At 45.7% G+C, this 142450-nt stretch overlaps 4 protein-coding genes across 4 annotated transcripts; 2 read left to right on the forward strand and 2 right to left on the reverse strand.

Moving 5' to 3' along the window:
- The first annotated feature begins 6379 nt into the window (after positions 1-6379).
- On the forward strand, positions 6380-18594 carry WNT8B (Wnt family member 8B). The gene is made up of 6 exons (XM_054382230.1): positions 6380-6438; positions 12568-12601; positions 13846-13984; positions 15349-15474; positions 17467-17609; positions 18037-18594. The coding sequence occupies exons 1-6, from the start codon at positions 6380-6382 to the stop codon at positions 18592-18594; spliced, it is 1059 nt and encodes a 352-aa protein (XP_054238205.1).
- A 6685-nt stretch (positions 18595-25279) lies between these two features.
- SEC31B (SEC31 homolog B, COPII coat complex component) lies at positions 25280-53760 on the reverse strand. Its single transcript, XM_054382242.1, has 26 exons — positions 53682-53760; positions 51771-51894; positions 50750-50945; positions 49929-50024; positions 48771-48911; positions 48113-48255; positions 47765-47864; positions 45699-45860; positions 43684-43836; positions 43226-43456; positions 41717-41791; positions 41054-41137; positions 40023-40131; positions 39422-39600; positions 38609-38735; positions 37332-37477; positions 35953-36126; positions 35181-35357; positions 34270-34480; positions 33560-33886; positions 32564-32602; positions 29525-29580; positions 28152-28298; positions 27645-27761; positions 26187-26258; positions 25280-25459 (listed from the first exon to the last, which is right to left on the reverse strand). The coding sequence occupies exons 1-26, from the start codon at positions 53758-53760 to the stop codon at positions 25280-25282; spliced, it is 3645 nt and encodes a 1214-aa protein (XP_054238217.1).
- Positions 53761-59434: 5674 nt separating this feature from the next.
- On the reverse strand, positions 59435-64728 carry NDUFB8 (NADH:ubiquinone oxidoreductase subunit B8). Its single transcript, XM_054382240.1, has 5 exons — positions 64629-64728; positions 64333-64459; positions 63627-63726; positions 62019-62174; positions 59435-60776 (listed from the first exon to the last, which is right to left on the reverse strand). The coding sequence occupies exons 1-5, from the start codon at positions 64726-64728 to the stop codon at positions 60684-60686; spliced, it is 576 nt and encodes a 191-aa protein (XP_054238215.1). The 3' UTR covers positions 59435-60683.
- A 1752-nt stretch (positions 64729-66480) lies between these two features.
- Positions 66481-77735, forward strand: HIF1AN (hypoxia inducible factor 1 subunit alpha inhibitor). The gene is made up of 9 exons (XM_054382692.1): positions 66481-66586; positions 66928-67298; positions 68653-68903; positions 70041-70189; positions 71924-72069; positions 72571-72677; positions 73068-73131; positions 73362-73472; positions 75338-77735. The coding sequence occupies exons 1-9, from the start codon at positions 66481-66483 to the stop codon at positions 75380-75382; spliced, it is 1350 nt and encodes a 449-aa protein (XP_054238667.1). The 3' UTR covers positions 75383-77735.
- Positions 77736-142450: the final 64715 nt, after the last annotated feature.

A 142450-nucleotide genomic window follows, 5' to 3' on the forward strand; every position in this document is an offset into this window, starting at 1 on the left:
GCCACAGTACACAAGCGGCAGATGCACCATGGCACACTGTGGCAGAGAGCTCACATCAGGGTGCTGCTGCTGTCCACCCGTGGGCACGACTGCCAGTGTCTCCACACCACTGCTGTGAACGCTGAACCATTCACAAGCATCTTTGGTCTTAATGCATGATAAAGTCACAAGGTGCTTAGTCTGGAGAAGAGGGGAGAAGGAGAGGAGATTTTTTAAGTCGTGGATCCCCTGCAGATCCTGCCGTCTGCGCGGGACATAGCAGCGCACAGCACAGGATCTAAGGCTGTTCTGCAGCGGCCGCTGAGCGGCAGCCTGGCTGCAGGCCGAGCCGGGAGCACCATCTGCCGGCTGCCACACAGCGAGCGGGCTCACAGAGCGCACGACACGGCCCAGCTCGGCAGTATGTGCTGCTGCTGCACGGTCATTAGACCACAGAGCAAATTAGAGATGAAAAAGATCACAGGACGCCCTCCTGTCTGCTTTGTAAGAGGACTCCAAACCGGTCTCTCTGCACTAGAGCCGAGCAAAATCACTTGGGTGAAGGATGCGCAGCTGTAAGCCAGCTGGAGCTGTTTACAGCTCCCCCGGAGCTTGTGGACAGTTTCAGCTAAAGAAGATCAAAGCATGTGACTGGGCAGTTTTCTTCACGAAAGGGCCCGATTTTGTTCAGTTTGAAATGATGGTTTTGTTTTCAAATATTCCTGATAATAATAATATTGAGGGGAGAACATGGAGCCTTAAAGGGAAACAATACATGTCTCTGGTGCAACAGTGACCCATTTAAGCAGCTCCCACATAGATTTCTCAAGCAGCAACCATGTAGATCTTTCTTGGGTTCCACAGGTCTGTCCAAGATCCAGACTAGCAATTATTTACACCACACCGCCGAGCTATCTTCCTGCTTTACCTGCCTTGTCCTCTGGTCCACTGAGCTCCACACATCTCTCAAATCCATAACCCCTTTTCCTTCGAGCTACTAAATCTTCTGGCCAGTACAGAAGGATATCTTTGCCTTTTCTATTTTCTTGCATTTTTTTTTTTTTCTTGTCATGACCCAAATCTGTATGTGCAGGGGCCAAGCACATTTCCCCCTTCAGAAGGCAGAGCCCTCCTGGGTGCTGAAGAGAGCCACTTGCATTGACACTTGTGACATTTACTCTCCATGACCCTGAACTTCTCTGTGGTGGCCCAAGCAAGGCTTTCTGAAGGATGACGATCTTGTTCAGGATGAGGAACAGCAACATCCTGGTCCTCAAAGGACTCTGCTGGGGAGCACTGTAATTGCCACTCCTCCTGGCAGTCTGATTTTCCTTCAAAGTGCACAGGGACAGAAGCAATGTGTGGATGGGGTATGTTGCAAAACCTGAGAGATCAGTATGGTCCTTCTCACTTCCTGACAGCCAATGTGCTTCAGCTTGCTCGGTACTGCTCATCCTAATTGCACCTTCCTGGAGTGCTATACATCATTTCCCCTCCCACCTTCACAGTCTTTTTTCTCCAAGCTGATTCTACTTGTCCTTTAATGGCACATCACTTCCACATTTTCCTTTGGTTTTCATCCCCAGATACCCTGCCTCTCAGCACTTCTGTCCCTTTCCCCAGCTGCCTGATGGCTGAGTGCTGGAATAAGATGCCCTGGACTTGTACTTGCTTTTTGGAGTCTCAAATGAAACACTTTTTGGCCAACAGAGTGTAAGCCTGTGAATGTCACTGCCTCAGCAAGTCAAGACCAGTCAGAGGGAATATCCTCTCATACTGTAACTGAGAATATGTGATCAGGGAATCATTGTATCCTGGGATAAAGATGAACTGGTGCTCTAAGCTTACTTGCTTCAGGGCATGGCCATCCTCTATATACCATGGCTAGGGAGGATGTTTCCTCAAAAAAACTTTGCCTTTCCCTTGAAACTGACTGTCTTGAGTATTAGACTGGTTGACTGGAGTCTATGGTCAGCTTAGAGCACAGGATACTGGATGTATTCCCACTGCCCAGCTCCAGGCCCCAGTTTTGCATTCTGTCAAAGGGGAAAAGTGAGGAAGCTGTTTCACTGAGGCACTTGGAGAGCTTCAGGTGGAAATAATTTCATAAGTGTCCATGTCTTGAATTGACCACCTATAGCCATTGTGACATTTCTGTCCCTTCTGAAGTGGAATAATTTTCTTGATTTCTTTTGCACATCTTAAGCTTTTTTTCCAGCAACTGACAAACAGCCTAAATATCTGACCCTTCTGCCTTTCCCCACAGTTTGGCAGAAGTCACTTTCTATGAGATGGGTGATGGATGTGTGCAGTCACATGGTTCACCGCAGTAGGCAATGTTCCCCTGAGCTGTTCCTGCTTAAACTGTAAGGAGAACTTGAACATACGAGACTATGTTCAATACTGGTAAAGCACAAGCAGACCTTGTGGGAGAACGCTCAGCATGTGTCACCCATGCAGAAAGCAGCATCAGGGAATATAAAGGTTATAAAGTCAAGTTTACAAAAGTCACACAGCCATTTGCGTGTACTGGTGCGTCAATACTGTCTTTAATGACAAAACCTCAGATTGATATATCTAAAAAATAAATAAACAAACAAGCTTCTGGGCACACCAGCACCTTTCCTATCTTTTCAGAGGCAAAATGCTCAAAACACCTATTTGCTGATTCTATTATATATCAGTCAGTCTAATAAAAGCTGTTACATTTCTTCAGTCTTTGTCTAGTTTTGCTTCTGGAACCACTTGACTGTAGGAGCAGAATAGCATAGGACATGCTCACTACAGGGTTACAAGCATCCTTTACACTTTTTTGGGGTGCTGGGGGATGTTTTGACAGGTATTAGATACTATTGAAAACATATTTAATTGGTGCAAAAGGCAAAGCAAAAAAGCAGTTAAAAGACGCTTATTGTGCTGGGAAACTGAGCCTTCCTCAGATGTTTTCAGCGCTTTCAGGGATGAATTATGTCTGCTCCCTAGACAAGATTAACTTATTTTTATTCTGATCTCATACCTTTTGTGTATCTTTTAAAACAGGAGACTTCATATTCCTTCCTGAACTTTCTGATGACCATTTTGTTCAAAAAAAAAAAAAAAAGGTGAAGAAATCTCTCCTTTGGGCACTTTGCATTGACACCAAGAAAATATTGAGATATCTTTGAGCCAGACTAGAAATTTTTTACCCCCACTTCTTAGCCTCATTTTTCACATCCATTAGTTGCATTGCTACCAGGTTGGAAAGTGGAAAGAGCATTAGAGGCTTTATTTTTCACTCTTCCTGTGATTAATTATACAAGCTCTTCAAGACCAGTTCACACCATCTTTGTACTCTGTAAATTAAACCTAGACGTCTTAATTAATGTTTTGGGTTGAGGTTTCTTTAACAAACTACAACAAATTACCACAGTTCTCTATCTCCTGTTGTCCTCAAACCTTGCCTGCTATTCTGGGAGATGAACAAACAGTCAAACACACGTTACAGCAATCAGTGCAAAGATCAGTGGAGATCAATATTGGCTAACAGGTCAGATGGGATAGCATACCAGTCCTGGCCATAAAATACATTTTAATGCTCTCTGCCCATTTTAGAAAAATCTACAGGGATTTGTTGGTAACAATAACAAAATTTGAGGAATGTTATAAAACAATTTTGCATTCTATTTTGCTTAAAGAGTACCTCATACAGTCTGTTAACAGCCTTTGAGAGCTGTAATTAAGTGTTTTGAAGCATGTTTGGGACAGTTTTGTTTCAGGCTTTGCCTCTAACCTCTTTGGCCTGAAAAAACATGCTTGTTTGCAAGAAAATGACTATTGCATTTCATTGAAATTAGAATTTGACTGGGGAGGCTGCTTGACCTGGAAGCACCCTGGTACTGCTGGTGCTTCTGTGGGCTTGGAGGAAGGCTTGGTTGCCTCTTGTAACAACTAATATAAAAAAAGTTCCTTCTTTTTATTTTGGATCTATCTACATTTATTTTGTTCCTTATTTTGCAATCCCTTTACTTAATTTGTTATGGAGTAAACAAAACCAGCTCACCTCAGGGAAACCAATGGTGTTCTTCCTTTCCAGCTGGTCAAGACATGTCTGAAGTGTTGCATGATTTCAAAATGATGTTGCTGCTGGACTTGAGGAATGAGAAAACTCCAGTTCAAGAGTCCTGAAATAGATAGTTAGAGACTTAGCAAGAATCAACTGGAAATTGTTCTTCTTCCCATCACTGGAAATAAATGGCAAGCACAGGGTGGCAGCATCTGTTGCTACCTACGAGCACTGTCCCAGTGAGGATGAGCCCTGACAGGGCCAGCAGCCTCTCACCAGCCCCTCAGCTGCCCTGGGGCAGCATCAGCCTCTGCAGCTGTTCCCTACAAACCAGACCTGGGACAGCCTCTTCTGGCAGGAAGAGCACAGCCACCCCCTGTACTTGAATTAAGCTACCAAAACTATCAAATAGTACTAAATTTCACAGCATTTAAATTTATTTCAGTATAATAAAGAGTAAAAAATTATTTGAAAAATTAATAAAGGGATTGCTTCCCTTATCTTTCTGTATCTGGGGTTTTATCTTCTACTAGCTAAATATTCTAGGTTTTTCTCAGTGTACGTAACACCTTGTTTTTTTAAATGCTCAGGGCTCTAGGAGCTGGGGATTTAATTAGAGTAAATACCATCAGCCTCACTGTAATAGGGTGCAGCTGGGAGTCACAGTTGACCATGGAATCAGTTGCTGGTGGCTGCATTTTATCCTCACCTAGGGGCTTGCAAATGGTCCAGGCACTACCCAGAGCAGGTGGCCCTGCTGGCTGGGTGTTCAGCGCTCCAGCAATGGAAACATTTTGCCAGTGGTGCTTTGTGTGTGCTGCCTAGCTCATACTGATCCAGAGCTCCCTGGCTTGGGCAAAGCCTGTCTTCTCATGGCATGGCCTAAGTCTGGCTGAGAATGTCTCTGCTGGACAGGTTTCCATCCCAAAGACTGTGTGACTCTGGAGGGACTGTTGTCTGCCTGAGGTGGCACTGAGCAAAGCTCAGCCTCCAGCCAGGACTGCTCGATGGCTCAGCCATGGGGTCTTGCAGCCCATCAAATCCTGCTCTTGTCCATTCCATCTGCCCAGCAGCTGCACCCCAGGATGCAAGGAGTTGGACTGATCTCAGCCCATATTCTAGATGATTACATCCACAGCACAAAAATCAGCTGTGCACCATAGAGAAGATGTTCCTACAGCTCTGGAAGAGAGTGGCACAGCTGGTCCTGTAGACCTAGGGCCAGTCAGTGTGGCTGCAGTGAGTAGTGTGACAGTAACTGGAATGTCACATATGAACAGAAGGCACAGGCTGGATGCATTTCTGAGTAGCTCCAGAAGGTCTAGGCCTGCGAAAAGCCCTCACTCAGGGACTACTGACCTTTTCAAACCCAAGATACTCTCCCATGGACTTCATGGGAAATCCCCAAAGCAAAAACTTTAGGGGGAATGGGAAGGTTTAGTCAGAGGCCTTTCTCTTGGGCTGAGAGTGGTGTGTTGCAGACAGGAGGTGGGAAGAAAGAGCAGGGCAGCATGAAGATGGAGTAGTAGATGGAGGTAGGAACTGGTCCTAATCTCTGTTGAACTCCAGGGGGAAATTGAGGCATATGTTCACATATCTGTTTTCCAGCCTTCTCCCTGAAGCAGACTGCATGGCCTCCAAGCAGCAATCACAGGCAGCCCAAACCTTTCACCCCAAAGCAGTCAGTGCACCCCAGCCCCAGTGATGTCTCCAAGGCAGGAGGAGTTGAAGGCACATCAAAAGCAGCCCTTCCAGTTGCCTTTGCAGGAGATGGTGAGACAGAGCCGTGCTGGTGGAGATTGAATCTAGTGATTACTTTAAGGGATTTGCTGTGTCTTTCTTTATCCCTCTCTCTCTTTTTTTTTTTTTTTTTTTTTCTCTCCTTTCCCTCCCTCTTATCCCTTTCGTGGTGCATTTGTCTTCAAGGAACCTGGGGTGTTCTTTTCATCAGTTCAATCTCTCTCTGGCACTTGAGTCCTGATTGGCTGAAGGACTTAGGGAAAAAAAAATCTTTCATTAAGTAGATAATCTCTTCTTAGGAAGTTCTGTGGCTCCATTTCACCAACCCCCTTTAGCTCTTACTTTAGGATTGGTTACCCTCTGCAGAAGTTTGGATTCAGGGGCCATGCACCTCTTCATCACACCAGGACTGCCGGGTGGAAAATAACTCCATCCCTTCCCTAAATTTGCTGTGTTTCTTTTTTTTTTTTTTTTTTTTTTTTTCCCTTTTTCTTTCCTCTGGTTGTAGTGGTGCCCAAGTGTATTTTTGCTGTTGGTAGTGGTTGGTTTCTTTTTTTTTTCTTTTTTTTTTTTTTAAGGATCTCCTTTCTCTCTCTTTATTTGGATTTTATATTTCACATGGACCCTTATCTGGGCATCTTCTTCCTCACTCCCTTCTTCCAGTCCTGCTGTGCCTGGTGAGTATCAAGAGCATCTCAGTCTGTGCTACAGGCAGGTGCTCTTCCTGGACACCCTAAAGAAATTCCTCTCCACTTTCCTAAATGTCCCGTTTTCCCCACTTAGCTAAGTTATGGTCTTTAATGGGACCAGATATTTAACTAAATCCCAACACACTCATTGGCAGAGAGATTAGATCTAAGAAAGCTGTCTTTTTCCCCTGCACCTCCTAATAACTAGCTACGCAGCCAAATCTTGAGCTGGAATAAGGTAGAATAGAGGACAGTGGATACATCGTTTCAGTCCCTCACTTCTAACTGGGAAGCTAATGCAACAGGAGAGTCAGGGATTTCTGTTTCTCCAAAGGCTCACAGGCAGCTTGTCTTAATCAAATCAAGTGGGGCTTCTCTTGCACTCCTTGAAGAAGACAGTTCCTGATTAAGAGCTCAGAGACAGCAGGGGTGAGTTAGATCCACAGGAGCATCACTCTAGATGAGCAGCCCGAGACTCAGGCTCTTTGGCAGGCACAGGGTGAGGATTACATGTCTGAAATTCATGTATTAAGATTTCCTGGGGAGAAGCTATCGGTACGGAGAACATTACGGCTTGCGGCTTGGTTCCCAACCACTTGGGACCTGTCAGTCCTGTTGTTGTCTCTTGTAGGCCTCCTGCTCTGCCTAAAGCCTAGTTTTAAATTTATTTCCAGACATGTTTGATAAAGGTGAACAGAAGGAGAATCAAATCTCTTATCTTGCGGAGTGTATCTATCTCGTTCCCAAAGTGGGATGGACTCAAATGACCTGGCTCTATAGAGATTTTTTTTTTCCTATGTGATTTTTACTGGGTACTCAAATATTATTCTCCAGTTCTGTGATGCCATGAGGAATCTGGTCAGTGGATTACAGACTTATCTCTAGCAGCAAGGAAAGTCTTTTCCCGTTCAGTTACTAAAATCCCCTTCCTCCCCCATAGAAGATCCCTGGGTTATTACTATGGATGATCAAAATTACAGAAAGAAAAACTCATTCCCGTTAGTTTGGGAGTGAAATTTGTGATATTTCAGAGATTTTCCACTCCACTAAAAGAATGGGCAACAATTTGTATATGTCCAAGTGTTACACAGTAGCAAACTCAAATAAATGTCCTTTCTGGAACAAGAGCAGTATGTGTTATGTGGAGAGGCTAGGCAAGATCTCATGCTGCTTTTATTTTTATTTTTCTGCTCTACCTGTATGTGTTTCTTATTTTCCTCAGTATAAAGAGGTTTAGAATACATTAAAAGATTAAAAAAAAAATCAGCATTTTACATAAACAGTTTAAAGGGGAGGAATTTCTGAGCACAAAGTAGAGTTAAATATAGAAATTCCAGGATTTCAGTGGAAGTTGGATGTCTAAATTCTCTCTGCCTGTCAGGAGTTTTTATCTAAGAAAAGTTTACAGCTCGAGATAGCCCCACTTCTCTCTGAATGTTGCTAGTAGATCATGATTTCCTGAGAGAAAGGAAAATTGTAAAACTTATTAAAAATTATTGTAGTGCAGACACTGTCCTATAACTCTTGATGAGGACAAAGCAAGGTTCATAGGAATCATACAATTTTTGATGGCCCTTTTTATCAGATCCAATAGCTTAAAATGCAACAAGATTGTTTTTTTTTCCTGTGATTTGATCATAAGAACTGGGAGGTGGGGGACAACGCAATATAGATCAACAATAATTATTTTTATAGCTATATGGTCACTTCCCTCCTCTGAGTGTGGATTAGATTCTGCCGTGTCAGCTAGGTTGAATGGTCAGCGTGTTTCTAGATGAGCAAAATGTATTTAGGAACTAAAACCCAAACAAATACAACAAAACAGAGAGAAATGGGGGGCAGAAAAAAAAAAGCTCCAAAAGTTCTTGAGTTACTTCCCAATCTTTTATTTTGTGAGACTAATGTAACATTCTCTAATGCAGCAGCTTATTTCTAAATTAATTTTTTTTTTGCACTTTGGCTGTGTGATTGCCTTTAGTTTCCAGTATCTGGCTTTCTAATAACTTGAGAAAGCTTGTACTTGAGAACAAAATTCAGATCCAAAGTGAAAGGTATCAATTTTCTGTATTTAAATAATGAAAGTAAAGACCTAAATACAGCTTTACAGCTTTGTAATTTTTTAAAGAGTTGGACCAGCAGCACAGTAGCCTGAATAGGTGATATCAAACAAATACATTAATGACAGATTTGATAAGGCATATTAAACTGAGAGGTAGGATGTTGTTACTGATTGAAGTTGTAACTGAGCAGAAATTATCAGAGGCTTCTTAATGTTTGGTATGTATAAAGTATAATGGGGCATCTGTTTGGCAGGGTTGTTTGCTGTTGGGTTCAATAAAACAGTGACAGAATTCCTGCACAGGTATTCACTACCTTCGAGACAATTTCCTAATATAGGATACAGTGAAAATCACTTGCTCTACATTTGCTTTTTACCTGGATTCATAGAGTTGTTGTAAGGGAAGCATCATGCCCTGCCCACAGCCCTACATGGGCTGGGGAGAGGGCTGAAGAACTTGGTGGGACTCCTCTCTCTACCTGCTGAGGTCCCTCTGTGCTCTGCTTCAGTCTGTGCAGTGTCATTCTGTAGTTTGAAGGTGGAGGGAAAGAGGGTTAGATAGCTAGAAGCCCTGTAAGATTTCTCAGAGAACAGAAATAATTTCCTTTCATGAGTGTGATTTCAAAAAGTTTCAGTGGTGACACTGAAGTCATGGGAACTGGTCTGGTTTACACCCATTGTGGATGAAGCTAGCTAGTTAGTTTAGGAATACATTCTGCTTTGCTTTACAGGAAAAATAGTGGAAATAAATCCATTACAATCACACTACAGAGACAAAAAAGAAGACAGATTTGTTTTCATAGTGATTCCTATTTGCAGCACAGAGATGACTCTAGTGGTATTGTCAATATTGCACTACATGTGTGGAATAAGTGCTGTAATTGCTCTCTGCTAGAGACTATATTCAGAATAGAGATGCATATTTCTTAGCTAGATCATACCAATAAAGACAAAGTGCACAGATTTTGTCTCCATTATTGTATTTCCTTCCCTCGCAGCATAAATAAGAAAAATTTCAGCCGCATGACAGTCCTGTCTCCCCTTCTTCTGAATCTACTTGCAGCTGCAAGAGTTAAATGTAGGGGGGTCAAGTGTACCTGTGTAAATGAATCCTTCAGTTGTCTAAGTCCCACAAACCCGCCCAGCAGCATGCCTGCCTGTTGATCAGAGAGCTCAGGGAAATGCCTTTTCTCTCTCCGACTTAATAAAAATGTTTAGAATATTCTGCTGGGAAATTGCTACTGTACCATTTGCTCAGCTGCAGATGGTGAATTGACATATCCTGAACATGACCTTTTTGTGAACCTTGAGGTTTATCCCAGGAGGACCAGATCCTCTGCTTCAATGCAGTTATGTCAATTGACACCTGCTAACAGGCTGGTTTGCCTTAAATCCTGAATTTGTGGATTACTGTCCTCCTAAAGTCATCCTTGCAACTGCTCCTAATTCAAGATGTTCCTAATTCAAGATATGGCTGGCAAGGGTTTGAAGCAAATCCTTCTCACACACTGTGAATTTGGGTTTTCCTGCCCAAGTTGGAAGGAATGAAGATAGGATGTATCTCTTGCTTTGGCCACAAAAGCAATATGAGAGGGCTTGCAGTTCCTAGGTCTTGCCTACACCAGGGCATTTTACCAAAGTTTTCTCACAGCTGCACCTAGGGGCTCAGATTCATACTGACACCATCCTGAGTGTGGTCCCCATAGCAAAGCACTTGAGGTCAAGGCAAAGGACAGGAGGGAAACCAGATGGAAAAATGAGTTGTTCATGCTGCTATCCAGTTGCATTAGGATGGGGACCCATGGAGCTTACACAGTCTGAATAGCCCCAGGTTCATGGCCCTGTGTGATTCAGGTCACCCAATGCTCTAATCACTTGGCTACAGATGCCGTCTCTCCAAGTCCCAGGAAATGTTTAATTAGCTGTACAATGCAGAAGCAGTTCCCAAAGGAAAATTCCTCTGCAGAACAGCCATCAATTTTGTGCTAAAGTACTCATGGGGGCTGGAGCACAGTCGGGTCTGAATCCCAGGCCTGGAACAAAGGGAAAGGATCTCCTGCTCTCATAATGCCCTGACACAGCCCTCTCTCTCCTATGAGGAATCTTTCCCAAAGTAAGCTTCATCAATATGGGTGCATTCCCACCCAAAAAAAAAAAAAAAAAATTAGACCTGCCAGAGTGAAACTTAGCAAACTAATTTCTCTCAACTCTTTCTAAACTGTGAGTAACAGCAAAGACCAAATTTCTTGTGGCGTATTTCAAAGAAGATCTCTGTGAGGGCAGTTCTAGTGGAGATGAAACAGGCTTGCTGACTACAGAGCAGTTTTCCAGGGCAGAGAAACATCCTCTCTCTTACGTGTCTGATGCCAAGGCATCAGTCCTGCCACCCTGTCTGCCCCCATGTCCATGGCAGGGCTGCTGCATGGCAACACTTTGTCCCTCAGCTTAGGACAGCACTGCCTGCTTCTGCCTGTACTTGAGCCCACCCTGGGATATGCTCATACCCTCTCTGCTGGATTTATGGCACAACAGGACAGTGCCTTTTTCTCCCATACCAGAGGTACCTGTGGCTCTAGATAGCATTGCTTGAAAACGCACAGGAGGCAAAAACCATACCCTAACCCGTGCCTTTCTTCCCTGCATCCAGCCATAGTCTGCCCAGCTACTGGGATTTTCAGGGAATGGAGAGGAGCTAGAAAAGCAGCAAGCATCAGTGCATGCCAGGTAGCCCATCTGTGGAGCGGACCATGCTGCTCCACTGAAAAGACAAAGTGTAGGTTAAGGCTCTGACAGGGCTAGCTGGCCAGGCATCCTCCACTGGGAGATGTCCAGTATTTGAAGCAGAACATCATCTCAAGAAGAAGCTGAAGAGCACACTTTCTCTCAATACATGCTGTGGCATTTTCCTGATCACTCACTGCAAGGTCTCAACCTACTCATTGCACCTCTCTGGCTTCAGAATCCTCCCCTGGGGATAACAACATTCACTCATCTCTCTGAAGTGCTGGGTGCTGGCAGGGTAGATATGTTCATGAGACTCACCAGAAGAAGTGATGAGAACTATTTTGCAAACCTGGAGATACTGGAATGAGGTATTTTCAGGGGAAACCTCCCTTATCATGTTTCATTCCTAGCTAGGAACATTTGGGGTTGGTTCTTGGGCCTTTTTAAAGTCTCAGTACTTTCTGCTATAACACAGCTAAGCTAGATTCTCCCAGCCATCCTCCACATTCCTAATGGTGGTCACTGCACCGCACAGAGTCCTAACAGTGCCCATTTGCACTGAAACAGTCTTCCTTGCTGGAGAAGGAAACTTGGACCAGCTGGCATCAGCTCTGTTCTGCAAACCCCTGCCTGGGTACTGGCTATGCTGCCTTGTGGCCCTTAGAGATGAACGCTTTATGCCTTCAATGGCAACATCAAAATGTTTAATTCTGGCTCAGACCACCTTCACGCCCCCATACCCACCCTGTGCAGTGCCCAGCACGAGGATAGGCATGTTTGTGCTCATCACCATAGTGTGACCAAGAGGAGAGGGTGGGTGACCAGAGATGGCACTGCAGGAAAACAAGGGACCACAATAAGGGGAGATGCTGCTATGACACACACTGCAAAGGAGCAGCAGCGTGATGTCCTACTTCCCTTGGCTTAGTCCCACACGGGGAGTAGTGCTGGCACATAGTCGTGCTTGTGGGGCTAGAATGGTCATGCTTCTGGGGCTAGAGGCAACACTACTTTGAGTTAAGCCAAGCAGCAGTTTGCTAAGGCAAAAAGCAAGACTGGGGTAACAAGTACTTAAAAAATAGGAGGATTAGTATGAAGAGTGAGAGGTTTGTATCTCCATACAGCCTGTGTGAGGGAGCAGGATGGGGGGGAAGGAGAAGGCAGCATCCTGGCTCACAGGGAACAACAAGGGGAGACAGGGAAGAGACCAAAGGTGGCTGCAGCCAGGAGACAGGCAGGCTGCAGGGGGTGAGAAGAGAGCCCTGGGATGCCAGGCATTCCCCAGGCCTCTCCACCATCAACCCCTCCCCACTGACACTGTCTCTGTTTTCCAGGTCAGTGAATAATTTCCTGATGACGGGCCCCAAGGTAAGAGAAATCCTTTTGATCTCTGTCCTGATTGCACTAAACTCAGGGAGGGAGGGGTTCCTCCTTCCCACTCCTCTCTGTCCAGCCTTGGCCAGAGGCCCCCTCACCCCCAGGTTTCCAGCAACAAGGCAGAGGAGGACCAGGAATGGCTGGCTATGAGCTGCAACTCCTTGGGCTGTGTCAGCCCTGAGCAAAGCTGCTCGAGGGTTCTTTAAAACTCTTTGGGGACAGAGTTTGGAGTTTTGTCCACTGGCACCAGGTGAGGCTCTCACCTGTCAACTATTGTCTCCTGATGATCAGGTTAGCATCAGGACCTATATTCATCTAGTTGGAAAGGTACAGGCCCTGAAAACCTTACTTCCTTGAGGAGCACAACTGGAATTGCCAGGACCTAGTTCAGTACTTTTGACCCCCTGCCTCTTTTCACCCCTTTCAAAGAATTTTTTTTTTCCTAGCCAGGACCATCTATTTTTGTCCTGGCTATTCCCTAGGAACATCTCCAAGTCCATTTAGCTCTTTCTACATCTCTCAGTGCTATGGTGAAGCAACCTTGCCTCAAAGAGCTGAGTGTCCCCCTGGGGCAGGGAAGCTCCCTGGTCTCTGAGGAGAAGTCTTTGCCTCCTCTCATACTGGAGACATAAGAGGTTCTCCATTGCAGGGGCTGGCTGGCACATCTCCTAATGTGGCAAACAGTCAGCAGCTCAGCCTTCTCCCTGTGGAGGCTCAGATTGACTCAGCACAGCACTCAGCATTTGCTCCTGGTGGTGGTGAGCTCCACTCTTCAGGGGAGCTGGGCCTGGAAGGCCTCCTCAGCTCTGTACCTCTTGTCTCTGTGAGATGGCATGAAAGTTATTTTCAGCTGAACACCAGCCTCCTGGGGACCCTGAAGCCATGCTTTTCCTGCTGTTTGCGCTGTGCTTCTGCAACCTTCTAGACCCCAAAACAGCAGAACCCACAATATGCAGCACAGGGTGGGAAATCTATACCTCCATCAGCCCCACCACTGCATGGGAAGCAGCTGGGGCTGCAGCACCTTTGCACTGCCTGCAATGGATACCAGAGCTGTGTAAGTGACTCTCGTGGTCCCTGGGAGTAGCCTGAGGACGTTCCCAGTGCTGTCCACAGGGTTGTCCCTGTATGCTGGCCAGTATGCCCTGGCTCAGATTTGGAAGTTAATGTGGGGGAGGGCTGAAGTGTGAAGGACACACTCCATCCCCACTCCTGACCCACTGCTCTGCTCCTAGGCTTATCTCATCTACTCCAGCAGCGTTGCGGCCGGGGCACAGAGTGGCATCGAGGAGTGCAAGTTCCAGTTTGCCTGGGACCGCTGGAACTGCCCTGAGAGAGCACTGCAGCTTTCCAGCCATGGTGGGCTGCGCAGTGGTAAGGAAAGCACTGGATATCACTACTGGGACCCCCTTGCTACAAGTTAGAGCCCCTAGGCTCCTCCTCTCTTCCTAAGTGCCTTCTTTTCTTCCCCATTCCCACCTGGGACATGCCCCTCCCAGGAATGCCCCAGAGGGATCTTTCCAAGAAGCTCCCTCACCCCTCAGCTCCCAGACACATGCAGGGATCTAGCTTCAAAACAAGACAGCTTCACAGTGCCAGCAATCACCTCTGGACCCACCAACCCCCAGGTTGTCCAGCAAAGAAGTGTCCCACCAACCCTCACACAACTGGCTCCCAATTTGTGGCATGGCATGCCTAGGTGGAGTCTCTCATCAGGGCATCCTAGGGAGGCTAAGAACCAACGTGGGGAGGGGGGGAGCAGGCAAGCAGAGGGATAGGGCTAAATGGAGCAGGAAAGAGGTCATCAGTGACTGTGTCTGATCAAGAGGTGGGAGAAAAGTCTTCCCCCAGCTTCCAGATGTCAGAATTACCTTGGTAAGAAAACCAGCATCCATGACGTGCCACTGCTGTGGTCATTGTCATTGTTTCCCATTCCTTCCCTGTTTGCAGGTACCAGCAAATGTTTGCATTTATATCAGGTCCTCTAGACACATGTATGATTCTGGTCCAAGCTCATAACTGCTCTGTACTGATAGAACTTGGGTATGGAGGAGAGTTTTAGGTCTCTGGTGGGGACTGGCAGCAGGTGAAGGACCAGAATCCCAGACAGAAGTGGACAGAGGTTTCAAAGCGAGGCCTTGAGGAGGCAATTGCAGAACAGACACTCTGGGACTGGGAACAGGCCCCTGAATTTTTCCTGTCAAGCTTATCTGCTTGTATACAGACCTTACTGGTATCAAACAAAAGCCAAAGGCTCGGGAAGTCAGCTGGTGATCACCAAACGGATCCTGGTGGGTAGGTGTGGTCACTGCTCTGAGGCCTGGACTGTGTCCAGCAGAAGGTAAGGTTGAAGGAGGCTGTGGAGAAGGACCTCTTTGATCCTCGGAGAGGGCCCCCTCTCCTCTGGGGTGTGATAGTGAGACAGAGGGGACATCCAGCTGCTGTGCAGTATCCCCACAGCTGAGCTCCCACAAGGACAGCCAAGTGCCAAACTCATCCACAGTTTTGAAAGTAGCGTGAGTCAGACTGAGCTGATTTGGGAGCTTCGGTCTCCATGCAGTTCAAACCAAAACTAAGCTAATCTGACAAGTAGGGCCTCCTCTCCACCCCACAAAGCACTGCCAAAGCACAGGCAGATCTCTTCCTAGCAGTCCTCTGCAAGATAGGAGTAATTTCTAACACTGGCCTTGCCATGAAATCTTCATCACATCTGCTTTCCTTGTATTCCCACTTGACAGCAAACAGAGAAACCGCTTTTGTCCATGCCATCAGCTCTGCAGGTGTCATGTACACGCTGACCCGGAACTGCAGCCTGGGGGATTTTGACAACTGTGGCTGTGACGACTCCCGCAACGGACAGCTGGGTAAAGAGAGACAAGCTGACATCCCCCTCTCACTTCCCAGGCAGCAGGAGACAGCTCTTCTCTCCTCTCCTGAGGCCTGCAGAAACAACTCCTTCTCCTGGAGGAAATAGTGCAGAGAGCAGAGCTGTACCTGGCTCAAACCAAAGTAGCTCCTATGGAAGCTAATGAGTCCTCCTCCAGTCTACACCAGCTGAGGTCAAGCTATTGAGTTTTCTATTACTTTCTAAATGAGCAGGAAAGTAGAACAGGGTTGCAGTTTCTCTGGTTTCAATCAAGAAAACTCTGTTTAAGCTGCTGGAGGAAATATCTGTGTCATACAGGCAGAGGAGAGGATCTGATGCCATGCGTGTAACAGGCAGGTCTGGTTAGAGCAGTGCTGACCAGGGACCTTGAGGCTCCCAGGGTCTGTAGGGTCAGAGTGACCACAGAGCAGAATCATCAGGAGGGAAAGCACGGTGGCATTCATAGACCTTTCCGGTGTTTGTCAGGATGGCAGGCACATGAGACCACAACCAGGAGAACTGCTGTGACAGCACACAGTCTTCACCCTATTGTTGTTGCAGTGCTACCCAGGCCTGCAGCTGCTAAGTAGCCCTGGGTGGGGAAACCCTGGCTTCAAGCTCTCCACTCAGCTTCCGTGGAAAACATTGACATTTCAGTCTTTTGTTTTGAATGGAAAGAGGTCAAATTTCAAATTATCAAAATCTTTTAAAAGCCATTTCCCACCCAGCCACACTAGGCAGTCAGTGCATGGCACTTCTGATGGACTTCTCTGGAGTATCCAATATTTATTAATTTGCATTATTGGTTAATAGTTTTTAAACACCTACTGCTTCTTACATGTTCAAGGCATGGCATAGCCCATCTTTAGCAGAGCAAGACTTCTGGGCACACCAATTTTTATGTCCTCTGGAAAATTAAGTTAGTCATGCTCCACTTCCTTCCCTCAAAACATATCTGTTTTCCATGAAAATTTTCCACTGTGAATACCTTGAAAGGGAAAGGAAACTTTTGGGCTTGCCCTAAACAGTGTGATTCAATTCCAAATGATGTTGTGCTGAATCCAAGTTGGTGAAAGGCTTCTGTTCTCTCTTTGGTCCCAGTTCTTGATTTGGACTTCATCATCTACTGCAATTGCCCACCTCCCATGAGAAACTTCTGCCTTTCCCTGAGAGAGGGGACATAATGTTTTTGGGGAATTCCAGGCAAGGGCCAGGCTTTTCAAGAGAAGCACAAGGCCATTAAACAACTACCAAGATGTACTGCACAGGCATTTTAGGGTCAGAAAGTTCCAGATTTCAAATATTCATAGAGAATGTGGCATTTTTCTCTAAGAGGAAAAGAAGTGAATGATATGGTTCCAGTCAACTGAGCTAAGTTACTGAGCTCCCATGCAGCTAAGAAAAGTAACCCCCACATCTTTCTGTGCAGTTTCCCAGTTCTGTGCTGATTCCTTTATTTCTTTTGTGATGATTGGGAACCCGGAACATTCCAAGATGCCAAACATCCTCCCTCTTTTTGGAGTGCACCAAAAAGAGGGCCTCCTCAATATGTGCATGCCAGGCTTGGGCTGTTGCCTGGAAGAGGGGAATATGCTCCTTCTGAACAGGATGTCTGCCCAGTTTGCTAATCCGTGTTAGCAAGATGCTGTCCTTGTGAATCAGACTGAAACAGTCCAAGTCAGAGTTTGAGAGAAGGTGATTACAGACACAAAGCCTTATATGAGAGAATGAGAATTAACAGCTTCTGGATCCTGCTCTATAGAAAGCCTGAAAATTCCTGGAACTGCCACACAAGATATACCCCTCTGCTGCCTGGCATGAGCCCAAGGCAGGGGGAATTGTGGAGCATCATGAAGCAAAATGCTGGATTTGCCCCCGAGCTTCTGCTCACTCCCATCTCTTCTGAGACCCTTTCTTGGCCCCAGAGCCACAAAGCCAGGCAGGTGAGGGACTAGTTGTCTGACAGCACATATCTCATCTCCTTTCCTAGGGGGGCAAGGCTGGCTGTGGGGAGGCTGCAGTGACAATGTGGGCTTTGGGGAAGCCATTTCCAAGCAGTTCGTGGATGCCCTGGAGACTGGACAGGATGCCAGAGCTGCTATGAACCTGCATAACAATGAGGCAGGTAGAAAGGTAAGCCACTCTCTCCTTCCAGCCCTGACAGCACATACCAGATTGGCTCTGGCCATTCACTGTGGAGAGTCACAACCTGCTGTGGCTGAGAGCACGTGGCCAGAAGAAACAACTACCTTGCTGAGGAGAAGGATATGGAAGCAGTATTGATGTGATGAGCGGTGTTTGTTCTAAGGTAGAAAATCTTCCGTGATTATACTGTTATCGGCTTTTTGCTGTCCTCTTTCTCCCAGTTCAAGTAAGGGAGCATCACAGGGAAGCAAAACTGCAAGCTTTAAGCCAACAAGCTCTGGGCAGGACCACTGTGCGGGGAGCATTGCTGGAAAACCCCTCCACAGGCCTGGAACCACGTTTCTCCTTGCAGCACAGCACAGGAATTACACCTCTGGGCTCTTTCCTGAATCCCCTCTCTCTCCTCACCCTGTAGGCCGTGAAAGGGACCATGAAGCGGACTTGCAAATGCCATGGTGTGTCAGGGAGCTGCACAACACAGACCTGCTGGCTACAGCTGCCTGAGTTTCGGGAGGTGGGCACTTACCTCAAGGAGAGATACCACAAAGCCCTGAAGGTGGACTTGCTGCAGGGAGCAGGGAACAGTGCTGCCAGCCGGGGTGCCATTGCTGAGACCTTCAGCTCCATCTCCAAGAAGGAGCTGGTCCATTTAGAAGACTCTCCTGACTACTGCCTGGAGAACAAGACACTGGGGCTGCTGGGCACAGAGGGCAGGGAGTGCCTGAAGAGGGGCAAGGCGCTGAGCAAGTGGGAGAAGCGGAGCTGCCGGAGGTTGTGTGGGGACTGTGGGCTGGGGGTGGAGGAGAGGCGAGCCGAGATGGTGTCCAGCTGCAACTGCAAGTTCCACTGGTGCTGCGCTGTGCGCTGTGAGCAGTGCCGCAAGAGGGTCACCAAATACTTCTGCGTCCGCAAGGAGAAGCGCGAGCGGAGTGGGGGTGGTGGAGCCAGTCGCAAGCTCAAGAGAAAGCTCTGACTTGCCTCTCTTTCTCCATAGTCCTGTCTGCCCCTCTCCTCTCCTGCCCTCCCCATCAGCCCCTGGTACCATTGCCCTTTGGCTTAGTTTTATCACGTTCCCAGTGCTCCTTCACTGGGTCTTGGGCAAGACAAAAGAGCTTGCACAAGCCCCTAGGCCTTGGCCGTATAAGGCATTTCCCATTAGTGCAGTGGGTAATGACTTCTGGTGTGGACAAAACAAAATGAGATTTGGTCCTTTCAAATCAGTTGCTCCACCCAGTGACAATGGTTTTATCACTGAAAATGCCAGTAGTCTTGGTGGCTCCTGCTCTTTTGAGTTAGTCTGTTCCCCAAACAAGCACCTGCTCTAGGCTTTTGAGTAAGTGAGATCAACACTTAAGAGAACACAAGGAAGCTGAAATGGCACCACCAGAGATGGGCAACTCAGAGTGGAAACCCCTGAAACAGAAGAGGCTTCTAGTATCTTAAAAATCCAGGGGCACTAAAATAAAGTTGTTACTGCCTTTGATTAAGCCTTACACTATGAGGGAATAGAAAAGGCGTGCGACTTCTTCCTGTAGCAAGCTTCCATGCAGCATCACTTCCCATCCTTTGACAGCTTTGCTAAACTCTCTAGTACTTTACTTTGCATTTGAGATGGCAGGAGCAAGACTGATGCTGCTGCCTGACTTGCCCATCAAACAGCTGTTCAAAAGAGTAGTCCCATCACTTGCTTTTTACACACATTCTCTGTATTTTGTAATCCTCCAGGTCTGATCTCCCTTTTCACCCCAGCATCCCTGCCAAAGCCTTTGATTGATGCCATAAAGATGCCCTCACACTTCCCGGGACCCTCTTTCCTCCTATATCTCTCCCAGAGTGGAGCTGCCAGCCACGCCGATTCCCCACCTCCGGGTGTACTTGCCAAGAACTCTTAACCTGTCAGCTAACTAATTACATACTTCCTCCTAGTCTGAGAAAATAATGTCAGTTACTATTTAATGGTATTGTAAATAGGAAAGTGAAGCACTTTGAAGTTTAATTTATTGCACAGTTACTGTGATGTATACATAAGATTTTCCTCTACTGCTTATTGTATATATTCTATAGGCTAAGCAAGCAGCAGGAAGATTGGGTTGATGCATCTGTTCCCTTACTGCAGTTGGGGTAGACAGGAAAGAAGCCATCAGCTGCAGGACCTGGGGGAAGCTCACTGCACCATCACAGTGATCTCCCCTGAGCTGTGAGGTTATTGTGTACTTTGCTGTTTGAAGTGTCCTTTAGCTGGATGAGAAGCCAGCAGAACTAAGTTACTGACCATTAGACCTGTCTTGTAGCCAATATTTGTAAACCAATAGCCAATGCAATAAATCAGTAGCCAAGTGCTTGCAAAATGTTGTTGTATCTAAGTAGCTGGGTGTTTTTTTTTTCATCCAATTGCTTGTAGTTACAGTTCTGGAGACTAAAACACAGACGCTGACCCATCTTTTAAGCATAAGGGCTGACCAATTACCTCCATGCAGCACAACCTTGGTACCTACAAGAAGGTGAAAGGTCCTGCTCTCAGAGTTTTCTTGAGGTTGCATCCACCTGCAATGCAGCTGCCAGGAGAAATGAGGGTGGGAGGGAAGCTGACAGAGACTCAACTGCCCACTTCAGAGATGATACATTGAAGATACTCCACAGTCTCTATGTGTCTCTTAGTAACCAAATACACCCCCCTTGATCCTAGGACTACTTTGTTGAGGGTGAGCATTTGGACCTGGGGGAAGCTGAGGTCTCACCAGAGTAAGAGTGTTTCTGTCAAGCACTAATCTGGCTCTTCTAAAAGCGTAAGAAAACCCAACCATCTTGGTCCATTTTCAGGGAAACCCAAAGCACTTCCACTTCACACACAAGCCACCAGCTGTTTGTGCAAAAATAGTTATTAATACAGTGATCCTGCCCTTGGTCTCCCTTGCATCTCTGTCAGCAGTCGCTCAACATCCCTGGGATGGGATCCCTGGGAACACGTCCTTGGGCAAAAAGGTGGCAAGGGCCTCTCACCCAGCAAGGAAAGCTTCAGCACAGACTGGCTTGAGAACCACTGCAAGCAAAGAGGACAGCTTCTACCCTCTTGGCCCTCTTGTGGCCCTGATTCCACAGCCAGCTGGAGACATAAGAAAAGATGATGTGGAAGCTGTTTCCCATTTCCTTCCCCATCCTCAGCACATGGCAGGCTGAGCTACCACATCCCTCCCCTACTGCCCCACATGGTTGCCCTGTGAAGGCCATGGCACAGCCCAGGATGTGCCCTCTGGGCATAACCACACCTGTTGAAGGGGACATGCAGAGTATTACAAGCATGAACCCCCCACGACATGCTTCTTTCACTGGTAGAAAATGGCGACACCACAGCTGCAAAATGTGCTGACCTCAGCAGCAGGTCAGGGCGGAGGGGTCCCCCTCCCTGGCGCAAGGAGCCCTTGGCGGTAAAGGCGCTGCTGCCATTGTGCGGCAGGATTGGATGCTTCCATGTATTCATTTCGGTTTAATGAAGGCACATTCCTCAGAGGAGAAATATTTACATTCAGCTTCCCAGGTGGTCACCTTCACCCAGATGACACACAAACAGGCAGCCCCCCGCTCCCTTTTCCAATCCAAATCTCTTTAGAGGGCTCAGGGAGGAGGGGAGCAAGGGGAGGGGGCTGCAGAGGGAGCAGAATAGAGAAGGGAACAAAATGTTAATAAATCAGCCAGCCAGCCCTTTTCCCCTCCCCTCTGTGGAGTCAATGGAAAGTGTCATTTCACATGCTAATCCCCCTCCGCTCTCTTCACAACACCTTTTCCGAAAAGTGTTTGGGAAAAGTCCTTGTGGCCCGTTTACAGCTCCCTGCCGCTTCGGATTCCTTCTTGTCTAAGGCCACGGCCCCTGTGTGGGTCTCTCCCTCCAGCAGGGCTCCTTACAAAAAAAATCTCAACAAAGACTTTGGAGTTCATCAGCCTCCCACTGAAATTCACAGCTGCTGAACAAACTAATCCCCTCTCTTGGCCTTTCTTCCTTTCAATGGGTTCTTGGCTTCAAAGACACTTTGGGAAAGGACTTTGTGGGGACTCACACTGCTCCTTCAATAGAAGTTAGTGCAAGCATTATCTTCAGAGCAAGTGGCTTTACAAACAAATACTGCCTAACAATCTCTGCCCCTCCAGCTCCCCCAAACACACACAAACCTAGCCTGCAGACATGATGTTATCTGCAACAGGATTAGAGCTCTATTCCCTCTGCCCAGAGATCCTTTCCTACAACAGCTCCCCAAACTCTTTGTCAACCCAGAGACCTTTTCACCCAACAGAAAATGTTTTCTCTGTCCAGTGGTGCAGAGATGCTGTGGCAGCATGTGCTCACATAGGAGGAGGTAATGCTGAGGAGCCACTGTCCATAGACCAGATGCTGTTAGCAGCCAGCAGACATAGTGCTATAAATGGAGAAACACTTTCTAGTGGGGCTGTATGGACACATATATACCTACGTACACACACACACATCGCACCGGGGCCCCAGAGGTAGGCCTTCCACCACAAGCCTCTCAAAGACCATCAAGTGGGTCACCTCACTTCCCCCTGCCTATCAAGAGTTTTTAGGGATGGTGCTTACTGTGGTAAACTTGAAGCAAAACTGAGCAACAGTGGGACAACAGAGCAACAGGACAAGCAGGAAGGACTCATAGCAAAGGCAGGATAAACAGTCAGTCTCTGCACAAGCCCATGGGTAGTGGGAGCTGTGTGTGCTGAAGGGAACTAAGGTCAAAATGCATCTGAGAAATACATGGAAAATCCATGCCTATTTCTCAGTGGTACAAGTCTGAGTTAATGAAAGAGGCTGCACTGCACTGGATCTGTAACTGGATCCAGAAAGGTAGAATCTAAGAAATACCAGGTTTATTAAATTCTCTCAGAAAGCCAAGACTTTCCTTATATACTCACTGAGCAAATATATGCCTCTGGGGCTTACCTGCCCACTTGTGTTATGACCCTTTCTGTACCTGTACAATTGCTGCCTTTGAAAATCAGTTTGCATTTCTCCATGATGATGGACAGCTGAAAGGCCAGACTGGTTGCTAACTGACTCCACACTGAGCTGCAAATGCTCTGCAAGACCGTCCTGCTTGGTGTTTGCCTCTGCCAGCATCAGAACTAGCAAGGGCTGGTTTTCCATGAAAGTGTATGCTGTGCTTGTAACATCCCAGAGCTCTCATAAACCCTGGCTCCTTCCCAGCAACGATCCTTCAAATCTTCCCCATTCAAACAATCTTTCACAAACTTTACTTACTCCCAAGTTCCTCAACCCTGTGCCAGGTAACACAGTCCTGTGTATTTCAGAGTTTCATGTGTGCTGACTGGCTGGCCTGTATATATACATACTAGCTAGTCAGCTGACAGCAAAAGTGAACCAAACATTTTTTGGGATTACATCAGGCTTTTTGCAGAAGTTGTTTTGCTTCCTTCCTAACTTTATTTCAGTACCCACATTTCACCTCAGCCTTCTTACCTCCTTAACAGCTCAAATGAAATCAGCTAACAGATTCAGAAGTTAATAACTAATAGTAAGAACTAACAATTCAAGGTATGAATCTGATTTCCACACAGGTCAGATCCTCATCCTAGTTTAAGTGGCAAAGCTTCAGGGGTGTAATGATAATTTCCACCAGAAGATTTCACCAAGGGCTTGCTGACTTACTTCCAGCTCCCAACATCAAGTGTAAAATTACTAACACTGCTGTGATTCCCCATGAGAACCTCAGCCATCCTAGGGACCTTCTTGCATTTGATGCAGAAGAACAGTCAAAACTGAGGCAGGGTATCTGGAAAAGATCAGTTCTCTGACCCTGCAGTCTTCTAGTGGGTAAAGCCTGAGGCCTTACCACAACAGGACAGTTGCTGCCCATACCAGCAGAGTCCAGAATTGGGTTTGTCCCACCCTGCTCTCAATTGCCTGCCTCACCAAAGCTAACAACTCAGCTCTCAGTGGGTGGCCCTGCAGATTGATGGAAGTCCTCTGTAGCCAGAGGTGACAAGCCAACAGAAAAAAGCTAGCAGCACCACAAAACACAGCTTTTATTTCTCAGTGCATCAAACCGCAGCAATAGAAACAACACAGCAGCAACAAGGAGGCACTTTGACCTGGAAGGGGGGAATGAGACATGTCCTCTCCCTCCCTTCGCTGATTCTCCTCTCTCCTATGTCTCATGGTAGAACAGGCTGATCCATGAGAGTCACTGAACCAGAGGCTCACGATGGCATTATCACTCAAGCAGCAAGCATGGGAAGCAGGGCCTGTCTGCAGCCAAAAGCTGGAAAGAAGTCTTGCTCCCAGACAGAGCCCAAGGATCACTCTGCCTTGTTAGCATGAGAGGAAGGCAAACACAGAGGAAGAGAGGGGAGAGACACATGCACAGATGTGTCCTAAAATCCCATCTGCCTTCCCAGACTTCTTCAGGACAGATATACTTCATTCACCTATTTTACCCCAGAGAAAACGCCACAGTAATGAAAAGCCTCAGCACAGCCATATCCTCAACCTGGCAGCATCACCTCTTGCAGCATATTCTTACCACCACAGTGCCAAGGGGTCTTTGAGAACTACCTTTCTATGTGTTACTGTAGGAAGAATTAATGCACTAGGAGCAAAGAGCTGTCTCCTGCTCATGTCTGGACTGGTCAGAGTAGCTTGAGGGGATTCTTTATGGAAACTGAGCAATCTCTGTTTCTGTTAAAGCCCCTAGACTTTATGAAAAGCTGAATGTGGAAAGCCTTCAGATGACACTAGTGGGCAAAAGGTCAACTGTGCTAACATAAAGGAAATGAAAAAGGCCAGGAGCCAGAGGGGGTAGCTTTTATCCCAAACCCAGAATGCGATCGGCTGTGGGGAGCCTCACACAGAGCAGTCAAACCTGCTAGCATTCCTGAATGTGAAAGTCCTAGGAGCTGGAAGGGGAATCAGCCCTGATCCTGAAACATAAAAGGGCTCAAGCCTACAGCTTATGGGAGAAAAGACATGAAAGAGAAGTGAATATAGGATAAACAGAGAAGTTGACTGTGAAACAAGAGGGCTGGGTGATGAAGAGTGAGAGAACCAAAGCCAGCCTGGGATAGTTAGCCCTAGTTGTAGAGGGATATGAGTGCAGAGGGGTGAGAAGGTGAGTTAAGATGAGAATGAACAGAAAGGAAGAACCAGAGGACAGATCCTCAACTGCAGCCCAACAGAGCAGGGATACCACAGCTACCAAGGGAGCCCAGTTATCATTCTGGCAGTTTGCATTGCAGTAGGGAATAGGGCCTGAGTCTCTTCTGCCTGGTGGCACTGCAAGTGCCACCCTGTTTGTCTCCTAGAAAAAACAAGAACACCAGCCTGGGAGAGAAGGAGTTTCCCCTTTCTGCTGGGGATACAGGGAAGAGAGAAGATCTCTGTGCAGCCTGAAATTGAGATCCCTGGGCTGGGAAGCAGCCTCAGGCCAGTAAGAAACATGAGAGAAAAATCTCCAGGAGTTCCAGGCACCAGTGGGCTGTCTGGAGAGTGGATGGGGCCAGGTGCGTTGGCCCAGCGCGGTTCAAGAGACTGCCACAGACTTATTTCTCCAGAGGCAGAAGAGTCCACAACCTGCAGCACATTCCTGGTGAGGGAGTCCATCAGCTCTTCATGGGCACTGTTACAGCTGCTCCACACTTTACACATTCAGCTTGCCAGCAATTGTCATGAGGACTTTCAGGATGGGCATGAAACCAGACACCTCACTGAAACTACTGCTGCTCACCACTTGGGTGTGAACCAGCAGACCCTGTTGATAGTTCCTAGCCTCCACGCAGCGGGCAATTTCATGAAGACCCATGAGGATAGTTGGAGAGAGCTGTGGGGAGGGAGCAGAAATGAGTCAGTATGCTCAGCACCACAATGCAGACCCCCCCTCCCACCACACCCTTTCCTCCTATTCACCACACCCTATCTAAACAACACCTGCACATTCAAGCACCACCAGAACAGATAGCCTGCTTCCTCCCTCCATTTCTCAGCCTACAGCAAACATTAATCTAATGCCCAGGCTAGGTTACAGTGAATGCAGGTCCCAAGTAATGACAATTCAGCATTAATTGAATATCTGATGTATCTGAGGAGGTCAAAGGTCTGTCTAGCACAGAATCCTGTCTCTGTTCAAGCCTAATATAGATACTCCAGGTAAAGGTGTATGTTAAAAGTATTCTTCCCTTGATAGCTAACCCTTTACCAACTGGTATCAGCTTCAGAGTTTTCTAAGTCAGAGATAACACTAGGTTCATACTTAGCATCTATGCCCAATTGTCCTTTCCCAGTTGGAACCTGTCTACATGTCAGCATACCTCCTGAGAGTAAGAGCATTCTGCAAATGCAGCTTTTCCTTACACTATGTCTGGGCCAAGGTTAAGAAGAAGAGATAAGGTTGGCCGGAATCAAGGTACTCAAGGTGCACTGAATCCAGCCATCTGCCACTTCCCTTTCCAGTGTTGGTGACACTGGGACAGACAGCAAGGCCCACAACCCAGTGCAAAGGTGGAATCAGGAACCCATCTGGACGACAAGGAATGGTGACATCTACTTACTGCCTGCTCGCGGAGCTTCTCGTACAAACACTCCAGCCGCTGCAATGCATCTTCCAGCTTCCTTCGGGTTTTCTGAAGGAAACAGGCAGTGCTAACTCTGTTGAGCTTCAAAGCCATCTCTCCCAGAGCCAAGTTGTTCTTGCTCAGTCCTTCCCCTCCTCTGTTCTACCCACGACATCTTACAATTCAGCTGCATCTCAGCCTATGCCAGCCAGGAACAGTGACACAAGCCAGCCATGCCCTCACTGGGCATGCAAACATGCACACATTCTCTCCACACGACAGGAAGCTGGACTGGCCCTCTTTCCCATCTCCCACTGTAGGCTTTCCTCCCTTCTGCCAGTGCTTGCAGACCACACGACAGAGTGATGACTTCCAAAGCTTAAGGAACATCCACTGGTTGACCCATGGAGCATTTAGACAGCCTCACCCTGTCTGACCTAAGCCACAGTTTGTTCCCAGTCTCCTTAAGGGAGAGAGGGAATATCCTTCCTATTCTAGGTAACCACCAAGGAATGAGCCTGAGTACTGAAGCTCTGCTGGGACTGATCCCAATAACTCCACCTTGGATAATCCACTCATAGGTAATTATACTGTGGATAAAAATGCCTGGTTCTGGGCAATGCTGGGACAGGCAGCCTTAGATGCTCAGGCACATTGCAGTGCTGTACCAATCCAGCTCTTCATCCTCCATGTCAGTCAAGTGTTTAAGCCCAAACCAACAGGCTTTCTGTCCACAGAAGGAACTTTTAGCTTATCTCCCAGAAATTGCTATGCTGCACTCTCAGAAAACACAGAGCAAACATGCTGAGGCTACTGCTACATACAAATTGCTTGACTCTAGCAGTTTGGCCTCAGTGTTCATTGCCACACCCACTAACCAGGGGTATTCTGGAAGGCTTCACAGTGTCCCCTGGCTCTGGGAAGACTCAGCAACCAAACACAATACTGCAGACACTGCTCTTCTGCTTAGAGGCAGCCTGACCCTGACACATTCACGCAGCACAGTATGGATGCCAACCGCCTTCCAGGAACCAGGGTGAAGAAACTAACAGTGACTTGATACAAAGATTATCTGGCTTTGTCTTCCAGCCAGGGTATCTCAGCCTTTCCTTCTCAGCTCTGATGATAGCTGGTAATGCCACCTATGCAAGAACTATCTACAGATCAAGCCAGTGAAAAGGACGAATTAGCTGTGTCATTTCTTCTTTAGTCAGAGACAGAATGGACAGAACCATTGATCCAGACAGGCAATTAAGCATAGTGGATAAATGCTACAGAATGCATCTCAGTTTCCAAGAGATGGGCAAGCCTAAGCCCTAAAGGAAGAAGACAGATGGAGATTAGCTTGGTTACAGGGACAAGACTCTTCCTCTCTTTTCCCAGCCAGAAGAAGGAAACACCAGTCAAACATCTAAGAAGGCAAAAAAGCCAAAGATCAGAGAAAGGATGACTTACTGGATCAGTGGCGACAGCAGAGCAGCGTTGCACCAACCCTTCAAATGTGTCCTTCAGAGCCTGGTGCTCAGGGGGCACCTCCTTCCTCTCAACCCTCTCCACGGGTAGCTGATGATACTGACAGAAAGAGAAGCAGCTGAATGAATGCAACAGGAGCATGAAAGGCTGGCAGATTCCCCTCCTGAACAGAAAGAATTTCACTCCTTTGCAAACCCAGAGAATATCTGGAAGCACAGAGTTAGATTCTCATCTTCAGACTGTGGTACATCTTCAGGCCTCTATGAATTCCCAGCTTACAGCAGGCTGATAAGTCTGCCTGGCCTCCATCCCTCTCTCCCAGCTGTACCTGTATACTGAGGCAGAGATGTCTTACAAGGGCTACGGAACACCATAAGCTCTGTAGCTGCCAAGTGATAAGAATCTCAAAAGCTGAGTTGTTTTAAAGCTGAGTTGTTTTTTTAGTTGACAAGTAGACTGGCTGGGGAATGTCTCACTGTCCCTGGGTACCTGCAGGCTGTCTTCCTTGGGTGCTCCCGGGGGCGACTGGCCAGATTCTTGCAACCTAGACAGGTGAGGATGGATCCCTTGAGGCTCAGATGGTGGACTCATTACTGGAGCTGTGATGGGGGCTAGAGGAGTAAATTTCTCAGGCAACTGTCAGCAAAAAGAAACAAACCAAATTTAAAAAACATGTTAAAAAAAAAAATCAAGAAAAACAAGTCCAAGGAAGGAAGGCTGGTTACACTACACAGTCAAATTCAAATTCCTTTCTAACTTTCAGAGTTCCCAGTTCTCAAGGAGATGTGTAACACATCCCTGTTCTTTTAGCCCCCTGGCTCAAAGCATGAGGCCCTTCCTCTGGCATCCTAGATGAACAGTCAAACCATCAGCAAGAAAACTCCTCTGGAATTGTTCAGACAGATCTGCTGCCCCTGAAAGCAATGGTCCTCAGAAAGCTGCCTTGGCTCTGCGACGGCACGAGTCCTGAATGTAGAGATTAGTAGCAGTAAAGTGTCAAGAGAGCAAGTGTTGGGGAAAATCCCACGACATGGGGGGAGAATCCTCTTGCAAACACTTCACCGTGCCCCTGCTAAGCCAGAGAGTCAGGACAGATTCACTTCGACGGGGCTAGATCAAAAGGAGATGGCTTTAACGAGAGGCTAATCCTGTTGTAGTGAGCACAGCCTGAAGCAGGTTCCCAGCTACATTGCCAGAAAAAGGGCGAGAAGTCTATTCCAAGCTACAGAAGAGGAGTAGGGGGTGGGAATGATGCCAAAGAAGCTTCTTGTCACACCTGCCAATAGAAAGCAGTGATAGAAATGGGGTACTGAGAGCATTTTTTGCAGAAGAGCTCAACTCACATGTCCTCCAGTGTAATCACAAGGCAGAGAGCAGCAGTAGCTCGCAGCTATACCTGCCCCAACTTCTTGCAGCAGAAGTGCCCTAACAGTTGGTATCAACATCTGAGGAAAATGACTGCGGGTCTCACTGTGCTGAGGGGAAATACCGCCCCCAGCTGTCAGGTGTGAAGTGACAGCAATCTCCCCAAACCCTGTCAAAAGTGTGTGGGCAACGGGATAAGATCTTTATTTCTAGCAACAAGTGCCTGTAGTCAGCCTGGGTAGTACTGACAGAGGACGCAGCACCACAGATGATAATCGTGATACAAAACAGCCACCCTGAAGAACAGCATGCTAGTTTCGATGGCAAAGGGTCAAGATGACTTAGGTTCCAGTTCTAGCTATGCATATGATGCATAAGGAGACAGACCAAAATGGAATGAGAACGTTGTGTGACATGGAGCATTTACAGGAATGTGCCTGTTGCATGAACCTCCCTGGCTAAAAGACAACTGACACATAAGGCAGCTGAAAGCTTACCTTTTTCTTTTGAGGGCCTCCTCTTACAGTAGAGGGATCAGTCCAAGATTCTTGAGCTGCCAGAAGAAGAGACAAGGCAAAAGTGACTTCGAGAAGGTGGCCACAGCAACAATTCACAGTTGCTTACATGGTTTGGAACTTCCCTCAGCAAAAGGGCCTATGGCTCCAATTCCTTCATCACTGCACCTTCAGGCCATTTCAACCAAGGAACTGCAGGCCCAGCTCATGGTCCCAAAGAACTGCTTTTGCTTCCTTTTCCCTTTCACAATTACATTCTTGGCAAAGAACTATGTGCACAGGCTTCATGAGGTGATGTCTGATGAGACTAAACTGGCACACACCCGTTCCTACACAGAAAGCTTTTTTGTATCTACCTGAAGCTTTCTGCATGGGCTGCAAAAGTCAGCCTCAGCATCAGGCCTGAACTTTGGTTCTCCAAACCAAATTCTCCAAACACCGAATCTAGTGCTGTGGTACCCTAACAAAGGCTATGTTATGGTTGACAGAGGGCTTCCCCCAACACTGGCAAGAGTGCCTCATAACAGTCCACAGACATGTAAATTGCTGTGAGGAACAGGGGAAGAGTTAGGGTGGGTTGAATTTTCTCCTTCTAAAATTATGTTCAGAACAAAAGCTTAGCAAAATTTTCTGGCTTCCCAAACAGAAGGTAACAGACTTAACTAGCAAATGCTCTGGGAGCAGAGTGGTGTCTCAGTAGATGATTCTATGGTATCCAGGCTCTAACCTCACTCTAGGCAGTTAAAAATCCATCAGATAACACAACATCAACAGACTTGTGACCACAGTACATTTTGCAAAGGTCAAATTCCAACTACCTTTGCTGCTTCTGTCCTGTAAGGGTACCTCAGTGCTTCTTTTGTCACCCCAGTATTAATAACCTCAAGCCCATGAGAAAGGAATAATCTGTGAGAAAGTGGCATAATTCTAACAGGCAATATCAGAATTGCTGGAGCTCAGTGCCACACTTAATGAGCCACTGATCCTGAACTGAGCTTTAAAAACCACAGGGGAAAGATGCAAAAGGTGCTTCATTATTTTAATTACCTTTATTATTAAAATTCTGGCAGCCTCTTTTTGCCCTCCCTTTTCCCATGATTTCAAGACTCTCTCTCTGATGAGTTTGGATCAGTAGTTTAATTAAGTTGGCACTTATTTCTAAACTTGGGGATTCTGTGCCCTAGAACTCTGCTGGCCCCCACCGAGCCTGTGGACTAGAGTCCCTGGCACTCTTCCAACTCAGTAGCAATTTGAATCCTTGCAGGAAACAGCTATTTAAATTACAGCCTTTAAGCCAGGCATTTAATCATCAAACATGAGACAACAGGACCTTGCTGCATTTTGCTGGGATGAAACTGACTCTCTTGCCTATGCTACTTGTGAAAGAGGGTTTCTCACCAACACACAGAGTTCCCCATGGCAGCAGTCTCCAGCGATATTTGTCCTAGAAAACACCAAGACCATCACAGGATGGAGTCAGGGATTATCCCTGCCAGCCAAATAACATGGTGCTGTCCTTCACCCTTGTTCCCAATGCTCCCCAGTAAGCATGGGACTTCTAGAAGTGGAGATCTCTCTTCATTGCACTAGAGAGAATGTGTTCCATGAGCTGTTCAGGTCATGATCAGGGATTTCCAAAGCAAGCAAGTTTGGCGTGGCAGATTGAGTGATCTCACAGACCCTTTCCATGCTGAAGAAAAGTACCCATCAAATCCAGAATAATAACAGCAAGGGAGAAAACACTTTTTAAAGGAAGCCATAACGGAACAGGTTGCCCAGGGAGGTGGTAGGGGCCCCATCACTGGAGTTTCTTAACACCAGGGTGGATGGGGCTCTGAGCAACCTGATCTAGTGTGAGGTGGATGGATCTAGTGCCCATGGAACTGGATGATCTTTGAGGTCCCTTCCAACCCTGACAATTCTGTGATTCTGTGATCTGGGCATTAAAACTGGGGGTAAATGCAGCCAGGAGAAGGAAACTTCTCAGCAGTGAATTCTCATAGGGCATCTTCAGCCTGAGGAAGTACTTGAAATCCTTGCCATGGAATCATCTTGGGGTCTTTTGTTTCTCTGCTGAAGGGACAACTCCTTTTCTAGAGACTCACTCCACGCAGCAAAGCTTGTTTGGTGGGATGAGTGGCTATTCAGTACTCGGATTTCCTAAATAAATCTGAGAATCCCTAAACAATCTTTTTGCGCCTGGCAGACGGTCTTTGGCACAAGCAGCAGTCTGTGCAGAGATAGCCCACTAAGACATTGAGCCTCACTCCACTGAAAACATAGACTGGAAGACACCTAATCTCCATCATTAGGGAAACCCAAGGACAGAAATCAGCACGGAGCATCAGTCAGAAAATCTCTGCAGTCCAAATTCTTCCTAGCAGATGGACTGAGATTTAAAGCCAAACCTCACCTTGTAACTAAGGCCAAAAGGGCTTTCTAGTTCCCCTTGGAATACAGCCTCCAAATTCTACTTTGGAAGCTCTGCTCCACCACTGCTTATGCTGGGACCCACCTCTTCCAAACCACCTGGGGAAAGCACAAGCACAAGCCAAGCCATACATTATTCTGGGAGTCTAACAGGGAGAACACTAGACAGGGGTTACAACCATGGCCTGTTCCCTGCCTAGAGAACCAAGAAAGGAAAAGGGGCTACTTCCCTGCCCTGCTGGCCCAGCAACTGCCTGAAGGGACAGAGACTGAGAATGCTCCGATTCCTCTAGGACTAGATGAAAGTAGAGAAGGAAGAAGCTAGAGCTCCTGCTTTCTGTAGCCAAAATCATCAGTAAGAGTACAGCGCTTTCATTTCACTTCCAAACATCCCTAGCTGCCACTTACTAGTCCCCAGAACACTATATCCACTATCCCAGCTACGTAACTCCCCAGGCATGCAAGGAAACAACAAACAGCAATGAGCATGCGCACATGCACACACAGTAAAATGTGAGCAAACACTCCACATTTCACTGGAAGCAGCAACATTGTCTCCCCCACGGATATGGAGGCTTCTCTGGGTACTACCTGCATGATCCACGTGGGGATCTAGCCAAGGGAAGAAACCTGTAAATCAAGGCAGGGTGGAAGAGTCATCATCACCAACAGCTTTTACTTAGTGAGTAATGTCCCTGGACTATTATCCCTGATAGATTTTCAGGAGGAATTTGTCCATCCTTCACTTAGAGCCTTTGCACATAGCCTCCACAGGCTTCACACTGTGGGATTTGCTATCCTTGGTTAAACCCAGCTCAGCAAAGAATTCCAGGTGGAGGCAAAAAACCTGAAAGGCTCAAATCCTTCATTCTCAGAATACACATGGCATCTGCTGAAAAATCTAAGTATTGTCAGCCTTGTTAGGAATCTCAATAGCCTGGCCAGTCCCGAGACAGCAAACAATAATTAACAAGCACCAGATGTGGTGGAGTTGTGGGAAATAGAAAGAGGGAATGCTCATCCACTGGCAGCTAGGTCCAACACTCGCATTTAATTCATCATACAATCAAGGACTTGACAGCACTTGCAGGCTGGCTTCAAATTACAGACCCAGAGGGAAACGGCTCAGGTCTGGAGCAGTGCGCAGAGGAATCCAGAGAGCACCCTGCTCTCCCAGCATTTCAAATGTACCTCCTTGTGTAAGCAGGACTGGGGCAAACAAGGCTTACACTAGGCCTTCCCTAAGCAACACCCTCCTTTCAGCCACAGGTGCCTCTGGAGCAGATGTCTCTGGAGTAGATGACTACTGGGAACCTGAAGAGAGAATCTTGTAACCATGACCAGGGAGATAGAGCAGCTAAACAGATTGAATAAAACTGCCATCACTGCTGTGTTTCATCAGCTGAATAGGTTGAATAAAACTGTCATCACAGTAAGACTGAACACAATGTGCCTATAAGGTTAGCCTCAGCACCACAGCCAGCCTTTATGGTGATTGACAAGACCTCAGAAGGTCCATGTCCATTATGTACTGCAAACCCCATCCAGAAGCGTCCTGAACACACAAATCACACAAACACTACTTACCTGTGGGAGGAGGAGGAATGCTGACTGCTGGCAGGGGCTTAGTAGATGGAGCTCCAGGCCCTCCCTGAGGATACCCCATGTTCATGGGGCAGTTGAAAGGTGCTGAAGAGAAACCTAGAGGAGACTGGCTTGCCACAGGGAGAGGACAAGCTGCAGGAAGCTGAGATGCTGGGACTGTGGCTGGAGTGAAGAGGGTAGGTCCAGGTGGTGGAACACCAGGAGATGTCATAGGCAAGGACTGTCCTGGCAGAGCAGGTTGGCTGGGGAAGGGAGCAGGACCAACAGGTCTGACTCCCGCTGGTCCGAATGGCAGAGACTGTGACACAGCTACAAATAAGAGACTGTATCAGCATTTCTTATTTCATGTGCAAACTACTTCTGATGTTCTCCTTCATGCTAGTTAAGTCTTCCCTTCTCCAAGCCATACTCTAGAATATCTATGCCAGGCATATCCCAACCCAGGCTACTTAAGTCAAACTCTGACACAGAGTTAGCTGTGGTTTCTCCACCCCTGCTCATTACACCAGTGGTCATGTGGCAACTGTTGATAGAACTGAATGTGTCACAAGCACTGACAAGCCTCTCACACTGCTGACTTGTTCTTTGCCAAGTACAACAGGCCTGTGAGGAAGAAAGTAGCAGCAATACATGTCCAAGGCTTTAGTCTAATAAAACCTGGAGAATGGACACAGCTATTAGGTGATGCTTACCGGGCCCTGAAACAGTTGCTGGAACCAAGCCCAAGTTGTATTGTGGGTAAGGAGGTCCTCTATAGACACTTGTTTGTAGAACTGTGCTGGCCTGAGGAGGGGCAACCTGGTGAGGTGTCATTGATGTTGCTGGCACTGGCTGAGTTGTGAAGAGGGAAGGCACTGAAGGCTGAGAAGGTGCTGAAGGGGAAAATGATGACTGATAGTTGGGCTGCAATCAAAAAAACAAAGAACTTGCAAATGGCTGACACAGTCATGTGCATAAACACACAAACAGATGCATTTTCTATCCTGTCACTTCTCAAGCAAGAGAAGATGCTGCTGCTCACAGCGCCCTGGATGGATTGGATCAAAGGCCTTTCCCATCACATAACCTGCTCAAGAAGATGAGCACCCCACCCTTCACTGCATTTTCCAGCTCTCACAAGGACTAGTCTTCAGAAGCCAATTCCCATACAGTGACTTCCTGGAAGCATAACCAGAGGATACAATGAAGGAACAATAATGAAGAAGGTGCAAGAAAAATTTCCTCAACATTTTCCTGACAAGGAATTAAGCAAGAACTGAGATTAATCCATATTACATTAATTTTACTGAGATATGAAGGTGAGGTGGGCATAGGAGAGTGAACTACAGCCCTATTTTCCCTCAGTAAGTGAGATCTCAGTGGATCACTACACCTGTAACAGTCACCTCCGGTGACTGCATGTGGGACAGGGCTTTGTGAAAATATGCCACCTTTGGATTATCACAGAGCTTGTGATTGCTCCAGTGAATGACATCACTGATGAGTTCCTCAACACCAGCAATCTGTGTCTTCTCATATTGCTTCATCTGCTTTCCACAACCTAGTACGCCTTCTTTCCTCTCCCCAAGCCAAGAACACCTGAGTATCTGAGTTTAAATCTTACCTTCTCTGGATGTCTGTGCCCTGTTTTGTGGGCTGATCTTTCAGGTGTGGCTGCTGCAGATATGTGTTTAACAATACCCACGTTGACACGAGTGTAAGGAAAAGGAGGTGGCTGCTGATCACCCACATTCTCTCCTTGAGCATGGAAAAGCCGGTCTCGGAGCTGTTCAATCAGGAGCTGAAACAAACTATGCTTTAGGAGAAGTAACTTGAAAGCCTCAGATGAAAGGTGCCAAGGAGACATTCAGAACTGACCCTGATCCAAAGCACTGAGTAGCCACCCCAGTAGCCATCAGGAAAAAACCCAACCAAACTGTAAGCGGCAGTCTGGGATATCTTCTGCCATACTCCCACGCAGAAGAAATCACACTGATCCTTCTCCCAGTCTTCAGACTTCTCCCTCCCCAGCCTCTACCCACATTTGGGCCCTAGGCAGATTTCTCTCAAACTAGAAGGTGACTTTCCTATTGCCCTCCTCTACCAGATAGCTTCATGAATAGATGCAGCTTCCTTGGAGAGCCGCTTCCCAGTATTGCTCTCCAGGAATTATTTTACACTTATGTATCTCCCTTGCTTTTCCCTGAATCAAAGGCACTACAAAGAAAAATCAAACAAAGACCAAAAGCCATGTCCTAGGAAAAAACCCCACACCTGTCCCCTCATGTTACCATAATTCAGGTGAAACCTTAAGTCCCAATGCATGTCAAACCCCATGTCATACATTTTTCCCTCCCATACACTGCTCTCCCCACAGCAACTCATTTCTAGCTCACCTCTTTAGAGCTGCTGGGTAGGTAATTCATTGCAGCTGCCAAGCACCCTTGGGATGCCAGGAGACTGGCATACTGGGTGATTCGTTCTGCCAAGACAGGGCCTGGTGCTTGTCCTGCTGTGCCTCGGAGCATCTCAATGGACCTGCTTAGCACCATCACCTTCTCTATGAGATCCTGCATAAGCCAGGGGGAGGGAAGAAACAGACCACTCAGAATCTGACTTACTTTACTGTTCCATCCCATGATGAGACAATACCAGAGAGCTTTCCCTACTTTCAGCTGACATCAGGTTTAATCTGAACAGAAGCTACTCCACTCTGCAGCAGGTATTATCACTGTTTCCTCAGGTGCACTTTGTGGAGAAAAACAGGAATCATGAAGCATACCCTTACACTGCTACATTTATGGTAAGATGAAAAAAGCAAATCAGAAGTCACAAAGACATTATAATCAACTGTGATCGTGTTTACTAGGAAGTTACTACTGTAACTCTACGATTTAGAAGCTGTCAGCCTGGAAGAGGAAGGATTGTAACTGTAACAGAAGAAATTCACTAGGAAAAACTACTAGTGCTGACAGACCAGAAGGTTTTTAGCTATTCAAAGCTCTTTCAACTCCTAGAAATCAAAGTAACACTTATATCTTTAGAATAATACATGCATCATTGGCTGATAACTGGTAACTGGGAGGAGGCCAGTTTCTAGCATTACTAGGAATGCTGAATCTGCCTTTTTGTTGCTGTTATTCACTAGTGGGGTTGAAAACTTGGGGAACTCTGTAGTAGACAACATTATCTGCAGACACCTGAGTGGAAGACTTGTCTTGTCTAGTTCATTCCAGCAACTGGTGGACACAATAGCCAGGACTGCTTTCAGTGTAACAGACAGGTAACAACACAGATTCTGGTACAAGCTGTGACTTCCCATACACGATCATGCTACTTGCAGGGAGAACAATACAGCACAGGCTTTGTTTTATTTTGCCAAAGGCTGTTCTGAATGTACAGCCAGATAGCTGAAGCATTCCAGTTAGACATGAAAGCACAGCAGCAAATGTACTTCCAGGCAATTTCCAGTACAAACTTGCCTGACTAAAAGAAAGCTCAGAGATGACATCAGAATACGAAGACAGGCAGGTAAGCCATAACTCCTGTCCATGTCTGGATTCATCTGCAATGTCATCAGTACTCTCTACACATACAAACCCTTAACATTTAAGAGTGCAAGTCTCCTTTAGATGCAAGCCCATAATCCAGGTTAGAAGGAGATACCTTGGTGACTACAAACAGGTCTCCAGATACTCTGATGGGGTAACATAAACAGATCAGGGCTACCAGATTGGCCTAAAGAGGAGTCAAACCAACATTATAGCACCTGTACCTGCAGGGCAAGGGGTGATGAAGTCTCATGGGTTTTTACCCAGCATTCCACCAACCTCTCCACATTGCCTGATGAGATATAGCAAAGGCAGGCATCATTGGACAGGGCTGCATCTCCCTCTGACTCCAGGCGGGCACCCAGCATGTCTAGAGAGGAAGAAACACAGCCAACATTTAATACAGTCACTTTTTGAAGAGGTCATAAACTCCAATGTTCATCTCAGCAACCCTACTCTGACTCAAAGCAGTGACAGCTTTGGATTTGCACCTAGTTCTCGGTCAACAGAGAGAAAGAGGTATCATTAAAGAATCCCAAAGCCAACTTGGTTAAAAAAAAAGCAGCAATTTTTTACGTATTTGTAAATTTTTATGTCTGCCCAGACATATAAATGAAAGAAAACCCCTTAGAAATGACAGAATAATTCACTGAAAAAATCCAATGCTTTTTTTCCCCAAAGAGGTGTTGGAATCTCCAGGCAACAGCAGTGTCCAGTAGCAAGAACAACTAGTAACCTGGTAGCTGTCAATATTTACCAAATGCTAGGCAATAAATGTGAGCAGGACCTAGCTCACTATCACCACCACCACTTTGCACCCCTGCAATCTGGTCTGTAAAAGATGTCATGTTTTCTTGCATCTTGAGTTGTGTCATCTTACTTGTACAAAGTGCAGGCATTTCTCCAACAGCACTTAGCTGTTCCCATCAGCCAGGAGCTAGTTCCCAACTAAGCAACGTGAGTAACTTAATCAGATTCATTCACTAGATTTTCTCTGAACTCTGACTCTCACAAGAAGCAGTTGCTGAGCGTGTTGGACTGTTAACAGGATGAATGAAACTACTGGAACCATGAAACATTCACTAACCCCTATTACTGAGTTTAAAAAGGGGGGCAACGTGCTGAAATGGTAAATCTCTTTCAGATAGAGTGAAGCCACCTCACCTTTTACTGCCAAGTAAATCCCATTATCCCCAGAATAAAATAATAAATATAACGCTCCTAGTGTCTCATTGTAGTGCCTATCATACTGGGGTTTTATTCCATACTATTGGTAGACATTACAGGAAATATCAGCATATATAACTCTACTCTAGGATGCTCACCTACAGTGTGCATGTCACTTCTCCTAACTCAACAATTCAAACTTATTTAATGTTCCAGCTAGCTGCAATGAATAAGGAGTGCTTTCCTTCTTCAACAGTATCTACTTCTTTCTGTAAGCAGTCCAGAATTGCCCTCCCCTAAGACAGATTGTATCAAAACATATTACACTGCATACCACAGAGCTGGGCATAGTCTTCATGCTTTGAGTATGTTAGCAAGATGGCCAGTGCCTCCTTCCAGCTCTGGAGATCACATGTGCAAACAATGTCTTGCCAGTTCTGCTGCACAATGGAGGAAAGCAGCTGCAAAGGAAGCAGAAGGTCTCTTAGTCACTGAAGACAAAGATTACTGCTTAAGCAAGTGCACCCACAGGGATAGCTCACTTTCAAGCACACTTCCCACTATACAGCAACTATCGCACTGTACATTAAAATCCACCAATCTCAGCATCCCGATATTAACAGTAACTGGAACCTGATGCCTCTAAAGAAAGATTAAAAGCCCAAAAACCACTTAAGAGAATATGGAAAGAGCTGCTCTAGGCAAGACTGAAGATCTAGTCAGCACATACCCTGCTTCAGAGCTGCTTGATAATGACAATATAGTTGTATGTTGGCATTATCAATGACAATATAGTGTTTGGATACCCCAACTCCTGTTATGCTTCCTCATTTGTCAATAAGCTATCATCTTCCTAGCTGGCCTGTAAAGGGGCAGCATGCTCCACAGGTTACAAAGCATGGAGAGCTGAGGAAGAAGCCACTTGATTTTCAAAAATGGAACACAGCACACAGACATTCTAGGTGAACAATATGAAGCTGTCATACAACCACCAAGAAATTACAGTTAAGTGCCTAGCCAAGAGGAGATGCAGCTTCTACTGACTTTCTACTTTCTACCAAAGCATTTCTACATATATTCAGACAGACATCTGCCAAGATATTGCACAACTTCCCCTGCTCAGTAGGCACACAGAACTGGCACTTACCAGAGACAGTTTTGTCTTATGCTTTGCAAAGTAGCGTTTCTGAGTCTCCTTTAGGAGGTTCTCCCCACCAGCTATAGCCAAGATGATGGCATCAGCAAAGCGCTCTGCCCGCATGCACAGCTCCACTGCACCCTCAAAATTCCCCAGCAAAAGGGCCTGGCTGATGAGTCCATCTGTATCTACAGAGGTGAGAAGCAGAGTCAACCAATTGGGAGGCATCATCCAGATGAATTGGTGATGCTCATTTTAAAAGAGCAGGCAGTAAAAAAAAAACAAACAATAATGTATGGAAACCCAGCTAAAAAAATCTGAAAACTCAAAATAGGCTTTTCACCTCAAAAAAACCCCACTGACTTGACAGTATGTCTTCCATCACCTAAAAGATTATTCTATACTTTTAATGGGTCTCTTATCTGAAGAGTATATCTTGAACAGTGCGGAGATACGTTGCATGACACTGGGAGGGGTCATGTGTTTATAAGTATCCATCTGCTGGAGTGGACCAGATTCTTCCTGGTATCTCTAATTTGTTTTGGAGGTTTAAGTTTTCCCTCCTCTCCTCTTTTCCTAAAAGGGCAGAAAGACATTTCATGGAACATACCTTCTGTGACAGGAATCTCCAAAGTGCTCATATTCTGGGGGATGAGGTTGTCAAAAAAGGATGAAGAGGAGGAAACAGTAGCTACATCATTGCTGGAATTTATCAAAAGCTGTGCAAAGAGTGCAAGAGGTTAATTAATTCATTGAACATACAGATCTTGCCCAAAATAGTTTAATGGATTATTAAGTGGGATGGGACTACTCTCCATCTGGTTAAGCATGCTTGTATAAGTCTTGGAAACCCACCATGCTTCCTGTCACTGCTCTATCACAGTTTCACCAGGGCAGCACTAAGAGCAGTGCTTTTACTGAAAAAGCTTAGGAGATAGATGGTATAAGACATGCAACACCAAGAATATCACTGGCCAACATTCATCAACTCATCTGCCAGCCCTTGAGCAACTAAGAACAGAAGAGGGACAAGCCCAACAAGTGGTATCTCTAACTACCAGGTAGGATCACAGCCATGCTTGGTGCTCTATTGAAATTCAGGACAATTGCCACCCCTCGAATATCTCACCAAGTCTTTAATGTTTGTGAAGAAGATTACCAATTTGAGGATAGGGGGTTAGAGGAGCAAATTTACAGTGCATGGTGAACCAGGCTTTGGAAAGCATCTGAAGATGGACATCCCAAGATCATGTGAGGATACTTTTCTTAGGACAGAGGTGAAAAATGAAAGAAATGCAACAGAAATACCATAGCAGAAGCTTCACAGAGAACATACAGAACTGTAGCATGAAGATAAGCTCGGGTGAGGATAATTCTATCACTGAAGAAATCAGCACTGGTGAAGCAAACCATCTTGCAGTGTTAACAGGCAGGAGTCCATCTTCATTATTCACTGCTTTGTTTTAAAGCCAGAAGGGATTGCTATGATCATTTAGCATGACCCTGTGTGGGTCTGACAGGACTATGGAATGCCCTCTGCAGTGCCTGCATTGAGCCCAACAATTTGTGTTCGGAATTAAACCTCCCTGCTCGTTCTGCCCTCCGCTGCTCTCCCAGACTGGTAAGACGCAGAGGACGTACCTGATCTGGCTGTACTGTATTTGCCTCATCTGCCTCAGGAAGGGGCTGCTTATCCGGTATGCCATTGCTCAAACACGAGGTGATCTAGAAAAGTAACAGATGTTCATAGAGTTACTGAAGTTAAACATCCTGGCAATGAGGCCACTAGGTGACTGGCACAATTACCCTGGCTCTTTCACTGGTTTGAAAAGTTCTACCTCTCCCTATTCCTGGCTGGCTGCCTATCAGAGGTTACTTAACCCTCTTCAGAGCACTGTTCATGTGGATGCAAGAGTTTCCTCCCCTGCAGCTCCATTAGTACTATATCAGACTTCATTTGTCACCCTCTTCCTGTCTGGGGAATCTCCTAAGATGCAGATCTGGATGCTAGAAGAAGCTGTCACAACTGTACTGTTGTTATGTACTTCCCAGAGCACCAACACCCAGAAGCAACATAACTGGGCTCAAGACCCTTTTTTGGTATGATCCAGGACAGCTACAGTTATCCCCTTTGAAGTGCTCATATTTGCTTTCTAATGGGGGATACTTGAGGTGCCTCTCAGCTGAAATTTCATATAGTTTGCTCTTTGTGTGCTATGAGATGATTTGTAGTAGGAACCCTACAACTCTGCTGCAGCAGCTTTAGCCCTGGAAAGGTTTCTTTCTATTGGATAGACCCCTTACCTTTTTTTTCAGATCTTCTTTGCTGTAGCCCAGCAGCTTGAGGAGTTTCGTCCTGGATTCTTTCTCCAGATTCACCTGATTCCCAAAGGATATTGAAAAAGACATGAAAATATGTAAAATCTTAAACGTTTACACACTACCGATGGTTGTCTACTTCTGGCAGCAGCAAGGTTTAAAGGTCAGTTTATAGATAAAGAACTCAACTATGGCAAGTCCACTCAATGTCTAATGTGGGAAAGTCTCAGGAATTTAAGTTATAACCATGATAAAAGGGTGAAATTCAAGTTTTTCACATAGTTACATAAGAGGTACAACTGCCTATCAGGGCTACAACTGTATGCATACTTAGTGTACTTGGTCACTAATTCCCTGAATGGTGTAGGGATTACCAAGATAATATTTTTTCAGAGACAGTGGACTGATTTGAGTCCAGATGAAACTGAGACAAGGTGGTTGCCTGAACTCCTAGCTGGCTTCACAAAAATTAGTTCACTAATTATTACAGAAGCTCCTTGGGTGGGTATTTCAGACAGACCCAGAGACTGCCATAGGCTGCATATAGCCTAATCGATCAGTGCTACTTGTATGCTTCAAGGCATGATTAACATTCTGCAAGGAGAATCTATGTCAGTAAGTCCCAGGCTGTTTTTTCCACAGGACTGAGCAAATTGTACATGGATAATATACTTGTAAACACCTGAAACTGTTATTTCAGATGTGAAAATGGTCATGCAGGACAACCTTTCATACAGAAGCTTGGTCTGTAGTCTAAGACAATCAGTAGTAAATATCTTTTATGTCCTGGAGTGGTCTCCCAGGACCACAGGCCAGCTAGATTACAAAAACTCTCTAAAATGACAATTCATCGTATCTCATCCAATGCAGCTGAAGACATTGTTGCAACGATATGTGCAATGGAGACTACTGTCTGGCAATCCAATTCAAGAGACATGATTTGTAATGTAATACCATAGTAGAAGATCCCAAGATTTCACCCCTCATACAGTCTGCCTAGGAGTGCCTGTAAAATGCTACCAAGACTAACCCTTGTCCTTCTTATTACTAAACCCTTTTATATGATCAAATTATCAATGAAACCATTATCCTGTGTAGGGCTACAGCCAGTCCTCATGCCACCAAAGCTCTCTCCCTTATTACTGGGGAATCTCATTGCCCATTCCAACTTTGCCTTGAGAAATAGTAACAGTAGAGCTCCACAGGTAACAAGACAAAGCTTGGCAGTGGGCTGAGATGAGAAAATCCTGTTTAGCACCTTGACAGGAAGCTCCAACAAATCCACAGAAAAGACCATTCCTACTGAAATATAAAGCAACCTCCAAGACCTTGACTGCAAAAACTTTTCTTTAGACAAGTAACTAACTAGCTTCTTCAGTTCCATTTTATAACTTAAAGAAAAGGAATATAAAAGGCTAGGAGGACCACAATGAACACATTCCACCCCAGGATCATAAAAGAACTGACCTTTGTGTTTCAACATAGCCATCCTACCTTCATGAATTTCCAAAGGTTCTCATCAAACGGTAACTTGGCTGTCTGGATCTTGCCTTGACAGTAATCAATTAGGTTCCCTGACTGCAATGCCATCTGCAGTTCTCTGGATCGGAGCAGGAATTCAGTTTCAGTGGTGACTTGACTGATGAATACCTGATGCTGGTAGGTCTGCTGCATTTGCTGTCCAGGGGCTTTGGTAAGACCAAAGGAAATAAGTTTTCCTCCAAACTGAGAAAGACAGAGGGAGACACAGTAAGCATTCTTACACATGAAGGCAAACGCAAGTCTCTTAGTTCTTAATTCAGCAACCTGAACTCAAGCTCCAGCTGTGGTAACGATGTGTTTGGATAGTAGGGACATTGAAGGAGTTCACATTACAAGCACTTCAGCTGAACACTGATAACCATGACAACACATCTATTACATTTTAAGCTAAGGAAGCTCCATTCACTTACTGCAAATGAAACCCCCACAGGTCTGCGAATCCACTTCGGTGGCTTTTTTAATGGTGGAATCAAGGTGGTCTGAGCTACTTGTTCTGGCACCTGCAGAGGTGGAAGTATCTGTCCTGTGCCAAAGGGATCCAGGTTGTTGAAGGAGGAAGAAATCTAGAATCAGATGGAGAAAGGAATAAGATATAATTCAATTCCTCTCTGTCCTCAATAGTAAATAGCTTAGTAATTAGTTCCATTTCTTGCTGATGAAGAAAAAGCTACTAAAGCACCTCTTCCTGGAATTAGCACCAAGCCTTTGGCATTTACAAACAGTTACGGAAATTATTTTCAAGTAATTTTTCCTTTCGCAAGATGCAAATTCCCTAACAAACACTGCCTGTCCCAGCACCCAGCTCACAAACATAAGTTACAAAATTACTTGTTTTATGCAAGACAGTGACAACATATGGTCAACAGTTGTTCAACTTATTTCTTGTTTTGCTCCCAGAGGAAAACTGACTCCCTCTCTGTTGCTGGAGTCTTTTGAATAGGATAGTTTTAAAGATTGTCTCAAGCTTTAATAGCTTAGATGAGGCTGGTGACATAATCTCTTCAGACTTTCTTGCCCAGAAAAGAAAAATATCCAAAGTGGCCTCTGATCTATATTTCTGGCGTTTAGGAAATCAGTGAGCACACATACAACGCTGTTTACAAGCATTCTTAGTCATTAACATTGTTGGCATAGATTTGTTGTTTGCTAAAGATAGCTCTGGTCAAGTTTGACTGCATCATATTTCATAGCTCAATGGCTTCAGTATACTCCAAAAGAAGCGACACAAGGCTCAGCAAGCTAAGGTTGGGAATCACTAGCAACACCTACAGGTTTTGTCTCTCAAGTCTTGAGGGGAAATGAATTCCAAAGAAGGACCATTTCCTAGAGGAACATTTTATACCTAACAGATCACCCTAAACTTTAGAAAAATAAATACACGGTACTAGTAACACCAACCACTAGGTCTTCAGCAGAATTTCTGTCCTGGTAACATGGAATCCAGTGGAAAGAGACCTACTGGTCACAAACTCCTCACCTTCATAATTGACATTATCTCTTCCTATTTCTGTTGTTACTTGTTATTCTATTTATCTAGGAGTTACTCTACTTTCTCCAGTTTTGGAGAGTGGAAGTGTGGTACGTGCACATGAAGAATGCACAGAAAGAAAATTCTCCATGGGTTAAATAAATCCTTAATCTCTTACAGCTGTGGCTTGATAAAGTATTTTCTTTCTCTTGCAAATCCTATGAAACTGAACTCAGTCAGCTGTAAATTACTATATAAATAACATTTAAGCCGGCTCATACGTATTCTCTTAAAACCTGTATTGTAAAGCTTTTGTTGGCTGGGAGAGAAGGAAGGAATTAAAAGACTAGTCATTAGATTAAAAGTTTAGACATTACTGACATTTAATTTGTTCAGGGTTTGCCAATCTATTCATTGGCTAAGTAATGGGTTTCAGTATCAAAATATTAACATGCTCCATGTTATAGTCAGCTGATTTGAGGAAAACTGCAAATAGTGGCTTATAAGCTACTTTTCAAAATTCTCTTCTGAACTAATAGAGAATAACATGTTGGATTAATTAGTACCAATGTATTTAATTTTAACCTAATGACAAGGCAAAATTGTTGCTCTAAAAGGTGTGTTCTTATTTATTTTCACTCTAGTAATAACCATTAAATATATATAACATCGAAACTACACTTGATCTGGGTTCTCTCTACACACTTTAATGAACTTTACAAGAAATACTGAGACAGCTTTGTCAAGAGGTACTGTAGACCATTTGGGACCTGGTGGATATTAAATTCCCATACAGGTAGCTTCTGGTTCCCATGCCATACAGCTCTATATATCCTGGTGGGTGGGACAGACCATCACTGAAAAAATCCCATTGTTAAACATGTGCTTCTAATGCTCTCAGAAGTCAGGTGAGTACTTGCCAACCACCAAAACCACAACATGCTCACAGGACTCTACCTTGTCAGCCTGCGTCTTCCGCTGAGCTTCCAAGTTCCCACCCATAATAGAATAAATGTTGATCCACCCATCAAAAGTGGCAACAGAGAAGACTGAAGGATTCCTAGGACACCACTGGACATCAAAGCACCACTGACTCTGAACGGGCAACTCATAAACCACCTATCACAGAAAGAGAAAGACAGAAGTATAAGTAGTCCCTTACTTTCCCCAAATTAGCTGCCCACAGTAATTATGTCATACTTTATTTACACTTCACCATGGTACACAAGTCTCTTATTTTTGCTTCTCAAAGGATGCATTGCAACTGAGTTACAGCACGTTGAGGCCAAACAGCAGAAAGCCACAGAAATCTGTGATACCATAGGATTCTGATTGTAGAGCAAAATGCAAAACCAACAAGTCAGTACTGTCACACCTGCTGTTAACCAAGGGAGACATACCAGAAAACAACACAAGAAAATCAGAAGCCAAAAGGTGTAAGGAGCAAGAACAATGAAAACAGAAAGAATAGTCTGGAATAACAAACTTGACAAGGAAAGTAGAAGAAAAAGGTAGAACAACAAAAGAGGACTCTAATAGCTGCAGATGAACTATGATGATACTGCAGCAAACAATGTTCTGGTCTAACACGCAAAAATCCAAAGTCCAATTTATGGCCCAGTCACACACTTCCTGCATTATATTGGGCAACACAATAGCACAACCCTGACTTTGAATCTCCAGCCTGTAAGAGACAGAGATTTCATTTATGCTTTACAGGCACAAAACATATAGAATAATTTCTTTCTGTGTGAGAACGTAATCTGTGTTTTCTGTTCTTGAGCACAAAACCTTGCATTTGCTTATATCAAAATCTGAACTGATAAATTTAAACAAAACCCAAACAAAACCAAGCAACGACAAAAGAAAAAAAAAACAACCCAATACCCTGAAAAACAAAGAAGCTAACCTGACAAACTCACTACATCAGCCAGTACTGTCCTTACTACTGAAAACTTTCTCAATTTTTGTATCAACTGAAAATTTTCTGTTCATTGGTACTAAGTCAAAAAGATCCCCCTAACAATAGTTGGGGCATAAATGCCCAAGCTATATTTGGATTCTGCAAATCTACAGCAGCATGCTTAAGATGAGCCAGCTGTACCAACAATGTGGGGTTTTTGATTTTTCTGCTAAAATACAGTGACAAGACTTAGTACAAAAAACAGATCCCAGGAATATTACAGAATCTGATACTCTTCTAACCACTAGACATCTGTACAGAGGGAGCAACAAATCTCATGAAACCAGAACAGCAGCATGTCATGCATTTTATAAAAACGGATTTATTTTTTCCATGCCTCCAAGGCAAAGTTTGTCAGCTAAGTGAAATTGTTCCATGAAATGAATCCAGTCTGGGGCTCCCAGCTGTCCTTTGCTCAGCACTATTGGAGTACCTTCCCCATACTATCAGCAAGATCATAAATTTTGTTCAAAGTTCAAAATTCAATTTAATCCAGAAATTCAATAGTGAATGAGCATGTATGCAGAAGAATTTTTTTTACACAGCCTTGTCTTAATTCAGGTGACACCAAAATATTTCAAAGATGGTAATTTCAAGACATCTGACTAGAAAAGCACATACACATGAACCCACTGTACTGTGAATAAAGTTTACACATAAACTTAATTACATTGCTCCCCTCTCAATGACCCTAGGAAATGCTCCTCATTCTCCTTCATTCTCCCGAAGGCTCCTCATTCTCCCCCAAAAAAACAACTGACTACCCTAGGAGAAGGAAGAAGAGACACAGAGAACACTGTATGTGTAAACACAGCAAGAGTAATCATAATTAGCTGAAACTAAGTTTTAGTTAAACCTTTCTTCCCTCTGTGACCTCTGGACACAAATACAGCTGGGAAAATCTCTTGCCTCTCTCTTTGGTTTTCAGTCTGGATATGGACAACACTCTCATTCACTCCAGAGAGGAAGTACATTGGCACTCATTGGGTAACAGAGAAGAGACACATACAGAGCAGAGCAGAGCAGCAGACCATGGGTACTTAGAGCTGTGGTTATTTACCTCTGCTATACTTGGGTTCCAGCACAAGATGCGGTTGTCTTTGGCACTACTTAACAGCAGTTCAGGGTCAGCCTGGCACCAAGAGACAGAGAGAATTCCCCTAAAATAGATCAGAAAGGAATCAGTTATATTTCATACCCAATCCACTCCCCCACTCTCACCAAGAAAGCATCAGAAATGCTGCTTAAACTCAGAAGTCCTAATTCTCATCTCTACCCTCAACCAGATTCACCTGTGAAACAAAACAAGCCTAACAAAAGTCATAGTTCTCCAAAGTCCAGTCTCCCAGATGTCTGCCTTTTAAAGATGGAGATCTTTAAAAAAACAACACAACAAGCAGGCCTTCACCTTGTGTGCCCTTCCAGCTGGCTCAAAGGAGAGGTAGCAAAACGCAAGTCCCATATTTGGATTACTGGCAAACGGTCATCCTCAGAAGAAAGGACTAGCTGGGTTGCAACTTCTGGATGCCAGGCCATTCCTGAGCAATGCATCTAGGAACAAAAATAGCACAGGCTGAAAAGTCAGCAAAGCAAGCTGGAAATAGCAAAAATGGTCCAGAGCCATACCATTCGACACTTAACTCACCTAAAATGCTTGCCATAAAGCAAGCCCAGCAATGTCTTGCTATGGGAAGCAAGTATTTCTACCTTCTCTACACAGCAAAAAACCCCACTAACCATACAGAAGCCGAAGGTTCAGCTCAAAGCTGATCTAGGAAGACAGCTGAGATTAAAATGAAAGAGGCTTCTCATAAATGAGCTGTGAACATAAAAACCAAAGGCAAGCATGTGCTAATTTTAGGAACACCTAGAACAACTAGGGGGTCTTATTTCTCCATTTTACTAGGGGAAAAAAAGACAGGTGCTTTGATGCTACAGTTCCAACCGAATCAACCCCAACAGTTCCCACAAAAACGACACTTGATCCCAAGAGCCTGTGCCACAAATTTGCAGTCATGTGTGGCATGCTGTAAGCTAGTTGGAATCACAGTCTTTCCTCTACTCACTCTGTTGCTGTGGTCACTGACTTTGATGATAGGCTCATTCTTCCTGAGGTCCCAAACCACAGCCTTGCCACTGGGGTGGGCAGAGGACAGGATATGCTGCACCTGCCGATTCCAGGACACCACACTGATGTCTTCATGAGGCTGCCAAGATAAGAAAGGCCAAACATCCATTACTCGTATGCTGAGGAAACACTAAGGGATTTGAAGCTATACAGATTCCTTTCTTCAGCCACTGATCAACTAACTAGAAATGGCATCACTGACCAAAAAAAAAAGACTCATGGAAAGCATGGAAAAGCATGGAAAGCCCTTTACTCAGAATGTGCAGTCTAATGCTATGGGGGAATATCACCTGAAAAGCACCTTTGCATTTTGGGAGCAGGTACTGTATTCTGCATTGACCAAATGTGTCATAAATCTGCAGCTGAGAGAACATAGATGCTTCTACCTTGACTCCTGGGCTGAACTTAAACAGAAAGATGACCTTGTGCAACATTTCACAAGTGCAGTGAGATGGAAAATGATGAAGCATTCAAGACTAATTGCCTTTACTGTATCTGCTGCAATGAAAGAGATAAGCAAGGAGACAAATGGGAGGATTATTGGAGGAAAAACTCAGCCTGTTGCCAGGCAAGTTTACTATGATTTTTTCACTTTCAAGCACTGATCGCCCTGAATAACATAATCAGCATTAGAAGATCAGAAGCTTCTTCCTCTTCAAACTCAGAAAAATTATCTGGGAGGAATAACCACGATGCATTAAATGGCTCACTGGCTTTGCTAGGGATATTACTGTTATGAGATATGAAAAGCTTCAGCTGATGCCTGAAGTAAATTCATTCCTCAGAGAGGGTCCAATAAGCCTCCTTAATCCATCACACGTCCCAGCTGGATCACAAGATAAACTGGTACATTACTTGATTCAAATCCACAAAAAGCTTACCCATCCATGCAAAGTGCAGCCTACTTCTACTCCCCTTATAACACTCTTTCCACCTTCCCAGAATGAAACTGATCAGTCAGTTCTGATTCACCTTTATCCTGACAGATGTCAAGGTCATACTGGCAAGACCAGGATGACTCCACACTCACATCTTTTTACTTTGCCTACTGAGATGTAAAACTGCAAAAGCATCACTCAGCGCAAATCTCATTTACCTGTGATTTAGCCCCTGGAGTCATAGGCACACTGAAGTTATTCAAATCCCAGATGAAAATTTCAGAATCATTGGCTCCAGAAGCCAAGAGGTTACTCTGTAGCAAAAAGAAAAGCTCAGCTGAGTTTCACAGGGAAAGAGGCCAGATTTCTTAAAACTAGATGTAAGCAAAAAAAAAATAACAGCTTCTGAAGTCAGAAGAGAGCTGCACAAAGATACTAACCAGATTATAAGCCAAGTACATTTCTGGCTTCACCGCCTTCAGCTGGGCCATGGTACAGGCCTGTTTAAAATCAGTCTAGCAAGCTATGGGTGCAGGTGGCTGGTGTTACTTATGAAACTCTGCCACAGGCCTGGAAGCTGATATCTCTGGCCAGCTAAACCTTTGCCTGGCATCCCAGCACCAAGAGATAAAGGCTTCTCACAAGCGTCTGTAGACAACAATCAATTTGCCTTAGTAATACCATAAGAACTTTTCTTCTGTTCAACATTCACTTATGTTGCAGTCCCTTCAGATGCGATCAGAGCTGCACTGAATTAGACACCAACTGAACAAATAAAGAAATTCTGATTTCAAATGTATAATGGTCTAACACATAACAGTATTACAAGCCGTGTTTTTATAGAGAGGTAAGAGACTTGATCAAGGTCACAGGGGAAGTCAGTGGCAAAGCTGTGAACAGAACCCAAATTTGAGTCCCAAGTCAGTCTTTTGTTACAGCTACCATGATTCTTTCAAGTTAAAAACTGTTCCTCAGGGAAAAACAGGTATTTTTAATATGGAGGTGGATGTTCACTTGGTTGTATCTTGAGGCAGCATACCTGGAAAGGATTGAGGTCAAGAGCTCGAACAGGACCTGAATGCTTCTCTGTCTGCCCGATGACAGGCTCTCCCTTCGATGACAATATGTGGTGCACACTGTACATTGTCAACACACCATTGTCCCCTCCACCAATGATCACCCCAGAGGACTCTGGGGACCCATTTCCAAAGTTACCCCAGATCAGCTTATGAAACCTAGAAAGGAGAAGATAAAGCTGGTATAGGCCACAATATTTGGTGGAAGTCAAGATGCTCTCTGCATTACCAAAACCCACATACGTGTTCAAACCTATCAAACATAACTATCAGTCTGCACCTTAAATAATCATTTCCCTTTGAAGATGACAGTGGCTCTTATACAGGGGAAAAAAATAAATGAGCTTCCACCTAAAGTCTTTTAAAGGGAACAGGGAACTGACAAAGGAAGAGGTAGGTCTGTCTCTTTGGGTTTGTTTTTTCTATTTTTTTTCCTCCTCACCACCCTGCACCACAAATGTTTAGGACCTCATATGTGATTCAGTGGGTGATCTCCTCTAATCCACACTATATAGAAAATAAGATTACAGGACTATAAGCCTTATTTTCCAGAACTATTACCTGAAAAATATGTTAACTGACTGTAAAAGCTGAGGAACAAATCAAGGCTGTGTTTTGCATTCAGTGCAAATGTCACCCACACTCATAAGCCTACAAAATTGCCTTGTCTTAAAAAAACCCAGAAAATGAGTGTCATTCTGCCTCTAGTCTCCTTAATGCAAATCATTAGCCCCATCAGATTCACATGATACAGAATGACTGTCCTAACTATCATATAAGTACTTTCAGACTGGTAGAATGATCTAACCGCTGTTGTAGTTTTACACTATTTGCGTCAACAAAAATGCTCAGCTCTTGAAGAGAGGTCAGCTTATCCAAAGACCACTTTATATCTCCAAAACATGATCTCCTCCTCTCATTTCTTGTGCCAGAAAAGCCTTATTCAGTTCCACTCACTGATACATCAGTATGATTCTCTAGTACCTGTTTGAGGCAGGAAGCGTTCCTTTCTGCTTCATGTCCAGAGAGGGATCTCTGAAGTCAACCTCAAATATCTCCAAGGTGGCATTTGTACTGAAAGATGCATCCAGCTGTTGGGCAGATGTTCCTAGCAGAAATAAAAGGGGAAAACAAGCAGACACTTTTTTCAAGAGCACAAGATACAAAAGGAACAATGCACTGGAACCTATTCCTCATAGTTGACACAAACTTGGTTATGCCCACTTCAGGAGAAGGCCTGTTTAAATACTTCAGAGAGAGTCACCAACAATTATGACAAAGACTCTGAAAAAAAGTAGAAATTCTTCAGGAAATTCTGGGCACCAGGATCACTGTTGCACAAATATCTCTTCTCACAGGTACGTAGTGATAAAACAAGAGGGAATGGCCTCAAGCTGCGACTGGGTAGGTTTGTTTTAAGAAAAATTTTTCATGGAAAGAGTGGTCAGGCATTGGAATGTGCTGCCCAGGGAGGTGGTTGAGTCACCAACCCTGAAGGTGTTTAAAGGTCGTTTGGATGTGGTGCTTAGGGTTATGGTTTAGGGGTGAACCTTGTAGAGTAGGGTTATCGGTTGGACTGGGTGATCCTGAGGGTCTTTTCCAACCTGAATGTTTCTGTGATTCTGTGATATTTCTCTCTTGCCATAAATATAATTCACACACCCTCTTCCAAGCAGCCACAGCTTCTGATATTGTCCTCATCTAAATTACAAATGCAGTGCCATCATGAAACCTGGTACAAGTATGATCTGAAATACTTCTGTAACTGCTCTTCAGTCGTGACTGTACATCTTGATCAAACCTTCTAAACACAATCTAGAGAAAAACTTCTTCAACCTTAGCCAACTAAACATTCCCCAATGACCCACAGAGAGCTAGCAGTCCCACAGTGTTGGGTTCTTCCCTTCTTGCTTACAGAATAAAAGCTAAAAATATGTTTAGCATTGCCTAATGGGACACTGCCAGGCAAACAGCCCCCAGTTACCACAGAGGAGCTTTGTAACTGCCCATGGCATGGACAGTGCCCAGGAGACTATTAAAAAGCAGTACAAATTTTGAAACTATGCAGTTTCCGATCTAAAGTAGACTGAAGCCAAGACCTTCGGTCCAACCAAAAATCTGTCCTTTTTAGAGAAGCATAAAACAGATTATCTACACCAAATATGGTAATGTTGCTTTTAAGGCTGAACTTTTGTGACTTTCTTTTGACAGCCATCCGTGGAAGAAAAAAAAAAAAAAAAGAAAAAAAAATGGCTGTACTGCACAATCCAGGCAGGAGACAGGGCTGATTAGTTGTCATGTTGGACAGATAACCCAAAGTGTTGCTTCTACAGACACTAAACTCACCCACTGCCAATTCAGTGAATAAGCAGACCCTGTGCTTCAGGAAATAAAAAAAATATATATAACAATAGTGAATAATGAGTAATATCAACAAAATGCATATTCAAGGTTTTGCAGAAATACTGAAAATGGAACTTTAGGAAAAAGAGATTTCTATTAATTATCAAACACCACGATAATGTCTGAAGATCAAAAGTGACCTTGAATGAAAATTATTAGAATTAATTATTTTTTCCATAGATATACCAAGTAAGTAACCTTATTTTAATTTTTACAGCAAGCAGGTGTTGGAGTTCATACACACTTAATTAGAAGTTAGGTCAAAAAAGCCATGTATTCACCCTTTGAAAAAATGACTGGTCTTTAAGGTGCAAAGCTGCCCTGCTTTGCCAAAGAATTCTCTACAAGTCACTCAAAAAAAACCCCAATATCAAGGCTGTAACATTTTTGGTATATTGCTTGTAAGAGATTATTAAGGTGGGAACTGTTGAAAGTTAATTCAAATTAACTCATATTCATACTTTGATTTTCATAAATTGTGAAGAACTTTACCTGCTGCTAGATAAATGGGGTGGTTGTTTGCTGGACTCCATGCCTGGACAGCTGTTCGCTCAATTTCCTTTAGCTTCATTTTCTAAGCTCTAGAAAAAAATTAACACAGTGATTAGAATAGCCTGATAAAGGCAACACAAAAATAGTCACACCAGCAACACAATATCTCCCCCTTACAAAGCTACCCAGTGAACAAATTACTCTTGACAGTTACTTGTTACTTCCTGTGCTAGTGAATAGGTTCCATAGAAATGAATTAGGGTATTTTAGAATTCATGGGAAAAAAAAAACCCACCAAACAATCCCAGCTGTCTCATAACACATTTTCTTTCATATATAGCTCTCTTTATTATATACCCTGATTACACGAGAGTTACAGTGAAAGGAAGGGAATCTAAATTAAACAACATACTCAGCTCTTCACTCCAGGATGATTTAAATCAGCTCTAGACATTCAGTTGAACAAATATATTTGCAAAGCACCAGTTTCTCTCTCTGAACAAGCTGATGCCAGTACATACATAGGCAAAAATGGAGGAAAAGGAACCTGAGGGCTAAATTCCAAGCTGAAAAGTGACGTGGACACAGAAAACAAAGTGCAATGCTATCACGTGCCAATTCAGTTAATGTACTTTGTTCTTGTCCTCTGAGAAGTGAAAGGAAAAAACTAATTTGACTTTCTGCTTGAGTTTGTAAATGGTAGAAGGTGAGGAGAACCAACTCAGAAGTAAATACTGGGTTTCAATCTCAGATCTGACAACACTTCTTTCTATTTACCCTGGGAAGATCAATGGACACTTGTATAACGGGAACACAACTTCTGTATGTCACTGGAGAGAGACTAGGGGGCAATAATGTAGCAGGACAGCTGAAAGTCAAACAACTGCAGGCAACAAGGAAGCTGCAAAACTGAATATAAGCACCCAAGTAGGATCCTGTTCTTACTGAGGAAAAAGCATCCAGCACCTCTCCATCCCAGACTATGCTCTACTTTCTAGGCATGTCAGTAATGTAAATGACGTGTGGACATATAAGTCACAGGCTAGGAAGGTCACTCTCATGAGCAGTTCCTAAACCTTTCGAGCTTGGCTGCAGTGCAGTCTTTTAACTCTAGCTAAACAGAGCTGCTAACCATGCACTCAGATGATACCATGCTGAATAAAGTAAGACTGTCAGCAGGCAGCACAGTAAAACACTCTGTACCTCTCCAGCTTGCTGTGATTAATCTCTCCTGGTTATTTGACGTTGTTTGTGTTAGCCAGGCTGACAGTTAAACCACAGTCTGCATCACATGGCCTTCTCTTCCAATGCAGGGCTACAAGAGTCCATGCTTCAGAGTCTGGTTGTTCATTTGTAACCAAGTTCATAAAGGTTGCTTGCTGTGGCCAGCCCACTGTTTGGCCAAACCACCAAAAAAACCCAACCAAACAAAGCAGTTTTGAAAAAGCCTCTGTCACTTTGTGGCTTAGATGAAGCTATGGCCTCCTGAGGCCTACACACAGATGGAAATCTGGTCAGCACTGCTTCTTAGGCATCAGTCTCCTGGTTAACATCTCCATACTTTTTAGGATTTCTTCTCCATCACCACTCAGAAGCTAAGGGCTTTCTCTCTCTCCCTCATGCACTATCAAGACTAGCTGTTTGATTAGAATTTATTAATTGTTTTTTAGTATTAGCCTGCAGTAGTATCTCCAAAGCTCAAAGTGCCTATCGCTATTTTCACATTAACTTTATTCTGATTTAGCTCAGGCCCACAGCAATCTGAAGATAACTTTTTATATTAAGACAAGTGTAACTATTTCCTCATACAGCCCAAGAACAGATGTAGAAAGGTCATCTCCTCATCACTGTAACAGACCTCTAAAGCTTACTTGCCTATCTTCCAGCACAATTTGCATAGTACTTATTAAGGGTCCATTACATTCTCTCTGCCAAGATATTACAGTGCCTACTCATTTCTCTCCCATACCAGTTCAAGAACACTGTTAAGGTCTCCTCTCTTCAATGAAAATATTCCCAGGAGGAGTCAGGTGAAACTGCTAGCAACAGCCTACTGCACAAAGCACCACTTCACTGATGTCCGGGAGCAGGACAGCTGGTAAGCTCCTTACCAGTCCCTTTTTGCCTCTTCCTCCTCCAAATAGAATACATCAATTGCAAATGCTGTCTGGAAATATAGGCCTCACTGCTTCTTGGCTTTTGAGGGCAATTTACCTGTGAGCATAAGGAGACAACAGCCAAAAAAAACCACTTCCCTCAAGTAAATTAACTAGTAGGGAAGGAAAGAAGAGTGAAACCACACAAGCCTACCTAGTTGAATGGTACAAGCTCCCACTCTTTACCTTCTGTGCTGGGCTAACTGCATGGCTGGCACAACTTGCATTCAACACACCAAAAAACATAAACCCCCCGTGCAGAATGGTATTGATCAGTTGTCCACCTTTTTTTGGTCACTAAAGCATTCTGTGTAAGAAAGTCAACATTACTGTTCTCTTTTCACAAACTTAAGTCAGGGGAGAACATGAAGGTAAAGTGTCTTGTTCATAACTCAGCCAGACATAGGAAAGCAAACAAGGCACCTTTTAGAGTGGCTGAACAGGAACAGAAAAACTGTAGAAGTGCTGGATAGTAGGTCCCTAGTCCCCAAGGAAAAGCAGTAATAGTGCAAACAGACCTGAGAAGGCCCACAGGAGATGAATAAGAAAGGTAAGATCACAGTATCACACCATCTCTTAAGTACCTCCTAGAAGTTCAGCTCCACTGTAGCTGAGATTCTACAGGGATGCAGGAGCACCTCTTCCTTAAATCAGTGGGCTGAATCTGGAAGGAAAAAAAGCCTAATTTGAGTCGTACTCTTAGAGAAGTGATCCTTCTACAACTGTTTGTATCCAGGACAGTGCTTATGAGCGTTAAAGCAAGTAAAATTGCCTCATTAGTAACCTCTTGCGGCTGCCTGAGAAAAATATCCAAGTATTGGACGTCTCACAGTAGAAATTTTAGGGAGAGATTGCCACCTGCTGTCACCTCCCAAAATAGCACCTAAGACTACTGAGAAAGCTCACGCTTTTCTCAGGACCTCTAATTATTTAATCAAGACAATCCCTCCTCCTTCTACAGACATCCAATTACAATTCTAACGTATTAGCGAACCTCAGCCCCAAGGGGAGTCACAGCACAGAAGCTGCATTTCCCCACAGCGTCCCCCAGACATGACTTCCCACACGGTGTCCTTAAAAGGTAACACAATCTGCAAAGCAAAACCCAGCAGGTCAGAGGACTCCCCAGCACGGAGAAATCAAAAGCACACAGCTAAATGGTGAAAAGTAAAAACTCTCAGACCATGACAGACCATGCAGGCAATGCTGACAAGGGCAAAAAATTCCTCACCTACAGTAACTTAAAATACTTGCGGCTTAGAATGCATCCTGAAAGACTGTTGGGGTAGTTATATCAGCTAATTGACCCTTTAAGTTGTCATGATAATCATCCCTGGTATCACGCTGAGTAAGGCCACCTCTCTCCTGCACCACACAAATACTGTCAATCAAGAAATCTCCTCCTACTGACTTTTCCATTCCTCCTCCAGCCACCCAAACATTCCTTTTTAAAGAGTTCCTGGTATTGGACCTCCAGCAGAGCACACAGAGGTGATAGCTTGATGCCTCTTAGCTAAACGTGAAACTTGGGCAAAACAAGACTTCTCCAATGTCACCCAGGTGACAAGCAGCCACCCTAGGATTTAAAAAACGCCTCTCAGCCATGACACAATGGTTAAGACACAAATTGTCCTACAGCCTCCATATCCCTGTGTCAGTTTAAAATCTTTGTACTGGCTCTTCCACTTGCATTGCTGTGACCTTTTCACAGCTCCCCCTATAACCAGGCTGTTCTCATAAGTGCTTATTATAAATCCTGATTACAGAAGGCAGAAGGTACAGAGAGACTAATCTCAGATAATCGTTGGTTTTTGCAAGACAGGATTGTTGCAGAGTAGAGCTCAGCACATTCCTCCATGACTGCTCCCACGGTATATAAAAACTTCTCGAGTTCTAAACACTTTCAAAAGCTATTGCTAAGTGCCACAGCAGGATACAGATGGGAGTGCATATACACGTATCTAGTCAGTCTGGGCCGCACAACAGCACTGTACTGTATGGTAGTAAAAAAGCGGGAAGGTCTAGAAAGAAAGCATTGACCTCGGCCACCGACCGTCAGAAAACAGGCTGCCGGTTATACCAGAGGCCTCTCTGTACCCCAGGTCAAACAGCTTAATCTCCCCCCTGGCAGTCCCCCGCCTGCCGCTGCCCGGAACCACGGGACCTGCGGTCGCAGCCGGCACAGCGACACCGAGGCGGGCGGGGCAGCGTATCAGGCCGGGGCTGGGAGAGGGGTTGGGGGGCCTGCCCCCGATGCGGGGATTGAGGGGGACGAGTGCCGAGACCGGAACAGCCGCTGGCGTCACGCCGAACGGCACGGAAACGGCGGGAGAAGAAGCAGGGGAGGGACGGTCGGCGGCCCTTACCGGCTCGCTGGCCGTCCCCGCCGCGCAGCCGACCCAAGCCCAAGAGACTCCCGCAGCTGAACCCTCACGACGGTGGCCGCCGGGAGCCGAAAAGCCGCCGGCCGCGAAGCACCGCCCGTCACCCCGCCCCCGCACCGCGGGGTGAGCGCTTGCCGCCCGTCCTGCCTGCGCAAGCGCCAGCCCCAGCCCCAGCCCTGGGATCCTCCACGACTGCGGTTCTACCGAGGGGTTGGGGTTGTGGCGCAGGGCGGCAGCCACAACCTTTGCTAAGGGTACTGGATCCCGTTCCTATGAGAGCTCGGCCACTACCGCCCGTCAGGTGTGCCCCTAACGTGTGGGAGGGTGTTGGGACCTGTTTTCAGTCTCTCCTGCCCCATTTCGGGGTGCTCCTCAGCTACAGCAGCACAGACCCGCGGCCGGCAGGCAGAGCTCAGCCAAGAGGCTGTTTGGTACCATTCTTGTTTTTAAGATACTTGAATTTGCTCCATCCACTAGTCTGAAATGGTCCGTGCTGTCTGCAATGAATAGCACAGCAGGAGCTGGGGCCTCCTATCTCTGAATCCCCTCACAAGAATATTGCCGCAAGTAGAGATTTAAGCTTTTCGGAGGGGACATGCAGAAAGGAAGCACAGCTTAGGAATGTAATTTCCTGAATGCATTTTAGTAGTCAGGGGGGAAGAAAAAAAAAAAAAAAAAAAAAAAAAAGGCAGAGAGGCCCAGACCTAATTCCCTTATATCTCTTCCATTTTGGGAAGATTAGCCTAACACTACAAGGCACCATTTCGACTGATTTCTGAGCCAGGTTCTTTAATTCCCCTTCAATAAAATCCCACTGATAGATAGAGATTGGTCATGAAGCTCTCCAAAACACTAAGCATCAAACAGTGCTGTGGCAGGGCAGCTGTGTGGCATGCAGTACAAGTCAGATGGGCAGGCCCCAACCTGCCTCTGCGCTACTGCTGCATTATCATTTCACATACACAAAGGCAGCCATCACTGCTCCTTTCTTTCATTTTACTTAAAAGACTAACAACTCTCAAAACATTGTATATCTTGCTGTCACATAACTGCTGTGGAATGGTTATCCTTACTCTAAGGTACATTCCCCTAGAAAACGCTTTGCAACAGATTTCCATTTTAAGGTCCCCACAGCTCAAAAAATACTCTAAAAACCCTTCTGGTGTAAAATATCATTATAATTTAAAAGTAAGCATTTCTGTAACCGGTGAAAAAGGGGACAGCTTACAAAAGCCAGGAGAGATGGCAATTATTCAGCACTTAAACACACACCCTTATAGAAACTCCTAGAGATCAAGCTAATTGGCCTTTAGCATCTGGGGTTAAAAATCTGTATAGGTTGAAAAAATTTAATGAATCACTCTTTTCAAATACCTGCTTCTCTTAAAGCACAAAACTATGAATCATAACAAGACATTGACAGTAGAGGACAGCATCCAGTTTATAAGAGGCATCCAGAAGAGGCCAAGCCTTTAGATTTCTGTGATGACCCCCTTCTGCAGCTGAACAACGGTGTCAAAGACAGTGCAGAGTAGTTGAGGGAACTTTCACTGTAAATCATTACTGAAGGTTTTGTCTCCTCCAGCCACAAGGCGAGAAACTTATGTTAAAAGAAGAATGACAAAAATCTAGGAGCTTAATAAAATTGTCTGCGTAACTTTCCCAAGCAAACTACTGATGAACTCGTAGGAGGCCCAGAAACATTGGTTTGCTGCAAGACTGGCAAGCTTCATGGGTCAGACATAACTCAAACTCTGGTGGATAAGCTCAGGCCATACAGGAGCTATTTGAGCATCTGTGCTCTTGGACCAAAGCCCAGGCACAGCATAACAAATCTGGACAGTGTTGAACTTGCTCATTAACCTTTTCATATCACTGTTGTCCCCAGCTCTTCAAGCTATACACTGTAAGGCTCTTTGCCTCACTAGTGCTCCCTACTGGCAAGCTTCACTTAAGAGGGCATCTAGATCACAAAGAGATCACATCCAAATCCCAGTAAGGACAGAGTTCCTCACACAGCCCGAGACGCCCAAGCACTGGCATTTGCCAGTCTGGGTCTGCCTGTCATCTCACATTAAATGACAACACTTCAGTTCCATTCCAAGCAGCACGTGCAGTGAACCACTTGGTCACAGGGAGTATCTGCTACACAAACAGGCTTAGCTAAGGAATGTTTGTATACAAGGTACATAAACTAACAGCAGTCCTAGGACTGCACTCAGAACTTTGCCCTACATATACTAGCCTGTTTAGAAAAATGGCAAAGGTCATTCAACTTCACTGGCCATTGCTCAGGCTTCTCAAACCAACAGAAGACAACTAGCACAGTAGGTATTGTCGATGTATTTCACTGCAGTTAGTGGTTGAATGTTGAAGAACAAGCATCAACGCATGCCACAGTGAACACAAGAGAAGATGCCATCCCCAACAGAGCTGACACAGGAGAAATAGCGCTTCGACTTTCAGATTTCATAGTGTGTCACCACTGGTGGCTCTTTAGTGGGGTCTCCTCCTCTCTCCAGGTACAGGTCATTGAAGGGATATTGCTTCGGTCCCTACAAGGAGAGAAAGTGTGGCAAATTCAACACAGTCACCAAGCACATTGAGGGGAAAGGGCAAAAATGGCCCATCCCATCCCACTCTCACTCAAATCAAGGCTTGTCATTTACAACTCAGATTTCTATTTAAGTGTTTCAGCAGAAATCTTAGAATACAAGCAAATTCAAAGATACATTTCTTTGTGTAAACCCCTGTACTTTAACAGAAACATCCAGGTGGTCTTGCATTTAATCTTAACGAGCAGTTCATATAGAGCACAAAGATAATACACTACAAAACCTGACTGTGTATTCAAATATATTTTTGAGAAATACATTCCAAATGATCCAGATTGTGAGATGTAAATAAAAAACACAGGGCAAAAGAGATAAAGCAGATGCACACATGGAAGGAGAATACCTAGACCACAGGAGGGATACTGTAAGAAGCATAGCTTAAAATTTGTTCCCAGTGAACAGAAACCACTCACTATGAAATAGAACCCATGAGCTAAGCAAAGCCAGTCAACAGAACAACTCAGGTTAGGTGAGACTACAGGACATCTCTCAGCCTGCTCCCCACCAGCAGCAGAGTTTTTGCATTCACATTCACTCAGTTCCAGCCAAACCACTTTTCTGGGCACTGGCAGCAACAAGTAACACAGCTACTTTTCCTCTCTTTACCTGTTACAGTGGAGAGCTGGAATCCCCCCTCTCCCACTGACAATAACCAGGCTAGCTCAGTCCGTAAGCAAATGAAGCTGTATTTACAGGCAGAACTACAATCTATGATGAAATGCAATGAGTATGTACAAACATACGCTATTCACAACATTTACAAATATGTGCAATCAACAGAAAAACACAACAAAGCCCCTTGGGCACCCAAAAGAGAGGGACCGTGCTTCTTTTCCTCCCCGGCTCCCCAGAGCTGGCAAAAGGGAAGAAAGCCAAGAAGCAGAGAGAGGTTTGTTAAACTTCGCTTGTCGAGGTCAGTATGTGGGTGTGTGTTATCTTCAGCCAGAGAAGAAAAGGAGCGGGCAGACAAACTGAGAGTGACTGTGAGACTGCCCGACTGCCCATACCTTGTTTTGAGTACTAACTCAAACATTTCTATCTGGAAGTGTTTAGAATAATCACTATTTTGTTTTCTTACACCCAATAGTGATTTATTTACATTCTTTCACTTTTCTGCTCGAACTTCATGAGGAAAAATGAAAGACAGTGTTAAAATCATCACATTACCCAAGAGTAACTCACCACAGGCCTGTAAGATGGATAGAGCTCTCCAAGAACAAACATGGTCAGCATGGTACCCAAAAAGATAAGGAAGTGTTTGCGCATTATGTGCCAGGGAACTGGAGTGGGAGATGTATCAACACGGTTCCGAATATACATGTCAAAGTCCCAGTGCATCTAAAAAAGAAAAGAAAACAGCTGCACATTTACCAACTCTAGCTGCTTTGATCAAGAAGTGCTTTACAGCATTCACAAAACTGCCAGAAGCTGTTTCATCTCGGTCTTGGAAGTGGAGTTAAAACTACAGAGGAGATAAGCACAGTCACAGCAAGTTTACTGTAAGTGACAAACTCAAGACTCTACAAATTCCATCCTATGCTTATACCAGACCATATGCTTAATTATTTGACAGTAGAAGGTTTTATTTATATACATAGTCACTCTACCTTAGATTTGTTCCCCAGAACTGTTGAAAGGCATGGTATAAATCAATACCCTCATTCATGGAAATTCGGTCACAAACAAAGAAAAGCAGCAATCACCTGCCACTTGGAAGCTGGTTCCTCAAAAACAGGCAAAGCACCTGCCAGTCTTACTCTGTGACAAAAGCAGGGCTAATGCCTTTCCTGATTAAAGCAGAAGAGCATTTAAACTTTTGCCTTGGTGTATATTAATGAAAGCAGAGAACTCATTAATTTGGAGCCCAGATACTGCCTCTAGCTGAACACAGAGCCATTTGTTATCAAACCCTGAGTGCTAGACTGAGCAGAAATCAATTGCCTAAACAGAGGTATCTGCTGACACTTTGGATGCTGCCAACCCTTTGTGCAAGGGTACCTACACAAGCCCTTCTGTACCAAGCACAAAGCCAGAATGACCATAGGTTTTTTTACGTGCTTCCAGAGTCATTACAACACACACTTTAAGCTTTACCACAGTACACAAGCTATGATGCTTTTGCATGTTTATACTATAACGTATTACATACACAAGATGATGTCATTACTACTTTCATTACTTGTGTCAGTTACTAGGTTTGGTACTGTTAGACTGCAGTCATTCACAGAAAGACCATGTACTAACAGAAAAGTTAGTCCTGACAAGGAATTTGAGTAACTTAGATGTTGAAACTTAACATAGGTGCTCTATTAATCCATTTTCTTAAGAATAGCTTGCAAACCTTCATCAGAGAAAATCTCCTTATTTGTATTCTATCCCAAAACAACCCTGAAGTAATAAAGCAGCAACAACTGCTTCCATTGTACTAAAAGAACTTTACTCAGACAACGCTTTCTTTGCTAAATGGTTCTGAACTAAGCTCTCACAATATCAGACAAAAAAAAAATGGGGGAAGACTTTACTATTCCTACAGAAAAACTTAAGTTCATAAAGTCTCCCTCCTCATGTGTAGTAAGATGTTAACATTCCTCAGCACTTTCAAAATACTTACCATGATGGCCACAGCCCAATTTTCCCTCTGCTGACTGTCCCTGCTTGCATATGCAACACACGCCTGCACTTGAGGGTGCAGTTACACAAAGAATTAACCCGAAAGCACTTACATGATATGCATGCACTTATTAACAGCAACAGTGTAATCATAACAAGAAGCACTACTAGCATGCCCACCGGCTCTCCCCAGTTACGCCTCATGTCCGGCTGGTCCCACTGGTACCAAGGGTCTCTCTCATGAAGAGACTTATTAGGGAGTTTGGGATAGTCACCATATCTGTGAGAAACAGAGAAAAACCCCAAATATAAAAGAAAGCTGTATTAATTTAGATACATCTTGCAGAAGACACTATAGGATTGGCCTATGGAAATGGAAAAGTTAAATGTTACTTTGTTTCTATAAGTACTACATATATGTTTTAAAAATCCATGCACACAACTAGCACAACAATCATCACCTTGACACCAGTCATTTTAACAAGTAGCATTCCTCAAAGTGTCATTTATAAGGCTATACTAGCTGGAGGAAAACGTAAGCTTAACTGAACTACAGAACCCTAGTTATCTTGCACTTTGCATACATCAAAGTATTCCCCAACATTTCCTGAAATCGTTATTCCAGAGATGGCTTTCAACTCATCTCTCTTAGCCTTGCATTACAAATCCATATGAAGTCTCTTATACAGCATTTTATTCACAGCCTCCAAGTCATTCCACTTGCTCGTTTCAAAACACTGATATACATCAATGAGCTTCAAAGCTCTACGATCACACCACATCATCTCCAGGCATTTAACTGAGACTACCAGCCTGCAGCACCTTCCCACAAAGCAGGGAGCTGCCGGCCTTGGCGCGGGAGGGCATGGGAGCCCTCGCAGCTCACCCGAAGCCGTCGTCGGGATAGGGCTGGTAGTCTTCCACCCGCATGTTGTACTTCTTTGCGGCGGCTGCGCGCTCCTCCGGTGTTCGGGGGTATGGTCCGGGCAACATGTCTTTGGACAAACCCGAGGCTGGCGGGAGAGCAACAAGGCGAGGCGGGCAAGGGCCCCGCGGTCAGCCGCGGCCAGGCTGGGGAGGGTCGCGCCGCCCTCACGCGTCGGCCCCAGAGTCACCTGCCCGCCGCCCCACGGATACTTGCCCCTCTGCTAGCCAGACCCCGGGAGTCGTCTCCCTGCTCACCCGCCCTCGCCCCGGGAGGCGCCGCCACAGCGGCCCTCACGGCCCACAGCCGGGCGGCTGCCCGCTGCCAGAGGACACCGCGGAGTCCGGCCACCGCCATCACGCTCCCCGCGCAGGCGCGGCTGACGGTGGCCGGTAGGGACAGAAAAATCGAGACGGAGGAGGGGGCGGAGCGATCCCAGCCATCACTCGCGCTGCCGGGTACGAGCTCTCCGTTCAGGGCGTTAATTAATCAGCCGCTGTTATTATAATATTGACATAAGAGCTAATGGATGGAAAGGGCATCAGTGCGGTATTTCTATCTGGCTGTCATCGTCTGAAGGAGAGTAATAGGAATTTATGACAGGTGTCCCCCCGCAAGACGCGGGACAGCCTCCCGCGAAGCAGCCGGGTCGATGCTCAGTCCGATCGATGGTGTGGCTGGCGGCGTTATGCAAATTGCCTTCTTTGTATCAATATCAGTGTTATTAAAGTTAATACCCGACTGTAGCCATCTTATTCCCGTGGAGCCAGGGAAATGCAAACAGCTGAAATGGCATGTTAATTCAGCAGTGCTATTCTTCAAATGTAAGCAATACATTATTGTAGATTAAATCAATATGAGCATTAAAGGATTTTGCAGTTTACTTCATTATGTAAACTCTGTAGTAGTTGAACTCATTTTCTTTCAGTTATTCACATCAGCTGTAATGGGTAATGTCTCTATATAACGATCTACATTATAAACCTTTGCAGATCAAAACCTATCATGTACAATTTGTCATTAAAGCCATTCCTTCTAATAACAGCATTAATTGTAAACCTACTAATTGGATGAAGATAGCGATGAACCACAAAAACACATCTGAAATACAGCGTGCCCAAGATGGAGGCATTGTCACAGGCTCGGACAGGATCCTTTCACTCATCCCAAATGAAGGCCTTGCCCTAGCATTTTAGGAATGGTATCTTAATTCAGCCAACTCCCTTACAACTGAGTATGCAGTGAAGTCAGTATGTCAATTGTTTATTTAATAAAGTTACTAACTCAGAGACCAATGCTCCAGTGCAGACGCTGCTGGCATTTTTCATGGCCCAAGTGTTTGGTGTCTGTCTCACCCCTCCAGCACATGGCACTTTGAGGACAGCAGTGTCCTGCTGGAAGGGGGGACTCTCAGTTCCCAGCTGTGCCATTTGTCTGGGCTCAGACCTCACTGCAGGCTCAGATTGTGGTTAGCTGCTCCTTGCATCAGCTCTTCACTGCTGGTTATTTACTTTCTGGGTTTTGGGTCTTTCATAGACATGGCTCAAGCTTCCTGAGCACCCAAATATGTCTGCAAATACACTGTAATTTTTTTTTCACCTGTACATATGTAGCCTTATAGATTTAAGGGGGATTAATTCTCTTACAACCTCAGTATATTAGTAACTTTTGGAAGAACAGAGAGAAAAATATTCTCATTCTCATGAAGGCAAAGTCCTACATAGCTGGAACAGCAAGCTCATTAAGTGTACAATGAAAACCACTGAATGCCAGAGGCCAAAATTTTCTCAAGACCTGATGCCTCATATGTCACTTATACTTGGGAAAGAGCAATCATTGTTCTTGCTGCTTGCAGCTGAAAAGCAAAATGTAGACTTTGTCTCACACAATAAACATACACTAAGTATGTATGTTTACCTAAGTACGTATGTTTAAGTACAACACTCTGGTCCAAAGAACATAATGCATGAAATCTTGCTAAAATCTTAGTCACACAATGCCCATTCATGATCAAAAGGCAGGTATTAGTTACACTGAGCAGCACTATGCACTTTTTCTTGTACCAAGTGGTAATTAAACTTCTAGTTTCCAGGCACAGAACAGCTGTACATGTCCTGCAGCTGGACTGAGGAGTTGGAGCAGGAGGTGGCAGTGGAGCAGCCTAGCAGCGGCTGGCGATCTCAAGGGGAAGATGCCAGCAGTCGCAGACACGCAGGTTGGCGTGGGGCCGAGCACCGGGCGCCACGAAGGCCCGCAGAAGCCTCGCAGACGATTCTTTCTTTTCTGTGTAGCGGATTTCTTCCCAAGTTTGCTCCCACTGGTCTCCAAAATCCTGAGAGCCAGAAGGCAGAGGGGAGCAGAGGCCGTCCCCAACTTCCCTCCGCGCGCTGGTGCTGCTCGCTGCCGCTGAGGCTCGCTGCCGCTGGGGCTCGCTGGTGCTGCTCGCTGGTGCTGCTCGCTGGTGCTGCTCGCTGGTGCTGCTCGCTGCCGCTGAGGCTCGCTGCCGCTGAGGCTCGCTGGTGTTGCTCGCTGCCGCTGAGGCTCGCTGCCGCTGAGGCTCGCTGGTGTTGCTCGCTGCCGCTGAGGCTCGCTTGCCGCTGAGGCTCGCTGCCGCTGAGGCTCGCTGCCGCTCCCTCCTGCCCTCTCTCCTTGGTACCCCTCTACCTCCTGCATTCTCCCTTCGCTTCCGGCATTGCCATGGGTTGGCAATTTCCGCTTCCGTCTTTGTAGTTCCGGGTTTTCCGGTTGTGGCGGCGATGGCGGCGGCTTCCTCTTCGGCCGCAGCCGCGGGCTGTCAGGAGGGCCCAGCGGTGGCGACAGGGTGTGGCTGGACCGAATCCCAGTTCCGTCGTTACTCTTTCGAGACGCGGCCTATTCCGCGGCTCAGCCACAGCGATCCCCGCGCCGAGGAACTCATCGAGAATGAGGTGCAGTGAGCAGCGGGGTCTGGAGGCTGCGGCCGGGGCTAGGAGGATCGTACTTCACGGCGCGGGGGCTGCTAACCCTGACCGTGAGGCCGGGCAGAGCAGGGCCCTCAGAGTGGCTTGCAGAGTGTGGGGTCTCCCGCGTCCTTGTGTGGGCCCAGGTGCGCTCCACTCCTCGCCCTGGCTCTGTCCCTCTGCTGCTGCTCTCCCGTAGTTCTTAGTTGCAGTGGAGATTTCTTTTTGGTGCCTAAATGTTGAGTTGTTAGATTTGAAATAGTTTTATGCTTTAAGTGCTTTGTTGTCTGGATGGAAATCTTGGAAATGTTATTTAAAACAATGGGTAGGCGTTCTTTATTTTCTAAGTGAGAGTGACCAGAATTTCATAGGTTGACTTGCAGCAGTGGCTCTTGTACTGGCTCAGGAGAAGCTTAATCACATTTTTATAAGATTGCTAGTTATTTATTTAAAGAAAGCCTGCAAGAAGGAAAGTTGTGCATACACAACTTGGAAACAGGAGCTGTTCATGTTGCTTACTCTTTATAGATGAGGAGATAGGTGCTGTCTTTTTTCTTCCTTTTGTAGTGTTGTATTTTGCAGTTGGGATTTTTTGGTGTGTAACGGATTAATGTTGGGGTTTTTGGTGGCTGGAGGTTATTTTTGATCATCTGAGAAAAGAGATCAGTGCTGTTTCTAGATTGAGAAGTATCTGTCTGCAACAAGTTACCCCTTCATACCTGAATCTGGCACTGACCAGACAGAAACTCCTGTGTGTCTTTGCTAGGTGGCAAAAAAAAGTAGGCCTAAAACTTTTCTAAAGAAGTTTGTCTAGCCTCACATATTAGAGATTGGCTGAGTAGATAGTGGAATCTGCCAATGATAGGACAAGGAACAAAGGGTACAAGCTAGAACACAGGAGGTTCCACCTCAACATAATGAGACACTTCCTTATGGTGAGGGTGATGGAGCACTGAAACAGGCTTCCCAGAGAGGTTGTGGAGTCTCATTCTCTTGAGACTTTCAAAACCCGCTTGGATGCCTTCCTGTGCAGCCAACTCTAAGTGTTCCTGCTTTGGCAGAGAGGTTGGACTCAGATCTCTAGAAGTCCCTTCCAACTCCTAACATCCTGTGATCTGCCCCATTACTACCAGGATCTTGCTGTTGGAGCAGGCCACCACTTTCGTAGAACTTTCTGTCACGTCTTGCTTGATTTTTTCCCCCAGACTAAGGGATCTGCTTACTCTGAAGGCTCTTTCCAGTTCCTCATTTTCAAAGAGAATTTATGTGGTTGTAGTAATGAACATGATCATTCTCAGGTTCAAGAGATCCTTGAATCAATAAACTTCATGTTTCTCTCCAGGAGCCGGTGGTGCTAACAGATACGAACCTGGTTTATCCTGCTCTCAAATGGGACCTGGACTACCTCCAGGAAAACATTGGCAATGGAGACTTCTCAGTGTATAGTGCCAGCACACACAAGTTTTTATACTACGATGAAAAGAAGATGGCCAATTTTAAGAACTTCAAACCCAAGTCAAGCAGGGAAGAGATGAAGTTTGCTGAGTTTGTGGAGAAACTCAAAGAAATACAACAAAAAGGGGGTGCTGAGAGGTAAGGGGTACATGGAGGTTTCTCCATTTCTGCAGGTGTAAGCAGGGGGTAAGTTTCAGTAAGTGAAGATGATGATTAAAGCCTCTCAAATTTTAATGTTTTTTATAGCCTTGCTTTTCTGCAGGGCTGCTAGTTGACAGTAGTTGTTACCTGATTTAAAAAGTCGTACCATTGGTTAAACTGTTCGCATTGTCTGCAGAGATTCACTTGTTTATTCCTTTTCTCTGTCTCAGGTAGGATTTAGAAAGAGAATGCCTTAAGCTTCACTTTCTTTCAACAGACTATGGTATCGGTATAGGACCCTAGTTATCTGAGGAAAAGGTGCAGCCTGTGACACTCAGACTCTTTTATAGAATACCAAGGCAGCTGGTACTGTCTTTTAGAAAGATGAGAAAAGGTTGCATACATGCTGTGTTATTTGTTGGTCGTGATGGCCTATACTTGTAACAGCTGTAAGTTACTGAGACGGAATATAGCTATTAGCAACTGTACTTAAACCCTCATTTAATTTTGCCAGTCACCAGCCCTCTGAAAGGGGTGCTTAATTGTGTCTTAATTGGAAAAGATTTTGTGTCTGTGTCCACATGTCTGTGCCTTTCTCTTCTTACTGAGCTGCAGAAAGATGCCAGTCACTGAGCTTAAAAACGCATTTTTCTCCCAGCATTGCAGACAGTGGTTTGTAATACTGTGACTGTTAATACGGTCTACTACAGTCTAGTAAAAGTAGTAACTCATACCACAGATGAGTGAGACTTTTGACATTTATCTGGGCATTTATAACTCATTTATCTGATATTTATAACTCATGAGTGTGCTTGATATTTTATAGTGGCCAGTTTCTTCCTCCTGCACCATGAGGAGATTGTTCTTGCTCTAAAATTCTCTTTTTTTTTTTTTCCTTGTAATTGTTCAAGGAAAACTGAGTTCTGCTCCCTTCTGTATCAAGAAATTTTTCAGCAAATTTTGGGGACTTCTTGAAACTGTTTCCTTCCAAAGGTTTTTATGGTGTATGGCAATAGAATCTCTAGGAGTTGTGTCTCTTTCTTTTAACATCTTTCTGAAGAGAAGCAGAGATATGTCTTTATGTTCATGACAAAGCTTAGTACTTGATTTCTGCTTGTCTCTGGGAAAATACAGGCTATATCTGCAGCAAACCTTGAATGACACAGTTGGAAGGAAGATTGTGGTGGATTTCCTTGGCTTCAACTGGAACTGGATTAACAAGCAGCAAGGGAAACGTGGCTGGGGTCAACTGACTTCTAACTTGCTTCTTATTGGCATGGAAGGTAAGCAGTTTCCTCTGACTGGAGGGGAAGGAAAGAATATCTGGTCATCAGTTCTGTATTTTGGATCCACAAGGCTTTTGAATGGATTTTCCACTAGTTTCTAAGTGTTTCTTCAGAGCACGTTGTTTCAAGCTTTGGGTTGGGAGGACTGTTGTCACAGTTTAACTTGGCTTATAGAGAGGAAACATCCAAAATAACAGCTTGTGTTTCCTCAGTGACGTACTGTGAATGCCTGGATGTAATTCTCTCACTTATGGCAAAAGTCTGTGTGGTGCTGGTAGGGCTGTGTTTTCAGTAATTGTTAGTCATATTAGGAAACCTCTTTATTGTTTGAATGCTTCAGATGCTGTAGATTTAAAGTGCTCGGACTGCAGATTTACAATGCAAAAGGGCTTACAAAGTTAGCCTGGGCTTTTCTTGGCACGCTCAATGTCTGCCCAGGAGGAAATGCTGATTACACCGTGAAGCGTTTGTTCTTACTTGAAGCCTGTACACTGTGGAGAAGAGTTCGCTTTCAATTAAGAGCTGAATTTGTTCTTGGGAGGTTAGAGGGCACCAGAGAACTTGTAGATGGATAAATCCTAAAAATATCTGGGTAAAGTGGAATTCTAGATCCATGTAGAGACTGACTCATAGGCAGGTGGCTTAGAAGGAGAGTGTTACAGAAGAAAGTAATCTCGGTAAGCGGGCAAGGAACATACACAGTTTCGTCAAATGGGATGGCCTAGGATCGATGGGACCATCACACCCAATTATAATTGTCCACTTATTATTGCTTGGCAGTTCATGGCTGTTCAGTTCTGACAGTTCTTTCCCCATTTGGAACAAGTACCGCTCAACTTAAAGCAGCTTATCTTTGCCACTTGTTGTACTAGCTGAGAGAAAAGAACATTGCATAAAAGCACTGAACTAAAACTTCCCTACAGGCCATAATGTGATTGCTAATATTCTTATTACCAACTGATTATGCACAAGAACCAAGGAATTATATTGAACTTAAGTCGGCTATAAGAAGGAATGTCTTTACTGGAGCACATGATTATATGATCTATTTAATGAAGTTACGGCACTGAGCGTTATCTTAATTCTCTTCAGTGAAAATGTATATGAAGAACAAGCTAAATGAGTAATATCTGAATTGGCAAACAGCCTGAAAAGATTAGTTGCGAGGGGTACAAAATGTCCCATTGTATTTAAAGATTTAATTAAATTTAATTAAATTTAGGACCTAGTGGTGACTGTCAAGCGTCAAAACCGTTAAGCGTACTGAGGAGATGCATTGGGAGCTGCAATGACAAATGGATTTGTTTAACTTGTTTTTTTGCAGACCTGTTAGGACTTTTTTCAAAATCAGGCTGTTGGACTCATTTTCTCTAGACTCATAATTTTTGAAAGTTCATTCCACGACTTGTCGTCTGAACAGAGTGTTTTATGAAAAAGTTGCCTATCAGCGTTCACCATCTGCTGTTCATGGAAACAAGCTGGAAATCCTGATCCTGTAGAGCATAAATTGCTGAGTATGGATTTAGAATGGAAATGAAGTAGAGTAGCAACTGCTCAATAAAGGCTGACTAATACTATGATCAGTTTGTAATGTTCCTGTGATCATTTTCCTTGTTTAGTTTTCTGAATAGGTGGGAGTGCATTTAGTGTCTTGAGCAAGGAATATGACTTGCTTCTGTCTTTTATACCTGTATGTGAGTGTCTTGATTATCATGTTTTCTCTCTGTGCAGGGAATGTGACACCAGCTCATTATGATGAGCAGCAGAATTTCTTTGCTCAGATTAAGGGTTACAAGAGGTGTATTCTCTTCCCTCCTGATCAATTTGAATGCCTCTACCCTTATCCTGTGCACCATCCATGTGACAGACAGAGCCAGGTGAGAGTAGCAGATCTGTTCCCTTCTTTGTGCCAAAAAAGGGCATTCATGAAGATGCTAGGTGGGAGGAAGCTGCACTGGAATTAAAGGTGCATACCACTTGCTGAGCTTTTGTAAAACCTCTGTTCAAATCTGTGTAAACTGGTGAATACATTGAGAAGAGATGGAAGAACTGGTGGTGTTTTTGTCTGTGTCTAGTTCTGACTTGCAAGTGCTAGGGCTAAAACTGTCTGCTTATTGGCATTACAGTAGGGTTGCAGTTGCTACCTTCTCAGTTGTTTCATCCATCACTTGATCAAATGCAAATTTGGACAGAGACAAATTGCAGGACTCCTGACTGAGTTGGTGGTACTTTGAAGGCGCTGCAGCACTTTGCAGTGCAGTTAGTGGGAATGTAAAAGCCATATAGGGAAGATCAAGATGATTTGCTACTGAGAGCAAATAATGAGAACTGTCATTGTAGGAAGTCATTCTGAGTTTCTTAATGTTTTCTTCTGCTAGGTGGACTTTGACAATCCTGACTATGAGAAGTTTCCAAACTTCCGGAGTGTGGTTGGCTATGAGACAGTGGTGGGTCCAGGGGATGTGCTGTACATACCTATGTACTGGTAAGAAGGATGACAGGACTGCATGGTGATCCGCAAACAGGTTTATAAGGTCTTCTGCTTAAAGTGTTGGGTCGGCTCTTACGAGAATTTTGTTTTGCCTTCTCCAGCAACTCATTTCATGCGATATTTTAGGCCAATTTGCTTGTGCTTCCTATTCATTGAATGGCAGTGAATATTCTCCTTGTCCCTATGTTATTGTGTGAGTACTCCACTAACATGGACAAGAAAAGTATCTGTATTTAAATACAGAGAGCTTTCCAGAAGTTCTGAGGTCTCAATGGTGGAAGTGCAGGGCAAGATTTGTCCAGTGATGCCTAAACTCATCCATCCAAGGTGTTTCACTGTAAGCTACAACAATAATTTAGTGTATTTTCTGTGGTTTCCATGCAGGTGGCACCACATTGAGTCTCTCCTGAATGGGGGGATTACCATCACTGTGAACTTCTGGTACAAGGTGAGCGCAAACATCTTCATGTGCAGCTTGGATAGCTCTGTCCCAGAGGATTGTTTCAGTTAGAGATGTACTGGCATGTGTTGTCAATATGAGAACTTCATTCCACCAAGGCCTTTGCTTTAAAGCTGAAAGCTACATTCTCCCTTTCAAGTCATGTGTGAAGAACTGGGTGAAAGTAGAATAATCTGCCTATTCAGGAAGCATCCAATGAATTATTTTTGATATTCCAGGGTGCCCCAACCCCAAAGAGAATTGAATATCCATTAAAGGCTCATCAGAAAGTGGCGATAATGAGGAACATTGAGAAGATGTTGGGAGAAGCCTTAGGAAATCCACAAGAGGTACAACAAAGAACCATGTAGTCACTGCTGTTGAAATTGTTATGGCTTAATGCAAAATTCGAGATGCCAACTATTTGGCTCTGCAGGTATCACAGTGAGGTTAGGAGAAAGCAGGGTTGCTCTGTTGCTGTGGATGTTCTTCATGCTGTCTTCAGAAGGTCCTTTGGCTACAAAAAGGCAAGCTCTTTAAATTATAATTATAGGGAGGACCACTACAAACAATGGAGTAATTGTTCTTTTAAGTGTACTTCAGCTTCGAGCACTGCCAGAAAAGTGGTGCTCTCAAACTCTCTTTAGCCTTCTGTGCAGAAGCTATACCCAGTAATTGCAAGAAAAAGGTGTTATACCTTTTGAATCCAAATCTGTTAAATAAGAAACATGTATTAAGTCATGTGCTTCCCCCTTAGCACACATCTCAGTCATACCTGAATTCACACAGAATCACACAGAATTAACCAGGTTGGAAAAGACCTCAGAGATCATGAAGTCCAACCTATTACCTAATACCTAACACCTCCTGACAACTAAACCATGGCTCTAAGTGCCACATGCAATCTCTTTTTGAACACCTCCAGGGATGGTGACTCCACCACCTCCCTGGGCAGCACATTCCACTGGCCAATTACTCTTTCTGGGAAAAACTTTCTCCTCACCTCAAGCCTAAACTTCCCTGACACAGCTTGAGACTGTGTCCTCTTGTTCTGTTGCCTGGGAAGAAGAGACCAACCCCTACCTGTCTACAATTTCCTTTCAGGTAGTTGTAGAGAGCAACAGGGTCTACCCTGAGACTCCTCCAGGCTAAACAACCCCAACTTCCTCAACCTCTCCTTGTAGGGCTTGTGCTCAGGACCCCTCACCAGCCTCATTCCCCTTCTCTGGACACGTTCAAGTATCTCAATGTCCTTCTTAAATTGAGGAGCCCAGAACTGGACACAGTACTCAGGTTGTGGTCTAACCAGTGCTGAGTATAGGGGAAGAATGACTTCCCTGCTCCGGCTGGTCACACTATTTTTGATGCAGGCCAAGATGCCATTGGCCTTCTTGGCCTCCTGGGCACACTGCTGACTCATGTTCAGCCAGCTGTCAACCAGTACCCCTAGGTCCATCTCTGCCTGGCTGCTTTCCAGCCATTCTGAAACACTCTTTGCAGTTTTAACCAACTGGTATTTAAGAAAAAAACAAGTACCAAGAGTATAATTTTGGAGATCTTCTGCTGATCCGAAAGTGGAAATGCAAGATGCAAATAGAAATATTTCATGGTCTTGTAAGTCCTTACCACTGTGCAAGAACTCCTCTTTAGCGCACTCGTGAGGTCCTGACTCTCCCCTGAGATTACCCATAGCATGCCAAACTTCCCTCAGTGACCAGGCAGTTCTGAGAAATGGGAGTGGTGGTGAGTGAAAACCAAACCTTAGCACAATTATCAGTCCTAGCATTCCTTCCAAGTGACGCCAGGGACCAATGAGTAAGAATGTTCCTTCTTTGCCCTTGAAAAAGCAACCCCCTGGTGAATGTTGGTTCCTTTTATTAGCATCTACTGAGAAATCACAAATCTAGGGTGAGAAGTGAAAAACTTTCAAACAAACACTGTAAATGCAATGTTTTGGTGGTAACTCAAGTTGGATATTGGCAGAGAACACTGCAATTTTGGTAGGATATTTGAGTATGTGCTCAAGGGCACCCCAGTGTTTTATCTAGAAAATACTTCAGAACTGATTTGTTGTACCTTAGGCTCAGTTTGTGCTGACATCCTCTGCCCTGGGCCATCAGCTCATAACTGTGTATTGTGATACAGAGGAGCAGGCTCTGCAAGTGCCATTTCCGTGTGACTGTCCCAGCTAATGATCTGGTTTTGCTTTGAACAGGTGGGTCCCTTGTTGAATATGATGATTAAGGGACGATATGACTAATGCCTGGCTGCCCGGGTGACTGATGTTGGAGCTGCTTTGTTCACAAGCAACGGAAGATACTGAGCGCTAGTATTGCACGCAGCACTTAACAGACTGATGGGTTTCCTGGCCCATCCCTGCCCCACTACAATAAAGGGGGCTACTGGAACTGCAAAACCGTTAGTACCCCTTTCATGCTCCACTCTCATCTAACTGAACCTCCCAAGAAAGAGTCTGCACTTATTGGAAGCTGGATTCGTGCTCACTAAAACTTGTGTTTTTCTCCCTCTGCCCTGTTCACCACAACAAAGAGCGTGGCTTCTGGCACTCGATGTGTCGCTTCGGGATATTCAGGCATTTGAAGAAGAGCTTGGAGGAGACCCAGGAGTGATCTTGTTTCATGATCCTCGCAGGGTTTGGATATCCTGACTGGGTTTGTGTTGATGCCTGCAGTGGATATAAGATGGGATGTGATAGGTTTCACAGTCCTCTGTTGTTAGAGGATCTGTCCATGCTCAACTCTGGCACTATTTTGTATAACAGAAATGAACATGTGAGATGGCCTGTGTGTGCTGAGCAGCTGGACAAATGATTCAGTTCCTTTAACTTAACACAACTATGCTTTGGACTTAGTACAGGGTAGAGATCAGAGTGAAATCATCTAGTGTGTGAGCACCAAATCTGTGGTCTCCAAATAACATCTGTGTTGTAGGAGTCTAGATAAACCTCCTTTCTGACAGCTTCCTCTGGGGAGTGAAATCTTCTCTTGCTCTTTTGAAGCTGCAGTGTGATTAAAAGGGTATGTAGCATTATGAAGGGAGATGCATAAATGCCAGGGCACTCTGCCAGTCTTGAATGATTAAGCCACATTTTAAAATAAAATTCCCCACTGTCAAAATGCAGTGTCAGACAGGTACAGAGCCTCCCTTCACCTCACCAAGGGTGCTGGCTCCACAGACTAACATGGGAAAGTGCCCTTTTTACTGAAACTGCAAGAACTCAAGTGTGTGTGGCTGCACATAGGTGCGCATGTTTGTGTGATGTTGTGTGGCTCCTGTCCATCAGTTAAATCCGTGCCAGTGTGTGGTTCTCTTCCTTGTACAGTCATGTGAAAGAAGTCAGGGCTTTCTCTTCAAATGTGGTTAAGTTTATCTTGATCATTTTTGTGTTCTGGGATTTGATGTGGCAGGCTGGGAAGTGACAAGACCAGGGCACAGTAACAGGACAAGCCTCTGTTTTAGAGCCCTTAGCAATCGCCCTGGAAAATCATTTTTTGCTTTTGTCCTCTTCACTGCAACAGCCTTTGGCTCATATGGAGGCTGGCTTTTTATTACCTTGAGGTATGCTGCACTGCTGTCCCTGTTTTGGAGGGTGGTGCAAAGGTTTTGTATATTTGATGTGATTGTAATGGGTCCCAAGAGCTAGATAAGCTGTTTCATAGCCCATATATCTCATCCCAGAGAATAGTGGGGATTTTTTTCTGTTGAGACTTCCCAGTATTTTCTCTTTTTCTTCAGGCCTTGTTCTGACATGGGATTCTGATAAAAATACTGAGAAAATGCTGCTCAAGGAGTACTCCATCTTTGGCCTCAGGTCCCATCTTTTGCTGAGACAGCTCATGCACCACTTGCAAGTGAGCTTGCCTTGCACAAAGATGAAAGGCTTCTCAAACAGGAGGTCCCAGGGACTAGTTTTCTGGCTGCTTTACAGGTCAGAACAAATTAAGTCTAATTGGCAGCTGAAGGTCATTATTTAAGAAATGTCTGTGTCACTGCATATATTTTGACAGTCATGTTACTTGCTGCAGACTCTCCAAAGCTGCGGTTAGACTTAAACAAAGGTCACTCAGCTTGTTACTTACCAATGTTCAGCTCTTGGGCAGGTGGGGAAGAAGACTAAGCTGCTGATTTTGGCCACAAGCAAGGCCTTCCCAGGAATCCTAGGCACATGCCATTGGTTGAAAAATAAACAAAATCCCATCTCTGTGCTATTCATTCAGCACATGATGGTCTCCAGTACTACTTGTTAGACACCATCAACTCTTGAAGCTCAGGGTGGGAGTTCGTATCCCATGTGGAGAGAGAATGGTACTTACAGAACTTTAGGATTTTTTTTTTCCTTTATTTGCCAAAGGTCTAACTTTTAAAGTGTCTGAACAGGTTTTGCTGCACTTGACTTTGTGAAAGCTCATTTACAATGCACTGATGGACTGACTCCCCACCCCATACCTTTTCACCTTGTGCTTTCAATGCCCCTTGCCATGGTATCGGGAAGCTGTGTGTGTTCTCCGCTGGGGGTGTGTGTGCAGGGGGTGGGGTGTGACAAACACACGGTACCTTCTGAAGTGTAGTTTTTAAATACAACCAATGTTGAACAACAGAACTGTGTGGTTTTATTTTGTGAGTGGCTGTATGGGAGAGCTGTGTAAGGAGATGTGCGTATAAAGCTACCTTTCAGTCTTTCTGGTAACTCTGCTTGTGTTCTTCATTGGTGAAAGTTACTGGTCTCCAGAACTGCCTTCAAAACAGCAATACCAGCTGCATTACTGTGTGTCTTCACAACTTCCCCGTACAACTTCCATAAGCCTGAAAGGAAAGCTGGGAATAAGGTGGTATCCTTGACCGTTATCAACAAGTGTTCATGGGGAAGGAACAAATTCCCCTTCCTGTTGACTTCAGTGGTGACACCATGCTGTTACAGGTGTCACTGTAACAGAGCAAACTACACTACTAGGTCTAATGAGTTCTAGCAGTTGCTTATCTTTTTGGTTGTGTTTCATTTGATCCTTTATCTCATTCATACTTTGGTCACGGAGGTTTGGTCGGGAGACTTCCTCTGTGTACCTCTGCTGTATGTTAGCAGCCTTGGGTGGTGGAGTCCACAGGTTGTTTTATGATAATACTCTACAGCAGAATCAGCATGTAACCATCACTGAAATGTTGATTAAATCTGAACAAATTTCTGATGTGTGGTAAAATGGGGAAGAGCTGAGTAGAGATTGGGGATGGGTGGGGGGAAGAGATAGCTGCCTGAGCCTGGGGTGCCACAACTGGCATTCTCCCCTCACACCCCTGGGGGACAGGGTGAATATGAAGGGAGCAGGAAAGACAAGTGGATAAAGCCTTCTGTGACCATGGGTATTCACCCTTCCCTGCTGTACCTGCTGGGATCATCATCTCTGAACACACACTTCTCTTCCGCTGAACTTAATGGTCTGTTATGTCTGACCCTGCAGTCTTTTTGATGTACACTTGCCTCTTGGGTAACATGCACAGCTAGCACCACAAGGCACATAAATACCTCAGGTTGTGTAAAGAAGCAGAGTAAACTGAAGGATGAGAACTGTGTCATTTGAAAACCAGACCAAACTCCCAAGACTTTTCACTTTTAGTCTTTTTCTTATTTGCCTTTATTACCTTAGTTCCTACAATACCTTTCTTCTCTTATGTTTCCCTCATTTCCCTGCTCCTTGAAAAGTGGGATTTTTCTAAGGAGAAGTGACCTTTCCTTTGTAGATCACAGCTGCAGGATCGTTCCTGTGGAAAGAGAAGAGCATGAGTTTTTAGACTGATGCACTCTACTCCCTTGGTGATCAGGGTCAGGCTCACCCAGGAAATTTGGAGTAGTAAAGCAGGTCCAAGGTGAAGCCAGCAGGTCAGGATCCGGGCCAGGGTTGAGGAGATGTGAGATATAGCTGCAGGTGTGGGGACACACATGTAGAGGTGAATGTGGGGGTGATGCACACTCTGCATCGAAGCAGCTCTTGAGGGAAAGAGGGCTGAGGCTGCTGCTTGTTTTCTTTACAACAGCTCTTACCACTAAGCAAGCTGTCCTTGAACACAGCCAATTGGTCTTTAAAGTCCTAGAAGGGGGATGATGCATTTGGGATCTTGACAATCTTGACAGGCATCTGTGTTGATGCTCGGTCAACCCACTCTGCTGTCCCAGCCCTGGAAAAAGCAGCAATTGTGATGGGGGTACTGCCTTTACACTTTTTTTTTCCCAAGCATTTTTCTCTAAGACTCCTTTCTGCCACATGTGTGTGAAGAGCTTCCTTGCACTGTGGTTTATGGTCTTCACCTTTTGGGATGGTGCCTCTTCAGTCAATGTGCAGAGAAGTCCTGAATCACCATTTTCTCTGGGTGCTTTCCTGCATACGTGGTATCTAGAGGAAAGGAAAAGAGATGCTGTTGCTGTGACAAACACATGCAAAGTAAGTTCTAATTACTGCCTTGCAAAGTCAAATATTTGTTGCAAGCAGAGGATTAATTGTGGGGGGAGGGAGCGGAAGTCGAGGCTCTTGGAGTGTAAGTGGAACAGATGCCTGGACGCCTTGGGGAAACGCAGCTTTCCTCTACAAATCAGAGCTCTAAATTACAAGGCTTTTACCAACGAGAACAGTTGTGGGAAGTCGTCTGCTCTCATTTGCGTAATGGCTTCTGTCACTGGTGATTAGACACAGGATAAAGGAAAAGAAATTTGACAATTAGAAATGAGCGATCATTAATCAGAATCTTTGTTAGAAGGAAGGAAGGGGGGAAAATATCCTGCAAACAATGGAGGCTGCCACTAGAACCTCAGTGAAGTCCATGAGGTGTATAACTGAGTGCTACTGTGGCTCTACAGAGCCCCCTCTGCTTAGGTATGGATCAGCAGCAAGGGTCTTGGCTGGGTTGGAAAGCTTCATGAAGGCAGCAAAGCAAAATCCTGTGTTGTTAAGTGATTCTTGATTATCTGCTCAGTAAGGGGAAGAGAACATCTTGGAGCCTTCTCCTATATTAACACCTTGCGCTTCTTTCTCAGTGCACATCTGCAAATTGCCAGCAAAAACCACAGACCTTAAATGTTTGTGGTCTCCTTTCCCCACAACTTGCATGCAGCTTTGCATTTTCTGATGAGGAGGAGAGCAGGCATGGGCCTTGAAAGGCATACAGAAAGATTAGCAATATAAAAGTGATTTCAGGCTCTTTTCCTGATAATGTCACTTATTACAAGAGCAAGAAGGAGTCTGATGGGCTGCATGTCAGGTGAAGAAAGGCAGGCAGTTGTGGCTTCTCTGTGTCTCGTTTGCCGGCTTTGCTCATCATCCAGCCATGCACAATCCAGTATGCAGATCTGATTGGGGTTTGTGGGTTTCAATCAAACTGTCAATGCATGTGAGATCTGTTACCTGTTTTTCTTACAGCTGCATTCAAAGTCTTGTCAGGTTAAACATTTTGATATCATTTGCATGAAGAGGCACTGCCTCTGATCAACAGCCATAACTTGGGAGGGGGGATGACAGACCATTTGTGGGGCATATAATGTTGTCTGGTTCATCTCAAGCTTAGTGGATTCATTGATTTCAGTGACAATTCCTGTCTTTGCAAGGATAGGTCATTCACTTGAGGTGGAGGTTTCCGTCAGGGTAATTATTCTTTCTGTGACTGGAAATCAAAGCAGGTACCTCCAAAGGGGAAAATTGAAGCCATGTTGCCTCATTCCCAGCTGGCTCTGAGCTTAGACAAGTGACAGCAACTTGGATTTTCAGCTTCTTCCCATGCCTAGTTTTGTTCACCACAGGAACTCAAAAGCAAAACCAGCAGATCTCAGAACAGGATCTCACAGGGCTTCTCATCCAGTGCTTATCATAAGAGAAAGAGGAGAATCATGAAACACACTGCTTGGGGTGTGGAGATGTGTCTGATAGTGATTTTTATCTCCTCTTAAACAAGTGAGAGGGAAGGCTGCTTCTCATGCACAGCAGCATTTTAGACACACATTCACATTTGGAAGAGGGCACCTCATCCTTCGTATGGATGATAAGGCAGCTTGTGATGTTGTGTGTTTGCTGCCAGAATTCACCTTGCAAACTTGCAGCGAACCCTGAGAAAGCCCAGACTTTAATACAGCAGGGTATTGCCCTTGCTGTGGGAGTGTCACTGCACCGGATGGCAGGAGCCATGGGTATGACTTTCATCTCAGAATTTCAGTTGTATTTTTTTCCTGAATAGGCAGGATTTGCCATTGAATGCCTTGATAGGGAGAACCTCTGGATGTGGCTTAACCTGATCACTGGAGGCCAGGAAGGGAGGAGAGTGTATGCTATTCTGTGTACAGGTTATCTGTGTTATGAGATCTGCTGTGCGCCCTGTGTTCCCTGAGCTGCTTAAGCACTTGCTGGCCTCATGCAGTGAGCTGTGTGAAGAGTTTAGCTGAGCTGAACACTAGGGATGAGGGCACATGGCGTTATTATAACAACATCCAAATGGGCAATTTCTGTGTGAGAGCTTAGTACCATGGGTGAGGGACTGATTCTGCTCCAAATTTCTCTGGCAGGACCTCTAACAGTCTCTTGGAAGCTGCTGCTATCCATCTGTGTTTCACTGGGGTAAAATGCTTTTGGCAGAAAAGAAATACTGGTGCTGGTGGGCATTTAGGGTAAATGCCAGTCACTACAGGCTGTGGAGATAGATAGTATGAGGTGGCGTAGTGGTTTGAACCACTTCAGGTGGTAAGGCTTTGCCTGGCATTTGAGGTAGTAAACTTCTGGTCTGTCAGCTCACATGAACTGCAGAGATTTGTAGAGCTGACGAGTCACAGGGCCACATTACTTGTGCTGTCAGATTACTTGTGCTGCTGATGCCAGTCCAGCAGGGCAGACCTTACTGCTCTTTGAGTCTCTTTTGGGGAATGGTGCAAACCTAGGGTGTGAGCAGGGCTGGGAATTTCCAAGTGGAGTTCAGGACTCTGAAGGATTCGTTCATCTGCCCCCAGTTCACTCCAAGCACAGCCTGCGGTCCCTTGTTTCCACCTCCTCCCCAGCAGAGAGGCAATCCTGTGTCTCTCCTGCTTTTGCTGTTTGTTTATAGCTCTCCCCATCTCATCTGTCTTTCCTCCTTCCTCATCTTTTCCCTCTCCCTCCTCCCCCTCATTCTCTGTAAGCAATTAATCATTTTGACAGGCTCAGCAATGGCCTTTATTTCCTTGAGGCGGTCAAGAAATGTCTGTGAGCGCCTTCTTTGACACCTCTCATGTTCTCTCACCAATCAGATCAGCCACTTTGCTTAGAATGACACCATCAGAAATGTGGGGAGGGGAGCAGGAGGGGAAACCAGCAGAGGCAGACGGGAAATGAGCAGTGGGGCAGCATGCAGTTGGGGTGCCATGTGGGCCCCCATTAGCTGTGAGGAATATGATATTTCACTGTAGCTTGAATGTGTCATAGTTTGCTCCCTTTCTCTCCCCGGGCTCCCCTTTGAATCTTGCTTTCAGTGTAGAGGCAGTTCTGAAGAAATCAGGCTACTCAGAAAAATATTAGCCTCCAATAGAGTGGCTGGAGGGAAAACCTATTGGAGAAGAAAGAAGAGCAGGCTGGAATCATCAAGGGAAAAACAATGGGGGGTATTTTGCAGTTGGATGTGGAAGTCTTTCTGGGAAACTCCCCTTTGTCTTGTGCAGGAAGCTGACTCTGAGTCTCTGTCATGGTTCACCTGGACTTGTCATGTTGACACGAGGATACTTTCCATTCACCTGCAGCCAGGGGAGCTTGTGGGCCACAGTACATGCTATTGCAAATGCTCTGCCACCCAACTAGAATGAAAATGGGGTATATCAGGGTGCATAACATTCTCCCAAAGATTTTTTTCATCTGTTCTAATCAAGCTTTACAGCATCCTCTGTACCCTTGGCATGGAATCAAGGAATGCCATACTTCTGGAGTTACTCTTTTTTCCTCTTAGTGTGAAAGCAGATATCCTCTACAGTGGAGAGAAGAGACCCAGGAATAACCATTCTGCTCAGAGCCTCTGAGGATTTCTAGAGACCCTTAGTGCTGGGGAATGGATTGCAAATCCATTTACAGAAGTGGAGGAAACAGTGAAGGAGAGGAAGATGTTAAAGATGATGCACTCAGAAGATGGAATGTGATGTAAAAGTGTTGCATAATGTAGTCAGGTATCATAAGGCAGAAGACTGGATATAGTGATCTAAGGGCTCCTCTCTAGTCTTGTGTTCCTATTATACAAGTAAATCAGCCCTGAGTTGAGCCTAGAAGACAGGGAAGAGGAACATCCAGGGTGAAAGGCCCTAGAGTAAGGCCGACTTAACTCTTCAAGCAGGCAAAGAGTGGGGCAGGTGAAATGAGGTGTCTGTACTTTGAAGCTGCCACCTCTTGAGATGGGACACTCAAACCCCCTAGCTCAAAGCAGCTACACCTCTGAGAGGAGTAGCCAGGGAGGTGATAGCTCCCAGTTGACTCTGGGAAGCTCTCCATCCTTTTGCAAAACATCAGTACTCACTCTTCACCACGCCCTACATGAAAGAGTCAATTATAGCTAGATGGATTCAGTGAAGATGCTAAGGAAAAACCACAGCCTCACTGGTACACCTTCCTGTTGTTTGTTTTCTCCTTGTAAAAAGGTTGCCCTTCAGGTACAGACCTAAAAACTGATAGAGTCTAAGTCCAAAGGGAGGGCAATGAACTCAGCTGGAATAAACATCTTTGCCCCTTGTGTGCTGACTGCATCAGATCTCTGGGATGTAGGAAGGCTCAAACTAAAGAGGAGTTAACAGGCACTTCCCAGCAGACAAAAAAGCAGTGTGCACTCCCTCTGACAGACATGCTGCCCCATGTCTTGGGAGTGACTACTGCCAAGGTCGCTGCTGAATTTTTCTAAACTAGCATTTCTCTCAAGGAAATATTGATTTTGTGCTGGTGGTACTAAGCAGTGTTGTTGAATAAAAGGCTGTAAACGCCTAGCAAAACAGTAGTAGCCCTTCATGGCAGCTAGGCTCACTGATACTTTCTGCAGGTTTGTGCTCATGTGTCCATGGTGAGGAACACTGGCTTTGGGCTTCCCGGCTAGTGACCACTAATGGCTTCAATGCCTCTTTTCCAGTATGAGGTAGTTATGTTTGCTGCCTCATGTTCATGGGAACATGGCAGAAGTCTTAAACGGTTTATTTCAGGGCTGGGAGTTTTCAGAAAGAATGTATGAAATCTTCAGAAATTAAATCCTACCAATGCAGCTAATGCTGCCTATCTTGGAAAGCCTGTTATAAGTCATTAAGAGCCCTAGTGACATCTAGGTTTTTAAGGGTTCCTTACCTGTTGCTTGCACTCAAGGCTTTGAATCAGATGGCACTGCCTGATCTGATTTTACCTGCTTTATGTGGGAGGCCGAATTATGTGATCTCCTGAGGCCTGTTTCAATCCTGTTTGTTCTATGATCCTTATGGGTTTGCCCAAGAGAACTCATAAAATTATTATAGATTCCAGATACCCAGAATGTAAGGGAAGCATCTGATACTCTATTGCTCTAGGTAGAGGCCTTTGTGGCAGGGTGTTGTAGGCTGCTTTCTTTGGTCTCCAGGGCTATGAAGAGCTTCCTCACTGAACTCACACATCTATTGGCAGAGCTGGTCAGTAAGGCAGGCTGAGGTAGATGGTAATGGATTGAGAGCTCTTAATCATCACATAGCAGATACTTGTTTCCCTCCAGTGAGTGTCCATATTGCAGCAGGGCAAGGGCAGAGCTGTTTGATGAAGAACCAAAGCAGCGTTGCCGCATCAGCATAGTGCTGAGACTTGGCTCACTATGGCAGAGGTACTACTGCTACAGCTGAGCTGGTCTCCTCTGTTTGGTGCTGTGCTGAAGTGGTGAAATAAGTGAGCTCATGTGGAGATGTCAGTAGACTGTGTAGACTGTAGCTGTGTAGACACATCTGTTGCCTGTCCTCTCCTGGAAGGCACAAGCCTGGCTACACCAGCACTATTCTGGCCCCGAGCCAGCTGGAGTTAAAGGACCCACATCTTCAGTCAGGGCCTGACCTTCTGGTCAGGATGCTATGTGCTGTGATGAGATGACTTGCCTAGTTGCAAATGGGGAGGTGTTGCAATCAGGAGCTGTGACCTCCACCATGGACAATCTGGAATACACCCAGGTAGTTGGAGGCTCAACAAGAACTCACCTACACTTTCAGGGGTGCAGGATCTAGTTCCAGAACTGGTCTGTGCTCCATGGGGCACTGTTGCTGTCCTATGGATTTCTGCAGCTTCACATTCAGGTGCTAAGCATCCTTGTAGTGGCCTGGGTCTTCTGCTGTTTCCTGGAGAATTTGAAATATGCTTGGTTATTGGCAAGCATCTCTATGTTGTACAGCTGTTCCAGACTTGTGAGCAGCACTTGATGCTTAAAGAGAAAGAGCATGAAGCTAACTCTGCATGTTCCTTTAGGTGATAGAGGTTCTTGGCCCCTTGGGGACTTCAGGACTGGAGTTTGGGTCAGTTTCATTTAGGAATGTCACATTTTGAGGTGCCCTGGCCAGCAAGAGACATTCGTGTCTGGGCTCTGTCTGTCTGGGCTGCTCTGAATGTTATGGATGTGTTGCTGCTGTCTTTGCGGAGTGGATGAAAGTGTTTGTGGTAAAATGTAATCAAGTGGAAAATTGCAGTGCATATAAACACATATGGCACTCAATGACTGGGCATTAGGCACAGTGACTGCAGGCAAAAAAAAAATTATCTGTAAACGTTTCGCAGCAAGTTTCGAAATCTTAAAGAACAATAAGATATTAGCAATTTAATGGGGTGATTCAGCGAGGCAGCCATCCTTGCGCTGGGAGAACGAGGATGCATGCAGCTGCAGTGATGGGAGCGGTTGGGATTACTCAGCCAAGCTCAACAAGCCCTGTCTCCCAGCACAAGACAGCTGCCAAAGGTTTCCCTCATGTGGCAAGGTGGCTGTGCTTGGAGGGGAGACAGCCAGGAGGTGGCCTGTGAACCTTACCAATACCACCTTCCAGCCTCCTCCAAGAGCCTGCTGTTTACAGCAGCATTTGGAAGAGGTTGTGTGCACTCAATGAGGCAGAACTGATGGGCTAGGTGGATCAGGCCTGGCTCAGGTTGGGAGCTGCAGAGGCACTGTAGGTTAATGGCTGGCTTGGCCTCTCAGAAAGGGAGAGCTGGGTCCTGTTCATCTCCTGTGCCTCCAGGCTCCATCTGCTTATGCTACCCAGGATAGCACCTTTCCAGCTATTGCAGGGCCTGCAGAAGTCCACATCCTTCCTCAGGGCACCAGTTCTGCGCCCTGCCAAGGACCTCTGTCATCTACTGGAACTGCACTTAAAACTTTCACATCTAACACAATGGGACTTCACCACCTGAGCTAGTTGTCCATCTCCAAACCTCTAGCTTTGATCCTGCTGCTTACAGGGTACAAAGGTATGTCATGTTTGAAAGTGATTTTTGCTCAATGGCAGAAGTACCAGAAAGGTGTCTTTCTTCTCTTGACATATACTGACTCTTCTTTTTCTGACATGAAAGTTACCTGTGAGTGAAAGAAGTGGTGCACTTTGCTGGTGTTATCTGGCTGTATCTTTTCCAAGGGACACAGGAAAGCAGCTTGAATACTCGGAGAAATCTAGCTTTGGTGGCTCTACTGACTGCCCTGAGGACCTGGATCTGGTGGCCAAACTTCCTCAGCAGTTGGTGAGAGAACAGGTTCTGAAAAAGGAGTGAAGAGGGCACCAAATGGGAAACCCCAAGGTTATTGGCAGTTTGGTCCAGAAAAGCCTGGCTGATTATAAGCCTGTCTGGGAAGAAATCTTCCCAAGCTCACTGGTGACAGTAACTGCCCAAATGAAATAAGCATAAACACAATCAGTGTTTCTGGGCTGTAACTGACTGCTTTCCAAGAACACAGTGGGGCCCTAAGCTGATGTGAGTAGAGGCAGTAGGTTCTCTTCATCTCCCTGCATAGGACCTTTCATTTTTATGTTCGTTTGCACACAACCATGAGAACATGCCTTTTTTTGGATCTGGTCCTGGAAACTGAGACTCAAGTGCCTGGATCATTAGCAGAGTGTAACTTCAGTGAAATTACAGGCAGGCCTGCATTGATGTCTTTGGCTTCATCTGGCAAACTGCTTAAGGCTGTACTTCATTAAGACAACATACCTGCCACATTTGGGTATTCAGCTCTGGATAGAATAATGGTAGGAGAAGCTTTTAATGACTTGGTATTAAATAATGTTCATTTTCATTAACTGTTTTTATCCATTTAATAAATTCCTGCTTTTAATCTTATTTTCTTAGGCATGGTATATTAAAAAGAAAGATTATATTTCTTGTCTTATGTCACCTGCTGGTTCAGACACTCACAGTGTTTACATCTATAAGTGTTCTTGCTCTTGCTGATACGTAAGTACTGTAGAGAAGTCATTGTCCTACTAGGAAATCAAGCTGATGAGGCATGCCTACCTCTGTTGAGTACAGATATATTTACCTACAGAGCTCCCCTGCCTTTGTAATGTTCAGATGAAGCCAGCCCTCAAAGTACTGGCAGAAAATGTACAAAATATTCTGTAACAGTCAAATTCAAACCTGAAGCTCTTCTCAAAACTTGCCCTTTTTTAAAGGGTTCTGCATCTGTGTGAACTAGTTTCCTGCCTTTTTGCACTCTCTGCTTTGCTACTTATGGACTGTAGCTTGTTGCCAGCTTTATCTTTTTTCTGGATGTTTCCATGCTGCTGCAGTACTAAATCCTGGAGGTTTGAACCCTCCTCACACACACAAAAAAGAGGTTAATAACCCCTGCCTTTTGCCTTCTTGATCTCATCAGTCTGCTCATAGGTCTGGAGGCAGAGGGCTCCTAGACCATGTATGTATGGTGCCCTGAGCAACAGAGCCTTTACCTACTTCAGCTCTCTGCTGAGAACACTAGCTCTTACCTCCTGCCACCTGAAAGAGAGGATCGTGTCTACGGGGATCTGGGTAGAGATGTAATATTCACTTTCCACAGGGAAATTCAGGGCTGTGGAGCAGTAAGGCTTTGTATTTCTGGGTACACTGATATCAGTCCCAGAGGATATCTGCCCTCTTCTCTGTCCATCACGTGAGTCCTCTTACGAGCCTTGCATTCGTGGCGCTATATGAAAATTCATCCTCTAGGCCTGCGGACCTCTCAAGGCTCTCCAATGTAATCTATGTTTGCTTCAAGTTCCCTGAATTTCAAATACATCAGAAGTAACTTCAGCCAGCCAGCCCTGGACCTGGAGTCAGATCACTGGTAGGCAGGAAGCTTCCAAATGAAAGGAGCAGAGCTGTGATCTAAGGTTGAGGGGATTGAAGTGCAAAAGGAAGTAACAAGTGATGGCTGAATTTTCTTGGAGGTCTTTATTATGGTCTGTTTGCTTGAGGCATGCACTGGCCTAGATAGACGTCTGGAGTATCTAGCATCATCAGACGCTTCTATATGAGCTCTCAATCGTGGCGCTGTCTTTGAGTGTGAGTGAATGAACAAGAGGTTGAAGCAGGTCTCTGCACTCATAAGTTTACATGTGCCAGTTTCCTCAGGGAGCTGCTGGGAAAATGCAGGCTTAGCTGGGGGGGCCTTTGCTAAGCTACTCAGAAGAGTGACTAGTAATAGAGACTTTATGGTTCCTTCTGCAAAACTGTTATCTGCCTCTGAGCCTGAAGTGCAAATAGACCCTAACTGTACTGGCATTTGTTTCTGTGCACAGGGATTACAGTACAGTACAGGTACCAGGGTGACAGTCCTCTGGAGGATGACATGTGCACCTTCTTTCTGGCTTATGACCAGAGGAGGGGAGAAAGTCCATGAGCAATTGTGTGAGAGACTTTGTAGAATTTGTGAGCCAGAAGGCTGTTCTCTTCGACTAGGTACAGTCACCTCCACCGGTCCCATGGCTTCAGTGCTCTTTTGAAACAGGCAGTTGCTGGTGTTCTTAGCACAGGTCAAGAACAGAAAAAAACCCACTCCTTGCTTGCTGTAGCAGGTGGTTTGACATTCAGATAGGCAAACTAGAAAAGGTAGGTTGATCGAGTGCATGTGCTAGCTGTTCCTATGACAGATTATGAAGCCACCTGAGTCACTGTCCCATTGTCCCCATCCACATGGAGGCTGTGGTACTGGAGGCAGGTCTGCCTGTCACACCTGAAAGAGCTGTACAGCTCAAGCACATCCAGGGAGAGATTTTAAGTCAAGAAGCAGCTGTTCAGTCACTCGGTGTAAGCTTGTGGGTAACTGAGGGAATTCTCCTGGTTTCTTTTGTCTAAACCCCTCCTTCCCAAAGGGCCTCCTGTCAGGGTTTGAAGGCACTGGGACAGAAAATCTACCACTGCTTTGAGGAATTTGCTCCAGAGGTGAAAGGCCCCCATCACTTCATATAAAACCCATCACTGGATCTCATTTTTTGACTGAAGTTTGTCTGGCTTCACTGTAGGCTCTTCTCTTTCCCTGTCATCATCAGGAACCTGTGTAGAAGCTGCACACTCCCCTGGCCCCTAGTATTCAAGTTGCCTTTTGACCTCTGGGTGCTGCTACAACTGCTGTGCTGATATTTGGTTTATTTGGCCTGTGACTCCCCTTGCTAAACACCAAGCAGACCTGGCCCAGATGCAGGAGGATTTGCCATCAGGCTGGCTGCTGCCTTTGCTTGCCTGCAGTCTCTCTGCTGTGATGGCAGCCTGCCTTTCCCAAAGTGGCTCTCCAGCTCTGATTCACTCTGCTCCTCAGGAACACCTCTGGTGAGCTGTCTCCCCTGATGCAGCTGGCCAAGACATTGCTGTCACCTCTGGCAGTTGCTGTACAGCTGTCAGACCCTCTTGCTCTTTCCTGATCAGGGCAGAGCTGCTGCAAGCACCTGCTGATGCTGGTGGTGTCTTCTGTGTCCAAATGGCTGGAGTGCTGTTTCCAAGGGAAGTCACCATCAAATGCTGGCCTTGCACCCTGGGCACAACCAGAGAGTCACTGGCCAGCAGTTTCCAGGCACTGGGACAAACCTATCTGTCTGATGATGGATGTGTCTGCAAGTGCCCAGACACACTGGAACAGCAAAAGAACAGGGGAGAGTGGGCAAATTCCCATACTGTGGCCTCACATGAGGGTTACAATGAAAGGTGGTGGCTGTGGTGGGTAATGAAAGCCCCGGGATATGACGACTGAGGATAAGACATTGCTTTTCAAGTGCTGAAAGGAAGCCCAACAATCAGAGAACGAGTGAGCAAATGGGGAGCAGTCATGTAGGTCCAAGAGAGGAGAGCTCAGACCGAAAGGGGCTGAGTTTTGAAGTGTCTGGGCTATGATCAGGTTTGGGAACACCAGTGCTGACGAAGATGGAGGTGTATTTAGAGGTAAGCAGAGGGGAGAGCAATGAAAAGCCCATTCTAAGACAGGTAAACCCACTACCCTCCCTTGTAAGACAGACGGCGAGAGAAGGGATCCGTTCGCGCAGCTGCCTGCCCGTGAGCAGTGAGACGCGCGGCGTACGTGTGGGCCAGCCGTGGCTGGCCGGCGGCCCACAGCCGCCGTGTGCCACTGCGGTCTGACCACGGCGTGGCGCTCGCGCTCCGTGCGCAGCTCCGCGGGCGCGGGACTGCCGGCACCCCCGCAGCGGGGACACCCGAGGTCTGCAGCGGGGACACCCGCGGACTGCAGCGGGGACACTCGCGGACTGCAGCGGGGCCACCCGCGGTCTGCAGCGGGGACACTCGCGGACTGCAGCGGGGACACTCGCGGACTGCAGCGGTCCAGCCGCTTCAGGACTCTCAAGATGAGCTAGCAGGAGGGTCAAAAACTTCTTTCTGAACTGCGGTCTTAGAGCAGCAGCTTTCCCGTGAAAATCCTCTCCTCTAGCGCAAAGTCCTGATGTGTCAGAGGCACCGGGCACGAACCTGAATCCAGTTGCAGCCTCACTTTTGCAACTCAGATGCTGGACCTGGATTGGGCTTGCCTTTTCTGCACCATACATACAGTGCTGGAGATGTACGTGAGAACAGGTACCTGCACCTGAACAGGTGTTGCAGCATGGCTGCTAGGTGTGGTACAATTAAAAGGAAACGATGAAAGTCATATTTTCATTGTGCCACATTATGCTGTCCTATACCAACATAATCCTGACAAGGTCTGTGTGTACTCCTGTTATACTGCTGGGAGGAGGCTTCGTGTGTGCAACAGCCAGTGTTGGATACTCACATTTTCCTTAGTGGGTTAGTTGTTTGTTTTTCTTCCCCCTGCCCCCAGCATAAAAGTTCTCCGCTCTTTAATCTGCCCCTCTAGCAGGTAAATCAAGCCCACACCTATTTTCTGTGGCTCACATTGCTTTGTTTCTTTGCACCACTGTCTGTTTTTCTGTATTTCCGAGCACTAGAAATAACACTGGGGTGTTCTTGAAGGCACTTTCAGCACCTTGCTGTACTGGCAGCTGTCCAACGAGCAGCCCCAGCAGCCTGAGGACACATTGGGCTCAGCTGTAATATTTGCCTGTTCAGAGTGAAGAAGGAAGGATGTGATGCCCCTTCCAAAGCGGAGATAATGCTCTGACTTCTGCGAGCACTTTTTCTGGTGCAGGAAGCTCCTGTTCTATACCCTCTTTTGTTCCACCAGCAGGGTTGTGACTGGGACCTGCCCGATACCTTCCCTGGTCCTCCCCTCAGTACTCTCTCCTCCTCTTCCCCTGTTGCAGACCCATGCCAGCGAGCTTCCTGTCTTTCCCCCCTTGCTCTTCCTCCCGGCAGGCTGTGTTTGCTCTTCCTCCCGAAGCCTGTGCTTCGGCTCTCCGCAGGGAAGAGTGCGGGCGAGGGTGCTGCGGGGCCCGGTGCCCCGCTGGCATCTGCAATGTGCGCGCTGGACCCACGAGGGCAGCAAAACACTGCGGGAGAAGCGAACTCTACGCCCAGGTGGCCGCAGGCTGGTGACAAAAGCCCCAACTCGGGGCTCCTCACAGGCTTTGGGGAGGTTCAGGGCTGCTGCCTTGGAGGCTCAGAAGACACTGCAGGCACACTGCCTGTCTTCATCTCCTCGTGAGACCAGGGCTCATCCAGGCTTCCAGAGGGTCTGATGGCAGAATGTAGGATGGTAAAAATGGGGCTGTGCCCCAGGCCCTGATGCAAGGGCATGGAGCTGGCAAACTAGCATCACAGTGATGTGCCCTTGCCCTGGCACGTGTTGGAGCACTTCTACATTTGCCTTAAGCTCAGCCATCAGAGCAGGTCTGTCCTGGCAAACACATGGGAAGGGGATCAGGCTTGGTGATTTTTCTTTGCCTCTGCATGCGAGAGTTCTGTACTTGGGTTTTGCAACCCTCACCAAATGTTATCTATGCTTCTCATGGCTCAGAGGAGCTTGAATACCCTTTTCAGTGCACCTAAGTTGGAGAGCATTCTGCCTCTGGTGAGGTGGTGCAATATATGACCAAGTTTGAGCCTTCCTCCTCTCCCAGGAGAGGCAAAGCTTCTCAGGGAGAAACAAGGAGTCAAAGATTTGGTGAGCTTCCTGATGGAACCATACAGCTCTGGTTTGACAGGGCTCCTGAGGCTTGGGGATGCCAACAGCTAAGGCAGCCTTTGACCTAGCAAATACAAAGTCCCAAATAAATCAAGGCAATGGTGTGAAGAGTTCATTCCTGTTTCCCTGCTACTTAGGTACCTACCACTGCATCCATGCCATGGACCTGGCCCCAGTGGCTGCACCTCAGTACTCATTGGGATGAGCAGCAGAAGACAGGGAGGACTGCTCTTCCTTCCTTCTGGGGGGTGGGGGGTGGAGATGTGGAGGGAAGATGAGAAAGCACAATGTGCAGAGGAGGAAGCATTTGCTTCCACAAAGCGGGGTACAGGGGTTGTGGCAAGTGACTCAGAGACCTAGACAGCACAACCAGTCACTTCAGTCCCAGATGTCCACTCACCAGGGCTGTGTTCCCAGTCAGTCTTTACAGCTCCCTCCTTTCCCCTCCTTTCCAATCCTCTTGTACTGTTTTCTTGGCAAGGGTGCTGGCTTTTAGCCCCTGCACCTCATGTGCCCTATTGATAGCTGGTAATTTATGTAAATCTCCTAATATATGGATTCTGGGATCAGGACAGAGGGTTTGTGTTGAGATGAGATTAATATGTTTGCAGATTCTTTCTGCAAAGAGAGGAAGAGAGGCAACCAGGGGCTGGGATGTTCGCCCTAGGTCTCTATTAGCACCTCTGTGTGCGCCAGCCATGCCCAGTCTCTACCTCCCCGTGGCTGGCAGTGTGGGGAACTCTTTCTGCTTTGGCCACCCAGCGTTGCTGGCCAGCTGCCCCAGAGAGAGCCAATTTCTGGGAGGCCACAAAGTGCCCAGTAGTGGTTTGCATCTCTCTCTGCTCCCCCACAGTTTCAGCATCTCCAGAAGGTGGCTGGGCTGAGCTGCGATGAAGGCTGCTGCTGCTGCTGCAGGGTCATGTGGCCCCCTGTAAGTGCTGGAAAACTGCAGCTCAGCTTTATTTTCCCTGTGACAGTTCAGGACAGCATGGGCTGCTTGCAGCCACTGGCCTCCTGCTGCAGCTGGGATTCAGAGTCCAGGGTCCAGGCTGGGATTCAGTGTCCAGGGTCCAGGCTGAAATCAGGGATGGGGGGTGTAAGGAGCAGGACATGAGCTGTGAGACTGGCCTGCCAGCCAGGTAGCAAGGCACAGGGATCTTGACAAGGGGAAGACAGTGAGCCCAGCACCTGGTCTGGTGCCCATTCACTGGGCTGACGTGACCAGTTAAGGCTGAAGGATGGGCAGGGTACACGATGTGCCCCTGTCCCATCCCTCCTATGGCTGCAGTCCCTGGTGCAAGAGGTGCTGCATCTACACCCAGCCCTGTGCTGGGGCTGCTTGCCTTATCCATGCACAGCTTCCGACTTGGTGCCTGTACTTGTCTGCCTGGGCTTGGCCTCATGCCATGCCAGGTTGGATGGTGAAGTAGAGCCCACTGGGGCTGAGTGGCACTGGGGAGCAGGCAGTGAGGAAGGGAGCCGCCCTCCAATTCAGATGTTCCCCTGGAGTTCCCATTCCACATCTGACGTTTAGAAACCAGGAATCTTGCTGATGGATAGGATTTGATGTGGTAGAGTATATTTCACAGTGTGCCATTTATCCTGGTGCTGCCTCGTGTGAAATGTCAGCTGTCCAGGAGCTTTTCTGATCACTCTTTGAAGTACTGGTTTCTGATAAACTCAAGAGAAGGATGCTTTTTCCTCACCAGGTCAGGGACCAGGAGTGGCAACAACTTTTCTCTCCTGTGCAGAGTCCCTTGGTAAGACCTGACAGCTCGGACCTGTGTACTGAGGGTCATGGTGGGGATCCTGATGCTCCCCCTTCCTCTGGGGCACCCTTGCTCCTTTGGGGGGGCCATACAACCCCCTTTTCCTCAGCCCACCTCTCTCTGATAGCACCCTATCTCATGCTCCCTCTCCCTGCCTGTGTCTGGATTTGCTCCCAACACTTTTTTAGCCTTTGGAGGAATATTTTTAACACTCTTGGGGTTGCTGCTGTTGACAATGGAAATCTATTGTGTTTTATGTGCCTGGAAAATGAATTTTCATGTCAGAAGAGGAGAGCAATTACCACAAGCAAGAGAGATCAAATTGGGTCTTTAAAAAGAAAATAAAGTTCAGATCTTATCTGATTAATGAGATTTCTTCCAAACCTTAACAAATCTTAATTACAGTGACTCTGCTGGAAGGGATGAGGTAAAACTAGGATTGGGGGCTATCTAAACAGAACTGCTCTCTTCTGAGCTAGAGTACATCCCTGCATGAAAGCAGCAGGGACGGCCATTGAGTGTGGAAAGCTGCTCAGCTGGAAATCAGCAAGGCAGGATTCTCCATGGAGCCTGAGCAGCTCCTTCCCCAAAGGCTTACGGTGCTGGGGGAGAGCCCTGCCAGCCCTGACTGGCAGTGAGCCCATTACCTCACTCTGTCCCCTATCCTGGCATCATTTCTGCTTCAAATCCCTCCTTGCTGCTACAAGTTTTCCACCTCTTTTTTTTCTTTTTTCCCCTTGCAATAAGAATAATCATGCCGTTGTCGAGGATTTTTACTCTCACTTTCTTGATTCTTTTAAAAAATAATCCTCCTGTTTAAAATAAGCTGAGGGTTGTGAAGTTTTTTATTCAAAGTGAACTCACTAGATATTTTCTGATTGTTTTATTGGATTGCATGCATAACATGAATCAGAGATTGTCCCTGTTACCCCTTTATTGAGCACAGTAACTTTCTTCCTGAGAGAATACAAGCCTTGAGCTGAAGATGTTGAGAAAGGGAGACTCCAGCGCTTCCCGTAAGCTAGGCTGCTCTCCTGCATAATCACCCTGACTTCCTCAGACAAAGTAAAACAAAATAAAAAGGATCCAGTACTTTAATTTGGACTTGCCTGGCTTCGGCATTTATCCACTGACTCTCGTTACAGTTTTCTCTGGCAGATCAGAGCTTTTTAGTACCTGGTGTTTCTTCTTTAGGAAGAAATTTATATGCGGGAAGCAAGTCACCTCTTGATCTTTTTAATAAATGAAACAAATGGCTTCCTTCAAATCACTGCTGTAGGACATTTCCCCTCCACCCCCCCCCCCCCAGTTCTAGGGTAATGTTTGGGGCTCTTCAATTCTGTCACCAGAAAACAAGCTGAGACAGAAATAAGTCCAAAACCCTGGAAAATCAGCCTCCTCTTTGCCTGTATGAATACATTGTTTCCCTTCCCACTGTCTATGGAAAAAAAATTTGGAAAATATCACTGGTCTAAAAGATATTTTCCCAATTTCTGTATCATTTCAGATTAATTATTAACAGCTATTACCATAGATGGAATTGGCTGTGCATTTGAGTGAGGGGTAAAAATGATAACAGACCTGTGTATTTAAGTACACATAGACTTTCAGGGTATCAGTGCGAATTACAGGATGGGTTGTGGAGTGCCCGAGCATCCCCTCGCTGAGCTTTGTCACAGAGCCCTTTTGAGGTGGTGAGCAAATGGCCCCAAATAAGACTCTGCTCCCCAGTTGGCTCTCAGAATGAGGCAGCCCAAGAAGCTGAAGTCGTGTGAGAAAGCCAGTCAGAGCAGGATCTGAAGAGAAGGAACACAAAGCAGGTACCAATGATGTACACATGTCGTCTAAAAACTTTCTGCTGTTGCACTCCTAGGGTCTCTACCTAGTGTCTCCTGCTTACAGCGTCAGGCACAAAGTTTGCTTGCATCCCTGATTTAGTCACCAAATTTCACTCTTCTCAGTCCTGCAAAATTTCAAAATGTGTGAATAATTTAAATTATTTTTGCCTCATTTCCACCACCTGATATGATTCTCACCTGCTTGTCTTGTTTGCCTGATTTATGAAGGTTTATATTTCTTAGACACTGTCTCAATTTTTAGTAAGAGATTTTTTTTTTATTGTGATAAATATTGTTATTTTACTGCTACTTCTTCCAGTAGTTATTCCACTTTAGGCATGTACTTAAATCTTCTCAGAAGAAATGGTCTAGGGCACAGAATTAAAATGAAATATTTTCCTAAATAGGGAGTCAAATCTTCAACAAATACCCCAACTTGTCCTGCTGGTACTTGTGACTACCTTCGAAAACTTCAATTTCTTTTGGGACGCTGGGAGAGGAACAACTGCAAATACATTCAGAGAGAAATGTTGTTTTCCTTTCACGTCTTTGCAATTTGCAATGAAAGCTGTTTTGCATTAAAAAAACACAAACCACCACACACACACACAAAAACCCCAACCGAACACCTCTTCCCTAGTATTAATGACTTTGTTCAAAAATCAAGGAGCAAGCCCTCAAACCAGCAAGATTATAAAAATAACATAGCTGAGATTCTTTTACTGGCTTTCTGTTTCAAGGGGCGGGGTGTGTGTCGCATTTTCAAGCCGTTCTCTGCATTGTCTGAGGTTAGCAAGTTACTTTTTAATCGAAGGCTGAATTCCTGATCCTACATGTGTACTTTTTCTTCCTGTGTCTCCTTCTTCCCCAAACTCTGCATACCGTTTTAGCTGCAGGGATCTCATTTCTGGCTGTGATTCTGGTCTCCCAAGGCAATGCCATTGGGTTAGGAGCAGGCAACTGGGCCCTGATGCTCACCCAAGCAGTGTGAATCTACAAGCAGAGCCTGGCTTCACTGTACCATCTCTTCAAAAATCACGGACTTGGTCCCCATTCACCTTTCACAGTTGCAAAAGTGTCTTAAAAGCATGTTAAAAAAAAAAAAAAAGAGAGAGGAATTAGCAAGTGGCTTCTTTTCTGATGCCATTGTGTTGTGGAACAGCAGGCCAGCTTTCAAGCTTTTTGCTGCATCCACAACAAATAGTTATTTCTTAAGAAAAAGGATTAAAAAAGTCTGCTCAGAGCTTTGCATATAATCCTATGACTCCAGGACCCAAGGCTTTGAGTAATATCAAAATCGAAATAAATTCTCCCTGTGAGAATCATATGAATCTGCCAAATTAGTTCACAGGGGTAAACAAACAGCCAAATATTAGTATTCCACACTAAGAGCTAAATCCTATAAGTGGGGCCAGGGTTGCACATGGATTATCCTTTTATAGTTCAGGCATGGATTTACCAAGGGGATTATAGGCCTTCCCCTCCCCAACCTGCCTTCCTCCTCTCCACCCCTGGTGTTACCCAATGCTGCACACTCCCTCCATATTCTGCAGTACCTTCCTCCACCCTGACACCCTTCTTCTTGCCACCCTGCAGGATTGCATCTGCCCGCTTGCTTCTCCACCCCAAGCAAGGAGCAGAGGGCAAATGGTTATCGCCACCATGCTCCAAATAACAAAAGCAGGACCAGCAATAACACAGAGGTCGGTCAGTTCCAGGTCCTACATGGGTGCATCATCCCTGAGGGATGGGGGATAAGTCCCCAGACATACCAACCTCTTTTCTTTCTGCCACTACTTTGCATTGCCCAATGATGTTTCCTGAACACAGCTAACGACAATCTGATCTGACACCCTGCTTCAGTTTTCCTTCCCTACTGGTCTGATATTGCAGTCCTGATGGCTTGTCACTCTTAATATCCTGCACACTTCCACTGAGTCCCTTGGAGCACTGGAAGGCTTTGACTGCACCCAGAGTACTTTGTATGACGCTGAGGTGTCACATACTTAGAGAGTTAATAGACTTGTTCCCTTCTTGACTCTTTTTCCCTACTGCACGCACACAAATATATATCTGTGTGCATGTGCATGCACAATCACACACACATTTTATTGTCAAAACAAACATAGCTATTTTTAACTGGATTTTTGCTGCTCTTTTCAGGCAGAAACAATTCTGCAATATAACTTGCTTTTATTTGTGTATTTTTATAGATTATTACTATTATATAAAAGTGCCCAATGCTTCACAAGACACAAAATACAGATAATCTCTGTTGTGAGGAGTGTGCAATCTAAACAAAACAGACAATGTAGACAGGGCTCCTAGAGAAGTGCAGACAAATGAAGATTAGTCTTGTTTTTTTTTTTATATAAATACATTGCTAACATTATTGGACAAGAAATAGGCATGTTTTCTTCTTCCCCCTCCACCCTCCCATTTAATAATACTTCCCTCTCATTGATGTGATAGAGTTATGATGCAACATGAAATAAAGCCTGTTTTAGGTTGCTGGCCCCAGTTCAACATCCCTGAATCCTGTGTTTGCTCCCAAGTGCTCACGTGTTTAAGATTTCCCTGGATTGGTGCCTTAGATCATGCAGTCTATTGACAGCTGCCCTTTTGCTTACAAATGAAACCATCCCTAAATCAATAAAAAAAAAAAAACCCTATGTATTCTCCTCACCTGTTTAATGCCATGGTTGTGGGTACTTGTAAGACGTGTGAACAAGCTGATGTCTACAGAGAAAGCAATAAGAAAAAAGAACACCTTCCCTACCAATGGAAGCAGGTGATGTATGTTTACATACAAATCACCCCCTGGGGCTTTTGTTGGTTTGCTCTAGAAATTTGCTGTGTGGGTTGACTATTGTCTGGTGTACTTGGAATGATGCAGATCCCCATCACTTTGAAGCACAGCTTTCAGAAAGGCTCATTTTGGAAAGATTTTGCATTTGGGTAATGAACATTTCTCAAATCACTTTTATGATTCCTTTTTGGGATTTTTTTTCACAAAAGGTCATTGCTTGCTTCCTTCCTCCATACCCATACTTACCTCCCATCCTAATGGTTTTAAGGATTTTGGGGTTGTAAGGGCAAAAGAATTCTGTGCTATAGAGGAAATTGTGTCTGTGTCTTACAGGGCTTACAGTCAGTACTCCACCAAATCAACTGCATGTCCCCCAGAGTTGAAGAACTGTCTAGCTGCAGGAGGCTCACCTGGCACTCAACTGACATAGACTTAATGGCATTTGCTTGCTATGTGACCCAGCTCCAAGCCACTGGATAGCTTGGATTCCTAGCTGGAAGGTAGAGAAGCCTTGTGAAGTTAGGGAAGTTCAACTGTGCAGAAGAAAAGCAACTACCAGTAGAGATATTTCACGTGTTTCTCATCTCAGCATGCTTAATTGCTCAGGCTTCACTGCCTTCACCCTCCTGGATACAGTGCATGGAGGGACCTCTTCCCTGAACATTAGTCACAAAGATTTGGAGAAGGCTTGCTGGGGAAGGCACTCAGAGAGCTCCCACAGGTAATCATGGGTGGGAGGAGGACACTGGAGGAAGGTACATTGGAAAATGCAGAGATGAAGCTGGGATATTTCTATTTGATCTCCTCTTTCCATTTTCCCTGGAGATGATACAGCCTGAAAAGATGCGAGTGTGACAGCATGGGAGATCTCAGTCCCAGAAGGATCTGGGAAAGGTGGGCACCTATGAATTCACATATGCAGGCAGTAGAGACAGATGTGCTCCAAAACGTGACTTTTGATGCCCAGTGAAAACCTTAATGCCAGTGCCCCACCCAGCCAAGTCATGCAGAACCACTGCCTTGTCCATGTTTTGCACAGCTGTTTGTCTGATGGCAGGCATGGGGTGAACTATTTCTGCTGATGGTGTCCCTGGTGAAGTGGGATAATATTGGGATCATGTTTCAAGTCAAAATTTGCAATTTCTCCCAAGACCCTCCCTCAGCACATCACAGGGAGGCTCCCAACACTGTCTGGGGAAGATTGAACACTGGCCAGAACTATGGCTCTGCAGCTGGCTTGCAGAGTGGCTTGGACTGGTCACTCACACCTCTCTGTGCCATCTGCTCTTTCACTTTTCTTGCCTGCCTTATTGGTCAGCATTTTGGGGCAGCCAAGTCCTCTCCTTTGGCCATCCAGTGCTTGGTTGCTGCTGAAACAAATAGTGGTACATCTGCAACACAGAGTCTCTTCCCTCCTCCACCAAGCCCTGCAGCAGTGGGTCACATTGCTGGCATGCCATGGCCATGATTCAAAACCTGCTGATGACTCACATTTGTTTCTGTACTCACGTTGCGTGTCCTGCATCAGACCAGCCACTTCAACAGGAGGTTTTGGCTACCATGCCATGGCAAATTAGATCTCAGACCCTGTTGGTTAGATGCTGAAGTCAGGCCTTTGGCCCTGGAGAGTGTCTAGGCTATCCTGGCTAACCCGACCACCTGTTGTTATTGCCCATGCACAGTTTCATTAGCAGTACATACTTCTTCTGAAACTGATACATCAGTTTTAATTAGTTAGGTTTTCTCTTTCTATCTAGAGGAGCCTCTTACCTTCAAAGACCAACTTTCAAACATTAACTCTTCTAAATGTTTCCCCCCACATGTGAACCCCTCTCCAGCCTGCCTTGTAAATTATGTTCAGACCTTTACTTTTAGCAGGCAGGTACTTAGTGTGATAAATTCAGGTTAGTGTCTCCTTAAATGTATGTATGTGTGTGTCTATCTTTCTGTCTGTGTGAAAAAAAAGAAGCAAAATAAAGTTGTATTGAGCCATAAATTACTGCTCCAGCATCATAAATTGCCTAGGGAAAGCTCCATTTTGGACTTTTCTTTCAACTAAATGAGATAATTAATGTAAGAGGGAAAAAAATGGGTGAGACCTTCTGCCTCCCTGGAGCCCTTTGCCTTGATGTTTGGCTGTGAAACTTCAAGGTTGTAGTGAGGTAGAGATCTCAGTTCTGGAGTGGGGGAAACTGCAAAGGAGCTGGAGAACTGGGAGGGTGGGGGTCATGGGGACGGGCGAGTGTTTTCATTTTGCCAGGGCTGTGGGAGGGACTCTAATGCAGGCTGTGACCCTGTTTAATAAAATGCCTAGGAAAGCAAGGGGCCAGGAGGAGGGGGCAAGAGAGAGACTCAGTGGCTGGGGCTGGCAGGAGACTGTCATGAGATGAAAGTGGCCCTTCGTCCATTCCTTTCCTCCGTCTCTGCTGTCAGCACTTTTTAATGTCAAACAGTGTGAGTGGTTGGTGGGGCTAGTTTCTGTCTCCACATATGTAGTTTTTTTCCCGCTCCCCAGAACTTCAGCCAAATGAATTCACTGCTTGGGAATGACTAAAGAGCGGTGCGGGTGGCCCTGCAGGCATCCTTTTCACCAGGACCTTGAGCTGAACTCTTTTTCAGGTCTTTCTCTGAGGCAAAAGCTTGTCAGGGAATGTCTCCTTCCTGATCTGCCACCCTCAAGTCCTAGACCACCCTGGGTCTAAAGATTGTCTTAAACACACCACCACTGCGACCAGTGTGGGCATCACACTGTGAACACTGTCCACAGGATAATGTGGTCCCTGTGCACGAGGCTGACATTTAAGGAGCTTGGTGTCTCTGTAGTCCCTGCCACCAGCCTGTTGGAAGAACACTGGGTCGTTCATCATGCAGTGCCTCAGTTTCCTACCTTTAAAATGGGAGTAATTATGATTATTTCATTTGAGATATATAAAAAATGCAAGAACCTGTTTCTTTTGTTGGTTGTAGATGCGCAATACCCCCTCAGCAAGGTGGCTGGTTATGCTGGGACTGTGGCTGCAGAGGTAGGTGACCTTGAAGCAGCAAGTGGTGGTAAGTATTGCCATGGAGTCACTACACACATGGCATCAAGTTCTGCACATCTTTGCTGAGGTCATTGCTTGTCACAGGTCTGCTGCATCAGCTGCACGCAGCTGCAGCGTGCTCTGTGCAGACACCCATGCGTGGGTCTGACTTGCACACGCAGGTAAGGCCATGTCCTGCTATAGGCTGCTGTCTGTGTAGCACCATGTGCTGTGTGGGAACTGCCTTAGGGGAGTGCCAGGGGCCTGTGTCTGTATGTGGCAGCTGCTGTCAGCTGAAGAAGGGCTGCAGCATTGATATCACCATCCTTTGTAAAAACAGCATCAGGCATCTGGGTTTTCTACGTTCCAGATGAGCATAGCCTCATACCCCTCAGTGCCAGAGCCAGCACTGCTGCAGTGGGTCACACGTGCATACTCTGGCATGTGCAGGCAGTCTAAGGATTGCTTCAGAAGATAAGGAGACCCAGGTTTAGGCTTCAATCCCTTTTTTTGATACAGAGTTCTTACATGGACTTAAGATCTATCTCAGCCTTGGTCTGTCTCCTTTTTCTAACCTTGGTCCAGAAGGTGTAGTACAAGACTACCACAGCAGTGTTGAGAGAATTTCCTGCACTAGGAGGTGCTAGAGGTAGGCACCTCTATGGTATCAGAAATGGCTCCATATGCTTGCAGTGTTTAGGATGTGTTGGCTGAGTGTGGAGACTCACAGGAGGTATGCTGACACTACTGTCTATAGCCTGTGTGGCATCATCTGCTAGGCTGTGGTGAGTAACTCTGGGTATAGGTTCCTTTTTCATTGTCCCATGATATTTCAGAGGGCCCAGAGGGGCTCAGCCCTGATGGGTGAAGACAATTCATCTTTGCAGTGGAGCTGGGCCATAAGACCCCCATGAAAAGTATTATTCTGCAGTTTTGCTGATGGGAGCTACCTGATCAAACTGTGGAAAGCTAGATTGTTGATGAGCCTGAGCTCAGGTCATGAGCCTGAGCTGTGCTGTGTTCTGCAGATGCAGATGAGGATGTATTTTGACACTGATGAAACTGAAACTGTCACCTTTTTGTAAGTTTAAGTTCAGGTAACCGAGCCTAGGCAATTGCACTGTCTGTCATTTGTCCCCTTCCTCACCACAATATTTAACCTATCTGTCAATGTCAGCTGTACTTGACTCAAGGGCAGAGCCCACCAAAATGTTCTGTGCCTGCAAAATGTGTCAAAATTAATGACGGGGTAAAGAAGAGAGGTTCATATTAGTGCCAACAAAGGACTACTCTGCTTGTCTTCTCTGCTGGGCAGCCAACACCTCCATGCCTAGTGATCAAACAGCATATGGCTTGGAGCCAGTGACAGCTCATAAGCTGAGTCCTTCTGGGGCAATGGGAGGCACTGGAGGAGAGGTTGTCTGCTCTGGTTATTGCAGTGGTGATGGAGGGAGGGCAAAGGAATCAAGACACAAAGCCATCAGAAAGCAGATTTCACTAGTCCTGCTGAGCCCAAGACTTGCTTTGTCTTCCATTTTTGAGGTCTACATAATATCCTGTATCTCTTCTCTGACCTGGTCATGGGGTTTGTTTGAATGAGAAAACATAAAGCTGCAAATAATTTTCTAGCTGGAAAGGTGCAGCTAGGAGGGAAGAGATGAGCAGGAGAAGAAGGGTCTAAACTGGGCATCTCCTTGTCCCCTGTGTGGGGTGCTTGTTGGGGGGGGGCGCACTCCTGCATGTACCAGGGATGTTTTGGAGCGGTCAGAAGTCCAGGACAGAAGCATTGCTGCCTTGGTCACACAGTGCTGGGGCAGGGCACAGGCTGAGGGGATGCCGCTTGTTTCTCGGGGGTGTGATGTGTGTGGGGCAGGAGGAGCTGGGCTGCTTCTCTGCAGCTGGTGGGCACATGCTGTGCTGTTTCACAGCAGTGTGTGTTTGGTGAGAAGCTGTGGCTGTCTTAAGCACCTTTCGAATACATTGGGCACAGCTCATTGAATCCTCTAACAATCTAGCTCCTGTCTCCTCTCCCCCTGTTCCCCACAGCCAGCACCTTTTTTTCAAGAAACAGCAGCTGTGCCTGTGCCCTACACTCCACTGGGCTCTGTCCCCAAACCTCCTGCCCAGGGGTTGTGCCCCCTCACTGCCCACATTTCACAAAAAATCCTCTGAGAAGAGGATTTTGTTGCTGGCAAGAGGTTCCTTGCTGGTGAGGATTTTCCAGAACTCAGCAATTCCCAGACTCTATCCCTGTGTGGAGAGAGCTAGTTAATGGGCCATTAACCAGAGGAAGGGGAACTCTCCAGTGGCTGCAAGCAACAATAACAAAAAACAATCCCAAAACAACAACGCATACCCAAGAAAAATGCACCAAACATCAGAAGGAGTTTCAAGGAGAGGAGGAAGGGAAAAGCACACATCCAGAGAGATGTGATTGTAAAACCTTGGTTAAAAACCAAAGCCTTGTTAAAGTAATTGCTTTCTCTAGTGAAGAGGAGTTTAGACTTGACTCACACAGCCACAACAAATTCTCTCTCTGCCACCCTCTCTAGCTTTGTCCCAAAACGCTTACTCCTGGACTAGGGATGCAGCCAGAGGACAGTGAGGGATGGCGTCTAGGGAGCCCAGCTTCAGTGCCCAGGGTAGGAGCCTGGCTCTGGGAAAGATAAGAGAGTGTGTAAGAAGGTGAGGGTAGGAGTGGATACAATCTTAGGAATGTGAGTAGTCAGAGAGAGGGTCCTCTCTGGGGAATGCACAGATATCTTAGGGCTTGGGGAGTGAAAAGCTGGGGAGCAGGGATGCTGAGTGTGTGCAGACGGCAGCTATTCAGGGAGGTAATGAAGTGCATGGGTTTGAAAATTAAGCAATGCAGAAGAAGGCTTGGTACTTGCAGTAGCCACAATGTCCCTGAGCTAGCTAGTGTCAATGGCTTGTAAATCTTTAATGGCCTACCCATTTAGTTGAGCTGTGCACCCAATATAATAAAGCTCTTTGGGCAGGGAATAAGCACCCCCTTGGGAACTGGACCTGTGTTGCTGTGCTGAAGCACTTGCCTCACTGCTGGGGAGAAGCTGTTTTGCAATATGGTTGTAGAGAGCCCTGCACAGTGTCTGCAGCCTCCCAGCGCTGCTGCAACACAAACAATGCAAATCACTCTTTCCAGAACTGCATCCACAGTTTCACTGTTCTCATTGCAAATTCACTTGCTTTGCTCTCCAGCTAAATACTCTGCACCTGGAAACACGCACTTGAATGCCATTTTGGTGGTGCTTGCTGGTTGGAAATCAATATTAATTTACTTCTGCATGTAAATACGGAAACGTATTTATAAGTTTCAGATCAGTTGCAAACACATGCAAATTCTGTACATAAATTCTCACTCATTTATGTAATCTGTTCAGTAATATCATTAAAGAGAGCACATCTACTGCCTGACTAGAGTTACATTTGCAATGCGCTGAGATCAGCGGTGATTATTCACTTACCACACTCCCTTGCCCATGCAGCTCCCAGCAGTGGGTGATGCTCTGACTCCAGGTATCTTTTGCTCTTTTCCTGTGATGGGTGATTATTTTTTCAAGGTTTTTTTTGTTTGCTTGTTTGTTTGCTCAGGGGCTTTTTTGTGTGTGTGTGTGTCTTTTGAGTGTAAGCAGATTTGGTTCAGGGTTTGGGGAAATCTGTAGTTTATGGCACAGAGAGGGATATTGAGGTTTCTTTTGGGATAAACACCTGCTGCAAAGTGATTGCAAATGCACTGGACTCAATCACATAGTTCATCTCCTCCAGTCTGGTGTCCCTCCAGCTGCAGATGGCAAGAAAAGTAGGAATTATTTACAATTTGACAAAAAAGAAACATGGTCAAGCAAGACATCATTAAAATACACTCTTAACAAGTGTGTATTTCTCAGAGATGTCATTTGAGAACTGCCCACTAAATTACTGCTCAGAGAAGTAACTCTGAGTGAAAGGAAAAATTGTCTGGTAAAACATATTGTTGTCAGTGCTGAGAAAATCATTAACATATATATGCTGTAGAGAAGAGAATTCACTAGCTAAAGTCTATCAATAAAGATATAGCACATTTTTATGATGCTGGAATTAAAGAGACCTGATAGAAAAAAGCCATACTCATTTTATTAAAAAATATGGTCTTGTCAAAGCTGTTTCCTTTCCAGGATAAATGAAACTCAGCCATATCAATATTACTGATTTTAAATTGTCATTTTTAAGCTCAATGCTTTATTATTTGTAATTATTTAATAATTCCAGCAGATATGAACTGGTCAAACCTCTGATTTCTTGGTAATCCATTTTGACTATTAAAAATACTGTGAAAGCAATCGTGAAAAAAAAGGCACTGATTTTATAGGCATGACAAAATACTCCTTAGTACAAAAGTGCCACTTTTCACAGCAAAATGCTTCCAGTTCAATGAATAGGTCTGCATTAAAAGTTGTAAAACAAAGAATGAAGATTCTGTCTTCTATGTACCTAAGGTGGAAGAAAGTATCTACTGTGTTGCATTATTTGATAGGTAATATATGGTTCTAACAGCTGATAGAGTTTTTCTCCAGGGCAGAATTAAGGCTAAATACTCACTCTTAGCATTCTTATTTCCTGTTGCATAGCAGTCTGCATTGCATGAGCATATTTTTTTGCATTTGTTTCCTAAACTCTTTTTAAAAAGGAAAAATGAAACAAACATGAACAAACAAAACTCAAGAGGAAGTGTGTGCTGATGGTGGCCAACTATAAAATAAAAGGGACTAACAGCTTTAACCAGCCTATATTAGGTCTGGATACTCAAGCATGTACCTATGTTACAATCTTTTGGGTGATTACCTAGCCCAAGGTGAGGTACCAACCCACCCTGTTTACAGAAACCTGGAGTTCTCTCTGTTTACCAGGGTAGCAGAGACTGGTTTCATGATAATGTGTCTCTATGCAGGGCACATGGGTATTAAAATAACTGTCTTGCAGCTACGTATTTTTGTGCAGTGGATACCTAAGATCTTTGTTGCATACATGCTGGCTCGCTTTTTCTGAGCTGAGAACATGAGTTGCCCTCCAAACTGTCATTAGTTTTGATGAGAATTGGGTGGCTATTTGACTTGGATGTGTCAGTGCACAGGAGTAGATCTCACTGGGAATGCTTCTGCAGAAGAGCACATGCACCATAGACAGGTCTTGCACATGATCCTGTAGCTTTGCTCTGAAGCAGGAAGGCAACCAGCCCTGGGCAGGACAGTGGATAGGTGGGGGGCAATCTTTGTTTGCCCACACATCACGTTGAGGCTGCAGAGTTCCCACAGGTAGAAGGGATGTGTGTTGGTTACACTCTGCACACACGTGCTTGTTAGTGGCTACTCTGATGGTGCATGTTCACTGTGGCTTGTGCAACTGAATGACTGCACACAAGGGGCTGAGTATTAATTACATGCTTGAGGGATGTGTGTCTGTATGTGGAGCTGTGGTCCTGGGGAAGACCCTGAGTTTCTCTTGTACTTGTGTGTGTGCAGCTGTGGCTTGCGGTGTAGAACCATGATCCGCTGTCTGCACCCTCGATGGGTTCCACAGGCCTCAACGGGCAGCTTCTGCATGGGGTAGTGCTACAGCTGTGTGCAGGTAGGGAAGGTTTGCTGCCCACTGAGTGGGTTTTATAGACTCTGCGTGTGCCTTCCTGAGCACAGCTCTGAGACTACAGCCAGCCGCTGAACTCTGGTGGTAACAAACAGCCCCATTAATGCAGTGTCACAGATTTCATTAGGGCGTCAGTCCCAACCAACATGGCCATAAATCAGCGAGATGGTATGAGGGCTTGCAGGCCCTGGTTTCAAGGGCCACATAGTCAGAGACTCATAACGCTCAAGAGGAAATGATCATGAATATTATTTAAAAAAATCAGAAATGTATATTAGAAAATCTCTGAGCTTATCAGATGGAGTGAGGTTGGGTAATAGCTGTTATTTATACTGCTTGTGCAGAGTGATAAAGTGGTGCTTTATGACCTGTGGTTTATCACTTAGAATAAGAGTCATGTGACTCCATTAAGGTTCCTTCTGTAGAAATGAAAAAGGGTAAATTAATGTGGTTTTTTTATTGTTAAATATTTGCACTCTCCTAAACCCAGTTTTTATTTTCTCTGTTTAAGAAGTAGCGTATAAGCACAAATAAGTTTAAGTTTTGATTGATGGAGAGGTGGGGTGAAGACTCCCTTTATGTCAAAGGCTCTCTGGAGTGAGCCAGCCTCCCACTCACTGATGTCTATCAGCAGGGCTGAGTTCAGAGAGGAGGGAAAGGGAACACAGTACAGTTACACCTGAAAAGCCGCTCCCCTTGGCCTCTCCAACCTGTCATCTGTTGGAGAAACATACTGTAGTCCTGCTGCTACCTCAGACCTTGCTGCTGCTCTGGGAATGGAGAGGAGTATCTGTGGAGACCAGGGGTATAAGCAACTCTAGGTGGCCTAAGCAATGAGAAGGAAGAGTTATTGGTTGAAATGAGGCACTCCCAGGAGAGCACAGGCTCTGTCTGAGCAAAAAGAAACTGGATTATTCAGAGATGTCTTCAAGTGAGCAGGAGAAGCTGTCCTTACAGACATCCATATGGGCCCTTCCATGGCAATGAGTTCCATGGAAAGCCATGGACCATCTGTCAGAACAGTGCGGTCACTGGAACCTGAATGGGAGAGCAAAATCACAGCAGTGTTATTCAAGAAGCTATACCATCACTGTGCCCCACAAGATCTGTGAGCTGCACTGATGGGAAGGCAGTGGCACACATGCAGAGCTGGTGGGCAACGACCCAGGTGCCCTAGGGGATAGGACAGCACAAGGAGACCAGCAAACTCCAAGGAATTGATGGGCTGCCAGACTTTCCTTAGGGCTTCTGGTTTAGTCTGAGATGATCAGAGACAGGAGAGAAGCAAGACTAAGCTTCTTGGTCATGAGATAGTATGATACCAGACAGATGCAGTCAAGGGCTCTGCTGAGTGACAGTGATGGACACACTCTACTGTGCTCACAGCTCTGCTCTACCTACATGGTGCTTCAGTGTAACTGAAAGGTCTTCCAACTTCCTACAGGCCTGTTTTAGCAAGGCAACAAGTGTGGGTCAGCAGAGGAGCAGAAGCAGAGTTAGATTACAAACAGCAGCTTTACAGCCCCAGCTTTACAGGATCGGAGCACACAGTGTAGCCAGTTATGGGACTTTGCAGTAAAAAAAGAAGATGCCCCATAGTGGCAGGAGTCCAATACTTGGATTCAGCTGTATGTGGCTCAGTTTTCCTGCTTGTAAAGTGGAGTTTACCATGCTCACCGTCATCAGATTATATATGGCAAGGATAGTTTAAAAAATACTAGTGGAAATTAAAAGGTTGTGAGTTTCCAAGCATTTTTGATAAAATTGTCTCAAATTTTCTGTCTCCAAATTGGAATATTTGAAGAACAAAAATATTTTACACTTCTCAGAAATAGGAAAAAAAAAAGTTTCATGAAGCTAAGAAAAAGAAAATAGTTGGAAATGTGAGAAACTTCTCAGAACATTTTCTTACCATTTCTCCTTCCGTAAATTTTGAAACAGTAAGTTTGAATACTTGGTGCTTGTTTTAAAATTCAAGTCCTTCAAAGTACTTGCAGGGAGGGAGTTGTCTGGAAGTGTGAGAGGGATGGTGGACCAAGTATCACAAGCACACAGAGTAATCTTCACCATGCTGAAGCAGGGTTTTTATTCGCTGGCCCTCAGAAAACCCTTTTACCCCTCCTATTCCTTGCACACACCTCCATGTTCAGGAGTTTACCCCTCCACACTGGCAGCTTTCTTGTCTATCCACAGCTCTTGTATGCTGGCAGGACCCACAGTTCCCAGTGGCAGTCTGGTACCCACAGCACAGTCCAAACCCATAACAAAGAAGTAGTCCTGACCTGGCCAGACCCCAGGGCCCAATCCACACCAGACATTGGATAGCACTGCAGAAGCCATTGCCACAAAACAAAAGAAGGGAAGAGAAAAACAGTGACAGCTCAGGAAAAGAAAATAACAGACAAATACAAAATAAAAAGAGGAAAATAATGAGGTTGGGCTTTTTTCAGTCTCTCATTGATTTTGATTAATTTCTGAATCTGAAGCTGGTAGTCAAGCCTGTAGTCTTAAGGACAGCTGCTACAACTCTTCCTTGGACTGAGTTACAATTTGGGGTCCTGTTCATTAAGAGCCAAGGGTCTCAGAGTCACAGAATAATTCAGGTGAAGGAGACCCTGGGACATACCTAGACTAGCCTCTGCTTAAAATAGGGTCAGCCTCAGTATCAGAGGGAGAAAGAAGCCACTCTTCTCTCCAAGAGCAGTAGCAGTGAAAGCAGGCAGAAGGGCTTTAAGGACACACACAAAACCAATGGCATAATAGGCAGGAGGCCTATTTCTGGCCAGTAGGTGCCAGTTCCCCAGACTCTGCATTCAAACTGCACCCTGCAGCCAGTGTGCCCCTAGGGCTGTTCAGTCTATTTTGTTGTGCATTCTGCCCAGTGGTAGGGGTGGCTTTTCTCTCCAGGTGAAGATCTGAGCACGAGTGGTGGCTTTCAAGTGACCTTGTCTGTAGGCAGAATTCAGCCTGATGTCTAGCTCTCTCAGCATATTGCCTGTGTGTTCCTCATAGTCATTTCCCATCATGGCTATGTGCTAATTGTCTCTAGGGGAAGTGAGGAGAAGGCTTATTAATCTGTGCACTCAGGAAAGGTTGTAAATCACCGTGTGTTTCCAGCAATAAAATTGGCTAAATAAATTAAAACAAGCACTAATGACCCAAACAGAGCTCTGATGTAGTGGGAGTGGGCTGGGGCAAATAGCTGTGTTTGGATATAGGGTACACCTCAATCATATACATTCTTCTGACAGCATCCTTGAATATCTCTGACCATAATCCCTTCATCCCTGATGGTGTGCCCCAGTGCATCACCAGTATCGTAGGCTGCTCTCTCCTCTTTGCTGCAGAGATGAGTTTATCTTTTTAACTCTGTTTTTCTATCCCCTCTGCTTTTCAATCCAGCAGATCTTGATGTTGATTCATCCTTGTTCTCTGGCACTTCTCACAAACTCAGTGAAATTTTTTTTAATGCAGATATGCTGAAGATCATCAAAGCCAACAGAGATGTACATTCATTAACAACAGCACAGCTGTCCTTTCGTATAGCAGTGTAAAAAGTCCGTTCGGAAAGATTTCACACAGTAAGTTAAAAGATAGGTTTGCAAACAGCCTATATGGTGATGAACAGCCAGGGTGGAAAAGTCACCCCATAGTCTTGTTTTGCAACAACCTCTTTCATCTGGGAGGCCTGCAAAATCCTTCACCAACTATTCATCAAGTGCCACTGAAATGTCTGATCTAGCTCTCTAGAGAAAGTGTTAGTACCAGATAGTTCTGTTTTCTATGCAGTAAGTGTCCCTACAAGAAACCTTCTGAGAATATCCTCAAACATTTTCTGTGATGATTAAACACTACTCTGTTTTGCCTAATCATCCAGTTTCAGCCTTTTGATATTAGGCAGAAACAACTCATTTCATATCCACAAATATAAGAGCTGCTGCTTAAGGTAGTTCACCTGCTCACGGATGTACTTTGCTGCCTTCATTAAAGACCATGTCTCTCAAAAGAGATCATAAGGAAAGGACATGATCTCCACAGAGGACGCACTGAATCAGTGTATTCCTCAGTCCTTGCAAACTCACCAAGTTTCTGCTTCCTTTCCTCAGAAATTGTGGGACTCTGGTATTTCCCTTGCCAGCAGAGGCTGGAGGAATGCTTCTGCTGTGAATGACCACCCAGTGCTGGGATGTGTATAGACATCAATGTCAGAAAGTCGAGGAACATGAGGCTCTGCCACGTAAATTCAGGGTTATGAGCAGAGGCTCCTGCTCTACTTTGCACTCTCCAAGGTTGCCTGTTCCCAGAATCAGTTCAGGCAAAATCTTTCTCTTGTTTCCTTCTGGGTTGATTTGGTGCTTCTAGACACCACAGCAGAGAGTCAAGACAGTGGATCCAAGGGTGGCAGTATCCCTCCTCCCTTGTCTGCCTGGCCAAAACCACGAATTTCTCCAGGAGCTAAGTGCAGCAGTATAGCAAGGCATTGATACAAACTGCCTGCAAGGTACTCACTAGACCATGGGTGCCTGTATTTACCCCCCAGGAGAAGGAATCCACCAGCTGTCCACTAGCCTTGAGCTGGATTTGGGCAAAACCTCAAAAATAACATGATTTATCTTCTATCAGTCCTAGGCCTGAGTCCTGTGAGCCTATACTCTCTCTTTCATCTTTATATCTTATAAACATAAGAACTGCTATGGAAAGTGTTTTCAAAGGTGTCTAAATGATTCTTTATGTCTATCTTTCATTTATGCTTTCTGTGAAAAGTCATACCAATGGATGCCACCAGCTCAACCAAGCTCAGAAGTCTGAGGAACTTTTATTCCACTTGGTCTCACCACTGTACCAGTCCCTCACAGACACCAGCTGGGTCTTTTGGGCCTTAGCAGAGCACTTTTCTGTGTTTCCATATAGCAAGTTAGCACACAATTTATTCTGGAAAACACAAAACATTTTGCAAGGAACTGTTCTCTTTGGGTTTTTTTTCCATACCCTTTACTCAAAATTTATTTTATCTTTTCATTCACTGTATTGATTTTTTTTTAATTTTCACCTTCTTGTCCTTTGTAGCTCTTTTCCTAATTCCAATCGTTTTAAAATCAGTAGCCTGAAGGATAGTAAAGAGAAGAGATTATCCCACTTGAAAAAAAAAAAAGAAAAAAGAAAGATCCGTTCAGAAAGCCAGGAAACAAAATCACCAAATCAACAAGGAGAGCTTTGAGCTTTCTGGTTCACTCTAAAAATTGTTGATTGCTTTTGCACCAAGCGCCAGGCCTGATTCTTCTCCGGCAGAGTGCAGCCAAGAATTACAAAGCAAGTCAACAGACAGTGGAACTGAGTTCATCTGAAAAGTAGCCAGAAAAAAACCTCGGGCTATGTTTGAGGTGACCATTTTTAGAAGGAAATGTGCTTAGGCAGGGGAATACCAGCATATTCAGGGTGAGTGACTGTGTGTGTGCATGTGTGTTTTGGATCTCAACAGAAGGAAGGGGTGTCTTGCCACCCCCAGGGGTCGGGAATAGTGCATGCATGGGGAGGACCTATTATATTATTTTTCTTCCACCTTAATGAACTCCTCTCATGTCCACCTCTGATCAGTGGAGTATGACAGAGGGTGATTGAAGGCCAGTCTCCCAGGAAATGAAGTTTGTTCACACAGCCCAAGTATGCTGGCCCTACTGCTGCCTGCCTCTGATTTATAGGACCAAAAATTCCTTCCTCTGGTAACAATAACGCTCTTAAACTCCAGACCCCTCTCCCTCACAGAACCTCCAGACAGGGCAGCCCAAACCCAAGAGAGATGGGAGGCACCCAGCAAATATATCCATCAACACAACTCAGGTTTCAAAGGAATATGAGACCCCACGGGGTTAGGCTTACAAAGCCAGGGAGTGGAGGAGTTCGGCCACCACTCTGCAGCACCTCCTCCTGGGAAGGGGCAGCACCAGGAGTGACTATGCCCCAGGGAGGGCAGGAACCACAGCACTGCCTATGAGCCAGATGGCACAGAGAACCCAGGCAGTGTTTTCAGGGGAAGTTTTGGCCCTCTGAATGATGCCTGATTCTGGGGCTGGGAATGTGTCTGCTCTAAGGTCTCACAACACAGAAACTTTCTTCCTGCAACATGTCCTCTGGGATAGGGCTGCTGGCTAGAGAGCAGTCCAAACTTTTGGTCTCTCATGCTTGGCTTCAAGAGATTTCCTGTGAGCTCAGTGTGTTTTGTAGCACTTAAAAAGGCATCAGTGAATGGCTGTGACTGATGGTTCTGTAGCACCATGAGTCCCATGTGGCACCAGGCTCATGCTGAGTGAGGCTGTCACAGGAAAGTGCCACATCTCCCCACTACACCTCAGGAAACATCCTCTCCAGGTAATGATGAGGCCCTGAGATGCAGCATGCAAGTGTCCAAGTGCGGAAGGCATGCTGACATGGTGCTGAAGGTTTTGTCCATGCGGCCTGGTAAGGCTGGTTGGTGATGCATACTGTGGCCAGGCACTGCCTCAGAGACTGAAGCATTTCCCAGGCAGGGAGCCTGTGGTTAATTAAATAGTAAGATGATCTGAGGGCACATTGTTTCCAGGCTTTGCTTTATTAGACATAGACATAAAAACACAAGTGTGGCTATCAGGGCATCCTCTGAGCTGGCAAGCACAGCAAACATGCACAAATAGATGCACACTTTCTGCAGCTGGAGCCTCATATTCAGTCTAAATATTGCTGTCAGAGTTTTGACTCACGGGGAGAAAAAGAACTTGGGCCCTTTTGCAACAGGACAGTTGTGGCTGCCAAATTGAAAGGCAAGTCCTGGCAAGAAACAAGTTCATTCTGTAACTTTTCTTCTTTTATCATTTACTTATTAACAGCTCTCTCCGGTTCTCACCTGAAGCTGCTGACCTGTTCCCCCTAGACAGGGCAATTAGCAGGGAGACAATGATCTGCAGAGGGCAAGGAGCAGCCTGTGCTGAGGTGGGGGTGGAGGTAGGGAAGGGCTATGGGAGGCTGAGGGTCACCGAGGAAAGAGCTATTTATGGCCCCAAGAGGGAGGATTCAGTAAAAGGCCATCTAGCTTGACTTGACTTCTTCTTGACCTATCCCTTCTGGGAGATACTGGTGTATCTCCCTGCCCCCACGGACTTCCAGTGTCCCCAGTGGCCAGGTACAGGGAGAGCCTAATGAAGGTGTCAGTTGGCAGTGTAGAACTCACAGTGGTGAGCCATGTGTCAGCTCCATTAAACCTGTGAGGTAACATTTTTAGCAGGAAGGAATAGATCTTGCCATTGCCTTGTAATCTACTTACTGTAGATTACTAGCCCCAGTAACTGCTTCAGTACAAAGAGATGGGAAAAGCTCTTTGCTCTGCCATTGGAGTGGCTCAGTTTCCTCTCCCAGTCTTTGCTACGGTTATTTCAACAGAAGGTCTGTGGGACAGTAGTTCTGTGTTCATGCTGGTAGCTAGCACAGAGGGCTCTGATCTCTATCTCACAGCCTCCTGTGCTAACTGCAATACAACTAATTGCTCAATAAAGAAAGAGAGCAGGTCTGCCTTATACATGCATAGCTGATCTCCACATTTGGGCCACTCCCTTGGCATCCTGGGACAAACACTGTTTTGGAACATACCCCTTGTAAATTATGAATCTTTGCATATTTGTGTCCTTCAGACCACCTTCCCTTCCCTGTCACAACATGCCGAGACTGGTCACAACCATGGGGACTTCCCAGAAATGAGCTTTGTGGCATAATTGAGTGACAAAGCATAAGAGGAACCCTTCCTCTAAGTAAGTGCACAAAGATAAAAGGGGTAAAGGCATGATATGAAGCTAGATAATCATGTTAAATTGCATCTAAAAATGAGGTTGGTCATTCCTAATACATTTTTGGATGAAAAATTGACCTTTTCTAAAATGAAAAGCATTTTAATGGAGCAATCCTGTGAGATGCCAAATGTTTTGGCCCTGATCTAGCTAGATATTTAACCATGCACTTCATTTCTTAAGCTGCTCATGTGCTTAAATATTTTGCTGGATCAAGTCCAGAGCTCTCAGTATTCTGTGTGATGTGTCAAAGGACCAGGTCTGTGTTTGCAGCAGCATTGCTGAACTCGGCCTATAATGATTTCAGTCATCACACAGAAAACATTTTCCACTAATGTACTAGCCAACAAAAAACTTAACCAAATTTCCTTGGGATTTCTATCTTAGGTGTGTATTCTCAAATGGTGTTCTAGCAGACAGGTTTACTAGCCAGAGTATTTGTGAAACAAGGTACTTGTAAGTAAAATTTAGTGGGAGCTAAAGCAGAATTATTTTGTTCTAAAAATTTCAAGATTGTCCAAGACTTCACTTTTAAAGTGACTGAAGACTGACAGAGAAAGAAGTGGAATGCATGAAGACTCCATCCAGTCAAAGGTGACCAAGATAATTTGAATCATTCACAGAAATTATTTAGAAAATAATTTCAAACAACAGATGGGCAGGAATTATCAGCTGATGGCAGACAACCGGTGAGCAGAGAAGGAGACCAAGCTTTTGAGCAAAGTAGTTCTCTGCAGATGGCTGGGTTCAATACGACAGGATGAAAAATGAACCTGACCATTAACAAGAAGTGAAGCGGACTAGCTGAGTTTCACCAGTCCTAGCGAGAGGAGTGCAAAGAACAAGAAACAAACAGCACTGGGTGGAAAAGGTGAATCTGATTTCTAACCTTGTGGTTTGTAATTATGGTGTTAAATGTGCGACTGCAAGGTGAACCGATGAGATGGCATAACTAGAAAGAATTTGTAGAAGAGAGCTGAGCAGAAACAGGCTCTATCAAAGCCAAAAAGGATGCATGCCAACGTTGTTTCTCTTGGCATAGGTCAAAAAGCAGACTGTGTGACAAGAGAGAAATTGGAGAAGACTGAGATAATGCCCAATTAGATCATGCAGTTCACCTCCCTGGGGCCTGTGACAGACTGGTAAGAATTTTTTCTGCTGGGGGTGGGGAGAAAGAAGTCAGACATTAAAATAACTCTTTTTCTTTCCTTCCCCCAAAAAAGTTAACTCAAAACAAAACCTCACATAAAAGTGTCATTTCCAGCTCGGTATGTTCACTCACTGCTATCTTACGTGAAAAAAAAAAAAGTCAGATACTGAGGGTGAAAATGCTCATTAAGTCAATGGTCCAATTTCCTGCTACGACAAAATTTTGGGAAGACCTAATTGTGCCTTTTATTATTGCTGAAATCCTTCTCAGTCACATATAATCCTGATCCCTATTGCATCAGAGAATCACAGGTGTGCTGTTAGAGATGTGCCTGGCAGGGCACAGCCAGAGCAGAGCCTGACTCACAAGTGCCTGGCTTAGCCCAAGCTGGGATGAGCCATTTGCCACACAAAAATGAGCTGCTTCATTGTTGTGGCTCCTTTTTATATATGTTGTTATGACAATTAAGAACTCTTGCAGCTCTGGAGAAAGGCTGGCCACCTCTGTAGTTGCTTTCAAGTAGAGAGTGAGCCTGCCTTAATTCTGAGAAGACTTTGTGGAATTATAATTTTTCTGATGCCAGAAGTCGTGATGCTTAGGTTACCTCTAACTGAGAGCCTGACTGGCTAGGCTAAACTTGGCAAAAGACTTCTGTATGTAGATGGTAGGAGGCATGGGAGCAGCACTGAGGGTGTGCTGAACTTATTCTTGCAGGGAGGCTGTACTCTGAGTTGGTGTCAGGGCCAAGAACAAACCTGTGATTCCTCAGGCCCTGTGCTACTTATTTTACCACAACATCTGATCAGGCTCTTCTAGCACCAAAACATTCCCTGTAGCCTTTTTCCTCAGTGCAGTCTTCAAATACTTTAAATAGTGAAGACTCCTAGTGGGTCTCACAGCCAGTAAGTGTCTTCCTTAATTTTGTTCTTCACTTTTATCTCATCTTTACTGAGAAGTCCCTGCTGTCATCCTACCTAAGCCTAGTTTTGTTATTATCTTCCACCAAAACTTCCCAGGTTTGTCTCCATCATTAGCAACGTCTTTAATGTTCCTGGGACCTGGCACCGAAATTCTGATCTGAGATGCACTGGTGGGGATAGGCAGTGACAATCAGAATTACATTTTGTTTTGGAAAATTCTAGCTATGAAGTATTTTCTTGGCATTACCCTACTTTCTTATTGCCCTGGGTGAGATGAAGACACCTGCTGCAGGGAGGGACTGGCTTGTACATAAACAGACCTTCCGTCAGAAAATAAGCAGTCCTGCTCTTCATTACACTCCATCAGTGGGCTAATGAGCACGGACACCGCTGGCAGCAGCTGTAGTAAGACTGCTTGATTTGAACATGAGCTGGTCAGATTTTAGATAGCATATGCAGCTGGAGGGAAAACGCTGGGGTTTGTGACTGCATCTTCAGGACAGTAGGAAGAAGAGAGAGAGGAACAAAATCACCCCAAGGGAGGTAGCATTGCACATTTATTAGGAGGTGGTTGCACCTGACTGATCTCTGGCTCACCCCTCCATCTAAGTGTTGACAAGAATTGCCTGGGTGTGGGAATGACCACCTCTGGGCTGTCGACTTCAATCCCTCCCTTATGTGTGGGACCAGAGGAGTGAATGGCAGAGGGGGCTGGTCTCACTTTTCCTCTCCTAGCAAGAAGGAACTCTGTCCTTGCAAGGCTGTCGAAGGCCAGCTCAGCCCTCTGTGACCAACTACAACTGCTGCTCCTGTGTCCTATCCCCCCGGGTGCTGAGTTCATTAGCTGTGAGGCCTTAGTTTTATGGGAACCCTCCCACCCAGCTTCCTTCTAGCTTAATGACAGGGCCATTAATGAGAAGCCAATAAAGCCACAGTGCAAGAGCAGCACAAGGGCCAGCTGCCTGCCCATCCTCTTCACACATAAGCCAGGTCTGGGGGCAGGAGGAGGCAGAAACACCCCTGAGTTACGTAGAGGTGACCCCTGAGAGTGGGGAGAGCCCACAGCTTGAGGGCAAGCTTTCATGCTCTGCTTTGGGGCTCTCTTGCATAAACTTGCCAGTGTGGGGTTGGGTTTTTTTCTGTTGGATTGTTGGGGCTTTTTTTGTCTCCGAGGAGAGAGGAACAAGGTCTTTTAATGAGGGGAGGATTAACAGGCCATAAGACTCAGCCCTGAAAGAGCCGTCGGTCTGTGGGGCCACTCAGCAGGACAGAGAGTAATTGGATTGGATCCCAAAGAGCACCTTGAATCGGTTCTGAGGCAGCCGCAACGGGTTGCTCTGGAGGGGGCCAGGGGCCAGGGAGGAGGGGAGCGTGTGGCTCTTTAAAGAAGCCAGAGCCAAGATGGGGGATCAGCCAGCTCATTAAGGGATTAGAGTGTTTGTTCTTCTCAAGACTTTTGTTGCTAAAACACTTTGCACAGCATTTTCTGGAGCCTGGGGAGCTTAAACAGCTTGTCAGAGAGCCCTGCTCTTGTCCCAGTACAGGAGCAGAGACAGTCTTCCCTCTGGCCTTCCTGACGGTGCCAACAGCAGCTATTGCTAGTGACAGCTCCACTCTCCCAGGCCTTCCCATCTCTGGTCATAGTGCTTCTGTCTCCTGTGGGTTTTGAAGTAAAGGAGGAGGACGACAAAGACCACAAAGCAAAAGACACACATCAAGAGGGAGTCCTTCGACAGTGAGGGACACTGACTTGTTTTTTCACCTTAGTATTCGTTGCATGACCAACAAAGGACTTTGCACATTCTGTGGTGCCCTCTGAAACTTTTAACCTCCCCATAGAATCTGAGCTTGGTCTCCAGCACTTCCGGCAGCAAGTTTGGAGCAAGAACTACTCTTATTTGTGTATCTGGCCTTCATATGAATGTCATGGCTAGAAATTATTGCACAGACCAGTTTGCCTACCAGCATCATCTGAAATGCTGTGTGGGAAGAGGCTGGGCAGGGAAGGAATGGTGCAGTGAGACCTTATCTGAGAGCACAGCTAGCCAGGAGGCTTGGTTCTCCTCTGGACCATGAGAAGAGGGTAAAATCTCTAAAGTGCAAATCAAGAAGTGCTTGGATAGCAGTGTGGGCTATTAGATGTCAATGGCATATATAAATAAAGCTCTGTTGTCAACCAGTTCATCCATCCTCATGACCCACACGGAGATTTCTCACCTGATTATCCTTTAACTGAGCTGCCCTGAGGCATGTAGCTCTGGGCATGGGCGAATCCTGCTGCTGTTGGCAAGTGGTTGAAATATGGAGCCAATAGTAGAGCAAAGGCCAGCAGAAGTGGTAGAGATTATTCTGGTTTAGAGGTCCTCTTTCTCTCCCATCACTGTGGGATTGGTGAGTGAGCACCATAAATTCCTTGCATGGGTAGCAACACTTGAAGCACAAGAGCAATGCTGTGGGAGTTCTTCCTCCTGTCCATGGGGTGTGTACATTGCTGTGACCTGAGAGGGAGGAACTTCTCCTGGGTCTTCCTTGCAAAGACACTTGGAAGGTGAGCTTGCCGGGTTTGGAGGTTCGCCCCTGTGTCCTGTCAGTGGGGCTCTGCCACCCAGAGCCTCAGCCCCAAGCCCAGTGACTGTATGCTGACTCACCACTTTTCCATGCACACTGGAATCTGGCCCCCTTCCTTGCAGGGCAGCTGGCTGCAGGGACAGGGTGTTAGCTTTGAAGTTAATTTGGTCTCCATCTTTAGAGAAGTCTGGAGGCTGAGCAAGGGGAGTTTAATCAGTTGTACTGAGCAGCAAACAGAAGGGAATTCAGCTCCTAGGACTCTCCAGCACCTAGCGTAAGTTGCACTCCCACCACCTTTCTGCTGAGCAGGAGTTTCAGCTGGGAAGTGTCCAGATGGAGGGAAAAGGGGAGAAACAGGAAAGGAGAGAAGGGGTGGGGGGGAAGAGGCTTACAGGGAAAATAAATGAGACTCCCCTGAAATTAATTGTTTGAAGGGAGTGCCCCACTCAGCTGTGAATTCTGAAATGATTATTGGATTTGCAGGCAGACGGGGACCAGAACGGGCTGGGTGCACGATTAATATCTTATCGATAGTGGATTAAGAGAGCGAGATCAAATCTTTAACTGAGTGGAGATGCAGTTTATCAATTTGTCACAAAAAATGTAGCAATCAGAATTGCAGAACATCAGGGGCTGCTTGTGGATCGACCCGTATCAGTGCTCTACAGCACAGCTCCACAAGGAGTCTGGCTTCCCCCAGGTGCCCAGAGAACTGAAGGAGATTTGCTTGGTGCTGGTAATGCCAAGAAGGGTGGCTCAGGGACAGCTGGACCTCGAGTGCACTGAGAACAACCAGAAGAGCTGCAGGCAGGTGATATATGCTGCCATGGATACTGCACAACAGTATTCTGGTATGGGATGCAAGCAAAGCAGTGGTGCCTGGGGAACACTAGCTTCCCAAGATGGTGCCAGTGGAAGATGTGAAAGCTCAGCCCTCAGCATTGCCGTAGATGGATCTGCAACTAACCAGAGCTTCCCCAGGATCAGGGCAGGGTGCTTTTCAAACAGCTTTGGGTGCAAGATGAATGGTATTTAGAGAGAGAAGAAAGCTCATATGCTGTTGAGCCCCATGATGTAAATGTGTGGGTGCTACTCAGCTTACTGGCTGTGGGCTTCCCACTCCTGTTGCAGCCTGGATATGTTGTTAAGATCTAGATGTTGATACTTGTGAATTCTGTTTACAGCTCTGCTCCTTAGCCTTCATCTGATACTCATGGCTCATGTATGGAAGATACTTGCAACTACCTTGACAGATGGGCAAAAAGGCAGGAGTTCCACCAGAAATATCCAGCTCAGAAAACAATCCATTCTGCATCTTGAGGTAGCTCCATGACATGGAACCCCTTTTGCCAGCATTAAAGAGTGTATTGACTACTTGAGGCCTTCTCAAAAAGCCCAGTCTCTTAGTTGAAAATCTCAAGTTTCTCATTTAGAAAATTACTTCTATCCCATGTGGCCATGAGCTTTGTAAAATAACCCCTAAAGGCCAAGAACATTGCTAAAGGGCAATGGAGGAAGAACCAAGAGCCAGAAGCCTGGTATTTTGTTGTTGCTGTTTGTTTGTTTGTTTTGGTTTTGTTGTTTGGTTTTTTTTTTAATCAAATTTTTAATTTGCAGCCCTTCCTTACAGATTTTTTCTTTGAATATTTGATTTTAGCAAACAGGGAAAATAAACCCAAGGCAAATGTTTAATAAGCACCTATTTCAGAGCAGGCACTGTAAGCAGCTGTGATGTCTCTGCAGCAGAGCCTGGCACTAGATTTCAATCACCAGTTGGACTCCAGCATTTTTTATTTTTTTATTGCTAACGTAAAACTTCCTGCTATTCCAACAGATGGGGGATGGCCTGTAGAAGCCAGCAGCCTCCTTGGTGGGCTGTGGAGTCAACAGGAGTCTCTGATAGCAATTTTCATTCTCTTAAGGCCTTGCAGAGACTGCTTCAGTCCCTTGGGCCTTTGCAAAAGATGTTGTGCACCTGGGTAAAGCGTGTGATGGTGGGAAGGCTGTTCCTACTGAAGGCAGTCTCTCACGCTGGCACTGCTAACTTTGAAGGCAATTACATTCTCACTAGGGTTTTGGGGTTTCCACATGAGACCTCCTGGCTGTTTGCAGTCCTCTTCAGTGTCCTGGAGTGAGATGGGGGCCCCTGGGGCTTGAGAGTGTACAGGTGAAAAAGGGGCCCCAGCTGGAAGCCCTTGGAATTTGGTTAGAGAAGGTGAGGGGGAAGGAAAATCAAAAATGAGTCAATCCATGGCCTTGTTTTGCTGCCTGCTGTTTATTCCTCTATACCATGCTGCTTTTTCCCTACCAGCATGTCAGAGCCTGTGACAAGCTTTGACTTGTGACAGGTTTTCAGAGTATTCTTAGAGCCAGCAAGGGGCACCACACTGCCATGAGTGTTGTGAGCACCATGATGTAGAGCCTGGGAGATGATGAATCCTTGAGCTTGATAACATAGCCAGCTAAATCAGATAATGTGGTTTGCTCTGCATTGGCACTGGGACAAAAGGCTATGTATCAGTCTTGTTCAACTGGCATGTGTTAGCAGAGTAAGACCGATGCATGTTCACTGCAAGGCTGTGAGGTCTTGGAGCCTGCTAAGGTGCAGACTCCACAGAGAAGGGCAGGAGAAGTATCATATGGAGGTGTAGGTGTGCACTGAGATACCCTCTGCTTTGGCTGTTTGTGATACAGACCGTGAGGTGGAGAAAGCTGTTGACCACCACCTTTGTTTTTGCAGGAAGAGCCAAATGGGACAGGGTTTGGGAGGAATTCATGACCCAACCACCTGCCCTGCTCGTTGTGTGTGACCTTCTCTCCTCCTGGTTCTTTCATTGATCATACCACTCTCCCTGACTTCTCCTATAACTCCTTGTACCTCTTCTCTGTCGTTTTGCTAGGCAAACAAAGGCTGGTGCACCTCTGAGCTACCTTGCTCTTTAGATAGAGAAGATCATGTAGTCCAGGTCAGCACTTTTAACAGTGGGACTCCTATCTGACCTGAAGCATATGTTTTTCTCCTTTCTATTTACAGAATCCACTGTGGGACATGTAATGGGGTAGCCTCCATTAAGGCTTGAGTTTGATGTTGTTCATGTCCTGGGGTTAGAGGATGTAACCATGAACTTTCCTGTGCTGAGCATCCCCAGCTGGGAGTGTGTGGGGTGTTACAGCCATGGATGACTCACAGCAAAGCCTTGAGAAGTCCCTACAAATCGAAGTGTGTGTGAGCGGGGGAGAAAACTTTTAATTTGTAGCAAGAAAGGGTCTGAAGAAGAGACAGTACAAAAGACGTGCTGAATGTGTGGGTAGGGAAGGCAAAGAGGCAGGAGATAGGGAAGGGGCCCTTGAGATGACACTTCACCGCTCTTTATGTGCACTATTGTGTAAACATGTTGAAAGCTTGAAAGCCATACAGAGCCTTTGTTTTGGAAAGAGTCCCAAATTAATTGTGATGTACAGGCTGCCCTTCAACAAGTTCTGGGCCTCTCATTCGTTTCTGCCCCAGCCTTTCATAGTATCAGCCTCCAGCAAGAGCAGGGCCAGGCAGCCCCGCCTTCACCCTGGTCCTGTGGCATCTGCGGCGTCAGCAGTGGAAGGCAGACCGCTTACTGAGCCCCCCGCACCATGGAGTGCCCTCACAGAGAAGGGTGCACCGCGCTGACACCTTCCACCCAGCCCAGGCTGCCCTCAGCCCCGTCCCACCTGAGGCCAGGGCGCACTGATGCTCCCGTGAGGGCCAGGCCCCTCGTGGCTGTCATAGGACCGGTGTGGCCTTTCCCAGCACCGAGCCTTGGGGGCTAATTAGCGCATTCAGGGGCACTGCTGGAGTGGAAAGGCACTTGTCTGGCAGCAGGGAGCCGGGAGGTGACCCTGGGGGGCTGTCGCTCCCCGCTCTCCTCCTCCCACTGTCCAGGGCTCCCCTTTGCCATCCAGGGCAAGGGGAGGGAGCTGCAGGGAAAGACGGGAGGAAGGGGAGCGGGAGGGGGTAGGCCGTTGCAGCCTCCTTGGCAGGCTGATTTGCAGGGGATGTTGTGCCGGGGAGGCCGGGTCAGGCAGGCGCTGCCGGCCGGGGCGATGCGCTGCGCTGGCGGCCGAGGGGCGCCGCGGGGCCCTCTCCTTTCACTGCCTCCCGGTTCTGCTCCACAGACCCTTCCTTTGTCAGCCCTCTGAATGGGAGCCTTGCCTGCCCGCGGCCTCGCTTTTAATTAGGGCTTCCGCTGCCCGCGCCTGCCCCTCCACTGCTGCCCGGCCCCCCTCTGCCTCTGCCCCCACTGCTTTTAAATTCTTTGACATAATTTAGCCCTCGCTCTCGTTTGCCCTGGCTGCCAGCCGGGACTGGAGAAAGGCAGAGAGAAGCCAGCCAGAGTGCCAGCAGCCTGGCATGTCCGGGCCTCAGCTGGAGAGATGGGCATGGGGTTGTCCCACCACTGCCAACCCAGGACAAAGCAAACACACCCCACCTGAAACACTGCTGTTGCCTGGGCAGCAATAGGCAGCCCCGTTGCTCCTTGTCTGTGCACTCTCCCCATGCAAGGGGTAACAGAGACACAGGGGTCTGGGATGGGATGCTCTGTATGGATCCTTTGGTCTGCATCCTTTGCCACAGGTGGGCAGAGAGGAGATGAAATGTGATGGGATTGTCACACAAACTGCTGCCCCATTTGCTGCTGGATGGGTTTCTGAGTGTCTGTGGAAAGTCTTCAGGGAATAAACATCTCCAGAGTGGGGGAGAGTCAGGGGATGGAGAGAGGTTCCTCTTTGTATCACCATTCTTGCTCTCCTTTATCAGCAGCTGTTAGTAGGTGGGAATCACAGCTCAGGTATCCACAAGCACTGGGTGTGTGGCTCCAGCTGTAGCATCCTCCTAACTATCTTCCCCCTGCCAAGTAAGACAGCCCAAGACCACCACAGTGCCAGCAGCATGACCGCTTCCTGGGCTGCTAATACCTGCAGAGGTCTGGCCCTGCTGCAGCCAGTCAGACGCCAGCTGGTTTTGTGCCATGGTGGTAAGACCAGGCAGTCAGAAGCTGAGCAGATGCTGAAGTGTGGGCCAGGGTGGGTGGTGCGGTTTGGATGTTTCTACCTCATCTGATACAATCAGCATTGCTGTGCAATGCAAGGAAAGTTGTTCGATAGGAATGACCCATGATGCTGGGTTAATTCTGTTTACAAAAGAATAAATATTATAGCGGTGTCTTATAAAAGAGAATCAATAGCTTCCCTTTGCTGGGTGATCCCTTCATGTCTTCGAAAATCGATTTCCCCCCATTCCCCTCCTCCTCGCTGCACAGCTATCTGTTTTTCGGGGTGACGGGGGGGTCAGGCGATTATTGAAGTATATGTGAATTTACAATATTAACGACTCACGACGGTGTGTCCGCAGGTTCACGGTGAATTAATTATCTGTTTAAGAAGCCATGAAGAAATCAATCAATGAAAATTTCTCACTCTTTTGAGAGTGAGGGAGCTTGTCAATTTTTTCTTTTTAACATGCACCACATTTAAAGGAGCAGTACAACTTTTTTTTTTCAGTGGATGAGGGGCAGGAGGAAGCTGGTTCGGGGCTCTTTGTTTTGGTGCAGCACTGGCAGGAGCAGCAGACTCATATACTGTCTCCTCAGAGGAGAGAAGGCACTAAGGATATATCCTGAGACGGTTTTGTCCTGGAGTTAAGCCAACAGTGGCCTTCTCTAGAGGAAAAAATAAAGGCCTGGTGGTATACAGCATGTGCTAGCAGACACTGTTTTGGTGGGCATTGAGGTCTGTCACAAACATGATCTCCTCCCAGCTCACCAGCCCTACTGCCCCTCTCCTGGAGACCCATCTGCTATCACATAGCTGGCAGAGGCCAACGCATAGCTGTGTCTCAGCTGCTCCAGCCTGGAGGGAGCAGGACATGCTCCCATGATGGAGGCAGGAGACAGGGAGTAGCAAACAAAGAGCAGCTGAAAGCAGTAATATCTCAAATCACCTCAAGATAATAAGTCCAGGAGAGTGCTTCATGAGTCAGCCTCCAGTATTGACTGCCATGTCTATGTCTGGGACAGATACTGGTGATAGTGCAACCCTGAAGCATAGGCTGCACATGTGCTCCTCTGGACCTGCTCCACAGAGGCAAGGTGAAGCAGCTCTGGACAGCAAATGGCCCAGGACTGCTCATCTTCATTTGATACTAAAGCTGCAGCCAGGGGAAGGATCCTTATGTTCATGCAGACCTGATCAATAGTTGCACCACATCCCCAAGGGTGTTGGAGTCATCCAAGGCGTTCAGGAGGGCAATACCTTGTGGTAGGTGATGGCAGTGTGTAGTGTTAGCAGCATCTGGCTGTTAACTTGATGACATTTCTCTGTTTGAGTGGAGTTCAACGATATTTGAAAACTGGATGTGAGCATTTTCCCTGCCTTTCAAACATCGGTGGGCAAAAAACATACGGACTTTGATGCTGGTCAGAAAACTGGCGAGGGAAGATAGAACTTCTCAGAGGTTTGTCTGTAATTCCTTATGCCTGTCCTGACCCTCCTAAAAACTGCCCCATATCACCTCTCTTTTCTCTATGGAGGATGTAATGTATTGTCACTTGTAAAATGACTATTATCCCAGCTGAAAGGGAAGCAACTGGGGCAGAGGGAGAGAAGAGGAAACTGAAAAGAGGGAACGGCATGAAGTTACCCAGAACCTTTGGCAGAAGTGTGCTGAACACTGCTACTATCCCTCATCCCTAGCCACCAAACACAGCAAGGCAGGGCTGCAGCAGAGAGAAAGCCACAGTATTTGGGTAGGAGGGTACAGAGGGAGACATTTGTGTGTGGCAGGCATCTGGAGACCCTGACAAACAGCCTAGAGGAGAGGAGGGAGCAGGAACAACCTCTGAGGCTGCTTCTGCCCTCACAAGCCCAGGCAGACGTGGCCTCTTCCCAACCCCATAATCTTACTGGCCTGTGCTGAGAGGAGTCCCCGCCAGGCACACCCATCGCTGTAACCAGAACGGAGAGAGGAGCCCATATTGACACAGGAGCATCTGTGTCAGTAATTGTCACGCAGCCTGGCAAATTGCTTCAATGTGCCATCCCCTCCAGCCGCACAGCTCAGAGGTGGCAGCAGGCCTGGGGAGGGCTGTGCTGCTTCCAGAGAGACAGGAAGAGCCCCCAACCCAGTAGAAGGGATGAGAACCACACAGGGATCTGCTGGATCCTAGCCCAGCTCCCTTTTGTCTTGACAAAGTCTCACTGGATGACCTCTTGGCAGCTGCTCTGGCTGCAGTACCCTTTTACTCAAGTCCATCATTCTTAGTGCAATAATCCCAATTCAGACCATAACAAGAGAGAGAGAGAAATTCCCATCAGCCTTCAGGCTGCCATTTGCACCAACCAAAAGGGAGTTTGAAAGAGGGTCATGCTGTCCCTCCCTTCCAACCCTTACTGGGCCGATGGGAACAGGGTATCTTCACCACTTGATTCCAGATAAGCACACAACCTTTCTCCCATCCACATATGCAGCTGCTTTCTGAGTTTACATAAAGCTAGAAGAGAAACAAAAGAGGAGATTCCCACCCAGCAAAAAAAAATTAAATACTTGTTTTGAGGCTGCATAAACAACAGCTTTTGAGATGTCACAGATTGGAGCCATGCAGTGCCCTGTAGAGTCAATAGGCTGACCAGAGGTGACAGTTTTCCTTTCCATCAGTTCTTTTTCAATAATGTCTAGTTCTGACAATGTAGTTCCAGCAGAAATTAAATTGCCTCCCTGAATCCAGACATACAACTTTGACAAAAGACTCCAGACCTAATCATGACATTCTGAGATAAGCAAGGCTTCCAGAATTTAGCTTAGTGGAGGAAGTATCTTTTAAAGATACAGTTGTTTCTAAAAAATCATGGTTAAAACCACTATTCTGATTTGCTGCCACTGGATACAGGCTCCTCCACGTGTCCTGCTCCTCTTATGTCCTGGCTTCTTTGGTGCTGAGAAAACCAGCCAACAATATGAAAAACAAAATCACCAACAAAACACCCTCAAGCCCAAGCACAGTAATTCAGTTTACTACTAATGACTTTAACAGCACTCCACTAATGGCTGTGGACCTTGCCTTTCTATTGGTAAATGTCTCTGAGATGAAGAGCCTATGGTCTGTCTCCCAGAGGAGAAGGTGTCATTGGTGAGAGTTGTTCCCAAGGCGTGATATAATGTAGGACTGGAAGGTCTCCTGGACTTTCCCAATACAGTGTAGTTTGGGGTGCAGTTAGTGTTGTGATAGTGTGGAGCCTGCAGAGAGTTAAGAAGTTGAGTGCTAATGTCTTGCTTTCTCTTTTGGAGCATTGGTCTAGTGCTTTGATCTGCTGCAAGTGCATCTCCAGCCCTGGCACAATCAGCATAGCGATTTTCCGTGTCCAGGTCTTTCCACTGCACACAGTTAGATATTATATCTCAGATGCCAAATGAATGCAAGTGAAGGAAACCATGGATTTCAACTTGGTTGACTGCTAAGACCAATATACTTCATTTCTTTGCAGACTTCCCAAGGAACCATATAATCGCTTATTAATGGGGCAGTTGTGTCCCACATTAGAGGTGTCTGCATTAAAGAGGCAGATGAAATGACCTCTTAAATACAGGAAATTCCAGGTATTTGCCAGCATCTACACAAGCAAATAAACTGTTACACTCTCAGTGGATGACTAGTCCTGACAGAGTTGTGCTTCGAAAACCAAATGAATATCACATGCACAAGGGATGGCATCCCCGTGAGTGGTAGGCAGTGTTTCAGATGAATCACACTTTGCCCTAGGTTCACTGGGAAGGAAAGCTCTGCTGCCCTTTAGCCACATTCCTAGCAGATCAGAAATGCCACAGGAGCAGTTAATGGAAAAGCCAAGTGCTATGGATAGAGCACTGATTCAGAAGACCTGAGTCAAAGGAGGAACATCATGGTACAAAATAGACCTTCTGTGTTTCATATTACTGGACAATAATATTATGCAAAAGGGATGAAGAAGCTAATAGGATTAGATGCTGATACACTGCTAGGAAATATAAGCAGCTACTTCCATGGAATATATTTATGGTCCTCACATTGCAGCTACTGCCAGAGTGAGAACCTGCCAGGACAGCTGCTGGGGAGTTTGTAAACTTGTCTGGTGTGTAAATATCTAATACATAGCAGATATCTGTTTTAAGGACGACAATGAGCTTAAAAAAAAAAAAAAAAGGTGCTTCTACTAATGCTTTAGTGACCAAAGACTTTCTGAATGAAGCATCTCTGCTCTTTGGGAACTGGTTTCTGCCACTTCCTTCCCTGCTACAGCAAAGACAAACTTCCTCATCACCAGCCCCCAGAGTCCAGGTAACAGCGGGGAAGCTCCAGTCAAAATAGTTTCCCTCATTTAATCCACTGAGGACATGTCTGCCCTGCAAAAGAGCTTAACCAGAGTTCTTCAAGGAAAGAAGTTCAGTCTGTGCCAGCTTTTTATGTCTAGACATGTTCCTGCAGGGCTACACATGAACAAGTATGTCATGCCTCTTGCATCTAGCCAACTTCAACCTCTCCTGCATACCACCATGCTTCAGAGCTCAGCTCTGACTGTACCTGCCAGCACAGGCACACTCAGTAGTGAGAGACAGTGATTGCTGTCAGCCCTTGATGCTGAGTGGGGAGACTTGGCCAAGGACACAGAGGAAGAGAGTAGAAGAGTGAGGGCTTGAACCTGGATCCCAACCAAGTACACTCTCCACTTTTGACTGAATGTTTAAACAACAACAGCAACAAAAAGGTTTGTCCTGTTTTGTTTTCTTTTCTTTTTTTTTTCCCCTTTCTCGCAGGGAAAGCACTGTCACTGCAGATTTGCCATGGAAGAGGATGTTCTGCCAGGGAGCCAGGCTGACTCCTTCAGCTCTGCATGAAGCAGAGAAGAAAAGTCTACTTTGGCCTCTAAGCTGGTGCTCTGCAGCAGGTGCAGTTGCAGCTATACTGGCTGATTCTTCTCTGAGAGACCTTCTAGACCCACAGAAGGAGTTCCCAGAAAAGGAATTTTGTATGTTCAGCTGGTGGTAAAAACTCAACCTCTGCTATGAACCAGACATTGAGGTGAGGAGAGCGTATGCATTACACTCTAAATGTTTTTATAATGCTTCTATACCAGCTGCCATTCCTACCAACAAGATCTGTATTTTTGTATTTTCTACTCCTTTTTGATACTCAAATTCCAAGGACTTCTTCTCAGGGCTATGCCAGTAAGAGTGAAAATCACCTGCAAGAAAGTTCTTTCAGAATTCTATCAGAGTGATGAAGATCAAGATCTTAAGACAGAGGAGGTTAATGTAACACCTTACAAGTTAGTTAATGTGGATTAAGGAAACCCACTGAAGCCCCAAGCTTCATCCTTGATAATTTGAGTATTGAGACCAGTATGTCCATCACCCAGTGTCACCTGATTGCATATCCTTGGGCATACAACAGGAAATCCTAAAGGTATCTACTACATGGACTTTATCACTACTCAGCTTCTGAAATGTTTTCTTTCTAGGTGCACGAGACAATGCTGTGATGGGAGAGGCATCACCCACTGAATCTTGTGATGCTGAAAAGTGCAGGATTTGGACACCTCTGTGTTGCATAGACACCCATGCCGGCATTTTGCCCTACTAGAGTGCTCTAGCCTCCTTCTCACTGCTTGTGAATCTATCAGGCAGCAATGCATCTTAAAGCTGTGTCTGACCGGCTGCGTGAGGGCCAAGTGGAGGGATAACAGGATGTGCAAAATTCAGGCCCAGCTGCTGTGGAATTCAAGGAAGTAAGCAACCTCAAGGGTGGTGCATTTGGTGTGGAAGATGGCTATGGTATCTTTGCAAAGAGATATTTCACCTTCATATTAAACCAAGTGCTATCGTTGATCACTGCAGAAAAAAAATTGAACAGGTTTGGCTTCTTCAGAGTAACTGCAGGAGGTGGTGTAGCCATGACCAGAGAAGGTGTTTACCTTCTTCCCTCCCTCCCTCAGGCTGCCTATCACCTTGTCCCCCTCAGTATGCCAGCTGTGCTTGGCAAAGAAAGCTTTGCAACTTCCCATTGCCCAGATGTCCAGAGTTGGAGAACCAGAGGGTGACAATTTTGCACTGTCTTTCCCTGTGGGTCTGTGGGAAACCTGCTTGAATGTGTGAGTGGGGCACATGTGATCTGGGGAGGGGTGTTGTGCACACACTTCCCTAATCACTGTGGCTTGCCTCAAGTGTCCCCATCCCTCTCCAAAGAATCCCTGACACTCTAGGTGAATATTTGAAAGACAGGATCGGGGCTTTGGTTCGAGAGCCTCTTTGTACAGTGCTAACTGGTTTCAGGGCTGTAATTATCTCTCCAAGAGAAGCTGTAAATTGGATTAAGGCACTGAGTTGCAGCTGAGTGCGCTCCCTCCATTGCCCCACCTGGTGGGCTGCTGAGCGATAACAAAAAATGCCGAGAAATCGGATTTGGATTCTGCTTCACACTCATGGCTTCCTTCTGGAAAAAATGAATTTTTTCCGGCAGAAAGGGCTGGCATGGGTTTGCTGGCAGTATCAGTCCTGGGCTCGTATCATCTGCTGGCACTCTTCCGGAAACACGATCCCCTCCGTTATCAGAGAGAAATAAATAAATAAACAGCAGGAGATGTTTTGGCAAGGAAGGAGGAATCGCACCGAGAGGCGTGCGCGTATGCACACACACGCGGGCTGGCACACACGCACTCACCTCCGCACCGCGTCTTCCCAGCCCAAGCTGTCTGTCGCAAGCAGAGGAGAAGGAGGGAGGTGGCAGCACAGGCACAGGGAGATATTTTTCCCCCTGTTTTTAAATTCCTGCCCACTGGGCTGAAAGAAGAGCCCGTTTTTAGAAGCTTATGTTGAAGACCTAGAGGGTCTTGTACTGGTCATAGTGCAAATCACTGTTCCCCTCACGCGAGGACTCCTACAACATCTCTCCCCATGCCTTTGAATAAGTTGCTGTTCCTTTCCTGTGGGTACTTTCAGACCAATATAAGGGACTACAAAAGTTATATTGAGAGGCAATACAAGTTCCCAGGCTGATTTCAGCATCTTCACTAGAAGAGACTAACCTCAGGCTTGTGAGACTTGACCCTTCCCTTTTGAGATAGGAGAGGCTTCATATCTGGGCTCCCTTTTATAGCCAGAGGTGTATATTTCCCTTTGGAGATGCATGAATGCTGCACTTGAGGTAGGGGTTTGTAGGAAAACCCAGCAGGGTTGGACAATACTGATCAAGATCCCTGTAACCATCAGGTTACACTCTCAGTTTGTGAGACCCATGCAGAATAACATGGCTGACATTTCCAGGGAAAAAAAAAAAGTGAGGAAACACTCCTGTCCGTAGAAGAACCGTATTATCAGTCTAAAATACAAGCAGGGATTCCCAGGACCATCTTTTCAGGTGAGACCAATCAGTAATTTATCCATAATCTGATTTATTCTGGCTCTTAGAAATAATCAAATGAGGCTTGTGTCTCCCTGTAGTCCTTTGCCCTCTTCCGTCTGGAGGGTTTCCACTGCTGGGCAGCTTCAGCCAACAGGACAGCAGCTTCCTAACCCTCCTGGCCAAGGGGGAACACTGTGAAAGGCATCCCTTGGTGTCTGCAACTGTGATGCCTGTCACCCATTGCATCTCAGGAGAGAGGTGTCTGCCTCTGCCCATTGGCTGCCCCTGCCAGCTGGCAAGGAAGTGCCACTGGTGGGGACTGCAAAGTCTGCCCCACACTGCATGACTCCTGTGGGAGGAGCGATGCCTCCTAATGGAGGCATAGTCTGAAAAACCTAAAAGGGAGTGACAAGCCTAGGGAAGCAAGCCCCTGGTCAGCTGGCACCTCACATGCACTGCAAAGACCAGTAATCCGCTGTACAGCTCCAGTGTATCAGTCAGAATCTTCAAATGCTGTGAAGATGTTCTCCAAAGAGCCTCCTAATGTAGCTTCTTCACCCTTGAGACATCTGGGTCTCACTTAAGTCCCTGTAATTTCTCATCTTGCCATCTGAGGACAGCTGCTGTACCATGTGCACTGTCGCCTGAGGCAAGGGAGATCTGGCCCTGAAGCTGAGAAATGCTCTGCCAAAGCCACACTGGACCTGTGAAGGGGAGGCCTTCTGCAGCCTCACAGTTGGTTCTTGCCTTACAATCCTTTCCTCTGGTCCTGATCTCATGCTACAGTGCAGCACTGCAGCACAGTGCCTAGAAGCCTGTTGGCTTCTCTTCTCTCCTGCTTTCCTCAAGCCACCTAGAAACCCATTTTCTCCTCTGCTGAATTCTTAGAAAGCAGAAGAAATGTCCAAGGGCTCAGCACTCACAACTGAGTTCAGCTCAGATGTATGCCCTCATCAGATCCCTCCAGAATATATGTAGCCACCATTTCAAAATGTCCCAGTGATTCTCCCCCCAAAAGACGTTGGGGTTTTGAACAATTTCCTGCTGGAAATTCTGCTTTCCTTTGGATGCCGTCTAACACTAATCTTTATGTTTCTGTCAGCTTAACTTATTATTTGGTATTCAATTTGGCAATAAAATTTTTATATACCAGATACTGTGTATTACAGATACACAGATAGATATGTGTTTATGTGTGTGTGTTCCTGTAAATTATAACAAGAGTATTGTTATTTTGTTCATCAGGTCCACACCTATAAATCTTTTGCAAATCCTATCATGGAGAAAACAGATATACCAATACTTATCACTGCTAAAATTTCTTCAGTGATAATATTTTGGTTTCTTTTGCATTGAAATATTGAAAGATACTGGTAGGAGAGCTACATATTAAATTCCAACCTTCCAAAGAAAGACTGAACATTCAGAAATTATCTTTTTTTTGTTTCATTAGTCATTCCTGAATGGAAAATTTAAGCAAGTGCTTAGGTGCCAGGGACTTAAAGAAGAATTTTAATTCCTGAGCACCACTTGTAAGTAAAGTGCTGAATTCTTCCCCAGGAGTGACTGTGTTTCAGTGATGGTTTAGATGCACCTTTACTGCATCTTTGAACCTGTACTAGAGTCCATGAGCTCATGAAGTTTGCATGGCTGTGCTAATGATCCCTTCTTAACAACTCTCCCTAGAAGATTGTTACATATCCTCTCTATAGTTTTGGAAGTCATCTTTATTTTATACCTAGAACATTGTCTTTGGAAACATTTTCCTTCACCATATGTATCTGTGTGTCTTTCATATCTTTTACTGTGTGTTTTATTGTCCTTGCCATTTTAAAAGCAGAAACATGATTTATAGATGAAATTAATGAGCAAGTCACCTGATACTGAAGTGATCCTGGATGTCACAGTACTTTAGACCCAGTGCTGGTGCAAAGAGAACACAGACATCTAGGCTGCTCCAGATTTCCAATCCTCTGAACAGTATGGCCTTAGGATGAATCCAGCTCAAGCTCTTGCTCCTGCACATTTTTCTTTCTGAGGATAGAGGAGTGCTTAGTTCTGATAACATCTCCGTTTCTGCTCATCAGGCTGCAGTTTGGTTTCTGACTACAATTAAAAGCAGCCCTGAAGTTAGTGAAGTTATTCCAGTGATGAATTTGGCCTGAAAACTTCTGGTCTGAGTTGATCAACTACCCACAAGTCCAGATCAAAGGTATTTACATTTACGTTTGAGAATGTGGAGACAGTGAAAGAGTTAGATGCCTTTTGCATCCTATGTAAGTCATTAAAGGCTGCAGTGTATTCCACATGGAAAAACGTTCTTTTATTTCTGTTGTTATAGTAGGTTATTTTTTGTCTCTGCAACTCTCTTATTTCACATACATGACATAGGATGGGCAGATAGGGTGCCTCAGTTGTGCCAGTGCCCCCTAGACAGCTGTCAAGCACCAAGTGAAAGCCTCCCAGGATTTGTGTTAGAGCTGTACAGGTAGTTTGGGTCCCAAAAAACTTGTAAGTTAAATAGGGTGGACAAACATGAGAAAGGAATGAGCCTTTAGATGGAGTATTACACGTTCTCCTGGGTGGCTTTTGTCTTCCTGCAGTTTCAGCCTCCCTGGTTCTTCTCATGCATGTAGTCAATATTTCTTTGATAAAATCTAATGCATATTCTTTGTCCAGCACAAAATCCAGAGTTATTCCTGATCTTAAAGCAAGCATGTAAGAAAAGATCATTTTTTAAGTTGGAAGAAATATAAACTCTACCACTGCTCACATGTGCACCATTCTCCCCTCATCCCTGCTTGGCACTGCAGAGCTGGCGGTAGGGCTTGGGACTCATCTGTCCTCACTGGGCTCTGCAGGGAGACAAGACTGTCCCTTGACGAGAGATGTGGATGTGGACTCCAAGGTGAGGTCATCCCACAAGCATGAGTGTCAGGGATTTCTGGAGAGGAGGAAAGGCTGACACAGGCATGAGGGCTGAAGGGATTCAGAAGGGAGAGAAATGGTGGGTGAGCAGGATTCCCATTTTAACTTTATCTGTATAGGAAATTTTAATGGTAGCAGCAGGGTAAACAGAGTACAGTTTCCTCCAGCATTTACACTGATATAAATAGGCTTTTTACCAGTTTGACTTTATTCTCTTGTCGGCATGAAATTAAGCTGCACAGGTATTAGGTACACATATACCAGTGTAACTGTGCTCACAGTCTGAGGGGGGTTATGCTCATCTAGCCACAGGAGTTTTGAAGTAGATTAAAAAGTTAAAAGATGTTATTTAAACCACCACTGGTAAGGTACATGATTCCTAGCTGCATTTTTTTCTTTTATCCATGTACATATTTTCTGTACTGATATACACACATTCACATGAGCTTTTGGATCCAAAGCAGACTGATTTTCTTTTTTCTTTTCCCCTTTTTTCTCTTTTAATCATTATGTGAAAAGTGTGTGCAGTCTAGGCTTTAATTTTATTCTTCCCTTCTTTATAGTTAGAAGATGCTTTTCTACCTTCAGAGAAGTATAAGAATGACAGAAGCTTTTTCAAACTCCTTCAAATTTAGTCTATTTGCAGTGTAACTAACAGAAATAGGAAAAATTGAAAAGTAAGCAACCAACTGAAAAGAGACTACATTTATTGCAATATAGTCTGCACCTGAGAGTGAATCAGGTACAAAGACTTCTCCTGCCTTCTCATCAGTCACACTTTAGGAATGAATATTTTTTCAATATTTCTAATTCCAGATTTATATATATTTTATATATATGTATGTATATATGTGTGCATATATATATAAAATATGAATATATGTATATATATAAATAAAAGAAAGGAAAAAAGGAAAATTGAGAAGGAAAGAAGGAGAGGAGAAGAAAAGCACAGCTGGAGAGCAGGAGGGAAAAAAGTAGACAAGGACAATTGTGGAATGAACGGCATGAATGGAAAAGTTGAGGGTTTGTGTCAAAATACAGCTACAGTAGAAGGATGAAACCTGTGTAGCCCATTTCCATGTGTACCCAAAGCACAATATTTAAAAAGATTCAGTGCAGCTCACGACAATTTGGGCTTCTATGCATGCAGAAGGCAATAGCTCAAACTGGCTGCTAGCTTAAACCTTCTCCTTTAGCCATGGTTTAACTCTGACTGAGCCTGAAGCATAGAGTAGTCACCATTGACTGTAGTCAGTAGAGTCCTACCAGTCGTATTGACTAGCAAACACTAGACCTAGCTATGAGAAATAAGATGAAATACATACTTTCCTGTGACAGTACTGTTGAGATTATGGTCTCCCTGTTAAAACCACAACGCATCTGCACCCACCTTCTTCCTCACAGAAGAAAAAAAAGCCCCAACAGCATAAAGCAAAACAATTAAGTTTTGAGGACTAATAATCCACAGGAGAAACCACCACTTTTAAGAAATACCCCAACAATTTAAGAAACCTATTGGGCTTCCTCTGAAAATCTCCTTAAATGCAGAATGGATGGAGCCAAGTGGAAAGGCAGAGGGATGGATGTTCAAAGGGTTGTTTGAAGGGGATGAGTAGACCTGGACAGAGCAGAAGTCTGTGGGGTAGATAGATGGATAGGTGTGTGTGATATACATGTGGAGTTGTGGCTGAACATGGAGGCACTTGTGTGACTGGGCTGCCAGACAGGCAGGATGCTTTAGAAGTTCAGAAAACCTCTGGTACAGCTCTTTGTTCTGCCTTTCAAGTAGCCCTGGGTAAATCACTCACTTTCATATATCACAGAGAGTGTGACTAGAAGCCATGGGGTGCTAATCCTTCAGAGACTAAGAGGTGCTCATGCTCATATTCTGCAGCAATAGGGCTCAGACAAGCACCTCAGGGAGGATACAGACATGGTCTGTGGCCAGGACAGTCTGTTGAAAATTTTTGCAGTAACAAGAGTTCCACTCCTAGTCTGCTTCCTCACACCTCATCCTGTTCGTATTTTAAAGAGCCAGATTTCAAACCAGCTCTCCCAATGTGCTGGAATGTCATCATGCTTTGTTTGCCATTGCCTTTATTGCTTTAGTAAAGATGGTTTAGAACCCTGTCTAGGGCAATTGGTTGAATACTGGTAATTCAGATTGAGCAAGAAGAGTCCAGAGATCATCTCTGCAGTGATTTAGCTGGATGGAGTCTCTAGACAAGCTCCCCACAGCCATGTTAGTGTGAACGTGTCTCTGCAGTGAGCCAATGGGACAAATAGCAAACCATCTGCACCTTCACTTGCTAATGGTTGAAGTGATGCTAGAAGAATTCAGCATGTCTTTTAGTCTACAGAGATTGATAAAGGTTTTCAATTTCAGCCTACTGACAAAGTGCAGGTTTAGCTGTATCTCTCAGTGGCATCTGGACTATGAGCAGAGCCATAAAAATGGGGCATTTGAATGATCTTGCGAGAACATCTTGCTGGTTCAGCAAACCTCCAAGGAATTTTTCCAAGCGACACCACTCCCAGTTGGAGTACATTTACGCTATTGTGGAGAAGACTTCTGCTCCTGATAATAGTCATGGTTGATTCTGAGAGAAGGTTGCATGAAGCCTTTTACATAATACTGCAGTAAGTGTATCATGAACACCAGTAACAGAGGAGATAAAAGCCTATTGGTGATGGTTATAACCCAGGACCCTCTTAATTTGGTGTAACCCTTCTCATTGAAGTTTTTTGGTTTGATAAATATCTGACACCATTTGTCTTGGATCTTTAGTGGTGAAATGGGGAACCTCTTATCAGCATGAACTTTCATTTGGGATATCCAACCTGTCCAGTGGTTGTCTGTGGGGCTTGAGAGACAGAGACTTCCATGCAGAAGGGATGTTCATCCAAAGCCTCCATTTATGCCCTGTTCACATGTACCCTGACTGCCTCTTCCTGGCTCTGTCTCTCCACATGAAGACACTGACTTTCAGGCCCAGTGTGAATCTGTGTACCCTCATTCAGATCTGGTTGCCTTTCCTCTTTTCTCCATGGGTCCTACCAAACTTCTTCCCCAGTCCTGGATCCAAAAGCATAATGGTTTTATGTAGCTTGTAAAATTCTATTATCTCTGTATTCAAAACTCAACAACTGGGAAATGGCTGTAATAAGCGTGTTATTAAGCGTGTAAATACACTTTAACTTCAGACCTCCAAAGGAAGTCTCTTGCTGTCTTCCTCGCTGTTTCCCCTCCATGTTTTCACCATGTGGTTGGATTTCATGGATATGTGTACTCTCTCCCCTCTCCTTGGCTGGCGTGCTGTCCCATTTGACTGTGCTAAGGATGATGCTTTCTTGCACTGATCATGCCATGGAGTCTTCTGGAGAACTCAGAGTCTTTGAGGGAAGACGAATACCTGGTGAGAATGGGGTGTTTGAAGAAGGGAGGAGGAGGGCTGGGGTGGTGATGGGAGGAAAACATTACACAAAAAAAGAAAGAAGCCAAGTGCATTCTTTCTGCAACACTCAGGAAAAAGAATGTTTCACAGGGGATTGGAAAGGCGAAATTTTTTCACATCCAAATGGATTGCAATTTCCCTCCATTTAGCACCTGAAGGTAATTAGCTCGAAGAGACTGTCGGCTGAGAAACACGTTCATGGAACATTAACTCTCATACATTCTCCAGTTGCAGGGAATTAATAGGAAAGATTAAAGTTTAAAGAGAGCAAAATGCCATTACCTCGCAAGCCACCTCTCTCAGCGGCAGTAACTAGCCCTCACTAACCTAAAAGCACCATTGGAGGCCCTGGCTCCTGCTTCAGGCAACAACAGACCAGCCAGGCCCCTGCACTGCCCCAGGCTGCCCATCCTTGGACTCCAGTGACCCTCCTGCCAGCCATGACAATGGGACTTGTAGCTCTGGCAGGGATGCGTTTTCCTGCTGCCGTAGGAGTGCATGTCACCTAGGGACCAACACATGGGTGCAATGTGTGTCCCCACATGTACCGCTCTGTAGGCACCAGACAGTGTCTTTTCAGCAAGATGTGTGCTATGATAGGTGCCCTGTCACAGTTGAGCTGACAACAAATTGCAGTGGTCCCCTGTGTGCTCCCACCAAGGCCCCAGGTTGATGTGTGGGGCAGAAGGGAGGGATGCCCCACACATGCCCCACCCAGCCCCACATCATCTCCCTTCCACTCTATCCCCTGCTGGTATGCCAGTGCCTGCCCAGGGACACGGGCAGCCTGTGGGCTCATGCAAAGTCCAAACCACAACACTGCAACACAAAAAGGCCTCACAGCTGAATCAGCTCTGTGAATGATACCAAATCTCTCCTGATGGAGGGATTATGCCTTCTTCTCAGATGGAGGACAAAAAAAAAAAAAAAGGCATTAACGGGTGGGGGCTCTATTTTGGGGGTTGAGGAGTAAAGTTTATATAAGCTTCTGCACTTTAAACATTTCCATGTTGCTTTAGCATTTCAGGGAGAGAGCATGAGAGAGAGAGAGAGAGAGAGAGGGAGAGAGAGCGAGAGCGAGATGAAATTGAGACATGGAAGAATTTATTGCCCAGAAAATTCCATTCTGCTATCTGATTCGAAAAGTCCAGTCCCCCCAGCTTCGGAAAATCTATTTTCCACATTTTAATACCCTGCAGAACAGTCCTCATAACTCATCCGAGTGTGTTAAGCACAGTTTTATTAGATCTGAAACAAATTTTGGTGGGGAGATACTATAGGTCATTAACCATGGAGTAATTTTATCCTTGTTTCCCTAATGATGCCATAATGGCGAGCGAATTTCTTAACTAAAGACCAAAGAACATTTTGAAGGTCAGTTTCATCTGTGAGCTCCTTCAAGCGCTTCTCAGAGAAGATTGGAAAACTCGCCGATTTTTTGAAGAGTCATTAATAATGTGAAAGCTGAAAGAGCTCTCTCCCATTTGCGTTCCTGCTTTTTACCTTTTAATTTTATATCGCTTTAGTCCCTTTCTTTTTCTCCCTTACTCTCTCTCTTTTTAACTCTCTTCTGGAGTGGCCCCTCGTGCAGCTGAAAAATGAAATGGGCCATTTGTGAGGGCATCCTGTGCTGAGCTGAGGCAGGGCAAGGATCCAGGAAGAGGAAAGGGCAGCCCTGGCACAGGGTGCCCACTGCTACGGCTGGGCACCCACTGCCATAAATGTCCATCCAGCAGCCCTGGGTGCCAGTCTGGCTGAGGGTCAGCCTGCTCCCCAGCATCGGTGTAAAGCAAGATTTGAGCCTGTGGCACTGCATCCACGCAAAAGGAGGGAGAGGGATTGTTTCCTCCCTGCCTAACAGGGTACATGTGTTTTTAGCCTGTCTGAATGAGCTCATGCCCAGATTGCAGTGTGCTGGCAGAGTAACCACTGTGCTGGGTGTGAATGTGCATGCGTGTGCACATGCATGGGAGTGAAAGGTCCATGTGTTGGTGCCCATTACTCCATTAGAGGGGGTATGTGAAATAGTTACATATATGTGTGTGTGTATATATATAGCGTATATATATTCTTTTAATATATATATTTTATATATATATTTGATATGTGTGAATTGACATATATGTGGATATGTTGCAAATGGTTGACACTAAAAAAAAAGCAATATGCTATATCAGGACTATATGTATCTTGTCTACATGTATGTGCTGACACTGCAGGTATAAGGGAGGGACATGTGGTGTAGGAATTAGTGTGTGCAATATTTGGTTTGCATTACATACATGTTCCATTCAGGTTTGGAAGAACACACTGGGGGCTCTTCGACTGAACGCTGATTTATAACCCTCTGTGTCTCTGTGTGTAGTGAATAGATAACAGGCTTACACATGTTTTGTGTGAACTCTGTCAGCATGTGGTGGTTTTTTCTGGCTGTACCACAGGCATCAGTGGGCAGGAGGAATCTTCTGGTATGTGTGTGGTGCATGGGAGGCTCTGCTCTGTGTGTGTGTGTGTGTGTGTGCAGGGGGATGTATGCCCTAGAGAAGGGTTTGTCTGTGTGCTCATTAGAGAGCAGTGAGCAGGCCTCTGTGCTTATGTGTTTTCCTCTCCCTGGGTGTGTATGCTTCAGGCATCTGCATGTGTTGCGTCTGCAGATGCCACGGGTCAGATCCTCAGCTGAAGTAAAGCAGCATTGGAGTCTATGGCGAAATTTACACCTTCTGCAACTCCAGCCCAGCCCTGGGTTGGAGGTAGTGGGGTCAGGGGGTGTGAGTTGAGATGCCATCCCAGACCAAGGAAATGGATAACTTCCAACCTGGAACAAGACCTTCTCCCATCCCCTCCACCCCCTCTCCCCCCGCCCATTGCTGGCATTCAAGGCGAGAGCTCTGGGGGGACGTGGATGTGTGTGTATTTGGGGAGGAAGCGCTCTGAGGGGAGGGGGGCAGTGTGGTGACACACTCTGCTCCCAGATGTGATACCAGCGATAATTTCAATTTTATGCCTTTGTTATGGCTTTAATCACTTTCTTTATGCGTTTTGTTCCAGCGATCAGGGAGAGACACCTGATAGGCAAAAAGGATATCAGGGGAACAATTTTTATTTGGAATGTGGTGAGAAGTCTAATTAGAATTTGAATTCTGCTGAGCCTTGAAATGGTCGGTACTTTATCCTGATCGCCTTAGATATTGTTTCGAGTCAATCATCTGTCATAGTGCGGCACGCTGGAGAGAAAGGCTCTCCATCCAGCCTGGTCTCTCCATTGGGCTGGGGGCTGCTGGTAGGGAAAGGGAGGGTGATGGGAGGGAGGGCAGCGGACTTTGCTCTACCAGATAGGCTCCCCAGGAACAAGCACAAAGGGAGAAAATACTTGGCACAGAGGCTCATTTCTGTGTAGTCCTAGACCTGCTGCAGCGTACAGCCTGATGCCCCCTTCAAACGGGGTCTGAGGGAGAGAAGGCTGTGGGTCAACACAAATACTCC

The sequence above is a fragment of the Indicator indicator genome, chromosome 7 (genome assembly GCF_027791375.1).
Source record: "Indicator indicator isolate 239-I01 chromosome 7, UM_Iind_1.1, whole genome shotgun sequence".
Taxonomy (NCBI): Eukaryota; Metazoa; Chordata; class Aves; order Piciformes; family Indicatoridae; genus Indicator; species Indicator indicator.

What these genes read in the sequence shown, in the direction of transcription:
- SEC31B (XM_054382242.1), bottom strand. Translation starts at nt 53,760, where the DNA reads ATGAAGCTAAAGGAAATTGAGCGAACAGCTGTCCAGGCATGGAGTCCA. An exon ending in ACGCTTCCTGCCTCAAACAG is followed by an intron (nt 50,946 to 51,770) that starts GTACTAGAGAAT and finishes TCTCCTTTCTAG; the next exon opens with GTTTCATAAGCTGATCTGGG. An exon ending in ACCTTTGGAAATTCATGAAG is followed by an intron (nt 41,792 to 43,225) that starts GTAGGATGGCTA and finishes TTTGGGAATCAG; the next exon opens with GTGAATCTGGAGAAAGAATC.
- WNT8B (XM_054382230.1), top strand. Translation starts at nt 6,380, where the DNA reads ATGGACCCTTATCTGGGCATCTTCTTCCTCACTCCCTTCTTCCAGTCC. An exon ending in TCCTGATGACGGGCCCCAAG is followed by an intron (nt 12,602 to 13,845) that starts GTAAGAGAAATC and finishes CTCTGCTCCTAG; the next exon opens with GCTTATCTCATCTACTCCAG. An exon ending in ACAATGAGGCAGGTAGAAAG is followed by an intron (nt 17,610 to 18,036) that starts GTAAGCCACTCT and finishes CTCACCCTGTAG; the next exon opens with GCCGTGAAAGGGACCATGAA.
- NDUFB8 (XM_054382240.1), bottom strand. Translation starts at nt 64,728, where the DNA reads ATGGCGGTGGCCGGACTCCGCGGTGTCCTCTGGCAGCGGGCAGCCGCC. An exon ending in TATCCCGACGACGGCTTCGG is followed by an intron (nt 63,727 to 64,332) that starts GTGAGCTGCGAG and finishes TGTTTCTCACAG; the next exon opens with ATATGGTGACTATCCCAAAC. An exon ending in GGCGTAACTGGGGAGAGCCG is followed by an intron (nt 62,175 to 63,626) that starts GTGGGCATGCTA and finishes TTTCTTTTTTAG; the next exon opens with ATGCACTGGGACTTTGACAT.
- HIF1AN (XM_054382692.1), top strand. Translation starts at nt 66,481, where the DNA reads ATGTCCTGCAGCTGGACTGAGGAGTTGGAGCAGGAGGTGGCAGTGGAG. An exon ending in GCTTCTTATTGGCATGGAAG is followed by an intron (nt 70,190 to 71,923) that starts GTAAGCAGTTTC and finishes CTCTCTGTGCAG; the next exon opens with GGAATGTGACACCAGCTCAT. An exon ending in CCTTAGGAAATCCACAAGAG is followed by an intron (nt 73,473 to 75,337) that starts GTACAACAAAGA and finishes TGCTTTGAACAG; the next exon opens with GTGGGTCCCTTGTTGAATAT.